Here is a 109,985-nt window from a genome sequence, read left to right on the forward strand (position 1 = left end):
GCTTCCTCCCTGTCGCCAACTGTCCTTTCCTGCTTCTTTCTGTGGTGAGCTAGCTCCTGGGACTCGACCCTCCCGCCCACCCAGGACAAAGTGGGGGAAGCCTGAGTTCAAAACCCAGCCTAGCTGCTCAGATTCTGTTTCTCCATCATCATACCCTCCTCCATGCCACGCAGTTTCCTGACCTGTAGAAAGGAGAGCCCAGGTGCGGGATAAAGGGCCTTCTTGTTCTCTCAGGAAGGTCTGATCCCTGCTGGTGGAAAGATGCAAGTGGGCAGGGACAAGTGTTCAGAAGATGCGGGTAGGGGGACACCTGGCTTCCCTCACTGGCACCAAGATGTGTGAGTTGGGGGGAAGGGAAGGGCTCCACCACGAGGGTCCCCTGCTCACGTCCCAGCACAGGGAAGAGCATAATCAGCAGGTACCAGCATAATGGCGTTCCTCCTGTGCTGTTTGTAGTCATCACGGGGTCTGCCAGCCCCAGGGACATTTATTCGCACTTGGCAACTGGGAGATGCCTGTCCCATACTGCCCATCAGTAAGGTGTGGGATGAGATCTGAACTCAGAACCAGGTGACAATGGCCCCTCTTCCCAACTTCCCTCACTTTGAAGAAAAGGAGAGGGAAGCAAGATGAAGAAGGGCTCAAGTCTCAAACCCCAGCTTCCCAGCTGCTGTGGGGATTCTGTGGGTGGTGGGAAAGGCATTGTAAATATGCATGACATGCAAATACACCGCTAAAAAAACAATGTGGGGGCCCACAGGCGCCGGGATACCAAAGTGCTTTGGAAAATGTAGTGTTGTACAAACACTTGAGTTTCTATGACGACGGCTCCATGTTTTTCCCTCCCTGACACTGCCAGGGCTGGTCACAGGGTCTCAGGGTTCAGGCTTATCTCAGGCACCTCCTAATTAGTGTTCATCCCCCCCCCCAATTCCTGCAGGCACTGGTGCCTCTCCTCTGCCGGAGCCGCACAGTCCAGGCTGTGACCAGGACCTGGCAGGGCCCCTGTCCCGTGCTGCCTCCTGCCAGCGCCTCCGATGGAGTGCCCTGAGGAATGTGCGTGCCAGCCCTCTGTCCAGTACCCCTTTTTGAGCTGACTCCTGCAGTGTACCAGCTGGCACCCCCTTTTCCTGCACACGTGGCTCTGTGGTGGGTAAGTTACTGTGGCCTTGGGCCTGCACTCCTCACCCACTCCACAATGCCTGCCTGCACTTGGGAAATGCCCAGCTACCCGCCTGCTCGCTTGCTTGCTCGCTGGCACCCACGTGCTGGCAAGGAGACTTCTTGGGAGCTTTCCTGGGTCTGGGCTCAGCTTTCAGCTTAACTGGCTTCTCATGCCCTACCCTTCCAACAACCCAGGGGTGGGCGCGGCGAGCGCACCCAGTTTTAGGAAGCGGCCTCAGAAAGGGAAAGACATTGCCTGATTGGGGAGGGGCACTGCCCATCCACCTGGGTTCATTTTGAAGACCAGCTCTTGCCATGTTCTGGGCTGGGCCAGGTTCTGGGCACTGGCTTGGCAGGGGAGCTGGGCTGGACCTCAGCTGAACCTAATACCTGGACACCCAGCCTCCCAAGAGTTCCCCCGCTTTTCCTCCAGCTCCCCACCTTGCCCACACCTGCATAGGATGAAGTACTGGACCCATCTCTGACTATCTGAGGATGCTGAAACCTGTCCCTGCCCCCCTGCCCCCCCCCCAGTCCTGGTCCTATCTGTCTACTCCCCCAGAGCAAGGTCAGTGCCCCCAAGAGACGGGAGCCACAGCACATGATGAGGAAACTGAGGCTCAGAGAGATGACTGGTGCTGGAGGGTGGAGACCAGCCCAGGGTCAGCCACCTGTCAGTCTGCGTAGACAGTGGGCAGGCCTGAAGTCCCCAGGGTGAGGACATTGTGCTCCTCTCCTGGATAGCTGCAGCTGGCACCCAGCCCTGAGCTCAGTGGGTCTGCAGTGTAAGCCATGGAGGGAAGGAGAGGGAGAAGCAGAGGGAATCCCTCACCCCCCACCCCAGACACTTGTAGAACTCACAAGCCTGATGGCTTTGGGGCCAGCTGAGGTCCCTGCTGAGTTCAGAGAGCCTGTGGGAGCTGGGGCCTGCACAAGGCCGCCAGTCCTGTGCTCCCCAGACTCGCATCTGCCAGCAGCTGCTCAGCCTCCCCAGTGAGATAGTGATGGGAAGGGAAAAGACTCGTAAATATGTATACTATGCAAATGTCAGGATAATATAAAAAGCTGTGAAGTTTGCCACAGATAATGTATGTGGAAGGGGCTTTTCTGAGAACAAGAAGCATCACCTAAATGTGGTACCCACCTTTCCTATTCTATTAATAATCATGGAAAGGACCCCAGCAGATACAGGCCGCTCCCCCCCTCCCCGTCCCACTCTCCTGGCTGGGCCCCCAGTCTCTTTGTCATAACAGCTGCAGATTGCTGCATTTGACTGATGTGATAAGAACATCTCAGTCTTGAGAATTGCGATTCCATCACAGCCTGCTTGTGCCCCAGGATACCACGTGTAATGGGCGGCCTGTGGAATGGTGGGCCTTTGTGGTGCCAAGTCTTGCATGTACAGTGGCCTGGGAAGGTTGATGGGGAGACTGAGGCACAGTCCTGGTTAGAGAGCTGACTTCCTTGAAAGTGATTGCCATCTGGTGCCCTCCTCCACCCAGAGCCAGGCACTGGGAACACAGCAGAGCTGGCAGCTCCCGCCATGTGTGGCCCAGTGACGGAGAACGGGATTCCTTGGCACGAGCTGGGGGGTAGCAGCCGTCAGTATGGCGTGGAAAGATGGAGGCCGGGCGGCGCGAGGGAGGTGTTACCGCTGCGATTTTGCTAACAAGCTGGCTATTTCAGGAACAGCCAAATCCAGGAAACCATTTGTGGAGTCTCCATGCCCCGGACAGAAGCAGCTGAGGGGTGTGGGGTCCCCAGGGCAGGGGGACTGAGGAGCCAGGCTGGAGCAGAGCAGAGAGCAGCCACACTTTGACTGTGATTTGTTCTTGTCTAGTTAGTTACAACAGTGACAGCACCGTAAAAGTCTGGAAAAGGATTCAATTTGTAGAGAAAGAGAAAAAAACCCGAGGCTTTGGCAGGTGTGAGGTGGGCTGTGCGGGCCAGCAGGGGTCGATCAGTGAACCTGTCTGGGTGGTGGCTCCACAAATCTTTGCCTCGTGGTACTTGGTGGCATGTGATGTTTTTTGCTCTGTGCACTTTCCTCTTTGGTATTCTGTCATAAATGGTTACGTAACGGTATGTAACGGTCCAGGCTAGTGTCTATGAGCACTTACCCAGATGCTAAGCATCTCACTTGGGTTCTCATTGGATCCTTGTATCCCGCCTGTTTTCCAGAGAAGGAGGGTGAGCTTCACGGGGGCAGAGCTACTTGGCTTGTGGGCATAGAGTGGGGAGGATGGTGAGAACCCAGACTAAAGTTTCATTTGCAAGTGGGAGGACCTAAGAAGTCCCCTCCACCAGGGCCAGTCTCCCCCACCTATCCTTCTAGCCTGTGACTCTTGTGTGTCCAAGGCATGGGAGGCCAGGCAGGTGTATGGAGGCTGGAGGCTGACAGGCAGACAGGACAGGACCATTACGGGTGTTGAAGGATAAGGATGGGATGTGAGGTGGCTCAGAGGAGGACCTAGGGCTCATCCAATGTGGAAAAAAAAATGCCACCTAGCAGAGCAATTGATGGCTCACACCTGTAATCCTGGCTGACACCTGGAAGATCATGCTTTGTAGCCAGCTGGGACAGAAAAGTCCAAAAGACTTGTCTCCAATTTACCATCAAAATGCATGACTGTAGGGATGGCTTAAGTAGTGGAGTGTCACCTGTGAGCAAGAAAGCCAAGCCAAACAGGAGACCTGGAGTTCAAGCCCCAGTAAAAGTGGTCATGCACACGCACATATACACACACCAGAAAAAAAGAAGGGAAGGGAAGGAAAAAGGAAAGGCCATCCAGGTGAGATAGGGCCAGGCCCAACCTCTGAACTCTGGATATGGGGTCAGATTTCCATTTCTTGAGGATACTACTAAGTATTGTGCACACCCACTTAATGTCTTTTAAACCTCAGAACCAGCCGTACAGATGAGGGGCCTAAGGGCCAGCACCACACAGCCTGTGATTAGTGGGCCACTCTATCAGACGCCTGTGTCCAGGCCAGCAGAGCCCAGGACCTCCAGGCTCCCTGGAGAGTGGGATTCAAGGCCTAAGTATATGGAGTAAGGGTCTAGAATAGAGCTCTTGTGCAGATCTGCAGCCTCAATGGGCACTGCCAATGTGTTATAGAGCATGGCATGGCCGAGGGTTTCTCCACGCCGAGAAGCCAGCAGCCTGCTCCTCTGGGGGTATCAGCCTACAGGCACCCATACACATGTCAAGGTCGTTGATGGACCCCAGCCCCCACTGTCTACAGCCCTGTCAGAGGACACAGCCTTGTGGAGGAACAGATAGTACCCCATCGTTCACATAAATGGGTGGGACACAGGGCCACGCAGGAAATCAGCAAATGACATGGCATTAGAGCTGAGATCCATGGGGTAACATGGATCAGACTCGCAGAGTAAGGACAGAAGGGGACGAGGTGCTTTCCCATCCCCCAGGGACTGTTTAAATCTGGCGTGCCGCGGCTGTACAGGGGTGCCTGCCGCAGGTGCTGGAAATGGGCCCAGGGAGCTAAATTTATTGTTGCAGAAAGAACTTCATAGTGTGTTGTGGAGTTTTAAAAAAAGAGGTTATAAAACAGCATCGATGGCATGATATCATTTCGGTCAAAACTATGTGCTTCTGAAAACTATTCCCAAGGTGCCTGAGGTTGGGGCTTGGTGGGCTTGGCTGTCTTCATGCTTTCCAAATTTAGGGTCTTTCCTGAGGGCTAGGACATGTCAAGAAGGGTAAGTGTCAGGGCACCCACCATCCTGCCTGGGGAAGCTTTCTTCTGCTTCAGTTGACCCTGTAGAGCGGCATGTGGGGTGAGCTGGGAACCAGAAGATCTGGGTATAATTCATTCCCATCACTTGTGGGCTGTGTGACCTTGGATGAGCCACTTGCCCTCTTTAGAGGCTGAGTTTTCTCAGCCTTTAAAGTTTTCTCATTCAAAGATAAGAATAGCAGGAGGGGTCAGGTGTGGTGGCTTATGCTGAGGAAGCTGAGATCTGAGGATCCTGGTTCAAAGCCAGCCTGGGCAAGAAAGTCTATGGGACTCTTATCTCTAATAGTCTTGAGCAAAAAAAGCTCAGGCAGAGTGCCCAGGCCCTGAGTTCAAGCCACAGTCCCAGCACAAAGGTAGGGAAAAGGGAAAGGGGGGAGGAGAGGAAACCTAAAGGGAAACATGAAAGTGTGCTGTAGGCTTGTATGAATTAAGACACATCCAAGACTAGAACAGTAGTCAGCTACCAGTGGTACCACATTCTGTCTGCGGGTCATATTCTGCCCTTGTATTTTGAGACAGGACCAAGAGAGGGGGGCACAGCTTAGTAGCACACACATGGCCAACCAGACCTCAGACCACTAGCAACCCCCATCCTCAAGGCCTGGCTACTCCTACCCACACACTTGCCTTTGCCAGTGAACACTGTCACCAGAGATCCACCCCTGGCCCTGGATCTGCCAGATGTTTCCAGTTGTTGGGAGTTTTGTTGTTGTTTTGTGTGACAATCACTAAGCCTGCTTGACAAATCAGACATTCAGAATCTTAAATCTTATGTCTCTTCTTCTAACTCTTTGGAATTGTAGAGTCTTTGTTACAAATAATCCAGCAAGCACAAACATCCATGTTTTACAAGTAAATCTCCTGTGCCTCTCTTGATGACAGTCATAAATTAGAAATGACCTAATTACCTGTTTGTGATAGATAGGTAAATAAATTACAGCCGGGGACGGTGGCATCTTCCGTAGCAATGGAGACAGTGCTGTACCATCCTTGTTGACATGGAAACTTGTCCTTCATCGTTGAGGGGGAAATAGGAGGTTAAAACATGGTGTGTAGCTGGATGCTGTGGCTCATACCTCTAATCTCAGCTCCTCAGCTGAGATCTGAAGATGTATGTTCAAAGCCAGCCCAGGCAAAAAAATTCATGTGACTTTTATTTCCACTAAATCACCAAAGGCTGGCAGTAGAGCTGTGGCTAAAGTGGTAGAGCATTAGCCTTGAGCAAAAAGGTTCAGGGACAGTGCTCAGGCTGTAAGTTCAAGCCCTGTACACACACACGCATGCGCGCATACACACACACACACATACACACAAAATGGTGTGTATTGTACAATAATGGGTTTAGAGTCTTTTCTGAATGTTAGGAGTTGAAGGGAAGAACAGTATATCTGCATAAATGTTTTATTTCATTTGTATGAAAAATGTCTGTCTAATTATACACATGTTCCTACCCAGAGAAATGTCCAGAAGGACAGTCATTAAGATGTCCATAGCCATTTCCTCTGGCGGGTGAGGTGGGGGTGAGCTCTATTTTTATTTTTGCTCATGTTATTCAGAACCTTTTCAAGTACAACTAACAGAAAACCTAGCCTAAACTGACGTAAGCAGAACTAGAATTGATGATCTTAGCCGGAAGCAGTGGCTCACGCCTGTCATCCAAGCTCCTCAGGAGGCTGAGATCTGAGGATCAAGGTTCAAAGCCAGCCCAGGCACAAAAGGACCTGAGACTCTTATTTCCAATTAATCACTAGAAAATGGGAAGTGGGGTTTGGCTCAAGGGTAGAACGGTAACCTTGAGCTAAAGATCTCAGGGACAGCACCAAGGCCCAGTTCAAGCTTCATGACCCACAAAAAAAAAGGGGGGGGGCCGGGAGTTTGGCCTAGTGGTTAAAGTGCTTGCCTCGCATTCATGAATGCCCGGGTTCGATTCCTCAGTACCACATACATAGAAAAAAGCCGGAAGTGGTGCTGAGGCTCAAGTGGTAGAGCTCTAGCCTTGAGAAAGTCCAAGGACAGTGCTCAGGCCCTGAGCCCAAGCCCAGGACTGGCAAAAAAAAAAAAAAAAAAGAATTGACAATCTTCTAAACTGTAAGATCTAGAGCTACCCTTTGACTGCAGGCTCGGCTGGTTCCAGGGTTCAGTGTGACAGGACTTGGTTTCTCTTGATATTTCTCATCTCTTCCTTCTCAAGGTGTTTTCCCAGTTCTCACAGAGCTCTCCCAGATGCCTGTCCAGAAGAATGAACAAGACTACTTCCCAGACAGCTCACACACGAGGCCCAAGACTGAGGCTTAGCAGTGATTGGGCAAATGTGTGGGGTGTGCCTACCCTAGAACTGAGTCTCAGCAGTGATGAATCAGATTTAATCCCCCTCAATTAATTGCTGTTCCAAAGAGGATTCAATGCTGTGATTGGCAGCTAGCCTGTGCCCTGCCCTCCAGTCCCTGACCTCAGTAGCAGAGAATGGAGAACACTGACCCCCCCCTCCTCCCCAACCAGAGCCAAACCCAGTAAACTCCTACTTGTAATTATTTGATTTTTTTCCCCCAAGATGCATGGCCTTATTGTTGATGCTGCTGTTGTTTTGTGGGGTTTGTTTGTTTTATGATAGAGTAACCCAGATTGGCCTTGAAATCAAGTTCCCTGTGCCTTGGCCTCCTGAGGGCTGAGATTCTGGGGATGTTCTACCATGCCCAGCCTGCTGCATGACTTCAGAATAGTCAGGAGAAGCACTCTGACCACTGGGCGGTGCCCTGAGGCCAGACCTCCCTATCAGAAGCTCACAGACAATGCCTTCAGCTCTCTCAAAATCAAAACGCTGGTGCCCTGGACCTCAGAAGTTGCTGGTTGTTTTCTGTCTCTGAAGGGAGCTAGCCTTGCTGATCCTGGAGTTTCTGCAGTCTTTGGAAGGACACAGTAGGAACGTACAGACAATTGACATAGAAGGAGCCTAGGGTCTGCACGTGGGGTAGAGGGAATACAGAGGCCAGCCTGGAAGCAAGGAAGGCTTCCTAGAGTAGGTGACACATTTGTACTGAGGGACTAGATGCTGAAAAGACATGGCAGGCAAGTGAAACCACATGTCAAAGCCCTAGGGCATGTAGGAGGACCACTGCCATGGAATGAGAATGGGCAGGCCCAGCCCACGGGATCTCTGAATGCCATGGTCAGAGCTTGGAGTGGATGCTGTGCGAGGAGGAAGGGAACATGCTGGGAGCCCAGCTGGCAGTCAGCTGGAAGCTCTGCAGGGGAAGAGGGGAAGGAGTGAAGGGATTCGTGGGCGCTCAAAGGGCCCTTGAAGATCTCCTGTTCATGTCCCTTCCTACCTGTCTTGAGGTACTGAGCCATGGCTTGCATATCCTGGGGATGGGGAGCTCACTCTGTCACAGGATGTGACAGTGTCCCAGGATTGAGCCCTCAGTTGTGATGCTGTCTGAGACATGGAGAACCATCTCCTGGACATCAGAGGGCAGTGAAGATGGCTCAGCATCTCCAGGGCCAAGACAACAGTCACTCCATCACCCTGAGCAGAGAGCTGCAGGGAACAGATTCTAGGGAGAAATGCTGGCAGGGCTAAGCTGGGACCTGCCTCTGTGCTGGAAACCAAGGGTCCAGCCAGAGCGTGGAGACAGGCCAGGGCAAGGAGGCCTCTGTAGGACTCAGTTCTTATGCTGCTGGAACCTGGCCCTTGAGGTGGAAGGGCACTGAAGGCATTGTAGGCCGGGGATTAGGAAGGACCCGAGCCTTGATTAGTGTCTGGGTGACAATGTGCATAGCAGGGCAGGACCTTAAAACAACCCTGAGGGGTGTGTCTACCAGGGATTTGGTGAGGCCAGAGGCTCGGTGCTCTACAAGTAGGGGACAGAGTCAGGTTTGCCCTGGAAGCAGTGGCTCAGACTTAGGGTTCTGTGTACCTGAACCTAGGTGAGTTCCAAAAAGGGTGGGTGATTACCCCGGGTGAGGACACATCATGAGACTTGGCGCAGCAGCTAGGTGGAAGCTCTGAGGCCCATGCAAGCCTACCAAGTGACTGGAGCGAGTCTCTTCCCCTGTGTGGAGGGAAGGTGACTGTTGTGACGCCCCCAGAGCTGGGAGAGACAGGCCCTGTAGAGTACCTGAGGCTCAATAAGTGTCTGGCTGCTAAGCTGTTCTGGTGACTGTGATGTAGGTTGAGGGACAGTTTTGTGGGGATAGAGGAAGGCACAGAAGCTATCACTTGCAGCAGGCAACTTGGGGGCTTCCGAGACCAGCCTGGGCTAGCCAGAGCGGGAGGGGACAAAGAGTGCTCTGCGGATGGCCAGGTAGGGTGGTGGTGAGCGCCCATTCAAGCAGCAGCTGTGTCACAACTTGGCAGTTTTGGAGTAGTTGTGACTCATTTAAGAATCAGGAAGCTCCCTTCCCAAATTTTAAGTCCTTCCTGCTCAGAATGCTAAGGTCTTCATCTATGAAACAGGGATTGTGGGAGCCCTGAGCATAGAGTTGGTGGCAACGTTTAAGTGAAAACTTGTAAATAAGGTGCTCGGGCCAGATCTGACATGGCAGCACTCAGTGAATGCAGACTGTGGCCGCCATGCTTGCTGTCTGTACTGTGTCTTTGGGTGTAGCATTCCCGTCTGACACTTGCCCGTTTCCTCTGCCCATCAGGCTCTCCTGCCCAACAGTTCTGTCAGAGCCCCTTTTAGCCCCTGTGGCTGCTGCTTCTGTCTCTGGTTCCCCCTCCCTAGGAGACAGTAGGGATTCCAGACCCTTCTGGGCCCCTTTTAGCTCTCACTTGAGCAAGAGTTGGCAGGTTGGGGCGTCGGGTGCCATCCGCCTCCCATATGTTTCCTGCTATTTAGAGGAAAACTCTCCCTGCACTCCTCCAACCACACAGGCTGACATTTCCAGACAGACGCTGCAACCAGCTCTTCAGAGGATTGGCAGATAAATTTGGCCCAGGCTGTTGGGAAAATCTTCAGCCTTACTAGGGAAGCAGAGCCCAGGCTCCCTGACTTCCGTCCACCCTGCGGCGCCGGGGCCCGGGCCTCCTTCCAGGGCTGAGAGGCTGGGCTGCAGCCTCACGGATCAGGGTAAGTCCGAGCAGCCCAGCCTTCCACACACATCCCTGGTTGTAGCCACCCCTGCTCACACGGGTGTGGCCAGGCTTAGTGGTGGCCCCTGGACAAGCAGGTTTGGGATTAAAGAGACCGGATCTTCCGTGTGAAACCTGTAGTGGGCTATACTTTTCCGAACATTGTTTCCGTCACCTGTAAAGTGGGGGCAATAGGAAGACCTGCTGGTCATGAAGAAAGCCTCAGCATGGTGCGTGGCACGTGCCGCAAGCTCCACGAGCCATTGCCGTTCTTCTCGTCCTCCTCCTCGTCCACCACTAGTGCAGGAGACAGTGGCTCAGTGTAGATGAGAGGCTTTCCTTCTCCCCTGTGGCTGTATGGAAATTCAGGGCAGTTCTCGTTGGGGGGAGGGGCAGGCGGGAGGGGGATGGTAGAGGCTGGACAGATGGAAGCTGCCACACCCAGGCTATAGCATGGATGATAGCATGCACACAGTCACGCACACACACACACACAATCACACACGTGCACACAGAATCACATGCACAAACATACAACACACATACATAGATACACACAGAGAACCACATGTGCATATATATCACACATGTGCACACACAGTGCATATGCATACACCCACTTACACATACGAGTACATGTGATCCCATGTACACACACCTCTGGAGTACCCATCTGCCTGGTTCTCCTGGGTGTGGAGGGGAAGAGCAAGGCCAGGCCAAACGTAGCCAGAGGTCCAGTGGTTGGGAAACTCGGTGTCAGGTATGAGAGGAGCCTCGGGGAAGCTTGAGTACTTCTGTTTGGCTGGAGTAGAAAGTGGGTGGTGGGAAGGTGTGGGAAGCCAGTCTGAGCTTCATTCAGATCTTGTGGAGCCTGGTTTTGGGCCTCCTGCCAGCGGTGACTAGCGGGGGGGGTCCATGTAGACTCAGGGCCCAGGAGAAGGATGGTATGGGACAGGGGAAGTTGGCGCCTACTAAGACAGACAGCCTCTCTGTTGGCCTGGGCAAGGTCAAGGAGGTTAAGGGACAGAAGGTGGAGGGGCAGCAGGAACAATGCAGGAGCCAAACAATGGGCAGCCTTGAACACCAGACCCATCAATCTTCTCCCTTTGGAGGTGAGGACCAGCCAGGAGGCTGGAAGCAAGTTTGGTGCTCATAGCAAATAGGTTAGAGCAAGGACCAGGCAGTAGGTTGTACCTTCATGTCCTGACAGAGGGTCAGGATATGTGTTCCTTCATGTCAGTGTTTCCTTGCTGCTCTGGCTGAACCACCTGACACAGGGTCCAGCTCACACAAGATGAAATGGTTACTGAGTGAATGAGATGCAGGGAGAAATGGACATCAGCTTTCTTGGCACAAGGCTCTTTGATGAGCTTGCGAAATACTCTCAAAGGGAAGTGGGTAAAAAAATGGCTTATAGGGCAGGCCCTGAGGAGGACGTTGAGGCTCCTGCCCATGTCTAGAGAGGATAGGAGCTCACTGTGTTTGTGTGTTCAGAGGCAGGTCCCATCCCTGCCCTGGGCCTGGGTTTGCTCACCCGTATGACAGGTATGAGAGGCCTTGGTAGGGACATCTGCTGCTGGGAATGAAGGTGCTTGCTCTTATTCTTGGGTATTCCCCTAGTATGTAGGATGCTAATACAAGGACAGTGGGCTGGAGGTCAGCTTGCCACACAAGGAGAGGAGATACTCATTGCATTTGAATCCCTGGCCTCTAGGGAGGGCCAGGACACCCCCACCTTAGCTGGCTGTAGTGTCTGAGCCCAGCAGCTTGCTGGTGCTGGCCGGCTGGGCATGGAAATCCCTGCCTTGAGTGCTGCTCACTAGTGACTGGACAGGACTGGGCCACTTAAGGTGAGAAGTGAGGATCATGGGAGTTGTCAGAAGTAGCCTGGAGGTGTGAAGCAAACTGGAGTTTGACACTTTCACAACTGTGTGACCTTTGTTGATTTCCTGGGCCATCTGAGCCTTGGTTTCTTAATCAACAAAATGGGTACTCTGCAAGACCCTGGTCCAGTACTCAGCATCGACAGTACCAATCACTGCCAGGCTTGTCCCTTCCTCATTCGGAAGGGATAGCCATGTCCTAAGGCCCTGTGACGTGCCTATCACATCCCTGACAAGGGGCCTGTCAGAGGACCCTGGGGTCTGTTGCACCCTCTTCCTGCTAAGGACCAAGGAAGGAAGGATTGATGATACCCCACAATGGCAGAGAGGTGTCGGGGCAAGAACAAATTCCATCCTCACCAAATGGCCAAGGAGGTGGCCTCAGGGAGGACCGATGGAGTGAGGCGAACAGAGGATCAGAAGTGCGTTTCCTCCTTGCTCAGTGTCTTGAGATCAGGGCAACAAGCCCAGCTCTTGGGATGAGATGGCCGCAAGCCTGTCATTGCTGCTGTGTCTGGCGGTGACTCTATCCAGGGACTGTCACCACTTCTGTCTGAAGTGAGTGCTCCGGAGGCTCTGGATGCGTGGGGGGGGGGGGGAGGGGGGAGAGCTGGGGCTTCCCGCTGGGAGTCTCCCTGGGCAGGAATCACAAAGCAGACCGGCCTGGGGGTGCCAGCCATGAACTGCAGTGCAGTTGAACCTCAACAGGAAAAGGGAATGGAGCTGTCTGTTCCACACCGCCTAGAGGAGGTGGTTTTGACCCTATGACCTCTGTGCTGTTTTCTCTGGAGGGGTGCTCAGACCCCTTCTCCCCTGACCTTGGTGCTGAAGGCAATGCTCTAACCATGGTGCTGAAAACAGGGTCTGGCGCCCCTCCTAGCATTCAGTGCCCTGTCCATGGTTCTGTTTACAGAAGGTTTTCCTGCAGCGCTTTCCTGAGCTGTGGCATTCTGGGAATTCAGCTGGGCAGGGTGAGAGGCTTTCATTCTGATACGGGACAGATTTGAGAACTGCCCAAGGCAGCACTGGGGGCTCTGTTGTCATCTACCAGACACCTTTTAAAGAAACTCAGTACAAGTATTAATATGCCACTTGTTCCTAAACACCAGCCTACGGAGAGCTGCGAATCCCTGACACCTAGAAGACTCGAGGGCTCCAGACTCTGACATGGTCTCAGTTTCCTAAACCATGACTGGAATTCTGTCACTGGCCTTGACCACAGATTCAGGCATGAAGTGATGTTTATCTTACCCACCAAGAGGCCATGAAACATGAATATCCTTAGGATTCTGTGGCATTTCCTGGGTTGGGCTAGATACGAAGGGAGGTGTCAGGTTCTGTGGTTGTGTGGCAAAGGGAGGAACAACTGTTTACTGAGAACCTGTGGTGCGCGAGGCTCTGAGTTGGATTTGAGTCTTCAGCCCCACAGCCATGCTGGGAGGAGAGGCGAGGTACATTCCACACCGCAGAAGCAGGGAGAAAGACATCCCAAGCCTATGCTAGAGAGTATTGGAAGTCAGCAAAGGCTTTGACCACCGGAAGCTAAACCCTGGGTGTCACCTGGCCCAACTCAGAGGGGGTCATAGTGTGACCACCTGGAGAAACAGCTCAGGCTAGATTAGGCTTCCATCATGGCTGTTCTCTTCCAATGCTTGTAGAACCTCTATTCTTCTCATGTTGGCCTTGGCTTTAGAGAGATAAGAAATTAGCTATGCCAGAGGTGGTAGTACACTCCTGTAATCCCAGCCACCTAGGAAGCAGCAGTCAGATGGCTCTTGCTCAGCCCAGGCATAACAGTAGATCATATCTCAACAGAGTTGGCTTTGGGACACACATCCATCCATGCAGGTGGTATAGGGCAGAGGATTGTGACCTAAGGGCCCCGGGCATGAAGTGTGAGACCCTATCTGAAAAATAGCTACACACAGCGAAAAAGAGGACGTGCTGGAGGTGTGACTTAAGTGGTAAATTGCGTACCTAGAGCTTGAATTCAAATACAAGAGGTGTGTGTGGGGAAGGAGGGGGAAATTCGTTTTGTCACAAATCGTACTAGATTTAATCTTTAACTCCTTATGTAAAATTATTTCACGATTAAAAATAAATAGAACTTGGTTCAAGTCCTAGATCTGCCACTTGTGGGCTGTGTGACCTGAGACCAGTCACTTATCCTCTCTGGGCCTCTTGTTTCCCACCTCTGGCAGAGCAGAAGGTAATAGTGATGGGTGGTTTTACGAATCACAAGTGACAGTGGATGAAAAGCAGCAGACAAGTTAGTTCTTGTTGGTAGAAATAAGACCCATGGAAAGGAGGGGCTCCCCAAAGAGTGGCATGAGGTATCTTGAGAGGCAGAAAGGCCTAGAAGGATCATGCTAGTCGACACTGCCTCGCCCCAGCTGGTCTGGTGGCTGGCTTGAGCATCACCTGGCAACCCCAGCTGACAGACATTCCTTCGGGCAGGCCTCTTGAATCTGCAGAGCCAAATGCCCCTGTGGGGGTTGGTGGCCGGGCCAGCTCTGGCTGCTCCCCCACCCGCCCTCTAATGACTCCAAGCTTAATATCCTTCCCGGGGCTTCTGTCATGCCTAATTAGGCTGTCCTTGGCCATCTGAGGCCCTGGACGTGACCGTGGCTGCTGCCCTTGGCAGACACTTGGTTTTTGGGTAGAGGTGGCTGCCAGCCCATAGGACCCACATGTGTGAGATATCTGATTCCCAGGCTCAGCCCCTGCCTCCCCCCATACCCACCGAGTTCCCAGGCCTGGCACCCAGGGCAAGGGAACGAGGAGAGAGAGAGGTGGTGGGATGCACACCAGCTGCCCTCCTCCCCCGAGGCTGCCTCACCCACGCGCTCCCTGAGCCTTTGGGCCACCTAAGCAGCCCTCAGGACTCGGGCTAGAGCAATCACATGTCTTGTGAGCTGAGTGAGGGGCTAGGGTCAGGGCCATCCTGCCATAACCCTGTCCACAGCACCCATCCATGTGCTGCAGGCATTCGGGAAAGGCAGGAAGCGAGAGAAGGAAGAAGAGGGAGGAAAAGTTGACAGGCATCCCATGCAGAGGGCACATTCCCAAGCCCAGAGGGCCTTTCTCACACCAGTTATATCATAATCATCTTTTTTTCCAGTTTGTTTGCTTATTTGCATACTGGAGAAGTGGTCCCTTTCTTCTGCTGTATAATACTCCATGAGGTCCACCTGACCTTTCTGCTTCTCCTCTGTAATCAGGGCTGCTGGGAGCACCTGTGGGTGGGTGTGAGGTTCTCTGGGTGCCGTGTTTGCTGAGAAATTGCCCTGCCAGGTAATTATGCCAGTCCGCACCCTGTTAGTGATGTGTGCTCAGCACCTCACCCTCAGTTGATTTAGCACTCTTTAATTTTGCCAATCTGCTGGGAGAGAAAAGCTCGTTTTCATTAGTGGCGCCAACTATTAGAGGAGCTGAGTGTCTCATTAGATACTCATCTGAATGGTCATCAAAACTCCCTCTTCTGCAAAATGCCTGCTCATACACTTTGACCAATTTTTTTATGGTTCCACTTAGCTTTTTCTTAATTTGTAAAAGAGGTTGACATATGTGGGTATTATTCCTAGTTAGGTTGGTTGTCAATATTTTCTCCCAGTGTTTGGCTTTTTAATCTAGTATCTTCTTTATCTGCAAGCTTAACATTGTGCTATTAAATGTGTTGGTTTTTCCTTCCTTGATTTTTTACTTGTCTGGGTTTGTTTAAGAAGGTCTTCTTGGGCTGGGAGTGTAGCCTAGTGGTAGAGTGCTTGCCTAGCATGCATGAAGCCCTAGGTTCAAGTCCTGGGTACCACATACACAGAAAAGGCCAGAAGTGGTGCTGTGGCTCCAGTGGTACTCTTGAAGAAAGCCCAAGGACATTGTTCAGGCCCTGAATTCAAGACCCAGAACTGGCAAAAAAAGATCCTCGTGAAGTCGGGTACCACTAAACTCACCCCTGTAATCCCACTTACTCAGGAGCTGAGAAATTTTTTTCTTCTTGGTAATGGGACTTAAACTCAGGACACGGGCCCTGGCCCTGAGCTCCTCTGCTCAAGGCTAGGACTCGGCCACGTTGGGCTGCAGTTCCACCTCCAGTTTTCTGGTGGTTAATTGGAGATAAGAGTCTCAGGCTTTTGGCCTGGGCTGACTCTGAACCATGATCCTCAGATCTCAGCCTCCTGAGTAGCTAGGATGGCAGGTGTACGTCAGCAGTGCCTGCCCGTGAGACTCTTCCCTCTAATTAACTGCTGAAAAAAAGGTAGAGCTGTGGTTCAAGTGGGAGTGCACCCGCCTTGAGCAAAACTAGTCATTTAAAAAATAGAACCCTGAGGGACGATGCCCAGGCCCCAAATTCAAGCCCCAGTACCCTCATGAGAAAACAAACAAACAACAACAACAACAACAAAAAACCCCAACTCCTCACCTTAGCAAAAGAAGATATTCTCTATTCCTTCCAATAATATCAAGCTTTTCTTTTCCCCTAAATCTTATTTTCTCTCTGATCCAGGGTGAGTCTTTGATCTTGGCATGTGGTGGGAAGGAGAGACATCATTTCACTGGGGAAGAGCTGACCTGTGATTCCCCCAGCATTATCTGAACGCTGGTCTCTTCTTGCTCATTTGAAATAGCATCTCTGTTTTCTGAACAAGTGCCCGTGTATTTATGGATCTACTTCTGGGAGCTGTTCTGTCTCATTGGTCCCTTTGTCCCCTTGTCTAGCCCAGTTCTGCACTAATTATGAAATCTCATTGTTCTTTCAGCAGGGACATATAAGAACTGACAAAGAACCGTTCAACCGCTCATTATAGGTGTTTGAACATCCCTGATCCGATCTGTAGCACTTGATGCCAGCAGCAGCGATTCCCTCCCGGGTATTGTGACACCCCACATGCCCAGTCGTTCCCAGAGACGCCCGGAGGGGTCAGCCCCTCTCCTGCGGGGATCACCTTCAACCTCCCTCCAGTCTCATACCTGGCAGGCTGGGCGCATGCTCCGCTTGGGTCTCCTTCTCCTGTTTTCTTCGCACTCCTCTATGAGAGTGGTGATGGTGTCTGACTCCTTGGGGGACCCAGTGCCCCCTCCAGGTTCCTCCTTGCCCACCCTTCATTGACCTCTAGAAGTACTTCTGGTGTCACCTCCCTTTGCTCAGATGGCTTTAGTGGTAAGCAGTGTGGCGGGGTTGAGCTGGGCAGAGAGTTTAAATTCCCACTGTGTAGCTTTGGGATAATCAGCTAACCTCTCTGGCTCCTCTTTTCAATGGACAAGGTGTAGATGACTGAAAATCCTGATGCCAAGTCATGGCTTAGCTAAAATGCATCCACAGGTCAAGCACTCTGCTAGAGAAGGAACCTGGTAGTTACCATTTCAGGTGTGTGAGTCATTCCTCTGTTCTTTTCCTTCCTTTTCTTCTTTAAATCCCATGTATATTAGGAAAAAAAATAAGAAATCAGAAGAGGAAAACATACAGACATGAGATTATTCCAGGTTGTAGTTTGCCAACAGTAGGCTATAAAATGTGTCTGAATACTTCCAAATAGAGAGAAGAGTAACACGTGAAGTAGTAGCATGATCCTCACCCACTGCCCTTGAAGGGAGAAGGCTGTTGATTGTCCAGGTGTGTGCAGACCTCGTGGATCTTGTGGAGGGAGCACACGCCTCGAGTATAACAATGGTGGTAGCTGCTACTCAAGGGGCTGAAGCTCAGAGGGGTCACGGCCCTGGGGCTTAGAGAACATAAGACCTAGGAATGAGTGTGGTCCTGAACTCTGTCCCTCTGTGATATCTTTCATGACAGCCACGCCCATGGCTGCCCTGCATGGAATGAGGGGCTCCAGGCTCACGTGCAGGCTCCAGCCAGCCAGCGAGGGCAGTTCTCAAGAAGGAGATCCCCTTTGCCCTGAGCCTTGAGGACCAGCAAGCCTTTGGGACCAGCTTGGGATAATACTAGAGGTGGTATTGGCAGTGGAAACCATGACGTCCCCCGTAGACCCTGCCCGAGGACGGAGCATCTATTCATGGTCGGTTGCAGATAAAGGAACTTAGAGCTTTGAGATCAGCTGTACCCCAAGACCTCAAGAGTGGGACTGCTGCTGAGGCCTAGAGAAAACCAGAGAGAAGCCGGAAGTCCCCGAGGCAGCAGTCCCGCTTTCCTTCCCCCCCTTCAAGCCCTCCTGCCTGCCTGGCCTCCTGCAGGGTCATTAACCACCTACTGCCTGCCACGTGGTGTCCCCTATATTTAACTCCCACTCCGTGACTTACAAAGGCCCAGAATAGAAGCCTCGGGTTGGGGGCGCCCCCACTGCCTCCTCAGAGTCTCCCTGAGCTGTTGCTCATGGCTCCCTCCCCAGAGGGGCCAGCGCCTTGGGGGGTAGGAGGAGGAGAGTCAGTGGGTCCCTAAGGAAGACAGGGCAGGGGGCGGTGAGAGCTGAGGTAACACTTGGGGCATCACAGGTATTCTCTGAACTTGACTTTAATTCCAGACTAAAGCCTGCCTGGGCCCCAGCCTAAATTCTCATCTTGGCCCAGATATAGTGGGCAGTGTCGTGGCAGGCCTGAAAAGTGAGGGTCAACACGTCTCCATCCATGCCAGTGAACCCTGTAGGAGCTGGGGGCTCCTGACTCAGACTGTGGCCCCTCCTGTGATGATTGTGGGAAGACAAAGCCCTTGGGACCCACCCAGCCTGATGGTGAACTCTATCTCCCAATGGGCCACCAGTACCACCAAGTCCTCCCCCTTCTCCTAATTGGCATCCTATCTAATTGTCCAGTCACGTGATCTGTGCTGAGGTCGAGGGCTGCTATATTTGTAAAACCTGTGTCCTTTGTGATACAGCAGCCCCAGGGACCAGGTTTAGAACAGCCTCTCTTCATCTTCTAAAGCTCTGGGACTTCAAACCACATCCGCACAGAGGCTCCTCATCACGGTCCCCACCTGTCCTCAGTTGAAGTCACAGCTCCACAGGTCAGCACTGACTTCTCCCTTGTGCTGAATCAACCTGGGACCCCAGGCCCAGTGGTAGGGTGCTGGTCACTGTGTCTTGTGGATAGAGCAGTGCCCTCACCCCCAATCTATAGCCTTGGAGTAGGATTCAGTGGGGGCCAGAGAACATTGTTCAGTGTTAACACCGTCCTGAACTTTCTCTGTCCTTTGAGTAGGTGGCCTGAGCTTCCTGTCCCAGGCCTGAAAATGTACCATTGGGTTGTACAGAAGTCCCCCAAAATCAAGGGCTGGAGCTGTGTCTCATATGATTAAGTGCCTCTGCATAGCCAGTTCAAAGTTGGGTTCCATTCTCAATACTAAACTAATAAAAGTAGAAACGGGCCGGTAAGTGCTTGCCTAGCATGCCCGAAGACCCGGGTTTGATTCCTTGGTACCACATATGTAGAAAAAACCGGAAGTGGTGCTGAGGCTCAAGTGGTAGAGCTCTAGCCTTGAGAAAGTCCAAGGACAGTGCTCATGCTCTAAGCTCAATCCCAGGACTGGCAAAAAAAAAGAAAAAAAAAGGAAAAGTAGAAATGGTAATTGAAGTTCAGGTTATCATAGAGAGGATGTCACTCAAGGCTGCCATTTGGGGGAAACTGTAAAGGCTCTTGGGAGAATCCTGAAGCTCCTTTTCTTCCTGGGCCTCTGAGATGGGCAAAGTAGCTTGAGATCGTCCCCCAAACATTCTCCTGTACCAACTTCACCTCCAACAGGTCCAGAGACCTGGGCTACCTTCCGGGTCACCCTCCCAGAGCAGAGCTCGTCTTCACCCCTCTGCTTCTGCTCATGTTCAAGTCCTCCCAGTTCTGAGTGGCTTCTGGTCCCTTTGCTATTGATCTGGGATTATGTCCAAATCTTCCTTCCTTCCATCTCCACCCTGTTATCAAACTGTTTCCCCTGGGAACATGGATGGTTAAGCCCAGCCCTGGGCCTTAGGTTCTGATGACACAGGAGGAAAGCCTGATGTCAAAGCATTCAGTGTCCATGATTATAAAGCTAGAAGGACCTAGGTTCAAATCTTGATTCACTTATTGCTTGTGACTTAGGAAAAGACCCTTAACCTGTGTCCTGACTGTGAAGTGGGGTGTCCCGCAGAGGCTGTGAGGCCTGTCCAAGGACAGGGCTCAGAATTCTCACACTGAGCAGAAGAGAGCTGGCCAGCCCCCAGGCAGAAGGTCTGGCTCAAATGGTAGAGTGCCAGCCTTGAGCAAAAAAAGCTGAGCCAAGCGTCTTAAGCCTTGCTCAGTACCAGCATGTGTGGCACATGCACGGGTGCATGTGATGGGGAGCACAGGGTTGAACAGGGATTGTAGGGCCAAAGCCCGAGGAGGCCTAGACGTGCCTCACTGGAACACTCCGCAACTCACGCAGGTATCCGATCTTCAGATGTTAAAAGGAGGGAGACCCATGATGCCATGCTCTGTGTCTAGTGAGAGACAAGGCCGGCCTACTTGGGAAGTAGGACAGGGACAGGCCTAGATTTCTGACTTTGTTTCCCCTGAGGCCTCCAAGTAGAGTCCAGGGTAGGAGCAGGCCGGGGCCCCATTGCTGCAGAGCCTGACCCAAGCTCAGAGCTTGGCCTAACTCCAGCTTAGAGATCTACCCCAGATCCTCTAAAGGGTAGGAAAGCAGAGAAAAAACTGAGAGGGACTTGTAATCTCTGTTGACCCATAACTACTATGTGTCTGTACTTTCTAGAACTTGACACATGTTCTATTGACATCAGGGTGGGTTTCCACTGTTCAGAGAAGGGATGAAGGTCAGATGGGAGATGAACTGCCCAGGAGTCACATAGCAGATGAATAGTTCTTAACCTTGCCTTTCAGATGCCCCTCAGGCAGCTGGGACGGGTGCGGAAACCCCTCTCCCTTCAGAGGATTCACAGCCTCCACTCTGGATCCTCCTCTAACTCCAGAAATTAGCTCGGTGTCCTTCATCGTTATCCCCCAGGCTGCACTGATCTTTGTCTCTGGATCTGTGAATCCTTTTGCCAGCCTCAGGCTCTATGGGCATGCTGCGGAAAGGCCCGGAACTCCTATCAGTCTCTCCCACACCCCTGACATAGGCAATTCCCTCTCACCCTTCAGGCCCGGAACTCCTATCAGTCTCTCCCACACCCCTGACATAGGCAATTCCCTCTCACCCTTCAGAACCTTCCGTCGAACCTTCCTCTGTGCAGAAAGCATTCTGTGGCTCTCTGCCCATCCAGTGCCCTCCTTGGCCCACCTGCCCTCCTCCTGGGCTCTGGACCTCTGTTTGCTCATGTGTTTCTGTTCTTTCCCTTAAGGGAGGGACAAGAGTGACTGGTCACCCTGAGGGCAAAGACAGTCCCTGGGTCCCCAGATGGCCAGGCACAGAGTAGGGACAGTGACTGGGGCGCAGCTTCATGTCTGCCACGTCTGCATCCTGGCTGGGGCGTGACGTCAGTCCTTCATGGCTTTGGGTTGCGTGGGCTCTGTAGTGCGTGTGCGCACATGGCCCTGGGCACACGCACGTGTGCGCACGAGCTCCATGAGTAATTCCTCTGGCGACGTCTCCATGGAGAGGCCGCCCCCACCCCCGGCCCAGGTGGCTGCTTCTGCCGCCCCTTCCCGCTCCTGCCTGGCTTCTCCATGACCCATATTCGACCTGCTTCCCCTCCCACACCCGTGGGGCTCTGGCTTTTGCAAGCTCCAGGCTTGGGGGCGCCCCTCCCCAGACACACCTCTCATTCATGATCACCCCAGGTTCCAGCCAGGCTTGCTGAGGCCACGTGGAAGGGAGTGGGTGCAGTTATATGGCTGGGGGGGGGGTGCTCCTCTGACTGCAGTGCCACACTGGAGACTAGAAGCTTTCCTGTGGCCCCTGATCCTGGGAGCTGCCCCTCCTCTTCTGTAACCCCTACTGCCCCACTCCAGCCACAGTGACCCCCTCCCAACACCCACAGGAATGCACACCCACACATGGCACGCTCATTCACACACCACATTCCAACACACAGACACATCAGCCAGGCACCTACTTACTTTTGCACTTGCTGTTCCGCCTGGCATGCCTCTCTCCAGGTGTGCCAGAAGCTGTCCCCCACTTCTGGCTATACCCCAGTTTTCCAGGAAGCCCTTTCTTACCACAGTTGCCTGCTGAGGGCTGCTGGTAGGAACTGCTTGCAGCTTCAGACAATATGAACTACTACCCACCACTACCTTGTTGTTTCGGATAAAGAGGAGGCTCTGCAGGTGTGGGGGGGGGGCTTGTGCTTGGGGGTTTGTTCCTGGAGGCTGGAAAGCAGGGGTTGCAGGAGACAAGAGCCTTAAGCTCTGAGAGCAAGGGGCCACACAGTGTCCTGCCACCACTGGGAAGGGGCAAAGAATCTTGGAGCCTTGGAGCCAAGCTGAAGAGAACCTCACAGATCTCATGGAGCTGTCAAAGTCAATAAATATTTGTGAGCGCTCAATGAGTTTCAACTCCGAGCCAAGTTTTGACTCATGAGCCAATTTCAGTGGGCTGTGTGGAGTGCAGATTGGAGAATTTGAGGCCCGATCCTGCCATGATAAAGTGAGGTTTCCACTAGTCATGTCTGCCAGGGATGCAGCAAACCTGCTGTTCAGGCCGTAGTGAGTGCTCAGGTTCCCAAGGCGGGCAACACCACTCCATGGAGCCCCCTGTGCTATCTTGGCCCCGATTATCACCTGGAGAGCAGTGAGTGGTCATAGCCATATCCCTGTGCCTTGCAGGTATCCTGCCAGCCATCCCCACAGGCTGGACCCCCCACTCCACTCATATCTAAGTGCGTGGCTGGCCGACTTTGCCAGCAAGGGTCCATCACCACTTTTAGAAAGATGACCCCTCTGCTCTACTCCTTGTGCCTGGAGTCCGTTCATGGGCCTCTGCCTGTTTCTAACTGTGGCATGTTCTGAGCCACATTTGGTCCCCTGCTGAGGGCGCAGCCGTGTTCCTGCTCTCTGCTGTACACTATGGTTCGGTGGTGCCTGATTGTCCTTCCTTTTTTATTTTTGCCAGTCCTGGGCTTGAACTCAGGGCCTGACCACTGTCCTTGGGCGTTCTCAAGGCTAGAGCTCTACCACTTGAGTCATAGCACCACTTCAGCTTTTTCTATGTATGTGGTACCAAGGAATCAAACCTGGGTCTTAGTGCATGCTAAGCAAGCACTCTACCACTAGGCCAAACTCCCAGCCCCACTTCATTCTTAATAGCTGTGAGGGCACAGTTTGTTTTTGAATTACATGTGTAGGTTCTTTTTATTTTCAGAGCGTAAAGAGAATAATAGTATTTCCCGTTAAAATGCCATTCAGGATCAGGTGGGGTTAGGAAGAATTGAGAACTTCTGTAACCTACCTCCTTTCCTTCCGATGGGGAAACTGAGGCTCTGGGAGGGAAGAGGTATGCCTCTATGTGTCTGGGAAGTGGGGGCAGGAGCCAAAACTTAGGCTTCAGAAAGATGGGCCTCACTTAGGAGTAGAGGAGGTTCTGTGGTGGACACTAACAGTGCCTGGGACAAGGAGATGGACAAGAGGGTGTGGGCAGCCATCCTGGGTCCTAAGGATGGAGTAGAAATTGGCAAAGGAGCACATTGCCGTTTTGAGGGAGCAGAGCCCCTGACTGGGGAGGTCTGGCCATCCCACAGGAAGGCCGGGCAGGCTTCTCCAGTACCCACCCCAGACCCCCAGCCACCAGCAGCCAGAGGCCCAACCTTGCCAGGCCAGCTGACCAGTCAGGTGGTCTGAAGCCAGCCAGCTTCTGCCCATTCCTGGATGGCAGAAGCTGGTGCTCCTTGAGAAAATGATGTGCCTGTTCCCAGAAATCAAATCTCCTACAATGAATCCAATTAGATTTCATAGGCACATGAAACCGCGATCCATCTTAAATATCTCCTGCAAGCCTCCAGCTGCAGATAAATATTTTATTCCATCCCAGCAGTCCCAGGCAGGAGAGCAGGCAGTACCCAGCGCCTCCCTGGAGGGTGGGGCTACATGGTCCTTGTTGGGGATGGGGATTGGAGCCCAGTCGGGCCCCTCCTGCTCCTTAGCCCTGGTGACCCTCTGGCAGCTTCCTTTTCCTTCCTGAGACTGGGTGGTTGCATCTGCAAAATGGGTTGGTAACTGCTGCCATTGGTTCCCCACACCCACCCACAGGCTGAGCAGGGGAATCTGTCAGCTGAGCAGCTACCAGATGCCAGTTGTGTGGTTTGTATGGGGACACAACCTTGAACCAGACAGGCCGATCTGAGAGTGCTCATGGAGTCCAAGAGCTCACACAATGGGTGGAAATAAATGTGTAAACCAAGACTGCTTCTGATATGGTTTCAGACTGCCATGTAAGAGCACAACAGGAAACAGTCTCCCCAAGAAGGCCACATTTGGGCCTTGACCTCTGCTGGGAAAAGTACTCCGGGAAGCTGATTTAGCAAGTGCAAAGGCCCTGAGGTAAGACAGTATTTAGCGAGTTTAAGGATCATAAAGCTAGATAGCCAGAGTGAAGTGAAATTCTGGTGAGAAGCATGAGAAAGGTGAAGACTGGGTCGGAGTAAGGGCTGGGCTTCTGCTCCATCTGTGTCAGGTGAGTTGAGGGAGCATTTATTTATTCAGAGCCACAAATGAGCGGGAGGGCCACCCAGTCAGCACATTCTGGGTCCTGGTTCCTTTCCAAAGCTCTGCTCATAGTAATTGGCTGGCAGAAATGAGCTGGCTTCTTCCCCAGGACATCCACACACTTGAGCAGGGTCGTTTGAGGTTCAGATCTCAGCTCTGCTGTTCCCCCAAAGTGAACAGGTCCCTTCTTCTCACCTCTGGGCTTATTCTCCCTCCCCTGTTAAACAAGGCCACAGATGAGCACATTTGCCGGTCTGTTAAATGGGACATGTCAGGTGACTGGTGGGTCACGTGTGCCCGTGGAGGATGTAATTGCCGAAGGGAATCGTGACCCTCAGGGTCGCAGGGGCAGGAGCGGCCTCAAACCCCGGGCTGGTGCTTCTTAGCTGGTTTTGCTTCCCCTTTTCCACTCGGGTCTGTGAGGATCTAGGCTGTGGCATACGAGTGGGCATGGCGTGGGACATATCTCAGGCCATCTGTGCTGCATTAATAAAAATGCCATAAGTGATTTGAACTGAGGGCCTCATGCTCTTCCACTTGAGCCATGCATCCACAGTCAGCTTTTGGCTAGGCTGCCTCATCCAGCAGCTTCTCCTGAGCACTCTTCAGAGAGGCTGTGTGTACAAGGGTGGGGCAGAGGCTGGGCCAGGTATGTATCCGTGGGGTGTCCTATCGTGGGGTGTCATAGCATCTCCCACAGAAGACTTTGCTAGTGAACCTGGGCCTGCTTGGCTCAGAAGAGGGAGGTACAAGTGTGTGATGGGAGATGGAAGAAAGGGGAGGGAGGGGAATGGAAAGAGGGAAGGAGGGAGTAAGACATGGATGAGGTAGGGGAAACTGCCATGTCAGTTTGCAACGTACCCCCAGCCTTGCGGACCCCTGACAGCCCTGACCAGTGCAGGGGTGAGGGTGGGAGGCTGGGGCAGCACTCCAGAGCTGGGCCTCCTCTGAGCAGGCAGGGAGAGCCTGGAGTGGAGGTGGGAGCTGGCCTGTGACAGCCTGGGACAGAAAGGGACTGTGGAGGCCAGAAGGACGCATGGATCCACGGGTGGGAAGGGGTCACTACTCAGGCGGGATTGTGTGGAAGGGGCATTAAAGGCCGAGATCAGGTCAGCAACAGAGCCTTGGGTAAAGGAGCAGGTGGATGGAGTCAGCCCAAGTTCAAAGGCAGCTGTGTGACCTTGGCACTATCCTTGGTCTCTGTGGCCAGTGGTCACCCCCTGAGGCCAAAGGACAGCAGGACGCTCCATGCCTGGGGTGAGAGCAGGGTGAGCACACAGTGAGGCCGCACTCACTCGCTGCTATGGGAATGACACATATTTGTGGGAAGTCATCGCATCTGGGCAGAACCACAGGGAATTCCAGGCATGTGCCAGGGCGCCTAGCAGTCCCAGAGCGTCCTAGAGGCGCATGCGTATGCTATTTAAGTAGTGCCAGGGGAGAGGCAGGGAGGCTGGAGGGGCAGATCTAGCCGTGTAGAGGATGTGGGGGGACCGGGAAGAAAGGCCAGTGACGGCCAGGAAGCAGAGCCAGGCTGGCCCCTGAGAGCAGGGCTCAGGTAGGAGCCATCTGGGGCTGGAGTGGAGGAGGACACAGGCCCTGCCACAAGTTGCAGGACAAAGCTTGGTATCCAGGTAGTGGGCTGTGGACCCAGACTGCAGGTTGCCACTGGGAGTTAGGACTCTTTTGGTTTTTGTTTTTTTAATCAGTCATGGGGTTTGAACTCAGGACCTGGGCACTGTCCCTGGGCTTTTGCACTCAACACTAGTACTCTACCACTTTAAGCCACAGTACCACTTCCAGTTTTCTGGTGGTTAATTAGAAATGAGTGTCATGGACTTTCCTGCCTAGGCTGGCTTTAAACTGCAATTCTCAGATCTCAGCCCCCTGAGGACCTAGGATTACAGGCATGAGCCATTGACACCCAGAAAGCTGGCACTTTTTTTTTTTTTGCTAATTCTAGGGCTTGTACTCAGGGCCTGAGCACTGTTCTGGGGCTTCCTCAAGGCTTGCTATCTACTACTTGAGCTACAGCACCATTTTTGGCTTTTTCTATGTATGTGGCATCAAGGAATCAAACCCGGGTCTTCGTGCATGCTAGGCAGGCACTCTACCACTAGGCCACACTCCCAGACCCCTAAGCTGGGTCTCTTGATAGGCACTCAGCCCCTATGGGGCCCTGACAGCTGCCATTCATCCTCACCTTGGCACCAGTGGTGTGGAGGTGAACAGTTCATCCTCTTTCAGCCTTGAAGTGGCATCTGATGAGTCATGGCAGCTCTGCAGGCACCAGTGCTCTGCTTGTGTGGGCACAGGACAGGAGGGGATGGCACCTTGTAAGCCCTGGCCACCAGGCCTGGACTGTACTCCAGTGCATTCTCTGGATAATTCTAGACCTGTGCCTGATTCCCTGCCCATTCCCAAGAGATGAAGGGACAGGACTGAGTCCCTGTCACCTGGGAGAGTCAGCTGACAGACCCCCGACTCCTGGACTGTGCGAATTGTAAGAGAGCCAGAAAACTGCTCCAGCCATCCCAGATGGCATGCAGAGGGGGAAACTGAGACCCAGAGATTGACAGGGGCTAACCTGAGATCACATATGGGTTAGGGGCACAGCTACAACCTTGGCCACCTCTGTACCAGTTTCTTATTATTGCTGTTCTTGTAAAGATTATATACAGAGGGGTTATAGTTATATAAGTCAGATAAAGAGTACATTTCTTTTTAGACAGGGTCACTCCTTCCCTCATTCTCTCCCAGTTTTTCCTTCATATCCCCACCTTCAAGGTTTTTTTTGTTGTTGTTTTATTTATTGTGGGTTATGGGGCTTGAACTTGGGGCTTGGGAACTGTCCCTGAGCTCTATATGCTTGAGGCTAGTGCTCTACCACTTTGAACCACAGCTCTGCTTCTGATGTTCTGGTAGTTAATTGGAGATAAGAATCTCATAGTCTTCTCTGTTTCAGCTGGCTTTGGACCTCCGTCCTCAGATCTCAGCCTCCGGAGTATTACAGTATGACAGGTGTGAACCACTAGCCCTCGGCTCCCATCCACAAATTGTATAGTTCATTGTATAGTGTCTAGTGAGTGTCACTGCTACATCTGTTCACCCTCTGTCCCTCCATTTCTGTGTTCCACCTTACCCTCCAAAGACAGATGAAAACAGGACAAAAAGAAAAGAAAACCTCTTGTTTCTGTTTCCTGGAGTTCATTTTGATAAATATTATTTTATATGATCAGCAATACCTGGGCATTGTGCCTTTGTGTTCCTCCTCTGGGAGTAGCCTCCTTTGGTCTCATTGTGTATGAATGCCTACAGGCCTGTGTAATTTACCATGTCCTAGTGTATTTAGATCTTGCTTCTGCATATGAGAAAAAGCTTGTGTCCATATGCCCCATTTTCTCTTAGTAGAGGTGAGTGGTAGCAAGACTCCTGCAGGAGTGCCAGAGACCCGGGTTCAAATCCTAGCTCTGCTACTTACCAGATGGGCTCCCTTCCTCTGAGCCTCAGTTTCCACTGAACCTGTTTCTAATTGAATTTAAGTTATAGGGAGAGCAAATGACACCTGTGTTAAAGGGATCTCCAATGAGAGTGGCCCATGAAGCAATTCTCTCTTCCTGCATCTTTCCTTTTTTTAATTAAGCTCCTGCTAAATACCAGGTTGGGAGTATAGACATGATCCAAAACTGCCTTTGCCCTCAAGGGGCTCACAGTGTAGAGGAAAGAGTTCTAGAGCTGCTAAAAGAGTGTCTTGGGCCCCATGATTCCTGAGAGCCCTCCCAGAGGAGGCGGCATTCAGGCTGGGCCACTGGGGCAGTGAAGAGTTCCCTTGGCAACAGAGAACTTTCCAGGCACAGGGGTGGCACGTGGAAATCTGGAGCAGCGGGGGTGTCCTGGGAGCCCACAGTGCCAGCCCTTCTTCCTGAGGCCCCCAGAAAGGACAGCTACCCAGGCAGGTGCCATTGTGCACAGTGGGATTCAGCCTTACCAGTGACTCTGGAGGACCAGGCCGAGTGGAGCTGCAACCCCAGGGCTCTGCAAGTGCTGAGATGGACAGGGAGTTTACACACCTCCCCGTCTATCTTTGCTTCGAAGCTGCTTTGGGGGCTTCTCAGCTCCCTGATAGCTCTTGCACAGCCAGCCTTGTCTGGTAGGAGTCATGGACAGGGCAGGAGGGAACCCTTGGCAAGTAGAGGTGTGGCCTGGGGACATGGGCAGGGCTTGCCCACCTCTACAGGCTTCATCTTCCACTGGGTGAGGGCCCAGCGGTGCCTGCGCTCAGCACCCCAGCCTCTCAGGAACTGGGTCTCTCCAGGGGTCCACTCTCTTCCCCCTCCCCTGCCCCCTGTCCCTAGGTCAGGCTAGGTCTGTCCAGAAGCCTCTAGTGTCACCCAGGAACTGCCCTAGATTTTTTGTGTGTGTGATTTTTTTTTTTTTTTTTTACCAGTCCTGGGCTTGAGCTCAGGGCCTGAGCACTGTCCTTGGACTTTCTCAAGGCTAGAGCTCTACCACTTGAGCCTCAGCACCACTTCCGGCCTTTTTCTATGTATGTGGTACCAAGGAATTGAACCCGGGTCTTCTTGCATGCTAGGCAAGCATTCTACCTCTAGGCCAAACTCCCGGCCCCTGCACTAGATATTTTTAAATTTATTATTATTATTAAGGTGGTATACAGCAGGTTTGCAGTTATAGTAGATTTTTTAAAAATTGCATTGAACGATATATTTGCATGGATCCAAATTCTAAAAACCAAATAAATGCAATATGGAAGTGTGTGTGTGTGTGTGTGTGTGTGTGTGTGTGTGTGTGTGTGTGTGTGTGTTGGTGGGGGTTGTTATGCTAATCCTAGGGCTTGAATTCAGGACCGGGGCATTGCCCCTGAGTTTCTTTTGGCTTATAGCTAGTTCTCTACCACTTGAGCCACAGCTCCACTTCTGGCTCTTTTGGTGGTTTACTGGAGGTAAGAGTCTCACAGATTTTTTTTCCCAGGCTGGCTTTGATCCATGATCGTCAGATCTTAGACTTCTGAATAGCTAGGATTATAGGTGGGAGTCACTAGATATGTGACTGGTTTTTGTTTATTTGTTTGTTTGTTTGAGATACTGGGTTTGTACTCTGGGGGTTGTACTTAGGCTTGCTGGGCGGGGGCTCTATCACTTTAGCCATGCCCCCAGCTATGTTTTTGCTTTAATTTGTAGTTATATTTTTTTTATTGGCATGCATTAATTGTATGAAAGGGTTCATTGTGTGGTGCAGTGTAACTCCACCGTTACTCTCCCTTTTCCCACCCCTGTTCTTAAAACACTTCCAGCAGGTCTCACTCTGCAGTGTCCTCCATCCTCCTCATGTTCATGCCTGACTCTAAAGTACTTCTCCTCCACCTTCCCCTCTCTGTTTGCCCCCCCTTCCCACTGATACCTGATCCCCACCTGCTATAGTGACCTCTTGAATAGTGTCTCAAGTTTATGCCCATACCATCACACTCAGCTTTTGTTGGTTGGGATAGAGTTTTGTGCACTTGCTTGTCTTGGGTGGCCTCCGACCTTGACCCTGCCAGTCTCCACCTCCTCAGTAGCTAGGACTACAGGTGTAAGTTGCCATACTCACCATCTATGCCTTTCCCTTTTGTTAAATGTTCCTCCCTAGCCAGCACAGAGATTGGAGACAGGACAACTGAAAGTTCAAAGCCAGCCTGCGGTACATACAGCATTTTAGGCCAGGCACAACTATGTAGTGTGGTTTTACATAAAAATAAAACAAATGAAAATATTCTTCCATGTGCCTCTACCTGTTGAAATCTCTCTTTGTCCTGAAAAATCTGGCTCAAATGCCACCTCCTCTGGGGAGCCCTCCAGGACCTCAGTGAATTAATCTCCCTCTTGGCCAGGTTGTACGCTGGCTTTGACACTTCCCAGGATGTATGTGTGTTTCTGCCTTGTGCACTTGGCTACAGGCTTTAAGGGCTAGACCTCTGTGAGTCACCAAACAGGCTGGAAGAATTCAATTAAATGTGTCCGCTTTGATCATTTTGTTCCACTGTCTACCAGCTGGTTCTTCCAGGATGGCCCCTCAGAGGGACCTGAAGGGAACAAGCCAAGGCAGGTGGCCTCTGAGATGGGTCTGCCCTCGGGTGGAGCCGAGAGGAAAGCCTCCCACAGGCGTCTCCCCTCATCTCCTGGCCATGTGAGGAGGGTTTTTGCTGGCAGCAGAGAGGCAGTATTCCCTGGGTACTGGGCCAACTTGGGGACTTAGTAAGGATGTAGCCAATCACATGCCACACTCTAAGTACCAGAAAGCCCAGAGGCAGGGCAAGGAAATGATTGGAGGCCCACGCTCTGAGGTCAAACTGCCTGGGTTCAAATCCCATCTCTGCCTTCTGCATGAGCCTTGAGCCAACCAAGACCCACCTTGGGACCCCATGGGGGATGTGATAGGATAGGAAGCCCAGGCCGGCTAAGCTGCCTTTGTTTCCTTGGCAGTGATGGGTTTGAACTCAGAGTTTTATACTTGCTAATAGGGTCCGCTCTATCCCTTGAGCCATGCCCCCTGCCCCCAGCTATTTTTTTATAATTTTTTATTGTAATTAATAGAAGGGTTACATGATATTTGCCAGATAGAAGGTGCATTAATTCACATACATTGATACCCTTTCACATGTCTTGGTACCCATCACCCCCCCACACCCACCACCCACCCCCCTTTTAGTTAGTTTTGAAGTAGGGTCTCAACTTTTTGCCTGGGCCAACCTGTATGGGGAGCCTTCTGTTTATGCTTTCTTTTGTGGCTGCATGCACCACTGGGTCTGGGTCTGGTTTGATTGGCCTCTGTGCTGTCCCTGAGCTCCTGTGGCTCAAGGCTAGGACTCTACCACTTTGAGCCACACAGCTCCAATTCCAGTTTTTGAGTGGTTTAGTTGGAGATGAGGACTTCTGCCTGAGCTGGCTTTGAACCACGATCCCCAGACCTCAGCCTTTTGAGTAGTGAGGCTTATAAGTACACAGCTTCTTTCTTTCCTTTCTTTATGTCTGTCTGTCTGTCTGTCTGTCTGATTTTTCTGGTGCTGATACAGGGGCTTGGGCTAAGGACCTCACTTTCTCCCTTAGTTTTTTCACTTAAGCCTGGCCTTCTGCAACTTGACCCTGAGTTTGGTTTTTGTTGTTGTTGTTGTTGTTGTTGTTTTCTGGTTAATCGAAGATAGAGTCCCACAGGCTTTTCTGCCCAGGTTGGCTTCAAAACTCTATCCTCAGGTCTCTGCCACCTGAGTAGGTGGATTACAAGTGTGAGCCACTGGCACGGAGAGGGTTGGTTCAGTGCTGCCCTGCAGGAGGTGGCCTGGAGTGTGGGCTCTAGAGCCATTCTGGAATTTCAATCATGGTGCTGACATTTATTTGCTATGTGACCTTGAGCTGGGTCCTTAACCTCTCTGAGCCTAGTGTCCTCAAAGAGTTGTTGGGAGAGATAAACAAGCCAATATAGGCAGATGCTGGCACAGTGCCTGACACACAATGGGCACTCCACAAGAGTTCACTGTGGCTACGCTAGCACAGAGGTTCTTGCGTAGGAAGATGGCAGGAGGTCCTGGGTGCCTGAGCTCTGCAGGTAGGCAGAGCTGAGTGGCACTTCTGTTTACCTACTGAGACATTTAGACTGCAAATCTCAGGGTATCAAGCCAGGAAAGAGGCTACGAGCAGAAACAGCAGCCCAGCCATGTAGACCGACCCCAGACGTAGCCCGAGAGCAGTGTAGGAGAGTTCTGCAGTTCCTTTGTCCTGAGGATCTAGGCCATCCGAGTTCCAGAGATGGGGGCTCCAGTGCCTCACCCAAGGCCACCCAGGGTTCTATGGGGTGTGGTCACCCCAAGGCCCTGTCCCCACTGGGCTCAGCTTCCTGCCCCTGGGCCTTGGGTGCAGAGTTGGCTTCAGGAGGGGTCCACGAATGCCGCTGTGCATGGCCTTCTCCACGCAAATGCAGGGACTGCCATGGAGGCACACACACGTCCCCAGCCGCTGCCTGTGATCATGTCCACCGGGCCGCCGGTGCACAGCATGTCACACTTTGAGACAGTTGCTATGGACACCAATTTAGGCCGCAAACAAGACAGACCTTGAATCTGTCAGGATCGTGGAGCTATCCTGATGGACGGAGCCTGGGATCTCTGCCGGGTGGGCGGCCGTGGGATGCGGGCGCGCAGCCAGCCTCCACTCCACCCTCCTGCTGGCATTCGGCCACCGCTCGGAGCTGTGTCTTCTGACATGAGCGCTAATGCCTGCAGGCCATGTCCCCCCAAAGTTAGCATGGATTATCTCATGTAAACTGGAGGGTCAGGAACCCAGGAGCAGCCTGGCTTTGTGGCTCTGCCCCCCCCTCATCTGTCAGAAAGCTGGGGTCCCAATGACAGCTGAGGCTGCAGCCATGGCTTCCAAGGTGGGTGAGAACAAGCAGTACAGGCTATTGGCCGGAGGCCTTGTTCCTTCACCCAGACTGTCCTCGGGGTGACTGGCCGGTCTACAGCATGGCAGGCAGCCTCTCCAAAACACTTTTTTTTTTTTGTCTTTTAAATCTGGCCCCAGGAGTCACACTGGACCACTACCACCATTCCCTGTGGGTTCCAGGAGCCCATCCTGCCCGGGGTGGACACAGTGCTGGGAGATGGGAGGTGCCTGGTAGAGGGTGGCCATGGCCAGCTCTACCTGTAGGGGTGACACAAGAGAGGAGGGGCAGGAAGGAGGTGAAAAGGCAGGGGGCAGGGCAGCCTGGCCTGGCCCTGGCCTGCTGTGCAGGTGGGAAGCCGTGGGGCTCTTGGGAAGTGCTGGCTGTCTTCCAGATTGGGAAGAGAATAAGAGGATGGGGCGCAGCATCCATCTGACCCCAGCTAGCTCTTGTCAGGAACCACATTGTGCAGACAGTGGGCTGGGCAGGTGAGAAGGGGCGGGGGCAGGCAGGGATGTCATGTGTTCATTTTGGACTTGTCAGACATCTCCAGCGAGATGCCAGGGAGTCTGGGGCTCGAGGGTGAGATTGAGAAGACATAAATTTAGGAGTTGTCAGATCTAGGTGGTGTTCAAAGCCCTATGTAGGGGAAGAGACAGTGTGGAGAGAAGCAGGATGTGGGGAAGCCCCCCGATCCTGTGAGTGCCCAGGGGAGAGGAGGAGAAGCCTTGACAAGAGATGAGGGAGGGGCACCCAAAGACAGGGGCTTGCCTCCGTCTACCTGCATCCTGCCCTCGGTAGCACAGAGGCCCTGGGGTCCCCGTCCACCCTTCCACCCCTTCCTTCAGAGCTCCAGGATGACGAGGTTGTATCTTCCATAGACTGCAGTGCGTCTCTCCAGAACATTTCCCCTCCACAGTACTTCATTCCCTGCCCTTCGTCACTCAGCTGGCAGTGCAGGCCTGTCTCCCCTCTTTCTCCATCACTGATGGGACTGCATTGATCAAGACATCCCTCCCTTCACTTAGACTCTCCCCCTCTGTGGATGCAGCCAGCCTTTCTAGGAACGGCGGATCTAGACGATGTGAGCAGGGACTCACAGACTGAGGAACAGCCCGTGGTGGGCCGGGGTTTTAGGTTCAGTGCCAGCGTGGGTACCAGCCCAGGCGGTGGGGCTGAAGAGGGAAGAGGATTCAGGCAATGATGTAGGCGCTTGAGTTTTGTCTCCAGAAGAACCTTTCTGGCCTAGTCCCTCATTCCCTCCCAGCCCCATTGGGTCTCAAGCTGAGTGGGCAGGCAGGGGCCCTGTGTGGCAGGTAGCAGTGGTGGCCGCAGGTGGAGAGGTACCATGGCGCTCAGGGTGCTAGAGGCAGAAGCTCTGTGATTTTTTCCGATTCCATGAGGCAATGAGGCTTATATTAATGAGAGCTAATTAGGGCATCCGATGGGCCTAAGTATAGCTCATTGACAAAGGCAGTGTAGGCATTACAGCTGCCCCCCCACCCCAGCCCAGCGCCATCCATTTGCTCCCCAAGGTGAGGCCCCTGCAGCTGTGTGGCTGAGGGACTGGCACCCAGGCTAGCCAAGGTAGTCGTCCTGACCAGATACATGCCCTGCCCATCCTCACCCCAACCCTCTGCTGCCCAGAGGGGGAAACTAAAGCTCGTATCGGGGAAGCAGCCAACTGGAGGTCACTGTAAGGAAACAGCAGAGTTCGACATGAATCCAGGCAAGTGATTTCCACCATTCTGCAGAGCATCCTAGCCTGGAAGCCCCCACCCGTCCCCAGGGGACAGGACAGCCATGTGGCACCTAGGCCCTGAGGTTTCTGTGCGATGTACATCGGTCCTCAGCCTAATCCCAGTGAGTGAGAGCCTTGTCTGGTGTCGCAGGACAAGATAGGGAAGCTGGAGGGTGATGAGGTGTCAGGCAAGTGCCCTGTAGTGAGGGGTTAATTTTTAGAAGTAGAGCTGCAGGAAACAGATTTGGGACCAGAGAGCCTTGGAGGCAGCCTTGGGACCTAAGCACCCATTGCCTTTCATTTCTCTACTTCCAGTGGAAAGAAGCAGGAACTAGCCCTGCCCTCAGCCTGATTATGGAGACACAGACTGATAGGCCGGGTGTTACCGGGGGAAGAGAGGACAGCAATGTTAGCAGGGGCAGGAACAGGTGAACAGCAACCCGGGCGGCAGGGGAGTTCCAGTAAAAGGAAAGGACTGGCTAAGTTCTTATCTCTGCAAAGTCTTGCCTGGTCCCCGAGTCCCCAGATGGTGCCTCTCTTCTCCATTCCAAGAACTGGCATTCCAGCCATCACTGCTTCATTCCAATTGGGAAACATGGATATGAGCTTACTGGTCTCTCCGATGTCTGTGGCTCCAGCACACAGGCCAAAGGCTGCTGTCCCTGGACATTTAGTGAGGGCCAGAGCAGGTATTTACAGAGGGTCACACCAGGAATCCTCTGCTCAACTAAAGAGCTGGACTGTGCTGCCCTTGGCTGCAGGTAAGATGGGCCCTGCCTGCTCCTGCTCTGTGGATGGCCTCCCATGGCACTTAGGCAAGGATGCTTAAGGGACCAAAAGATGGGACCAGCAGGAGTCCTCAGCCTGGATCCCGGGGGCTCGGGGGGCTCGCTGTCCAGAGTGCACTCTTCCCAGGCTGGCCTGTCCTGAGGGCTGGGGACCAAGCTTGGGCGTGAGCACTGTGTCCTCGCACATGCAGCCCCTCATGGCGAGGCAGAGCTGGGAAGAGGGTGGGGGTGGGCAGCCCCCCTTCCCCCCTCCCCACATAGTCCACTATATTCTACCAGCCTCTTTACATCCAGCTTCAGCTTCCACATCCAACCAGAAGGTGTGGCTCTCAGTTCTGCTCTCATCCCCACCCCACGATGGCTAAGGCAGACTCCACACTCCCCGCTTTCCTCTTGGCCCTGAGGCCTGCCCTACCCAGCCCACTCCAAGCCAGGCGACAGCTGACTTCTCTCTGTTTTCTCTCTTCAGGACAGCTGCTGCCCAGGAGAGGAGACCTGGGCGCCCTGTTAGGGCGACGGCCCCTGCTTCACGGGCCGGGATCATGAAAGGCCTCGGCGACAGCCGCCCCCGCCACCTGTCTGACAGCCTGGACCCGCCACACGAGCCCTTGTTTGCAGGGTCTGACCGAAACCCCTACCTGCTGTCGCCCACCGAGGCCTTCGCCCGGGAGGCCCGCTTCCCCGGGCAGAGCACCCTGCCGGGAGATGGCCTCTTCCCGCTCAACAACCAGCTGCCAGCGCCCAGCAGCACCTTCCCCCGCATCCACTACAGCTCCCACTTTGAGGTGCCGGAGGAGAGCCCCTTCCCCAGCCATGCCCAGGCCACCAAGATCAACCGGCTGCCCGCCAACCTCCTGGACCAGTTTGAGAAGCAGCTGCCCATCCACCGAGATGGCTTCAGCACCCTGCAGTTTCCCCGGGGCGAGGCCAAGCGCGGTGAGAGCCCTGGCCGCATCCGCCACCTGGTCCATTCTGTCCAGCGGCTCTTCTTCACTAAGGCACCCTCGCTGGAGGGCACAGCAGGCAAGATTGGTGCCAATGGGAACAAGAAGGGTGGCCTGGAGGACGGCAAGGGCCGGAGGGCCAAGAGCAAGGAGCGGGCCAAGGCCGGGGAGCCCAAACGGCGCAGCCGCTCCAACATCTCCGGCTGGTGGAGCTCCGACGACAACTTGGACGGGGAGAGCAGCGCGTTCCGCAGCGGCGGCCCTGTCTCTGGCTTGATGACCCTGGGCCGACAGCCAGAACGCACCCAGCCCCGCTACTTCATGCACGCCTACAACACCATCAGCGGGCACATGCTCAAGGCCGCCAAGACCACCACCACCGAGCTGACCACCCCGCCACCCCCTCCCGCACCCCCTGCCACCTGCCCCAGCCTTGGAGTGGGCTCCGACACCAACTACGTTAAGCGGGGCTCCTGGTCCACTCTCACCCTCAGCCATGCCCATGAGGTCTGCCAGAAGACCTCAGCCACCTTGGACAAGAGCCTACTGAAGTCCAAGTCCTGCCACCAGGGTCTGGCCTACCATTACCTGCAGGTAGGTGTCTGCCAGGGTCAGCGGACTGAGGGCTGGAGACACGGGTGGTATCTTTTGAAGCACTGCTGTACCACAGACCCACTTGGGAAGTGGCTTTGTGCTGAGCCTCTCACTGGTGGGGCCTACTAATAAAGAACCCTCCACTGGGCAGGCTTTAGCCGACATTGATTAGGGTCTTCAGGGCCTGACCTGAAAAGCAGCTAAAACATGGCCCTGGAAGCATGCGCTTGCTCGCTCTCTCTCTCTCTCTCTCTCTCTCTCTCTCTCTCTCTCTCTCTCTCTCTCTCTCTCTCTCTCTGTCTCTTTCTCTCTCTCTTTTCACACACACACACGCCCCAACAATACGTAGCTTTAACGTCAGCCTCTTACCTGCTACCCCCATCAGACTGGGTTCTCCTTGAGGACGGGGTCTGGCTTGGAGGAAGTGTGCAGGATATGTGGGAGGGGATAGACAATGAATGAACAAAGCCTGAGATATGTAAGACAAGGGTCCTGCTGACCGAGACTCCAGGAGGGGACACAGGACCCAGCAGGGAGCAGTGTGGGCGGAGAGGGACAGGGCAGCACTACAGTCACCAGTCCAGGAGTAGAGTCACCAACCCTACCAGTTGGGATTGGGGTTCGGGGAGGCCATGAGCGCTCACCATGCACCAGGGCCATGGAGGTTTTTGCAGGTAGCAGAAGGCTTAAGGACCTCGCTGCTGCTGCACCATTGTAGGAGGGGAGATGTGGCGGCTGAGCAGGGGCACAGAGCCCAGTGGGTAGAGTGATATGGAGCACCCTGCCAATGGAAGGGGCTGCTTCTGTAGTGTTAAGTGCCACCTCCAGGGTTCATCTAGGCACAGGCCTGGCTTAGCTCTTGGAAAACAACAGGAGATTCATCTTGATGAGGAGTGACAAAGCTCTGACTTCTTGACATTCTGCAGAGACAGTGAAACACTTTTTTTTTGGGGGGTGGGTGTTGTTCATCAATCACAGGATAGTGAAATCCTGGCAACTGTTCAAACCTATGAAGAGTTTTTGTGCCTTTCTAGCCACTTGTTTGGTTCCAATACCAGGTGTTTTGAAACAGGGAGAGAGTGTGATCACTGCCCCTCAGCATGGTACCGTGGGGTCTGATCAGATAGAATGGCCTCCGGGGAGAGGCCACGTGGGTTGGTCTTAGATTCTGAGCAGGAATACACAAGGTCCCCATCTCAAGGACAGTGTGGGCAGTGGGAACTGGATGTGCAGTCAGCTGCGGTATGATGGAGGCTAAGGTCGTTACTGTGGGCGAGTCCCCCGCTGGAGGTGCCCCCAAGGGGATTCTCAGCCAGAAGTAGCCCCTGGCATCTGAGACCATGGAACCCCTATGCACTGAGTGCATGCTGGAGCGGGGTGCTGTGTGCACTGGAACATGTCTCAGCATCAATGCAGAGGTGTGCAGTCCTGTGTGTGCAGTGTGGGGGTGTGCTGAGGTGTGTCAACGTGGACATGTGGGGGTGTGGGTCCCAATGCAGCAGTTACTGACATCAGCATGGGAGGTGTGGCATCTGGGGGAGGATCCGTGGGAATGATGTGGGCATGTTCGAGGTGGGTGTCCTGGGGTAGAAGCTTATCCTGGGGTGTAGACAGCAAATTGCGCTGCTTTGTGTGTGTTGAGATCTGTACACACAATGAGGCACTCTCCCTCTGCGTCGGGGCTCAGCGTGAGGACCCAGCTCCAGGTTCTGAAGCATCAAGAGCTTAGATGTGCTACTTCCTCCCCAAGTGCCATCCAAACAATGAGTGAGTGACCAGGAGGGCTGGCTGTGCCCACTGGCTCCCACCACCAGAACCATTGGGGTCAAGGTGACCCATGGTGACCTCACAGCTGTGACCTCAGTTGTCTAGGATCCCTGGGGCTCACATGGGAGAACTGGGCCTTTCCACTGGCTTTGGGACTGCCCCATCCCTCTGTTCTGCACCTCAATTTCCCCAATTTGGGACAAAGAAGGCCCGATCAGCTCTGCGCCTCCTCTCCCCTGTGCTGATGTACCAGGGACTCTGACCCCTGTCCTAGGGTCAGCTCTGGTTCCTGGTCTGGAGGCCTTGGGCCTGGTGCTCCCATCTGTACAGTGGGGTCATGCAATGTGACCAGGGAGAGCACAAATGAAGCAACAGGGCACTGTGGGTGCTGAGGAAGCTCGGCCTTGGCAGAGGCCATTCTGATCCAAAGCCTCCCACAGTTCTGCTGGGGCAGACTCAGCTTGGGCTCCATAGTGAAATCAAAAGGTTGGAGAGGGGCAGCGGTGTGAAGGCCCGGCAGTGAAGCTGCCACAGAGCTAGTTCTGGAACCCAGGTACCTGTCCCTACTCAGGGCCTTCTGATGAGAAATTAAAGCTAGCGCAGAAGGCCCAACGCCCAGGAGAGGGGCGGTCCTGAAGTTCCATTTCCCAGGTGCCAAGGCCAGGCCGCACCCCCTCTCCCCACTGAGTCCTGGCCCTGGATATCCCCAGGTGCCCGGTGGTGGTGGTGAGTGGAGCACCACGCTGCTGTCCCCCCGGGATGGGGACTCCACAGCCGAGGGCCCCATCCCCTGTCGGCGTATGCGCAGCGGCAGCTACATCAAGGCCATGGGCGATGAGGACAGCGACGAGTCCGGTGGTGGCAGTCCCAAGCCCTCACCCAAGACTGCAGCAAGGCGTCAGAGCTACCTGAGAGCCACGCAGCAGTCCCTGGGAGAGCAGAGCAACCCCCGCAGGTGAGCCACACCTCTGCACCCCGTCACACCCACAGGTGAGGCCTGAGAGTACCACCCTCCAGGGCTAGTCTTTGCCCCGCCCCTGGCCCCACCCCTTGTGAGCCCCTCCCCTTGCTGAAGCCCCACCCCTGGAGTCTTCAGCACCTGCAAACTCTGCTCACTGGTCAGCTGTGCCCCTAGGTGAACCTTCCCTCAGGCTGGCCCTTCCCTGAGATCCTCATGCTTAGTCTGGCCCTGCACATGAACCAGTTGTGCCCGAAGAAGCCCCACGATGAAACGTCCATGAGTCCCACCCCCAGCGCAGGTGAGCCTCATCTTTTGGCTAACCCCACCCATAATGAGAACTTCACCTGGGTGACTGGTCCAGGTAAGCTGCCTCAGGAGACACATCTCCAGGTAAGTTCCACTCTCTCAGGGGAGCTGCCTCGGGGGACTCTTTCCGGTGAGTGCCTCTGCCCTTAGCAAGCCTAGATTACTGTACCAGCACTGGTCAGGGAAAGTGTCTTCCTGCTGCCCTTTGTCCTGTAACTGGACCCTAGGATGGGCTCCAGGATTGGAGGGGAGAGTGAAATCAGAAATAGAAAAGAGAACACCCTTCCTGGAATTCCACTGTGGCAGCCTCATCCTGTGCTTTAACAGAGGAAGCCTGCTTAATCCTAGCTCCTTACCTCCTTGGAAGTGAGCCACAGCTTCACAGAGGAAGTGGCCAAGGAAGATGGGGACAGAAGAAAGGGAGCAGGATTGGCAGGTGATGGGGGGGCAGCCAGGAATGGGCTTGGCTGGGCAAGGTCAAGTATGGCCTGGGGTTGGAATCTGGAACTCCACCAAGCCCGCCCCAGCTCTCTGAGCTTCAGATTTCCCAAGTGAGGAGACTGATCTGGTTGACTAGTCCTGACAACCTGCCATTTTATGAATGACCAGTGAGCATTAAGGTGAGAGAGGTGCTAGGACCAGGGCACAGGCCTTGTATGAAAGAACCGTAGTAAGACTAAGTGGCTGCTATCTGTTGGCACAGGTCTTGCTGGCCTCTGTCTACTCCAGTACACTTGAATCTGTAGCATTACATGCTTACTCCAGTCCTGGCAGGCAGACAGGGTCATTCAACGCTCTGTGTGAGAGGACACCAAGTCTGTAGCAAGGGTGCTGAGTTGACTGACTTCACCCGCTGGATTCCAATAAAGCCTCTGTGGTGTGACCTATAGAGATACTCAGGGGCATATTTCCAGAATAAGCGTTGAGGGGCAGAGCTGGCTTCACAGACTCAATAGTGGGTCTTTGGAGAGCTGGTAGAAGTTACCTGGACATCGCAGCCCTTAGGGAATTCCTAGTCAAAGGTCACTGCTGTAAACCTCTTTCTCTCTCCAGTCTCTGAAGTGACCCAAGTTTCCAGGGAGGAAGGGTTGGGATGAGGACTGCACACTTGGCCTCAGGCCTAAGACAGTCAAATGCAAACTTGTGCTGCCACCTTGTGTCTGCATCAGGCATGACAGATGCAGGCTGAGAGCGCTCCCTTTGTCAGTGCTTCTCACCCAGCCAGGCTGGCTGCAGTAGCTTCATTTCACCCTCTACCACTGGGTGATCTCTTGGCCATTCTTTTCCCCTCTGGGCCTGTTTTCCGGACTTAACAATGTGAGGACTGAGCCCTGTCTTCTCTCTATCCCACTCCAGGAGTTTGGACCGCCTGGACTCAGTGGACATGCTGCTGCCTTCCAAGTGTCCTAGCTGGGAAGAGGACTACAACCCCATCAGCGACAGCCTCAATGACTCCAGCTGCATCAGCCAGGTGAGGACAGCCTGAAGACCAACGGGCTCGGGAGAAAGTGGACATTAAGGCCCAGCCTTGTCCAGGGTCCCCAGATATCTCTATTGTGCTTCTGTTTGGTCTTGGTTCCTGAAGCTTCTTGTGTGTGTCTCTCTGTTCCACCGACTGTCCTGTGGCCGGAGAGCATTGGACCCCTAAGCAGAGGATCCCAAGGGACAATGCATACTCACTGCAGAGACCTGGGCTGCCAGCAGAGGCTCTGGGCCTCATTACTCTTCATTGTGTTCAGAGCCAAGGGAACAGAGAACTGGAGACCTGGCTTTGTGAGTCCTGGCCTTGACATCAATGTAGGAATCTGACACAAGTCACCTTCCTTCCCTGTGCCTGGTTTTCTAATTGAGCACAGGAGGAGGGTGGTGTCTATATCAGAGTTGTGAGTGGGTAGATTAACATCTTGAACTTACTGTACTCAGCAAGAGCTACCTTTATGCTTCTCACTATCTTGCTGTGTGACCTTAGGAAACTTACTTCTCTGCTTTGGGTCCCTGGATTCACTGAGGAAAATAGGTCTGGCAGGGCCAGCCCTTCCATGAATCGTGACAGGCACACCTCATATTCCTTCAATTCTAAGCAGTTAACTCCTTGAATTTTCACAGCCACCCCCAGAGGTGGTTAGATCCCCACATTCCAGAGGGGAAAACCGAGTGAGGTCTCACAGCTAGGAGGAGGGAAAGCTGACCAGGGAGCTCAGCTCTTGATATGGAGATAGTACCTTAGAGTTTGCAGCTTCTTTATGATATGGGTAGGGAAATGAGGCCCAGAGAGGGGCCTTGGGGAGTGGCACAGTTAGCAGTGGGAAGACCCGGCCTCTTCTCTGTAGGAATGAGTTCTGCACACAGCTGATAGACTCACAGCCAGGAAGGGTTGACGTGGGGCTCATCGGCACAGTGCTTACTTGTTATGAATGAGACTTGAGGAGCTCACTGCTCATCACTCCATGGTCCTGGTCTGTCCAGAGCCTTCCCTAGCCTGGAGATACCCAAGAATCTGACCTCAGACATGAAGAGGGCACATCTGTCACTTTTACCCGGGTCCCTGAAAGTGACACCTACAGAGCCATCCCAGCTTCTATCTGTATACCTGCTGCTCCCCTCACCCCAGCTTCTGAGACCCCAGCATACACACACGTGTATGTGTGTGTGTGTGTGTGTGTGTGTCTGTGTTTGTGTCTGTGTCTGTGTGTTCTGGTAGGGGGCTTGAACTCAGGGTCTAGGCACTATTTCTTAGCTTTTTCTCTCAAAGCTGGCACACTGCTCCTTGAGCCACAGTTCCACTTTTGGCTTTTTGATGGTTCATTGGAGGTAAGAGTCTTATAGCTATGAGCTGCGATCCTCAGATCTAGGCCTCCTGAGTAGCTAGGATTACAGGTGCGAGCCTACAACCCCCTCCCACACTGTGAAGGAAGCTAGAGTTTTTACTTGGGTCTGATACATCCTGGCCCTTCCCCTTGGCCTACTGCAGGCGCCTGGCTCATTTCTGGGCCTCACAGATGTAACCAGCATCTCTGTCTACCCCATGCTCGCTGGACTTGCTCCCCCTCCACCCCTTCCCCTCCGCAGCTTCATCCTCTCTGGGCTCAGAGTTCTGCACAGCTGGTGTCTGGTGTCTCAGATGCTTAGAGAGAACCCCCTCCCCCCACCCCTGTCCCTTGAGTACCTTCCTGCAGGCAGGTACTTCTCTTGTCCCTGCCAGACACCTACCCTCAGACTTTGCTGATTATCTGTGCCCCTCCCTGTCTCTCCTGTTCTACCTTTCCTTTCTGTGTCTCTGACCCTTTAAGTCTCCATTCACACTTTTCTTGGTTTACATGTGTGTACTGACCTTAATTTTTTTCCATGTCACTCACCTTCTCCATCTCTGTCTCCAGGCACCTGGAACACAAAAAGGCTCATGGAATTGGCTGGGCTGTGGACTCCCACAGAAATCACCCCTACCTCCCAACCCAACCCTACCTGACTCCCAGTCTTGAGGGTTCTCTAACCACCCCCTGGCCAGTGCCTGGCAGATGACTCCAGAGGCTGTCTCTGATCTGGGGTGAGGCCTCAGTGGGGTGTCCATGTCCCAGGGGCTGCTCAGGAATAGGACTTACAAATAGCAGACTATAGGTTCTCAGTGATGCCAAGTGAGGTCTAGCAGTGGGGGGCCAAGCCGGTATGAGGTCAGACCACCCAAACTCCAGCTCCCTGGCACCTGGGCCTGAGCAGCTCAGCCCTGTCCCTGCCCCAGCCCTGGCCTCCTAACCCTCCCCCTCTCTTTCCTGCAGATATTTGGACAGGCCTCCCTGATCCCCCAGTTGTTTGGCCATGAGCAGCAGGTCAGTATGATTGCTATTCTGTGCACCCAATCCCAAGCACAGGCCTAGAACCCAGCCCGGGCAGGCACGTGTCCCCTTCAGGGAGAACAGAGTGAGGCTCACATTGGTGACTGACACTACAACCCCCATACCCCTGTCACTTCACTTCTGTGCCTCAGTTTCCTCTTCCTAAAAATGGCAAACTGGGCGGATGTCAGCAACTCACACTTGCCATACTAGCTACTCAAGCGGCTGAGGTCTTAGGATTACAGTTCAAATCCAGCCCAAGCAGGAAAGTCTGTAAGCCTCTTTTTCCTTGTATCAGTTGTGTTGAACCCAGGGCCTGGGCACTGTCCCCAAGTCTCTTTGTGCTTAAGGTTAGCATTCTGCCACTTGAGCCACATTGCCTCTTGTGGTTTTTGAGTGATTAATTGGAGATGCGTCTCATGGGGACTTTTCTGCCTGGAGTTGACTTGGAACCAAAATCCTCAGATCTCAGCCTCCGGAGTAGATAGGATGACAGGCATGAGTCACCAGTGCCCAGCTCGTGAAACTCTTATCTCCAGTACACTATTCAGAAAAAGCCAGAAGTGCTATTGTAGCTCAAGTGGTAGAGTGCTAGCCTGGAGCAAAACCTCAAGGATAGTGCCCATGCCCTGAGTTCAAGTCCCAGGCTTATTTTTTTTTAAGTGTGTGGGGGGGGGCATGGGGGCAATGAGCTAGGTTCTATGAATAAGTCAAGAAATCACGAAGTCGAGCACGCTTTTAATCTCAGCACTTGGGAGATAGAAGCATGGGGATCATGGTTTTGTGGCCAATTGGCCTAAGCCAGGAGAGATGGAAGGAAGGAAGATTGGGTCCAGAACAATGGGTCTTCTGGCTCCCTCCCCCACCCCCACCCCAAGCCTAGGCTAGCCTGGGAAGAGTTTCCTTTGGCCAGGACGGGGTGGAAGGGGCTGGGTCTGTAGTATTAGCTGCCAGGTCCTGGCCCCCTTGGCCCTGAGTTCTGACTTTTCCTCTTTCCTATAGAACCTTTAAGAACATGGGAAAAATAAAGAGAATTTTGAAACTTTCAGAAGTTGGCAGAGGTCACATCTAAAGGGCTCCTTTCGATCCTGTGTACATATATTCTACCCCTGGAGGTGCCCTCCCCCCCTTCCTCCCCCACCAGAAAGTGGGGCAGGCAAGGTGATGAGATAAGCTCAGTCCCTCAGGGTAGCCAGGAACAGACCAGGGGCCCATCTGAGGCCACACCTCCTTCAGGGCAAAGGTAGGGCTGCACCATCTCAGCTGTGGATATCTTCCCTGTCCGAGGCCAGGTTCTAAGAACCCTGTGTGAACACGGTATTCTAGAGGCCTTTAGGGGCCCTCAGCAGGCCAGGCGACCTCTTCATCCTCTAACCCCAGCAGGAGTATGGTGAGGGTCACGGGAATCTCCCGAGTCCTCAGTGAGAGTGCAGCAACACTGACTCTCCACCCTGCCCTCCACTTGTGAACATCTTTTGGCAGTACTGAAATTTGAACTCAGGGCCTGGTCCTTACTAGGCAGACTCCAAGCCTGAGCCCTTCCTGAGCTTCTTTTTGCTCAAAGCCAGCGTCCTACCACTTGAGCCACAGTGCTACTTCCAGCTTTCTCTGAGTAGTTTATTAGAGTCTCAGCCTTGGGGCCAAGAGTTTGGCCTAGTGATTAAGTGCTTGCCTAGCATGCACGAAGACCCGGGTTCGATTCCTCGGTACCACATACATAGAAAAAAGCCAGAAGTGGTGCTGAGGCTCAAGTGGCAGAGCTCTAGCCTTGAGAAAGTCCAAGGACAGTGCTCAGGCCCTGAGCTCAAGGCCAGGACTGGCAAAAAAAAAAAAAAAAGAGTCTCAGCCTTTCCTGCCCCAGCTGACTTCCTCAAATCTCAGCTTCCGGAGTAGTTAGCATTATAGGGGTAAGCCACCAGCGCCCAGCTTCCCTGGTTGTTTTTAGGACAGGGTCTTGCCTCCCTCCTGTGCATCTCAGCCTTGATCTGCCTACATGCGGGTGTCCCATAGTTGCTAGGATCACAGGCATGTACCACTATATCCAACTCTTCCCTGTGAGGATAATTTTGTGGACTTCTCTGCCCTGGTGGCCTCAAACTGCAATCCTCCCATTCTTAGCCTCCTAATTAACTAGGATTCCAGGCATGACCCATCAGCATCTGGCTTGCATCTTAACCAATCTTCATGAAACTTCATTCTCCATCCACTTAGTTTTGCCTGTATTAGCAGATGCAAATGACCAAAGGTTCATTCTTGGATTTTATTATGCATATGCAATACATGTTATCTCATTTAGTCCTGACAGGACTGTGGAACTGAGACTGTGATCAGCCCCATTGTATAGAGGAGAAACTGAGGCACAAAGTGAACAAATGACTTGCTTATGTTCAAACTGCAAGGAGGGCTGAAACCCTGCCAGTCTGGTTCTAGAACTGCAGTGTTATGGTGCAATCTTAAAGCAAGACCTAGTTTCCCTCCCTCTGTGGTGGCAGAGGATAAACAACAATTGTTTTTAATTCCCTTCTAAGTGAATTCTGTGTACCTCATGTAGATAGCATTTTAATATGTTGACCCTGAGCAGTAGAATTCAGCTGTGATAGAAAATTTTCTACCAAGGGCCGGTAGTTTAGCCTAGTGGTAAAGTGCTTGCCTAGCATGCACGAAGACCTGGGTTCGATTCCTCGGTACCACATACATAGAAAAAAGCCGGCAATAGTGCTGAGGCTCAAGTGGTAGAGCTCTGGCTTTGAGAAAGTCCAAGGACAGTGCTCAGGCCCTGAGCTCAAGCCCAAGACTGGCCAAAAAATAAAATAAATTTTTCTACCAAGCCAAGTGCTGGTAGCACACCTGTAATCCTAGCTACTCGGGAGGCTGAGATCTAAGGATCATGGCACAAAGCCAGCTGTGGCTCAAAAGTCCATGAGACCCTTACCTCCAATTAACCACCAGAAAACTGGAAGTGGCACTGTGGCTCAAATGACAGATCACTAGCCTTGAGATGAAGAGTTGAGGGACACTGCCCAGGCCCAAAGTTCAAGCCCCATGACCAGCCAAAAAGAAAAGAATACATTCTACCATCCATACTTGTCCATTGTAGCCACTAGTCACTAGTCACACGTGGCTTTTCAGCAGGTGAAATGTGACCATCAAACTTACTCAATCCAATTAATTTAATTTAAGTGGGTGCCAGTGACTCACACTTTTATCCTAGCTACTTAGGTGGCCGAGATGTGCAGAAATATGGTTTAAAGGCAGCCTGGGCAGTAAAGCCTGCAAGATTTTATCTCTAAAATACCAGCAACAAGCCAGGGTGGAGATGTAGCTCAAGTGGTTGAGTATTAGCCTAATAAGCAAGCCAACAAGCATGAAACACTTAAGTACAAACCCCAGTACTGCGAATAAGAAAAGAATAAAAAGAGCCAGGAGCGTGGCCTAGTGGTAGAGTGCCTACATGAAGCCCTGGGTTCAATTCCTCAGTATCACATTCACAGAAAAAAATCGGAAATGGTACTGTGGCTCATGTGGTAGAGTGCTAGCACTGAGAAAGCCCAAGGACAGTTCCCAGGCCCTGTGTTCTAGCCCAGGACTAGCAAAAATTAGACAGACAGATATAAAAAGAAAAAAAAGACAACAACAAACACCCACACATAGCTAGTGGCCACCAAGTTGGACAGCACAGATTCCAGCGTTCCCAACACTGCATTTTAGGTAAGGACCATCCAGAATGTTCTACTTTACCCAGATGAGCAAAGACTGGCCCAGAGAGCACAGTGATAACACAGATCATACCGCTGCCCGGACCGTGCTCTGCCGCCTTGTTCCTTTTCCTCTCCTGGCTCTGGTCTTGCTTAAGGCCTCTACCTACTATCCAGAGTTTACTTTGTGGTCCACAGCTATCAGCCTGAGACAAGGGCCAGAGAATGCTTCATGAACCCCCAGAAAATACATGGTATATAATGAGACCTCTCTGTGCGCACACTTCCAGCCTTAGATTTGCACAATCCTTAGACGAGTCATCTCTGGAGGGACACTTGGGAACCTGGTAGGCAAGACTGAAACAAACAGAAGATGGCAAATCACACACACACACACACACACACACACACACACACACACACAACACCAGTAGTCAAGTTAACATCCTGGGATATTTCAACTCTCTTCTCATTGTAGAAACGGGAAGCATTCAGGCCCTGAGGGGTGAGAGGGGTGTTCATTTCTTCAGGGCTCCCATCTGCACATCTGTGCCCTGGGTAAAATGAGAGGAGGGGCAGGCTGAGGAGAGCTCCGCCAAGCGCCCCTCCCACCCCATCCTACCCCAGGGGGGCAGAGCTGGCCCCTGACGCCTGCCTTTGCCTGGGCAGGTACGGGAGGCAGATCTGAGTGACCAGTACGAGGCAGCCTGTGAGTCAGCCTGCAGCGAAGCAGAGTCGACGGCAGCAGAGGTGCTGGACCTGCCCCTGCCCAGCTACTTCCGCTCCCGCAGCCACAGCTACCTGCGCGCCATCCAGGCAGGCTGCTCACAGGAGGAGGACAGTGTCTCCCTGCAGTCCCTCTCCCCCCCGCCCAGCACCGGCAGCCTCAGCAACAGCCGCACGCTTCCAAGTGAGTAGTGTCACCTCGGGGAGACCTGGTGGCCTGTAGACCAGCGTTGGGGGATGCGGAGGAGTAGTCTGTACCAGGTTGAAGTTGGAGCAAAAGCCAGAGGTCTTGGGACTGAGCTAGAGTCCACTTGGGGCTGACTCTGGGGAAGGCTGGAGCCTGGGGGACCCTTGACTGCCAGCCACCTGCTGGACTTAACCTGTGAGGATCACGTCGACTGGCAAACCCAACAGAGAGCGAGGGGTGGGAAGCCCCGAAGTGGTTGCCAGGGTCTCTCTTTTTCACAATCTAAGGAAGTCAGCTCTTCCCAACGCTCATCCACAACTCACGCACGACCAGAGGATGGCAGAGGGAGAATTGTGATAATAGACAAAGAGCCAAGGCCAAGGGGAAAACACAGATGAGGGCTTTGAGCTTGCCAGTTCTCTTTCCTGAGCCTCAGTTTCCCCGTCTATAAACCAGACTCCAGAGAGGTCTTGGGGAGCTGAAGACAAGACAGGAAGCTTACCCTCCTACCACAAGCAGGCAGGGCAGTGACCTGGGGTGGCTGTTCTCACTGCTTGTCAGACTTGACTGAGTGAGAGGGCTGGAGGCCGAGACAGCTGCTACAAGTGCTCTACTGGGATTCACAGTGAGAAAAAGATCCCATCCCTACACACACAGGGAACAGACACCTAACCAAGCTGGTCTCTGCACTGTCCCTTCCCCACTCTCTCTTCCTGCCCCACATTTATTCATGTCCCTCAAGTCCCTTTCATGTAGGAACACACACACACACACACACACACACACACACACACACACACACACACACACACCAATAAATAACCCCATGATGGCATTGAGAACTCAGGTTCTGTGTCAGGTCACCATGTGCCTCTCTCAACCAATAACAGCCTGTGATTTAAAAATCCAAGTTACTTAAATTGTTTCCTAACCTCCCCGCCCCAGCATACCTTGCCAAAATAGGACTAGGCTAACTACCACTCAAATTGCTGCTCATCAAGGAAAAGCACTGGGCAAAGACCTGGGTTCAATCCCCAACACCAGTAGGAACAAAAAGGGGAGTGGGCCAGAGAACAGAGATCCAGAGACTTACAGTCCATAGTGATTCTGAAGTCATTCTGGGCAAATACTTTCAGACAGGGAACGTTCCCTGAGTGTCTCCTACACTGGAGAATGTGGCCTTTAGGCAGCAGCTGCTTTCCTTAGGTGGCTTCCTTCCAGAAGGAAGTTAGGGAGCTAGATGCTTTTTTTACATCTCCAGTGATCTCATAGCCAGGTGATCCTGTGCCTGCCTCAGACCCTACGTAGGTTTTCTAGTCAAAGGAAATCCCTTGGCCCACAGCCACACCCCACAATTATTTTTGAGTCAGGCCACTTTCTCTCCTAACTTCCTGAAGGCCTTAACCTTCCTGTCCCTCTTCTGACCAGCTGAGCACCTCTAGTAGGTCACGCTTCAGAGGTCAGTAAAAGGTGTTAGAACCACACCCTGGCTCGGGTCTGATCCTCAAGTTGTATGTTAACCTTGGCTTCATCTCTGTCCCCGGGGTGAATCTGGAGAATGCTCTTCTGCATGGAGAGATGGGGACTGACAGACTTACTTTCCAATTCAGCAAGTTCTGGGCTCTCTCTATTTCCTCTAAATACTCCCTACAGATCGGCTTTTGTTTTGTATGTTTTTTTTGTTGTTGTTGTTGTTTTGTTTTTAATGAGTTCTGCTCTTTCTCACAGCCCAAAGGAGCCCATCTTGCTTTCTACATTTTTCCAGGAAAATGTCTTGCCTGCACCCATCCACTCTCCTTAAGTGACTGTAGAAGACAATTTTACCCAGCATCTTGACCCACATATAATCCCAGGGTCTTGAAAATAAGCTCAAAACAAAACAAAAGAACAAGAGTTAGATGCATGGCTTGAATGGAAGCCTAGCAATCACAACCTCTGAGTCAAACCCTAATACAGAAAGGAAGGAGGAAGCAGGAAGGGAGGGAGGAAAGAAGGAAGGAAGGAGGGAGGGAGGGAGAGAAGGAAGGAAGGAAGGAGGGAAGGAAGGAAGGAAGGAGGGAAGGAGGGAGGGAGGGAAGGAAGGAAGGAGGGAAGGAGGGAGGGAAGGAAGGAAGGGAAGAGAGGGAGGGAAGGAAGGATGGAAGGAAGGAAGGAAGGAAGAAAGGAAGGAAGGAAGGAGGGAAGGAAGGAAGGAAGGGCTCCTTTATCAAACTTCACTACCATCTGCTGAAAAGGTGTCAGCATGTACATTTTCCACAAGATGCTTTACTTCTATCTGCCAGAAACTTGTCATAATTAGATCATTCAACTGTGTCTATATTGTGAACAGCACCCCTCCTGATAACTCGACATCCTTAATCAGTGTGAAACTTGTGCAGCCATACCTGGCAATCCTGCCATGATTGCCTGCCTCCACATGGACGCTGACACGCACAGCTGCTCCTCACCCAGCCACTGTCTACCTAGGGGAGGTGGGTGGGCTCAGAGGACCCTCTCCCTCATTATCTGTCCAAGGAGTGAGTCTTTGGGACTCCACCCTGGGGACTGTTGCTCCCTCTCCCTGTCCCTTGAGGCAGGAGGGAGATGCCCCGGAGGGGCTGGTGCTGAGGCTCTGGGAGCTGATCTTGGATGGCTGTGGGAGGATGTGCAGCCCCACACCATGCAGAGCTGGCAGCTTCCCAGCTCCAAGGCTGCCACTCTCTTCCCTCCCCCTCTCTGACCCAGATTCCACATTCCAGAAATAGCTCTGGCAGGTGACTGGCAGGCCGCCCTGCTCCAGCTGGGATGTGGGGACTGGAGCAGCTAGGCTGTAGGTATATGGGTACAGGACCCTCCCCAGCAAAGGACACCAGGAAGGAACATGAGAGCTGAGACCAGCCCCATGCCCCATGCCTCTCTTCTCTATGACTCTCAGAAAAACGAAGGAAGAGCAGGGAGGAGACTTCTTCCCCATCTTTCCTCTCTCCTCCCCCTCCCATCTTTGCCTTCTGTCTCTCCCTCAGCCCTCAGATCTCCCCCCTCCCACTTCCTATCCTTCTTTGTCTCTTCTACTCCTGAATCACATGAAGGCTGGGATTTCACACAGGGGTCTTTGTAAATCTGGGTGCTATTGCTCCTGCCTCTGCTGCACCGTGCTTGCAGACATGTTCATATGAATGGGCACATCCACACATGTGTTTGCACACTTGGGGTCACTCTGGTGGTACTGGATGCTGAACTTGGTCAGGTTCTGGCCAAGAAAACACCCTGCTTTCTGCTGAGAGGAGGGGTGCTGAGTTCCAGTTTCAGCTCTTCTGCATCACTCTAGGAAGGTACAAGCCCTTTCTGGGCCTCAAATTCATTTTCTGTGAGGTTTGTTGTTGTTATTGTTGTGTCTGTTGTTGTTGTCAGTATTGTGGTATGAACTCAGGGTCTGGGTCTTGTCTCTGAACTTCTTTGCCCAAGGCTAGCACTCTACTACTTGAGCCACCATTCTGCCTTGGACTTTTTAGTAGTTAACTGGAGATAAAGAATCTCTTGGACCTACTTGGCTTGGAACTGTGATCCTCAGATCTTAGCCTCTGGGTAGTAGGATTATAGGCATAAGTCACTTGCTTTTCTCTCATGTGTTTTGCAGCTTGGGTTTGGATTCCTGTGCCTATCAAAGTCAGGCTGCTTTGTTCTCCCTTTGTCCCTTCTCCCTTCTCCAGAACTCTCCAGGTTTTTAATCTGGTTCTCTCTCTCTCTCTCTCTCTCTCTCTCTCTCTCTCTCTCTCTCTCTCTCTCTCTCTCTCCCTCCCTCCCTCCCTCCCTCCCTCCCTCCCTCCCTCCCTCCCTCCCTCCCTCCCTCTCTCATACATCTAGTACAGGAGCCTGGCAAAATTCTCTCCAGTCAGACTTGCCCACCAAACCTACTAAAGACCTAAACAACCATCTTTGGTTATTATGCTGTGGCCTCCTGTCAGCTCAGCCCTTCCAATCCCTAGAGAGACACAGACTACAGATAGATTTCAATTCCTGTATCATTTCTGATCCCTGGAGCTCAGGACAGAGATCTAGTTAAGCAGATTAAGTGTGGCACTATTGATTAGTGGTGTCTGCTGTGGCCAGGGGATTTATATGTATCTGCTACCCCTGATTTAACCCAGTTACTCCAACACCACACACACACACACACACACACACACACACACACACACACACGAGTAGAAATTTCATTAGCTGTAGCACAGAGTAGAGGAGTCAGAGTCAAGGTCACCCAGCAGGTAGGACAAGGAACAGTTACCACCTGTGTCTGCCTGACTATAGTGGTGGGTAGGAAGGGGGAAGTTTCTGTGGTATTTTAAAAGAATGATCTGGGGCCTGGAGTTTGGCCTAGTGGTAGAGGGCTTACCTAGCATGCACGAAGACCCGGGTTTGATTCCTCAGTACCACATACATAGAAAAATGCTGAAAGTGGTGCTGAGGCTCAAGTGGTAGAATGCTAAGCCTTGAGAAAGTCCAAGGACAGTGCTCAGGCCCTGAGCCCAAGCCCAGGACTAGCAAAAAAAAAAAAAGAAAAAGAATGATCTGGCAGCATGAAAGAGATCATCCAGTAGCCTTTAGGCTGGTGTGGTGGTTCAGGCAAGGGAGAGCAAGGCCCAGGCAGGGGCCACAGAATCAGCGAGCGAGAAGAAGACCTTCCAGGAAGCCTTTCCAGCATGCGTGATGAGGAGCTCATACTCCTGACTGCTGACACTGGCACCTCCACACAGCACAGGGCAGAAGGCAGGCTTCCTGCCTAGGCTCCACCAAGCACAACATTCCTGGTTCATTGAGTGCTTCCAAAGTGCTGAGTACCAGATGCCAGGCCTGAGTCAAGCTTTTGAAGCAGACAATTGGGAGAAATAATGACCAGAACTGAAGGACTGACTGGTGGGCAGGTCTCCAACCCCAGGACTGAGACTTGGGCAAGACAAGACACCCTAAGCAGGTGCAGCAGTCACCCTGAAGGAAAAGAGACTAAAGAGTTTGGGGGTTTGTGTGTTTGTTTGTTTTTTAAAGTACAGGGGCTTGAACTGTCCCTTAGCTTTTCTGTTCAATGCTGGAACTCTACCTTCTTGAGCCATAGCTCTGTTTCAGGCTTTTTGGTGGTTAATGCTGACTTGCTTGCCTAGGCTGGCTTTAGACCTTGATCTTCAGATCTTGGCATCCTGAGTAGCTAGGATTATAGGCATGAGATACCGGCACTTGGCTTCATAAGGATTTTTTGTTGGTTTTGTTGTTTTGGAGGGTTTTTTTGGCAGTCATGGGGCTTGAACTCAGGACCTGGGTGCTGTTCCTGAGCTTTATTCCTCAAGGCTAGAGCTCTACCACTTTGAGCCACAGCAGTGTCACTTCCAATTTTTTGGTGGCTAATAGGAGAGACTTTCACTGCCTTTCTTGCCCAGGCTAGTTTTGAACTACAGTCCTCAGCTCTCAGCCTCTTGAGTGGCTAGGATTACAGATGTGAGTACCCGCGCTCGGCTTCCTAAGAATCTAAGATAGAACCTTGGAGATTCCTCAGCATTGGTGGTGAAGTATGTGCCTCTAGTTAGGCAGCCCTTTCATAGACCCTGTTATTGATCAGCCAGTACAGGCCAGACTGTGCTATACATGCGGGGATGGGACAGCCAGTGAACAAAGTGAAAATTCTGGTTTGCATGGACAGTACTTTCTTGGTGGTACAGAAGGTGTGAACTTAAGGCCTTGTGCTTGCTAGGCAGGGGCTCTGCCTTTGAGCCACATCTCTGGCCCTCATGGACAGAACATTCCATGAGGAGAGGGCAGGGAAAGATAAAACCATATACTATACAGATTGTTGGAAAGCTACTGGAAACGCTGGTGGAGAGAGCTGAATGTAAGTAGGGTAGCTAGGGCAGAGCCCACCTGAGAAAGAAATTCTGAACAAAGATGTGAGGGGTTGTATGGTGCTAGGCACATGTTGCAAGCAGAAGAGAGTGATGCAAAGGTCTTGAGGCAGAAGAATACCTGATGTGATACGGAAGGAACTAGGGCCTGTATGGCTGGACCAAAGCAAAGGAGAGAGCCAGAGGTGACAGATGAGGTCAGAGCGTGAGAGGGACTTAAGTAGTCCTGGCTGTAGGCCTTGAGTAAGGGGAATTGCACTACCCATCAAGCTGCTCCGCAGCGCCTGATTGAGTGATCCTGGAGTGACAGCGGTAGCTTATGTAGAACAGGGAGGGTGGTCATGGCAACCAGCCAGATGCTGGGGGGGGGGGGTAGGGAGGAAGAAAAGAAGGGAGGGAGGGAGGGAAAGCACTTAGCGGGGGAAGGAAGGAATGGTACGCAGCCAGGTAGACGGGAGCGCGCTCACTCCCTCCCTGCCTGTCCTGGGCACGGGGGACAGAACAGCAACTAGACGTGAAAAGTTGGGATTCAGAGTCCCCACGCACTCAGGCGAAGGCCAGCGTCCAGGCAGGGTGAGAGCGGCCCATCCTGGGCCCCATGCTCGGGAGGGCGCCGGCTCGCTCGTGGAGGTGTGTGGAGACGGTCGTGGACCTCAGCGTCGCGGCCAGCGTCCAGGTGGGCCGCCCAGTTCCCGTCTCCGGTCCTCAGCCCCAGGCGTGCGCGGAGAGGCGGTGGCGCTGGGCCTGCGCGCGCGGGCGGGCGGGCCGCGGGGTCCCGGGCCGGCCGGACGCAGGGGACAGGCCCGGCGCGCCAGGCGGTGAGGGGCGCAGGAGGGCACCTCGCGCTGCCTCCTCCCGGCCCCGCACTCCCGCCAGGTCCACCTCCCCGCACGGAGCATGCGTGGCGTTGCATTCCAGCTGGAACCGGTTTGACGGGGCGGTTCGAGGGGCGGAACACTCCCCCCCCTCCCTTCTCTCCTTCCCTTTTCCCCCCCCCCACCCCTCAGCCCGGGCATGCGCGTGCCGATGTGAGTGCGCGCTCCCCACACGGGCGAGCTGGGCGTGGGCCGACCGTCGTGCTCCCGCGCGCCTGCGCACTGGCCCCCGCCGCGGGCCCGCGCGCCGGGCCACGTGCCGTGCAGACGGCGCGCGCGCCCGGCTAAGCCCGGAGTCCCCGGTGACGCGCGCGCGGCTGACGCGGGGGGCGGGGCCGGCGCGGGGCTTTAACCCGGAGGCCCCGCCCCTCGGGCGTACAAAACCGGAGCCTCGGGCCGGGCCGCGTGAGGGAGGAGGGTGAGTGCCCGCCGCTGGCCGCAGCTGCCGCCAGTCCGTCCGTCCGTCTGTCCGGTCCACGTCGTCGCCACCGCCGCCTCCTCAGCCCGGACGCACGGGGTCCGCCCAGCGCCGCCCGGGAGCAGCCGCGGCCCGGCGAGGAGACGGGCGCCGCCCCCGCCCGGCCCTGCCCTGCCCCCGCCCTCTTCCCTGTCCGTCAGTCGGTCCGTCCGTCGTCCGCCCGCGCTTCTGTCCTTGTGTCTGGCCGCCAGCCCCGCAGCCCGAGTCCCCGCGGCGCCCGCTTTGTCTCTCCCGGCTCGCTGTCTCTTTGTCTCTGCCTTCGCCTCCCTCCCGGCCCCTCCCTCGCCCTCCGATCTCGGGTTCCCCCCCTGCTCCCCGGCCACCCCTTCTGACACCCGCTTTCGGGGGAGGGGGGCACTCAGTGCCCGCCGGGCCTTTGGGGCGTCCTCCCTCGGTCCATCCGAGCCCCTGACCCCTGGGCCTTCTGGGGATCCCCCCTTCACTCCATCCCCACCCGCCCTGGAGCCCCCCTCTGAGTCCTGACCCTCCTCCCCCCGGGCTTCCTCCCTCCTGGGTGTCCTCCAGACCTGTCAGGACTTCCTGGACCCCTTGGGGGTCTCCTGGACCCCCCCGCACCCAGCTTCCTGTCCTCAGAGCCGCTCCTTGCCTTCCTTTGGTTTGTCCTCAGTCTCTGTCCCATTCTTCCTTCGAGGACCTCCACTTCTCTGGTCGGGGTTCCTGCTTGGCTCTCCGTCTCTGTGCCCTGCGTCTGTCTCGGTGGTCTCCCCTCGGCTCTGGTGCTGAAGCCCCTTTGATCCTGCTCCTCCTTTGCCTGGGGCTCTTGACCCCCCTTGCTTCCCCGCGTGGCCCCTTGTCTGCCCTTCCTCTGCTCCTTGTCTCTCCCTTTCCCTCTCTCTGTCTCCCGGCCTCCGGGTCTCTGGGTCTCTGACCCCCTCTGGCCCTCATGGCTTTGTGTCTGGAGCTCTTGAAGCAATGTGAGTGGTGGGACGTCCGGGTCGGGCCGGGCGGAGTGGTCCCGCAGGCTGGCCGCGGCTGAGGCTCCATGGGTTGGCGCTGGGGCAGGGGCTGGTGCGCGTTGGGGGTGGGGGCAAGGAGGCTGTAGGGCCTCCCGATCTGGGGGGCCAGGAGGGAGGGGCCAGGCTACCTGGCAGAAGGGAGTGGGGCCTTCCGGCTCTGAGGCTTCTGCTTTAGATGCTTGAGTGTGTGCAGTGGGCCAGAGCTGAGTATCCCTGCCTTGCCTGGTCTTGGCCCTGCATGGCCTAGCACTTTGTGATGGCTTGTGGGCAGGCCTGGGCTATTTTGGAACTGGCAGCAGGATGTGATATCACTTGGGCATTTATTTAGACCGGGCTGGGGTGGGGGCTGCGTTCTTGCCAACTTGAGTAATGAAATTTTGCGGGGGGGGGGGGGGGCCTAGACAGCTGGATTGTGGGGTTTGTGGTCAGAATTTTGCAGGCCACCAGAGTGGGCAGGTGAGCAAGAATCTGTGAAACTTGGTTTTGCTGAAGCACAATTCAAGATGAATGGAGAGGGGAATTATTCTTAACAGGATCATCCTAGAGTATTGGGGTTAGTGGTTTCAGACCTCTGGAGCCTTGGTTCTGCCAGGGTCAAAGGATGTGTCATTGAGTGAGACCCTTGATCTGGCCAAGCCTGTTTCTCCATCTGTGAAAAGGGAATGATTGTGTGTGCTGGCCTCACAGGCTTGTTATGAAGATCAAATGAAACATCTATAGACATGCTGTGGGAACTGTCAGCTTGTCTTTAAACTGACTTTGGGGTGGGGTAGAGCTAGTTGACAGCCAGATCCTGACAGCTGAAGAGGGATCAGACCCAGCATTCCAGAGTTCAGGGGTTTTATCCTCTGTACTACTACCACTGGGTTACACAGATATTACACCTGTCCTTCTGAGAGGACCAGAGATGGCTATCTCTTACTTGTACCCAGTTTCTGCTTGCTCCTCAGATAGTTTAGAGAGACAGTTGGGAGTGTCCATGGTGACATCTGTGCTAGGGAACAATTGGATTTTCTATGTGCCATCCTATTGTTGCTTAAATGTGGGCCCTGCTTGGACAGTGGCACTTGAGAACAAAAATCAGTGAGGATATTGCTGTGATCAATCGGAGCTGGGTTCCTTTTCCCTCCTATCCCCTACCTTCCCTCACCCCAGCTTGGAGACAAAGGCTGAGACTGCAGAGAGCTAGTGTCTGCTGTCAATGAAATTCAGATGTCCTAGAACTTTGAATCTGGGAATTGGACCAGCTGTGTTGTCCCCAAGTCTTAGAGGAGTCCCAGAAGGGTCAGGAACACCACAGAGATTTAAGCCAGGATCCCTGGGTTCTATTCCATAGCACTACCTCTGAAGAAATCACTGCCATGCTGTCCCACATATGGCCTTTTCCTGTGTGTCTTGTGCTTGGCATATTACATGGACAACTGGTAATGGAAGGGGGAAGGGCTTGATCAGAGCCCCACATTTCACCTAAGTACAGGAGGTCACTTTCCCTTGAATGCCAGCTTCCTGCTTCATGAAATGGTAATGACAATCCTCCTAAGACTGATTCTGAAATCATGGAACCTCTGAAAACATTCTATGAGGCAGCATGCCAACATTCTGTTCCCAGCAGAAGCAAAAATGCCATGTGTCTTCATTGTTCTCTCTCCTGACCTCCATTTTTCCTTCTGAAAAATTAGGGAGTTAGAGAGCACAGCCCCTAGGTCCTTCCAGCTCTGACATCTGAAGGTACTAAGGTACTCAGAAGCCACCTGTATGTACCTGTACCTCACCTTTTAAAAGTGTGTCTGATCACGGAGTTAAGGGGGAGAATGTGCGGATTACTGCCAGCTATGTGCTAATGACAGCTGTGGGTTTCATAGGCAAGAAGTAGGCCCTGTCTGGGAAGAGGGATGAGAAGGGCTTCAAGGAGGAGGTAGTATTTTAGGCGTGCCCTCCTTTTACTCAGCTGTTCCAAGAGGAAAAATAATGTGGGGTTTAGAGCCACAAACACCAGGTTTTAATCAGTCTCCATCACTTACTGTAATCTTGGACAGGTTGCTTTATCTGAGCGTCAGTTTCTGAAAAATGCCATATACTGTAGGATTTTGGTGAGGATTAAGTGAGATTATACACACACACACACACACACACACACACACACACACACAAATACATAACAGTAGGAACTTAATAAATGTGAACTTTCCCCTTCTAAGCACATGTAGGTCACTTTTTTCTTGGTGGGAACAAGACAGAGTGGGGCCTCTCAGCCTGGGGATAGGGGATCCTATAACAAGGGAAGCCCCATGCAACTCTTCTGGTAGTAATCTTTGCAGCTCAAAGAGGCATTGTGTTCTCTGCTAGCTCTTGCCCGATTCTTGTTCCTCACACCAGTCCTAGTTAGAAGCCAATGAGGTTCGCCCTATTTCAGAAACAGTCTGCTCAGGGTCCATGGCATAGCAGGGTTGGATCAGGCTTGGAGCCCTCCTGTCTTTCTTCCTGCAGCCCACAGCTTTTCCAAGTCCACTGCTTCTGTCTGGTCCCTCAGGCTGCTTGCTCTGGCATCTGTTCTACTAGAAGGGTTGGCTTGACATTTCCTCAGTCTCTGAGCTCATCTCCCATTTAAAGGAGGCTAGCTTGAGGCACTGAGTCACCACCTCCCCTGGCTTTCTCATCTTGAACTGAAGCCAGACACACCCCACTGCTGGAGACCTATAAGCTTTCCTCCCAGATGCTCCGATGGTGTCCAAAAGTTTCTGTGGACTTTTCTGTATATCTCCACCCTCGTTGTGCCTGGCTTTTCTGCCCCTAAACTCGTTATGATGTGCCCTCCCCTTAAGATGCCCACTGCCCTTAAAGGCCTACACTTCTGGAGTTCTCACCTGACTCTGGAATCCAACCATGTAGGTCCCACACATTTGCTTAAAACATAACCTTAGCAGGTCCTGCCACCCTCTCTATGCCTCAGTTTCCTCATCAATAAAATTTACATTCCTCAGCTTTATAGGTTTCAGATTTCTGAGCTCTGGCCCATCAGTCTTGGTTTAGCTGGTCTGGAAGTAGGAGTAAAGTTTTTATTCTGGCCCCCCAGAGAATCCTGGTGTTGAGAATCTTTTGGCTTGTACAATGGGAAGAGTGAAAGTATCTTGGGTTAATGTGATAGGCCTGCTTGTCCTTGCTATGTGACTCTGGATTGGTAGAACTTCTTCCTGTTGAGTTGGGATGGTATAGCTACCTCACAGGGTTGTGTGAGGATGAGAGCCCCCTGAAAGAGGCTGTCACCACAATCTTTGAGATGGATTGGTTATTGACAGCAGCAAGTCACCCTTCCTCTTATTAGCCCTGGCAGCAGACCCTGTCAGACCAGGCCAAGGTGAGGGCTATGGACTGTAATGGGACACTTGAGAAAAAGTGAAATCCAGTCAGCAACAGGATTTTAATGAGGTCACTGAGGTGTGCAGTGTGAATGGCTCTCAGGTTCCAGGGCTCCCTAGATTGGCGTGGCTGTTTCTTCACTGAGCCTGAGCTGGGATCAGCATGTGTTCCTTACCTACCTTCCTGAATGGAGGGTGCTTAAGGACAATAAAATCCAGATTCTTGGGCTGAAAGATGGTCATTTCTTGTTTCACAGTGAAAAAGCAGGCTTCAAGAAGGTTCATGCCTAGGATCCCAGAGCAAGACTGTGCCAATGCCAGGCCAGATCCACAGCTCTGCCTCCCCCAGGTCTCCCTCACTCCTGGCTCACCAGGTGGAGAAGTGGGGCTGTAAGTTGTGGTTTGGCCAGTGAGCATTTTCCTACCAGGACAAGCAGATTGTCCTGTGTAGGTGGAACACTACCCTGCTCGGGCTGCAGTTAAATTGGCTCAGAAAATGCTCTTCTACTAGAGGCCTGCCTTCCCAGCCTGGGTTAGGCCCAGAGAGGAAAGAAAGGGAAGAATAGACAGACCCTGCCTCTGCCCTGGGAACTTAGGGTCTGATGAGGGAGACAAGCCTACAATTATGAGAAACTGTGTAACAAGTCTATAATTAAGTGTCTGCTAAGGAAAAGCATTGTCTGAAAAGGAAGAAGTGAGCTTCAGCTGGAGGAACAAGAGCCCTTTGAGGGGGGCTGGATTGACAGGCAGAGGGTGGAGCTGGAATTCTAGAGAATGGTTTCTTCAAAAATAGAGAGGCCAGGGCTGATCAGAAAACCTAGGAAGGATCTTGCAGGAGGCTGTAGGCAACATTGAACATCTGCAGAGAAGCAGGGGCATTGGGAAGCCTCGGGAGATTTCAGAGCAGGGATAGTACAACTGGAGGAATTGTTCCCGATGACGAATCTGGCTGGGTAAATTGGGATGAATAAAAATGACAACAGGGAGGAAGCTTTGCAAGCATCAAGATGAGACAAGAGGGTGAGGTTCGGGCAGGACTCACTGAAGTGGGAAAGGAGTGGGAAGGGCAGACTGGGCAGCAGAGGATGTTGTGCTTTACAAGGAGAGCCCAGCTGGCCTGAGGAAGAAATGGCAGCCCGGGTACATTCCTTGTGCGCCTGCTCAATACCTATGTCTGTGCCAGGACCTCCACAAGCACCCTCGTGAAATCTGTATAGAAAGCCAGAGACAGATAAGGGAAATGTGGAACAGGTCCCCAGTCTGACTGGGTCTCACTTCATTTGTTTCTTTCTCTTTTTTTCCTTTCGCCAATGCTGGGCATTGAACTCGGCCTGAACGCTGTCCCTGAGCTTCTTTGCTCAAGGATAGCACTCTACCACTTTGAGCCACAGCGCCACTTCTGGCTTTTTCTGTTTATGTAGTACCAAGGAATCGGACCCAGAGCATGCATGGTAGACAAGCACTCTTACCACTGAGCCACATTCCCAGCCCTGTGTCTCACATTTCAGCTCTCGAGTACCATGACTGTTGGGGCCTGGGGCTGGAGACCCCAACAGCAAAACTCTACTTTCTGAAGATCTTTGTCAAGGTTGGGAGCTGCCTTAATATTTCTTCAAGGAGGGAGGATCAAAGGTGTTGGGATTGGGCACATTAACAGGTCAGTACCCCAGGCTATAAGATGCCTCCAGAGCTGTGCCACATTTGACCAGTTCCACAGTGGGCATATGCACCACTGGGCCCTTTGCAATTCTCAACCTATGCTCATCAGAGGGGATGTTTCGTAGACCAACCAAAAGAATCAGCACTCACAAGGCCGGGAAGGACTTGTTCCAAAGAGATTCAGGTATAGAGCCCAGGTTTAATTTCCACAGCCTAGGATAGCCATTTAGCAGAGGTAGGGTAGTATTTACAAAGCTGGGCATTTGCCAGTTGGTTGCTATGGATGCAACAATGATTGGTCCCAATGTACAATCTGGAAGTTGATAGCTTGTTCTTCATGTGTAGCATAATCATCCATGAGCTTGAACTTGACTGCCTTGAAGCCTGCCTCATGGCAGGCCTGCCTCTAGCCCATTCCTCCCTTGTCCTCAGCATCCATATGCCAATCTGTTTTGGCAAATACTCTTTGAGACCAGATACAATTATAGCTGTAACCATGTTTGCCATATTTGTCATACCTAAGCCTTCACAGAGTTTCTTTCTTTTTTTTTTTTCTTTTCTTTCTTTTTTTTTTTTTTTCCTCCAGTCCTAGGGCTTGAACTCAAGGCCTGAACACTGCCCTTGGGCTCTCCTCAAGGCTAGTGCTCACCTTTTGAGCCACAGCACCACTTCCAGGAATAGAACCTGGGTCTTCGTACATGCTGGGCAAGGCACTTTACCACTAAGCCAAACTCCTGGCCTTTCACAGAGTTTCAATAGGGATTTTTATGTTCCTTTGGAACAGAGAAATGTCATTTAGACATTGGAACTGTGGGCTGAAATGCTATCCCTTTTATAGTAAGCCATTTGGCTACCATTTACCAGGTACTTTCATCTAAATTCATTCAGTCATTTTTATTTTGTTTTCAGCATATTGGCTCTGGATCTTTAATATTCGTTTAGCCTATTTTGCTTGGCAAAGCACATTTATCCACATTACTATGTAGATCCTTATGTAACCCTAGAGCTCATTACAGTTCTTGTCATCTGCCTAGTCCAGATGAGGCACCCAAGGCCCAGTCATAAAAAATGACTTGACTGAGCATCATGATTCATTCCTGTAGTCTTAACAATGCAAGAGGCATAAGATTGTGGTCTTAGGCCTGGTCCCAGGCAAAAATGCTAGACTCAACCTGGGTGGAGGAGTGGAGATTAAGGACATAGCTCAGATATAGTGCCTGTCTGGCAAGCATCAGGCCCCGGGTTCAAAACGCTCCACACCTATAATCCTAGCACATAAGAAGCTGAGGTCAGGACATGATAAGTTTGAGGCTAGCTTGTGATACATACCAACATCTTGTCAAAGAAAAAAGTGGGGGGGGGGGGCAGGTGTGTGGCTTAGTAGTAGAGTGTTCACCTAGCATGCATGAAGCCCTGGGTTTGATTCCTAAGTACCATATACACAGAAAAAGCCAAAATGGTGCTCTGGGTCAAGTGGCAGAGTGCTAGTCATGAGCAAAATGTATCTACGAACAGTGCCCAGACCCTGAGTTCAAGCCCCAGGACTGGTTTAAAAAAAGTGGGGGGGCAGGGGATGACTTGACCCAGGTCACTCTGGCTGAGCTACTCATTTATTCAATAAAGACTTCAAGTGCTGCTGTATGCCCAGCAGTGTGTCAGCCCTTGAAATATCTTGACAGGCAGAGCGGAATTGAAGACTTAGTTTCTGACATCAAACCTGCATTATTAAGTTCCAGCCAGAATCAGCTCCAGAGCTCCTGACCTGTACTTGGGCACTACACTGCAGACCTTCTAGTTTGGGCAGGTGGATCCAGGCTATAGAACCTAGACCAGTAGTAAAGCAAGCCAAGTTGCAAGTTCAACTTCAAAAGTGACAAAAGACGCTTTCAATTATGAGTAAATTATTAACAAGAAGGCATCTCAACAGGAGGCCATCTGCTCTTCTCCCTGGAGGAAAGTCGCCCGCGGGCTGTTCTGCCTGACAGCATGGCCTAACTTTTCTTCAACAACCAAATATTTTATTACAGTCTGTGCAGGTTGAAGCCCTCTGTCCATGTGCCAAGCTGGGCCATCCTTTCTTTAATATTAAATGAGATGAAATAAAGGCAGCAGCATCTTCATCATGTTCTAACCTTGTCTTTCTGCCAGGTCTGTCTTCTGTGGGCACACACAGGTCCTTCAGCATCCTTTCTACCCGTGGCAGACCACCTCTTGATAGGTCATAGGTAGCTGCAGGAATCCTTGCAAGTGGATAACTGTTTCAGAGTCTGTGCCCTTCAGATGTTTTCAGGTTGCCTTCTTTTTCATTCATGTATGTTTTGTGTGTACACATGTCAGTACTACAGCTAGAACTCCAGGCTTGAGGTCTCTCTCTCCCCCTTGGCTTGTCTGCTTATGGCTAGCACTCTACCACTTTAACCACACCTCTAGTTTTGGCTTTTTGCTAGTCAGTTGGAGTTAAGAGTCTCTCAGATTTGTCTTCCTGGTCTGTCTCCAAACTTCAGGCCTCAGATTTCAGACTCTAGAATAACTAGAATTACAGGTATCAGCCACTGGTGCAAAAATATTTTTTTTCTTTTAGTTCTTGTACTAAAGCTTGAATTTGGGGTCTGGGCCCTGTTCCTGAGCTCCTTTTGCTCAAGGCTAGGGTTCTACCACTGGAGCCAGAGCTCCACTTCTAGCTTTTTGTAGTTAACTGGAGGTAAGAGTCTCGTGAACTTTTCCTGCTGGGACTGACTTCAAACGACAATCCTCAGATCGCAGTCTCCTTAGTAGCTAGGATTACAGGTGTGAGCCACTGGTGCCTGGCTCAGAAATGTATTTTTAAAAGAACCCAGATTCAAGTTCACGTCTTCCTAACCCAGCCCACGATTTTACAGATGGACTAAGGCGCAGAGAGAAGTGGACATTGCTCAGCGCTTCTCAGCCAAGATGTCTCTTTAGTAAAGGATAGGTGGGAGGAAGTGAACCGTGAAGGAAAGAAGTGGGCAGAATGTGGTAGGGGTGGGGGCAATATTGAAGTGAGGGGACTTCTTTGTCTTCCTTTGGGCCTGCTTGGGACTTGAGCTCCTAGGAGAGGTTTTCTCTCCTCTCCTGGAAAGTTAGCTTCATCAGCCTGTCTAGTATGTGCTGCACCCACTTGGCAACGGCCAGGCCTGTGAGCGCATTCAAATATTTACCCAGCTCCTGCCTTCAGTTACAGCTTGGCCAGTGGGTACCTCCCCTTCTTCATCTGAATAGTTGTGGGGCTCACACCTTCCTTGCTCATGGCCCTGAGCTCCTGGGAAGATTTAGTAAACAAGCCAGCGGGAGAAATACCAAAAACATATTACCATACATCAGCCGCTCAGGTGAGTGGAGGGTCTGAAGTCCTGGGAGCACACACAGACTCACAGGCCCACAGCCTGGAAACTTCAGGGCAGCCGTTGGTGGGTACCTCTTCTCTGTGCCAAGACAGGATCAAGATTGTACTTACAAGCTTCCTTAATTTGTTTTGTACCAGGTTGCTGCCATCTCCAGGACCTGTAGACATAAAAGTGGCAGGGAGGGGACCGGGAGTTTGGCCTAGTGGTATAGTGTTTGCCTAGCATGCCCGAAGACCCAGATTCAATTCCTCAGTACCACATACATAGCAAAAAGCCAGAAATGGTGCTGTGGCTCAAGTGGTAGAGTTCTAGCCTTGAGAAAACCCAAGGACAATGCTCAAGCCCTGAGCTCAAGCCCAGGACTGGGGAAAAAAAAAAGTGGCAGGGAGGGGAGTGGACAGAGCGAGCAGATCACAGACAGTTTCACCTCCCACACCAAAGGGACATCCCTGCTGGAGTGCCCAAGCAGCATCTGGGCCTCTCCTTGTCATTCCCCAGTGGTGGGAGGGATAAGGAAGAGGAAGTCTGATGTTTATAGTCACTAGTTCCTCCCTCCCCTTTGATCCCTGGGAAAACTGAGGTCTGGAGAAGATGCAGGCCTCCTTCCTGCATCCCTGTGAGTTGAAGCCTTACGGGATCAGGAGCCGGGTGTCCAGTGCTCCCCGTCTTTCCCATGTTGTGGCAGTTCTTTAGTTTCACTTTAGAGTTAAGAACCAAAGTGAAAGAAAACAGCAAACCAGGAAGCTGCTGCTTCAGACCTGCCCCGGCTGGGAGTTGGGGGAATCCACAGGAGCAGGGCTCACTAAAAGGGAAGCAGGCCTTTTCCCGTCCCACTCCCACCCTTGTTCTGGGAGGCCTGGCTGGGCTGGGTGGAGACCTGGGGGAGAGGCGTCAGGCTGCAAATGGGCGGTGTTCTGGCCAGGCAGCCTGGGAATGGGCCAGTAGGACAGGTTCCCTGGTAACATCAGCTCAGCAGGGTGTGGTCCCAGCTCTGGGCCCCCCAGGTCGAGAACCACTGCCTTTTAAACCCCGTTCTTCTGGAACAGGGCTACACTTAACTGGGCCTATTTTGATCTGGGAAAGACACCCTGAGTCCGGTTTTCACAGAACAGTTCATCCTCCCTGAAGGTAAGGTAAGCACAGGTATCTGTCTCTACTCTGAAGACTAGTCAGCCTGCAGTCCCCCTGGGCACTGACTGTACCCACAACACTTTTCTTCTCAGTATGAGCTGCCCTTAAATCTGGCCCAGTCCCTGTGTCCTCCTCCATGGAATGTGTCTAGTTGTTGGAAGCCTCCAGAGGACCTGCCCTGCTGTATCCCTGGAGACTCAGAGGCCTCCCTGGTTTCTCAGCAGGGTGTGCTTCCTTCCAGCTCTGCTCTCCAGTACAATTGATTTGGGTTCCTGGAAACTGGCAAGAGTTTTCTAACACTGGATTTGCTTGGCTTGTGTACTTCAAAGGTTAGTGTCTGTCTAGATAGCCAGGGTTTCAAGTCCCTATTCTGCTTTTTCTAAGGAAATTCTCAGACTTGTCAAAGCTATAGTATCATGTGAGATTTTTATGTATACCTCAGCAGTCAGAAAGGGCCCACCTGACTGAGGTACCTGCTAAACTCAAGTAGGCAGTCAGGGTGCCCTGTGTTGAATGACCATTACTGGCTAATCCATGCTGCATTCTGCTTCCTGGAATGCAGAAAGGGGATGTTTATAAAGCCATGTTGGGCTCAGCTGAGCCAGGCCAACTGAGAAGCCCAGACCCTGAAAGTAGCACCAAGCCATAATTCAGAGCATAACTCTTGAGACTATATTGCTGGGATTCTGAGTCTGGGCTGCCACCTTGGGTCATGGAATCTTGTGTTTCACCTCTGGGCCTTGGGGTCTTCACTTGCAGGTGGCACTTGGTGCTAGTCCCTGCATAGGAGTAGCATATAAGCAAGTGATAGGTGAGTGAGGAAGGAAGCTCATGGAATAGCTCTGCTGTGGCTCCCTTGAAGGGGGGATTTAAAGTAAAGATGCCATGCCTCCTGCCTGGTAAGATGCCATGGTTTGGTGACTGTGTGCAAGTACAGGACTTTGGTGGACTATGAAGTGAATCTCTAGGCAGGTTTTAGGGAGAAGGTGGCTTCCAGAACCTCCAAATCAAGTCAGCTTGAGTTGATTATTTGGTCTTTTTTTGTTGTTTGTTTGTTGTTTTTTTTGGGGGGGTTGTTTGTTTGTTTTTGCCAGTCCTGGGCTTGAGCTCAGGGCCTGAGCACTGTCCTTGGACTTCCTCAAGGCTAGAGCTCTACCACTTGAGCCTCAGCACCACTTCCGGCTTTTTTCTATGTATGTGGTATCGAGGAATCGAACCCCGGTCTTCATGCATGCTAGGCAAGCACTTTAACCACTAGGCCAAACTCCTGTCCTGTTATTTGTTTTTTAATGCTGGTTCTGAGGCCTCACTTCAGGGCCTCGGTACCCTCAGGTTTTACACTCAAGGCTAGTTAGTGCTCTACCACTTGAGCTACAGTTCTACTTCCAGCTTTTTGGTGGTTAACTGAAGATAAGGGTCTCACAGACTTTTTTTTTGCCATTGATTCTCAATCCTTGTCAGATCTCAGCCTCCTGAGCAGCTAGGATTTCAGTTATGAGCCACTGGCATGCAGCAAGTTGATGGAATTTTTGCCTAGGGGTCAGGATAGCCACAGTTGGCTGGAGAAGTCTGCTCAGGGCTGGGGTCTGCTGGAACCCTGAGCTAGGTCTTCTCTATAGGGTCATTACCCATCCAAGCAACTTCTGTCTCAGTTCCTATCCCTGAGAGTACCAAGAGCAGATTTGGTGCTTGTAGAACTGTGCTGGAACTCTGCCTTCCCAAGCTTCCCACACTTTATGATGTTTTGCTCTGTCATCTGCATCGGGGTGTGGTAGCTGTCACAAGGTGTCTGTTGCCTGCAGCCAGGCCAGGTGAGGTAGCAGGGTGGGGTTTACTTGACGGCAACCAGGAAGGCAGGGCTGCCCCCATGACTGTACACCAGCAGCCTTGAGGCAAGGACTGACCTCAGCTTGCTGCTCCCTGTGTCCCACCCCATCACCACCTGTTTTCCAGTCAGCCATGTGGAGCCCTTGGTGCCAGGTGCAGAACGGGGAGGCAGGGAGAGAGTAGGGAAGGACCTGAGCTTCCCCCAGCTTAGGTACCCATTGGACATGAGAATGTCTGGTAAGCATTTGAAAGGTCGGGGAGGGCATGCGGAGAAGGTACTGGCACAGGGAGGACAGGAAGCAGCCCATGTAGAGACTGTGGTGGGAGTGAGGAGAGGGGCTGGTCCCCTTGCTCACCTCAGTGTGCCAAAGGCACACTGTATCACTAGTGTGAGGATGAAAGTACTGCAATTATAAAAGGGTTTCTTCAGCATCCCCTTTATTGCCAACCTCCTTCCACATACTGCATGATTCCCAGAGTCCTCCCCATTGCTTCTCATGTTGTCAGGAAAGGAAAGTGCATTATGACTGCTGTTTTCAGAACAGAGAGGTGAAGTGACTTGCCCTGTGTCACACAGCTTAGTCAAGAACTACTGTTCTTTCCATTCTACCACGCTGCTTCTGCTTTAAAAAGGCCAATGCACAAGTTCATATTTCTTCTTAGTAATGTTGCCACTTCAGAATGATTGTGGCTGAAAATGTTTTGTATAAGAGTTCCTAGGGCACCAGTGTCAGTGGCTCGATTCTGTAATCCTAGCTACTCTGGAGGCTGAGATCTGACGATTGCCGTTTGAACCCGGCCCAGGAAGGAAACTGTGAGGTTCTTCTCTCCAGTTAATCACCAGAAAACTGAAGTAGAGCAGTGGCTCAAATGGTAGACCATGAGCCTTGAGTAAAAGAGCTCAGGAACAGTGCCCAGGTCCTGAATTAAAGCCCCATAATTGATTTAAAATAATAATGATGATGATTAGGGCCATGGTATTAAAATTGCCTTTTTCCTGTTTAATACACTGACATGATTGATTTTTTTTTTCTAGTCCTGGGCCTTCAACTCAGGAATGGAGCATTATCCTTGTGCTTTCTCAAGGCTAGAGTTCTACCACTTGAGCCACAGCACCACTTCTGGCTTTTTATTTGTATGTGGTACTGAGGAATTGAACCTGGGTCTTCATGCATGCTAGGCAACCACTCTACTACTAGGCCACACTCCCAGCTCCATACTGCACTGACATGAATAAACTTATAGTATGTTCTTTTCCCATTTTGGTTTTGTTTTTTACTTCCATAGTCTTCTATCTAGCTTTTTCCCAATGTGCTACAAATATGTTCTACATTCCTGCCTGTGTACAGCCCTAGTCTTTATCTTCTATTTGAATTTGTTTTGTTTCTGTCCCCTGAATTTCAGTAAAGAGATTGTAGGTTGATTATAAATCTGCATCTGTTCACAAGCTCATTCAGTTCAGATTGGAGATGGGCATGCAGCTGCACATTAGTAATCCCAGCTCTTGGGAGTATAAAGGCAGATGGACCGCGGGTTTCAGACATCCAAGTAGGCTACAGAGAAAGGATAAACAACAAACTAAAAGCCAAACCAAAATAACAAATTAAGTTAGAAATTTTTAAATGCATGGTTAGTGTTCTACATATTTTGTTTTGTACTTCTTAGATTTGGGGTGAGAACAAGTAGCTTCATCACAGGAAGTCTCTCAGTAGGCTGTTCTTTAGTCCAGTTTTGTTTTGTTTTTGCCAGTCCTGGGCTTGAGCTTAGAACCTGAGTGCTGTCCTTGGACTTTCTTAAGGCTAGGGTTCTATCTAATACTTGAGCCTCAGCACCACTTCTGGCTTTTTTTTTTTTTTTTTTTTTCTATGCATGTGGTACCAAGGAATCAAACCTGGGTCTTCATGCAAGGCAAGCACTCTGCCACTAGTCCAGGTTTTAAAAGTCATTGTAAGAGGAATGGAACCAAAATTTCATTTTAATCATTTTAAGCATATAGTGGGTTCAGTGGCATGAAGTGTATTCTAATTATTGTGTACCCATCACCCACTACCCAGCTTCCCACCATCCCAAACTGAAATCATTCCCAGTCATGGCAGCCACCCTCTGTCTATGAACTTGGCTGCCCTGGGCACCTTCTCCAGCAGTCTTTTTTTGTTTGTTTTTGCCAGCCCTGAGGCTTAGACTCAGGGCCTGTGCACTGTCCTTGGGAATTCCTCAAGGCTACCGCTCTACCACTTCTAGCCACAGAACCACTTCTGGCTTTTTGTGTGTATGTGGTACCGAGGACTCAGGTCTTTGTGCATGGTAGGCAAGCACTCTACCACTAGGCCACACTCCCGGCCCCCTCCACCAGTCAAGTTTTAAGGAGGATTTTTGAAGAGTGCTGGGGGTTTCTGAATAATTAACTTGTGGTGAGGAATGTCAGGGTTGGTGTGCCCTGCAGAGCTGAGCTTATTTGTGGCTGTCCTCCAGCAGGGTGGCGTCTCCCCCAGGTGACACCACACAGCCAGCCTTGCTCCCAGAGCCCCTGGTGGCTATGAAGAGCCTAGACATGAACCCCTATGAAGGCCAGTAATGGGCTGGAGAAGGCCTGGATCTAACCACAGGACCGAGTTTCCTCCTTTAGTCATTTCCTTGCAGTAGGATTTGAGCCAAGTCCTTCTTCCTCTTAGCCTTGCTTCCTCCTCTGGGAAATGAAACAGGTAATGGACTTTATAGCCTTCAGAGTCCTGGCTCAGTGCTCAGATGAAGGAACTAAAGCTCTTGGTTCCCACTTTATAGAGGACCTGGAAACTCAGAAGTAGCCAGGCAGCAAAGCAGCTAGAAATTGGGAGTAGTGGAGTTCCAATCTGGCACAAAGTTCGTAAGGCTTCATCTCAACAGAAAAAGCTGAGCACAGTGGTGCTATTCTGTCATCCCAGCCATGGAAAGAAGTGTAAATAAAAGGATCACAGTCTAGACTTGGGGTAGGGGTACAAGACTATCTTATAAATATAAATAACCAAAGTAGGGGCCAAGAGTTTGTCCTACTGGTAGAATGCTTGCCTAGCATGCACAAAGACCTAGGTTTAACTCCTCACTACCACATGCATAGAAAGAAAGCTGGAAGTGGTGCTGTGGCTCAAGTGGTAGAGCTCTAGCCTTGAGAAAACCCAAGGACAGTGCTCAGGCCCTGAGCTCAAGCCCAGGACTGGCCAAAAAATTTTTAAAAAGAAAAAAATTAGAAGTGATGTTACAGCTCAAGTGACAGAGCACTGCCCTTGAGCAAAAGTGCCCAGGCCCTGAGTTCAAGCCCCAGGACTGGCAAATAAATAAGTAAATAACCCAAAAAGCCAGACACTGGTGGCTCACACCTATAATCCTAACTACTCAGGAGGCTGAGAGCTGAGGATCATGGTTCAAAGCCAATAAGGGTAGGAAAGTCCATGAGACTCTTTCCACTTAACCACCAGAAAACAGGAAGTGGCACAAGGTGGTAGAATCTTGAGCAAAAGTACTCAGGGATAGCACCCAGGCCCTGAGTTCAAGCCCCATGACCCACAGTAATAATAATAATTGATAATCATAATAAAGTAGATCGGCACTGGTAACTCATGCCTATGCCCTAGCTACTCAGGAGGCCGATACCTGAGGATTGTGGTTCAAAGGCAGCTCGTGCAGGAAAGTCTTGTGAAACTTATCTCCATTTAGCCACTAAAAAGCTGCAAAATGATAGAGCATTAGCCTTAGCAAAGAAGTTGGGGGCGGTACCGAGGCCCTGATTTCAAGCCCCACAACCAACAAAAAATAGTAATGATGACAAAATCAAATAGGGTAAAAGCATCTGACTAGGACTGGTAGCATGGCCTAGTGGTGGAGTGCTAGCCTAGCGTGGACAAAGCCCTGGCTTTGATTCCTTAGTGCCACAAACACAGAAAGAAAGCCAGAAGTGGTGCTGTGGCTCACGTGGTAGAACACTAGCCTTGAGAAAGCCCAAGGACAGTGCTCAGGCCCTGAGTTCAAGCAAAAAAACAACAAGAAAAAACAAAGCCCTGAATTCAAACCCTCGTACTGACTGACACACACACACACACACACACACACACAAGAAGGTAATGTGTCTAAAGTTAGGCAGCACTTAACTCTAAAACCAAACTGGAGCCAGCCATCTGCCTTCTGTACATCGCTTCTTTTTGGACCACAGTGCTTTACCATCTTGTTGAATGTGAGCTATTGCTTGAAAAACTCAAGTTGAGGAGTGTGCAGAGGAGGAAGGAAGGGGCTGGCGCAGGGACTCACGGGTTTTTCATGGTGCTCATCCTGCCCAGAGACAGCAGCTGCTTTGCGTTTCACAGCACCTTTTCTTACTAGAGCTGGAGCAATCAGCATCTATCTGTCTCAGCACCTCTACCAAGCACAGCCAAGGCCCACCAACCTGAAGTTGTGTACCCAATGGGGCCTTGTGCAGCCTCCACTTTTCCTGATAAGTGTCAGACCTGGCAGGGAAGGGGCAGTTTAAAGAGCAAGTGATGTCACAGGTCTCTTTATGAGAGTAGAAAGGGTCTGGCAGGACAGTTTGAAGCCTAGAGAGGTATTGTCAAAACCATCAGGGCAGTACATCTTCCAGAGGGGTAGAAGTTGCTAAGGTAATATCTCACTTTCCATAGGGGCCCTGTGGGATCCTGCATGGGATTTCTAAACGTCTGTTGTAGTCGAGTACCAGTGGCTCATACCTATAATCCTAGCCGCTCAGAAGGCTGAGATCTGAGGATCATGGTTTAAAGCCAGCCCAGGCTGAAAAGTCTCCATGAGACTATTAATCTCCAGTTAACCACCAGAAAAAGTGGCACTGTGGCTCAAAGTAGTAGACAGTAGCCTTGAACAAAAAGATCAGGAACAGGACCCAGGCTCCATGACCAACAACAACAACAAAAGTATATTGTAGTCACATTCTACCTGCTGAGGGAGAGGGTAGCAAACCTAGCTTTCCACAGAAGCATCAGCTCTGTATGACTGTGTACCAGGTGGTACTGTATTCCTTGTGAGATGATGCTTTAGAGGTTGGTTTCTGGAGGTTTAAGCCTGTGGGGTTTGCCCACACCACCTGCTGTGTGATACTGAGCAAATCTCCCAATCTCACTGAGCTCCTTGACAAGCAAGGGAAGGTGGTGAAACATCTTGTGGGGATCAAGATGCCACAAGCCTTCAAAGACATCTTTCTGGACCAGGAGCGTAACCTAGTAGTAGAGTGCTCGCCTAGCATGCATGAAGCCCTAGGTTTGATTCCTCAGCATCACATACTCAGAAAAAGCTGAAAGTGGTGCTGTGGCTCAAGTGGCAGAGCACTATCCTTGAGCAAAAGTGTCCAAGGACAGTGCCCAGGTGCTGAGTTCAAACCCCAGGACTGGCAAAAAAAAAAAAAAAAAAAAAAAAAAGACATCTTCCCAGGTATCACCAGAGGTGGTTGGAAGGAAAACTGAGAAAAGGAGTATAAGGACATGAAGGGAGAACAGTAAATCACAGGATTTGTTCCTATGCCTCTGCTGTCATGCATCAGTCACATCTGCCCACGGGGGTTTCCAGGGCCATCCAGAAGTGGTATCTGTCCATCCTTATGTGGATCAACAGGCCTTCAGCTAACACCTTTTGGGCCAAGAATGAGGCTACAGGGATATGATTCTCTTTACTGATGCCTCCAGGAGTCTTGATCTAAGAGCCAAAGCAGGCAGATAAACAGACTTGTAGTTACCTGAACATGGCAACAGACCATGCCGGAAGGCTTTGGGGCAGTGCTGGAAGCAAGGCTGAATTATGGGGATGTGGGGGAGGGTCCAAGTCCAGCAGCACAGAAGCCCAGAGATGGAAATAACCCTGCAGGGCCCGTGAGTGAACAGCTACCATGTGGACCCCTAAACTATCATACTGACAGTGCCTTACCCACCAAGACCCTCCCCACCTGTCTCTCCCAAGTGTCCTAGGGCAGCATCAAGGCAAGCAGTGTGCCTCTCACTTTAAACATGGGGAAACTGAGGCTCAGGAAGCCCACCATGTGCCCTCTAGGAATTTTCTATAATGCATACTTAGGTTTGAAGGAGGGGTCAGCCAATCTCTTAACTGGGATGGATTTATCACCTCAGATCAGGGTGAGCCCCCAGGTGACAGACATGAGGGGTGCCAGAGCCTGAACTTAGACATCTACCGCTCTGGTGCCAGTATTTACATTGTTTCCCCTGTGGCTAGGCCATGTCTGTTGTGAACATTCCATTGTTGCTGCTGACTGCAGTGCACAGGAGGAGGAAAAAAATAGTTGAGCTATGAATGTCACACACCAAAGATGACTTCTGATGTCACATCCAGAGCTGTGTGGGAAGTAGGAGGGCCAAGAAATAGAGTCCTGAGGTCACACTGCGGAGACTGTGTCTGGCCTGCGGACCATCGTCTGGGCCGCTCTCTCCTGTCAGTTCTACTTCTTAGGAAGCTCTGCCTTATAATGGGGCACCATCTGTCTCATCCTTCTGCTTTTTTTTTTTTTTTTTTTTTTTTTGTCGTGGAACTTGAACTCTGGGCTATTCAGCTCAAGGCTAGCTTGAGCCACAGCGCCACTTCCTGTCCCACACCTTTCCTTCCCCACTCTGGGTTACACCACTGCAGGCCATACATCCTAGTCTCTGCAAGCCACTGGAGAGACTAGACACCACTTAACCTCTCACCATTTGTGGCAATTCTAGACTTCCATACCAGTCCCTATTGCTGCCATCTTGCCACCAAACACGTCATGGTTCTCTGTACTTTACTATGCATCTAAGGATGAGAACTGCCCCTCCATTGCTAGCCCAGGACATGTAGAAGGAATGACTAGAAACTTCTCCCTGTGCCCATCACCCTCTTCTCATCAGGATTCCGTGACCATATCACTTGGTCTGGTCACCTGCAGCCCCATAGTACTGTCCTGAGTTCCTTCAGACAGCTTTTTCTGAACTGGGCCTCCCTCTGGCCACACAGCTTCAGATGTGCCTGTCATTAGCCAGAATCACTGAGGCTTTGCCTGTACAGGCTGCTTTCTTACGGAATTGTAGAGCTGGCTCCTAACCCCAGATCTTGCTTAAGCTCTGAGGAGGGCCCTCTCTCTGCCTGAGTTCTGTCCCTAGGCCTGCCTGGCCCAGAGGCCAGAGCATTTCCTGTGTTGACCTGAACTGAACTCCTGGTTTTCCTCACTCAGCCCGTCTTTGTTGCTTTCATCTAGTCCCTTGGCTGCCCAGGACTCTTGGCTCCTGCTTCTGTCACCTGATATGCCACCTGTCACTCCAGGCAGTGAATGAGCCTGTTAACACCACCTTTCTATTCTGGGATGCGCTTGGTCATTCAACAATCGAGGTACACAGCCTGGAGTGTCTGGCTCTGGCTTTGCACACTAAATGTGGAGCCTGTGACAGTTTATGTAAAGCTAAGCTTTTATGACCCACTGTTGACGTCAGCCCTCCAGAATGAGAGTAGATTTCTGGGGTTCTGTCTAAGTAATACTTGCCAGGCTGGGCTGCTGGGACCTTAGGACTTTGGAAACATAGCTAAAAGCCAAGGAGTGTTGGAAAGCCAATCTTGCATTCTGTGTCTCCCCATCTTCCCCTTATCCCCCATTCTCTCACCAGGCTAGATAGGCTGTGCATGTCCAAGTTTTGTACTAGACTGCAGCCACAGCAACCCTGTAACTAGCTTGTCAGTACAAGTGCATATAGCTTTAACACTTGGTGAGGAACAAGAAAGTCATAGTTTAATATCTGCATCCGGACAGCCAGCACCACTTCAAAGCCTGAACTTGCAGGGATGTTGGCAAAGGTGTCCTGGGGTAGGGTAGACCCTGCAGATGGTCTCTGAGGATAGCTATGATGACATTGTGGCAGATTGAGCACAGGATGGAGCAATGATTATCACATGGGCTGGGGACTGGATACAGCTGGGTATCCAGTTTTGGAAAATAACTATTTGGGAGGTGAGGTATTCCTCCCTGGACAGGGGGTAGAAGAGATGGGGCTCACAACAACTGAAACTGCCCATTCCAGGTTTCTTCGTTTCCATCCGAGGGGACAGGGAACACCTCCTCCTCAGCCCCGTGGCAGGTTAGCCTGTACCACTGCGCTGCTTCCCCACCCTCATGAACAGACTTTATGTGGTAAAAGGAAGGAAAATGGAATGGTGGGAAACCCAGAGCCTTCCCCAAACCTTTCTGAGGATCCTTAGAGCCTGGTTTAGAAATCACTAGCTTTACTATACAGGCTCCTGGAGATCCCCCAGCCTCAGCATTCTACATTCTGGGACAAGTGGCTGTACCTCTCTGGGCTTCACTTTTGCAGACTGTAGTAAGATTCAGCCAAATGAGAAACAAATGCTAGTTCATGTCGGCGGGTGGTTCTAGTGCTTTTTGAGAAACAGAGGTGTATTACGGGCTACGTATAGGGAGAGCAGGACCTAAGAAAGGGCATTGGGCAGCTGTGGTCACAGGCTGGCTGGGGTTCAGAGAAGCAGCCAGGGGCTGCCCAGGAAAGGAAGACAGCCATCTGTACTTGGGAGAGGACTTTCCTGCAACCTATTCCTTAATGCCAGGGGCCTGAAACCAGACCTAGCCTGCTAGACAGACAGGGCTTTCTTTGCTTCCCCAAGCTGGAACTAAGGCATCTCATGGGACTACTACCTTTCCACTGGGAGGCTCTTATGGCCTGGCTTCCTAGGGAGCAAGGAGGAGCCAGAACTCCAGAGGAGCACAGTTCTGGGTTTGTGTGCCACAGGTGACATTGTCTGGTGGGTACAGACCTCTTTAGAGTTTGGAGAGATTTTGTTGTTGCTGTGCTTGTGGTGCTGGGGGTTGAACTCACGCTTGCCAGGCTTGTACTGCTGAGCCAACTCACTGTGTGCGTGCGTGCGTGGTGGAGGGGGTGGGAGAAGAGGTCTATTTATTTCTTTTCTCTTTTTTTTGGTGCGTCATGAGGTTTGAACTCTGTGCCTGGTCACTGTCCCTGAGCTCTTCAGCTCAAGCCTACCACCCTACCCCTTGAGCCACAGCCTCACGATCTTTAGTGCCCTGCCTGGCTTTGAACCGTAATCCTCAGATCTCAGCCTCCTGTGTAGCTAGGATTATAGGCGTGAGCTACCTCACCCAGCTGAGTCTGGTTATTTCTGAGATAGGGTCTCACTTTCTGTCTGAATATGTACCTGGACCACAATCCACCATCCTAGGTAAGGTGACAGGCATGCATAACCATGTCCAACATCTTTCGATTTAGATGAGGTCTTGTGGACTTCATGTCCTCACTTCCCTGGGCCTACCATCTTCCAGTGCCAGCCTCCCACATAGCTTAGGCTAACAATCAAATACCACTGCACCCAGCTGTTGGTTGTGAAAGGGTTTTGTGAACTTTTCTAGGCCTAGTCTAGGCTCAAACTACAATCTCCCTATTCTTGGCCTTGCACAAAGCTTGACTTACCAGTGCCTAGCTGCACTGGTTATTTTTCAGGTAGGGTCTCACTTCCTGTCCAGACATGTCTGGACTGTGATCTTACCTGTTTGAGGCTTCCTATCATAGCTGGGATGGCAAGCACATGCTCCCATACCCAGGTGCTTATTGAAATGGGGGGCTCAGAAACTTTTTTTGTAGGGGGGGAAACCTGGGCTGGCCTTGAATCACAGTCCTCCTGATTTTGTCCTCCCACAAAGCTGGAATGCTCAGAGGTTTTATCTTTTAAATTCTAGATCCTTAGCTTATCCACTTTTGGTAGCTCTGACACACACTGTGCCCAGTGCTAGACAAGTTAGATGTTCTGTACATATTTGAACTCATGATGTATGCTAGGTTAGTCTTAGATGGGACTCAGGCCCTACCCAAGGTACTTAACCCACCACAGCCAGTGTTGGCTTTAGGATCAAGCAGCTTGACTTTCTACCCTGGAGTTCAGAACCTCTTCTCTGAGCTATAAAGCACCTGGGGCTCTGGATGAAGCATCCTGAGCCTGGGCCTTGATCAGTGAAGGTTCTTGTCCGTGCGTGCACATGCGTGCACATGCACATGTGTGCACGGTGTTGCTGGAAGCTGGCTGACTACAGCCATTCCCCAGTGGTTATTCTTAAAACATTTTCCAATAGGCAGCACTTAGAGTTGGATAGTGTGTGTGTGTGTGTGTTGTGGTGGTGGTGGTAGTCTTGGTGAGGCTTGTACTCAGGCTGGGCACTGTCCCTGAGTTTGTTTGTTTGTTTGTTTGGTTGCCAGTCCTGGGGCTTAAACTCAGGGCCTGAGCACTGCCCTTGAGTTTTCTCAAGGCAAGTGCTATATCACTTGAACCACAGCACCACTTCTGGCTTTTCTGTTACATGTCGTACCAAGGAATTGAACCCAGGGCTTCGTACATGCTAGGCAAGCACTCTACCACTAGGCCACACTCCTGGCCCCATGTCCCTGAGCTCTTTTTTGCTCAAGGCTAACCCTCTGCCACTTTGAGCCACAGTGCCTCTTCCAGTTTTCTGGTGGTTAATTGCATATGAAAGTCTTATGGACTTTCATGCCTGAGCTGGCTTTGAACCATGATCTTCAGCTCTTAGACTTTTAAGTAGCTAGGATTACAAATGTGAGCCACCAGCACCTGGCCATTGAGGGTTTATTGAGCTCTCAGTCCCACTGAACAACTTCAGGCACTTGTTCAGAGCTCTGCCTCCTGGCAGAGTGTGCTTGTTAGTGTGTGTGCATGTATTCTGAGGCTGACCAAAATGGGTCTGGAGTCCTGGCCCTAGATTTGGTGTTGGCTTCCAGTTCAACTAGGTGAAAATCTGTCTGCTGACCAAGCTTCAGTTTGGCCATTGTCAAACAGTAGTTTATTCCTTCATATTACTGATCCCAGGTGTGTCCTCAGCCTAGTGCTGAAAAAGCATCGTAAATAACCTGGCTGAGGTTCCCTCCCTCAGGGGGACCTGAAGCCTAGTCAGATTCTCTGTCTGATAGGAAAATTAGTGGAGGATTGGTGCCTGCATGTACACATGGGATCCTCAGAGAAGGAACAACAGCCTTAGGCAGGGTGAGAGGATGAGACCACCAGACTGGGACTGAAGACAGGGTGAGAGGAGCAGGCTCAGGCCCGAGATGGGAACGGGCCTGGAGTGCTCAAGAAAGCAAACAGGCTGCTCGAGTAGGAGGGGTGGACAGTGTGGCAAAGGTGGGAGCACATTAGGCAGGGCAGACAGCGGCCATTCCTGTGGTGGCCAAGGTTTCTGTGCAGATCTTACTTTGTGTGGAATGGGGTAAGCTTTATTTTTAATTTTTTGTGTGTAGTGTTTGAGTTTGAACTCAAGGCCTTGTAGTGGAGGCCACTTGAGTCGTGCCTCCATCCTGTAGATGAGCTTTAGGAAGGGGCAATGGACCAGTGCTTGGTGGCTCATGCCTGTAATCCTGGCTCCCAGAAGGCTGAGATCTAAGGATCACGGTTCAAAGCCAGCTGAAGCCCAGCATCAGGCCCTAGAACTGGCATGTGCGCACGTGCACACACACGCACGCACGCACGCACACAAAACTACTTCATATACTTACTATAATTTCAGTACTTGGGGGGCTGAGGGAAGAGAACCAACAAGTTCAAGGCCAGCCTGGACCATATAATGAGTTCCAGGCCCGCCTATCTGAAAACATCAGACAGATAGATTGCTTCATGATTTTGGAGCATGATTGTGGGTAAGACAGATTTACCAAGGTGGTAGCAAGTGAGGAGGGGGAGCCCAGGACGGTGGTGGGGTGGAGAGAAGGTCTCTGTTGTGCTGCCCTAGTAGGGGGCTGAGGCTTTGCGAGTAGAGGAGGGAGGTGAGTTTGGGAGCTCTCTAGAGGTGAGTGAGGGGGAGAGCAAAACCAGTGTGGAGGAGGGGGTTTGCTTTCACTCTGTGCTCACTCAGCCTGAGAATGGCCTTGGACTCCCAGTGGAGCTGCCAAGGGCACAGGAACCGTCGAGATAGTAGGTGACACACCCGCCTCACTGCTGATAGGGCTTGTGCTGGAAAATTCTCTGACCCATGCCCAGCCTGGAGGATTTTTTTTCTTTTTGGGGGTGCAGGGGCAGTCATAGGGCTTGAATTCAGGGCCTGAGCACTGCCCCTTAACTCTTATGCTCAAGGCTAGCATTCTACCACTTTGAGCCATGGCTCCATGTCCAGTTTTCTGGTGTTTAATTGAAGATAAGAGTCTTAGAGACTTTCTTGCCTGTGCTGGCTTTAACTGTGATCCTCAGATCTCCTGAGTAGCTAGGATTACAGGCGTGAGTCACCAACACCCCTCTTCAGCCTGTGAGGTTTATGAGAGACTATGTAGGTGGGAAGATACCTCTCCATTTTGCTATTGGTGCCCTCCTGCCCTCTGGCCTCCCATACCTTCAGCTGTCCTCGCCTTGCTCTTCCTCTTTCCTGTCCATCACCTGGGGGGTGGGACTTCCCTTCCTCTAGGGATCCAGATCTGTCCAGTCAAACTCTGTCTTCCATGAAGGCCCAGACTTCTGGGGGTAATCAGTCTCTCTGTCAGGTGGCATGGGCACACTCACCAATCACTGAGTATCTCAAGCCTGTTATCTCCTTGGCTCTTCCTAGAGTACATGGGCTAGTGCAAGGGCTATGTGCAAGCCCTAGCCCACCACCTCTCTAAATTGGGGTAATAACAGACCCTACTCGCACATCCTGAAGATTCTGTTACTAGCATACCCTGTTCTCATTCCTCACGATAGTATGGGTTACACTGACATTGCTGCCATGGAAAACATGAGGTCCCTTTGCTTCGGCCAGTTGGTTCATTACTTGTTACCTGTGTTTCTGCTTATTTAAAAAAAAAAATTATCTTCAAGTAGTTGCACAGAGGAGTTTAAGTTCAATCTGTCAGTTTATGAGTACAGTGCATCCTGATCAGTGTTACCTCCATTCTCCACCATAGGTTTTTTGAGAGTTTTTTTGTCAGTTATGAGGCTTAAACATAGGGTACCATCCCTGAGCTTTTGTGCTCAAAGCTATCACTCGACCACTTGAAGCTACACCTCCACTTTTTGTTGATTCATTGGAGATACAAGTCTCACAGGCTTTCCTGCTCGAGCTGGCTTCAAACCATGATCTTCAGATCTCAGGCTCCTGAGTAGTTAGGATTACAAGTGTGAGCCTCAGTGCCCAGCATAAGCTCGTTCGTTCCTTCCTTCCTTCCTTCCTTCCTTCCTTCCTTCCTTCCTTCCTTCCTTCCTTCCTTCCTTTCTTGCCAGTCCTGGCGCTTGAACTCAGGGCCTGGGCTCTGTCCTGGAGCTTTTTCAAGGCTAAAGCTCCACTACTGGCTTTTTCTGCATATTTGGTACCAAGGAATGGAACACAGGGCTTCTTGCATGCTAGGCAAAAAGTCTACTGCTAGGCCACACTCCAAGCCCAAGATTTATTTAATATAATATCAGTTCATTAACATTGAGCTCCGGGTCAACAGTTCTGTGGTTCAGTCCTGAACACAGCATATCTAACGCACATTATATTTTTCCCCCATGACATATGCCCTTAGACATATTTATACACTTGGACCCACTTTTAACAGATCATCAACAAGACCATAGAAGCATAGCACCAAATAGACCATGAGATGAACACTTGCTTATTGTGTGAGAGCTGAAATGAGAAGACAGAGTGTCACCTTGATGTGCCTCAGCTACAAATGTGTGCATGAGGCCCACATGTTTGAGTGACCACGAAAGCCCCTTGAGGGTGCGTTTGTGGTTATAAGTAAACAAGTGATTCTGCAGTACAGAATCTGGGAATAATGAGGATCAGCTGTCCGCCAAGCCCTTCCGTGGGCCTGGCCCCAGTCCGTAGGGTCAGCTGTTATCCTCATTATTCCCAGCAGGACTGCATCTTTCCCTGCAGCTCTGTCTTCATTGTGACACTTTTGTAACCTGTGGCATCTGTGAACACTGGTGCCACAGGCAAATGAAATTTGCTATTCTAAGTGTACTGAGTGGGTTGTGGCAGTGGAAGGTTATGACATCTAAGCAGTGATATGAGTTCCTTGGTGATAGGAAGGCAGCTGGACAAGAGTTGGAGGCCAGGAAGCAGGTGTAGATGGTCTGGGGGGAGGGGGCTGTATACTGGGAGAGGAAGCTGGGAAGCGCCTGGCTATGGGAGGGACTGTGGGTCCCCAGAAGGTCTTGGAGGCTGTTGGCAGGAGAGGTGCTGCCTGTCCAGTGCTGCTGACTCTTGAGGTACATCAAGGGAGGTGGTGCAGCGCCCACAGCAGAGGGGCTGTCAGCAGGCTTCTTAGAGGACATTGTTCCTGATGCTGGCCTAGCTGCTTGGACTTCTTCTACAACTTCCTCTGCTTGGGGTGGAGGCAGAGGGAAGGAGACGGGAATGGGGCTTGTGAATTGGTCCCATCATAGCACACTCCTGACTTAGCTGTATGTTTGGCAGCTCTCTTATTTTTGGATAGGAGAGGGAATGAGTCCTTACAGGGCCTTTCCCAAGCCAGTCAAGACCAGCAAAGTAAATGAAGGAATCTGGCTTTTGTCTGAGGCAGCCCTGCCACTCCTGTGGATCCTGGAGTGGGCCCCTGCCCCCTGCCTTCTCCATAAGGCCCGCTTCCCTGGCTCCCTCACTGTTGACGGTCATGGCATCTGCTCCTCTTCAGGTATCTAGAGCCCTTCTCTTCCCACTGCCAAGCTCAGGCCCAGGAACCAGCACCCGTGAGAGCCAGACCAGTCTCAAGACACTTATGGAACCAGCTTTGTGGGGCTGCTGTACTCTCATAATCCCTTGGGGGACACAGCTACTCCTAAGTGTCAGAAGCTCTCTTTGTCCATCTTATATACTTTGGATGAAACCTTGGAGCCAAAAGTGGACATGATGAGAGAAAGGGACAAGAGTGTCTACTTGGAAGAATCAAGGACTTGCGCACTAGGGGCGGGACTGGAGGCAGACTGCAGAATAGAGGCTGTGTCGTTTTACTGCTGCCTGTCTGAGTTTGGCAGGAAAGACTTGCATGGCAGAATTGGATGGTGGGCAAGCATGTAGCCCATGGGAACAGGTAGCTCTTTGTGCTGTGGTTTAGCAATTGTCTCCCTTTGAGATCTCTGGGGGGAGGGAAGAAGCTGGAGCAGACAGTCACACTGGCAGGGTGCCCATACCCAGACAAAGCCACAGTTTCTAGACCATGTTCAAAGTCAGACCCACATGCTGTGTTGCCATTTATGACATATAGAACATTTCCCAGGGTGAGGAGATGCCAGACAGTCCTGGAGGATGCAGGCTGCATCTCTCTGATGTCTACATGTCCCCTGGGCAGTCAACACACAGGGGTCCCACTCAGGAACATGCCCCGAGCACTGAGTGCTACAATTGATGCTTAGAGAAAGGAGAGCTGGGGTGGAGGCGAAGGCTACCAGCAAGAGCAGGTGCATTTGGGATTCTGAAGCTGGAAGGGGACATGTTGGGGTGAGGGTGAGAAGGGTAAGCAGAGGCCAGGGCTGTAATCCTAGTTACTCAGGAGGCTGAGATCTGGGGATCACAGTTCAAGACCAACCCAGGCACTAAAGTCCATGAGACTCTTATCTCCAATTAACCATCATAAAACTGGAAGTGGCGCTGTGGCTTAAGGGGTAGGACAGTAGCCTTGAGCTGAAGAGCTCAGGAACAATGCACAGACCCAGAGTTCAAGTCCCATACCAACCAAAAAAAAAAAAACAGAAGGGAAGGCAGGGACCAGGGAGGAGCCCTGGATGCACAAATATTGGGAACCAAATAATCTTGATTTTTGGTAGCAATATCAAGGTTTGTTTTTTTCATTCAACAATTATTTATTGATAGGCTTCTGTGCTTAGTCCTGTATCAAGACTAGAAAGGGTTGAATGCCAGTGGCTCATGCCTGTAATCATTGCTACTCAGGAGACTGATATCTGAGGATCATAATTCGAAGCCAGCTTGGTAGAAAATTCCCCATGAGCTCATCTCCAATTAACCACCAAAAAACTGGAAGTGGAGCTGTGGCCCAAAGTAGTAGAGCACTAGCTTTGAGCAGAAGAGCTCAGGGATATCGCTCAGGTCCTGAGTTCAAACCCCATGACTAACAAATACACACACACACACACACACACACACTACATATGTAATGATGGTCCAGTACACACACACACACACACACACTACATATATAATGATGGTCCAGTAGGCCCTGACTGCCCCTAGTCTGTAGACTGCAAAAAGCAAGTAGAAAAGTGCCCAGTCCTGATAAAGGTTCGTGGTGATAGAAGAGATGAGGTGTGCAGAGGGGGGGATTGTCAGAGGAAGTGACTTAGAACTCGTGAGAGCTGGAGTGAGTGGCTGGCAGTGCTCCAGATGGTGAGGTATTAGCCTGCATTTCCTGCACTCTTGAACGAGTTCCGGGGCCATCCTTAGCCCAGGGTTAGGGCTCAGAAAGAGGGGTACATGCCTCCTAGGGAGCCTAAAGGCCCCCAAACCCTCTATTAGTCACACTACTTACTGGCTGTGACCTACACCCTAGAAGACAGACAATCTAAGATAAGTTTACTTCCCTTTTTATCACCTCTGGCCCTTCTGTTCACTTTCCCACTGATGACAGGCTGCCTCCACTGAAGATGAGGCCTCTGCCTGCTTCGGCCTGACCCTGAACCCCAGCCACCATGAGAGGAAGAGAACTCTGCCCCTTCCCTGCCATAGCCTGGCAGCAGCTATACACATACTAACTCCTCATAGCCTGTGACAGCTCCACCCCACACATAGACACACAGACCCCCCACTGCAGTCCCCACCTCAGCCCAGCTGACTCCCTCACACTGCCCCCTCACCACCACTTAAGGGGGCAATTCCACCCCTAAAACATTCTGAGCAGACTGGTGCTGGCTTCACAGTTCTGATTGAACTCAGACCCCTTTACTGAAACCTGCTTCCTTTCAGACTTTAGGCCAAACACATCCCTTCCTGAAATCCTGGTGAGTCAGTTTTGTGTGCTGGAAGCTGGTGTGGGGGCTCCAACACCACCAGAAAACAGGAAGTGGAGCTGTGGCCCAAAGTGGTGGAGCACTAGCCTTGAGCAAAATAACTCAGGGACAATGCCCAGGCTCTGAGTTCAAGCCCCAGTACCAGCCCCCCTCAAAAAAACGTATCTTGGAGACTTTTCTGACCCAGATGGCTTCAAACCATGATCCTCAGACCTCAGCCTCCTGAGTGGCTATGATTATAGGTGTGAGTCACCAGCACCCAAGCTTCTTCCTTTCTATGACCATACCTCCTTCCCTCTTGTCCCGCCCATTCTCTTCTCTCTCAAGTGTCCCCAGGTCTGGCAACTGTTCTGTAAAATTAGGTCATCTCAAGAATGTTGTAAAAATAGAATCAAACAATATGGAACTTCCAGAAATTTCTTTTACACTCAGCATAACTTCGGTCATAATTCATCCCAGTTGCTGCGTGCATGCATCCGTACGTAGTTCATTCCTTCTCACTGCTGAGCAGTACTCCGTGGTGCAGATGCACCACAGTCCATCTAATCACTTGTCCGCTGTTGTCAGTCTTCCAACTATGACACACAGATCTGCTCTGGATACTCCTGTTCCTTCCCCCAGTAGGATAGATACCTGTGTACAGTTGCCGAGTTGTATGGGATTGGACATGAAGTTCTATAAGAAGATAACAGTCTGTTTTCCAGGGTGGTTGTGTCATTCAAACTCTCCTCACCTTTGCTAGAGTTTGAAGCCATTCTGATAGCTTGGGGCCACACTGCCTCAGACTGGCAGGTGGAGGACTCTGTTGTTTCTTGCCCAGTCCAATGGACAGTGAGCCTTGTTTTGTGAGTTGTCCTTGGGCTAGCCCCATCTCCAGCATGGGTAGCCCTTGAAGCAAGGCGTCCCTGGCTTCTGCCTCCAGGATTGGGATAGAGATTTTTGAGGATCCTCCCAGGAAAGAGGGCACTTCTCATTATGGGAACTAGACATGGAGGAGTCTTGGTGGCAGCAGACAAGAGCACAGGTTTTCACATGAGGAGCAGTAGATGGGTGGGAAGGGCAAGGTGGGAGGAATCTACTGAAGCCTTGGAGAATGTGGCATCCTGGAGCTGACACAGTGGCTATGCCTGTAATCCTAGCTACTCAGGAGGCTGAGATCTGAGGATCAAAGTTCAAAGCCAGCCCAGGCACAAAAGGGTAGGGCAGTAGCCTTGAGCTGAAGAGTTCAGGGGCAGCACCCAGGCCAAGTTCAAGCCCCATGACCCACCAAAAGAAAAAAAGCGTACAGGTTAGCAGAGCAGTGGGTCTTGCTGACCTTGAGGAAAGCAAGGTTAGCTGCTGCTTAGCTGATCTGAGTTCTGCTCTGTTGTCACCACCCCTTCCTAACATCACTTAGGCTCCTCACAGCCTTGTGGTAGCACGCACCCAGCTGTCTAACCCACACTCACTGGATTAGGCCTTTGGGCCTTTGGGTGTGGATGAGGTGGAGGGACTCTGGCTCATGTTCTGTCTCCACTGGACTTGGTCTTGCATGGAGTGGGCTGGGCTTGTGTTTCTGCCTTGGTTGTGGCTGTGTGTGACTAGAAGTCCTACCCGAGGGAATGACTGAGGCCAGGGCAGGCAGGCACTCGGCCTGGGGTAGGGAGGGGATAAGAGCATTGGAGCCTTCACCTTCTCCCCTGGCCTCCTCTCACCCACCTGTAGGCTCGTCATGCCTCGTGGCATATAAGAAGACCCCACCACCGGTCCCTCCACGAACCACTTCAAAGCCGTTCATCTCAGTCACAGTCCAGAGCAGCACTGAGTCTGCCCAGGACACCTACCTGGACAGTCAAGACCACAAGAGTGAGGTGACGAGCCAGTCCGGCCTGAGCAACTCATCAGATAGCTTGGACAGCAGCACCCGACCGCCCAGTGTGACGCGGGGCGGAGTCGCCTCAGCCCCTGAAGCCCCAGAGCCACCCCCAAAACATGCGACTCTGAAGAGTGAACAGGGAACACTGACCAGCTCTGAGTCCCACTGCGAGACCATCCCTAAAAGAAAACTGTCATCAATAGGAATACAAGTAGGGGCCCCTTTTGTACTGTGTCCTCGGTTCACTCCATGCACCTCTCTGTGTGTAATTACATCTCGTGGAGGCCCACTAGGTCTCCTGGGAAAGGTGGTTTGTCCGTCTATTCGGGGGGGGGGGTCAGCCCTAAGGGGCCATACCAAATTCCACCCTAGTTACTCTTTCTCCCTGTCCTGCCATGCTGCAGTCTGCAGTTGTGGGGCTGTGTTCCTCCACCAGTGGGTTGTCCCATGAATTTAGTTACACTCAGCCAGCCATCTCCTGTCCACTGTGCTGTCTACTGTCTGTCTGTCCACTTCACCCTCTTCCCTGCCAGCCGACCCTTGAGAGGTGGGACTGGCCTAACGGTTCTCTAATCCAAGGTCAGCTCGGGTGCGGAAACCATAGTCCCGCTTGGCAGTGGGAGCAACGTGGAGCATAGACGCCGATGGGCCAGGGGCCCAGGACCCAGGCCCTTGAGCCATGGGGGTTGCTCAAGGGGAGCTTTGCCCTGAGCCCTTTCGGGCCTTGGGAACAGGTAGGTAGCTTGAGGCACCAGACCCATGTCAGATGGAGAAGTGAGAGCCTACTGCCATGGGAAAATGTCCTGGCAGATGGTTCTTCATGTGGCCCAAACCAGAAAACTCTTCCACAAGTCAACCATACTGGATACACCTATCCGTGGCTCCCAGCAGGGCGGTGTTCCAGCTTCCCCTCCACTGCCTCATGGCACCACCTGCTCTCCATACCATGCACTGCTTCCCATCAGCTGAGCAGGGCAAATGAGGGCCCTGCCTTCTGTTTCAGAGATGCTCTGAACAGAGATCAAAAGGTCTCTCCCTGTCTACTGGGCCTTCCAACAAAAGTAGAACACACTCGAAGCATGAGGGAGGGCTGGCTACAGTGTGGAGAGGACTCTGGGAGGTGGAACCCTTTCAAATGCCGTGGGAGTTTCCATGGGGACATAGTGGCAAACATTGTGGCTCCAGGCCACAGGGATCTTGATTTCCCCAGACACTACTAAGCAAGTGAATGTAGCCACATGGACAAAGCATTAGAATGCAGACAGAGCATGGGACCACAAAGAGCACTGAATGGAACAGGAATTCCTCACTGAGGAATTCCTTACCCACACTTAGGTGTGTTTCCCTAAGGCAGCTCAGGTGGGCAGGAAAGAAGTTGGCTAGGAGACTTTCCGGTCTGTATTCTGCTGGGCTTCTTCATAAGGGACCAGTCCCTGCCCATGCACAGCTTCTCCAGGTGGGAGTTCTGAAGTCACTAAAGAAGAAAAGAGCCCAGTGTTCTGATCACCCAAGTTTTTGTATGGACCTCTCTGGCCAAACCACCGAAGGCCTAAAATCAGGAGCTGAGACTACCCTTAATCCTTTCCCCCAGCATGCACTGGGGCACAATGCCAGCGCCTGGCCCAACACGAGCATCCTTTTCTCTTGATCCCCTTTTTCCCAGTCCCATGCTTGCAGCCCAGTTGAGAGGGTGATGTGTACTTCACAAGATGCTGCCCCTAGAAGCTTTCCTGGCCCCAGCTTCCATCCATAATATACAGGAGCCCCCATGTGTAGGAATGAACCTTCCTGAGCCCTCATTCTACTCTTTAATGCCTCCAGAACCAGGTCAGATGTGGAGTCTCCCTATCCTTGACCCATGATGGAAGGGTCAGCCTGGTTGCTTCCTGACCAGGCACCTGTGTCCTGGAAAAGACAGATATGGCTGGTACCCTTTCTCCCTCTTCTGAGGGCTTGAGAATGTGGCTCAAGTAATGGAGCACCTACCTAGTTAAGTACAAGTGCAAAACAAGAAAGAGAGGCTGGAAGTTTGGCCTAGTGGTAAGAGTGCTTGCCTAGCATGCATGAAGACATCGGTTTGATTCCTCAGTACCACATACATAGAAAAAAGCCAGAAGTGGTGCTGTGGCTCAAGTGGTAGAGCTCTGGCCTCAAGAAAGCCCAAGGACTGGGAAAAAGGAGAGAGAAAGAAAAAGAAAGGAACGTTAGTTTGCATTGGCTCAGCCTTCAGGACCACACAGTGCTAAAGGCTGTGTGATGGAGGCCTCAGCATGGTACCGTAGCATCCATGGACTTTGGTTTGGCAGAAGCTCTTATCCCCAAACCATGTGTCTTAGTTTACGCATCTCCAGCAGCCCTTCCAGGCTTCAGCCCCGGGGTTGGGGGAGTGATCTGTGCCTCAAGAGAGCCCTAGCTCCAACTACACCAGATAACGGCTGTGGCTTTGTGTGTGTGTGTTCTCTTTCTCTTCCGTCGTCCTTTTTTTTTCTTCTCTCTGATGCGTGTAAAGGAGAGGACTAGAAGGAACGGTTCCCACCTCTCGGAGGACAACGGACCCAAAGCGATCGATGTGATGGCCCCCTCCTCAGAGTAGGGAAAGCCAGTCATCCCCACCCCTTCCTGCCTCCGCGCGAATGAGCAGTGCCCGGCTTCACCTGGCCCACCTGGGGCCCGTGTGCAATGTCTGCATGCCTCGTGTCCGTCTGTCCATGTGTCTGTTTGCGTCGTCCCACTAATGTGAATTTCAGCAGCAAGTGTGGTGTTTGTTTTTTATTTTTGTCTTTGTCTCCGTGCCGTTGCTGTCATTGTCCTTCAATAAGGTTGACTGCATTCAGCCAGTGCCAAAAGAGGAGCCCAGTCCCGCTACCAAATTCCAGTCCATCGGGGTTCAGGTAGAGGACGACTGGCGGTAAGTCGGACAGAGGTGGTGGCTGCTTCTCCCCTCTCTTCCCCTCCCTCCGCCCTCACCTCTCCTACTCTCCTAACCCACTGCTCCTTGCTGGATTTCTAATAACCAAGCTGGGTTTGGGTGCGGGCGGTGGCCCGGGCATGGGAGGCCGGGCAGGGGGGCTGTGGGTGGACACATGAGCATTGACTCTGTGAGACTAGTCAGCGTGCGGGGCCGAGGCTGGGCTGGGACAGGGCCCTAGCTACTCTGTGATGTTGGTGGTCTTTCTGGCCCCACTGCAGTAAACAGACAACCTTATGACCTTGTCCTTTTGTATGTGTGTGTGTGTGGTGTGGTGTGGTGTGTGTGTGTGCGCGTGTGCGCGCGCGCCCGCGCCCGTATGCGTGTGTGGGATGGGGCAGGGGCTGAGCGGAGAATGAGATGGGGGCTGTGGGACCTGCTTCAGGCGCATGGTGAGCAGACGATGCATCCGTTTCTCTGTCTCCCGTGTGTCCGGGTCAGGTGGCCTCTGGTCTCTGGCTGTCTTGGTGACTCTCTCCTTTCTGTCCCCCACCCCACTACCCCCAACCCAACAGAAGCAGCGCCCCCTCTCACAGTATGTCCTCCCGACGGGACACTGACTCTGACACCCAGGATGCCAACGACTCAAGCTGTAAGTCATCTGAAAGGAGCCTCCCGGACTGTACCCCACACTCCAACTCCATCAGCATCGATGCTGGCCCCCGGCAGGCTCCCAAGATTGCCCAGATCAAGCGCAACCTCTCCTATGGAGACAACAGCGACCCAGCCCTCGAGGCGTCCTCGCTGCCCCCACCCGACCCCTGGCTCGAGACCTCGTCCAGCTCCCCAGCAGAGCCAGCACAGCCTGGGGCCTGTCGCCGAGATGGCTACTGGTTCCTGAAGCTGCTTCAGGCTGAAACAGAACGGCTTGAAGGCTGGTGCTGTCAGATGGACAAGGAGACCAAAGAGAACAACCTCTCTGAAGAAGGTAGGTGCTACAAGGTGACCCCTGGGGCTCAGGTTCTTTTCCAGGACTAAGGAGCTCGCCTCTCATTAGCATTCTGTTCCTTCCTGCTGTCCACAGATGCCTAAACGAAATCTCTTTCTAGATGAGATTTCCAGATGCCTGCTGGGTAGGTAGTAGGCGTGGCCCACCCGGGATTGGGCCACAGTGTTTCCCTTACTACTGACATGCCTTTGAGCCTCCGTTTCCTTGTTCTCCTCTAACTTAACTGCATACACGGGGTGAGGACTGAGTGGTTGCGGTGTAAAGGCTCGGTACAGTCCTGGACTCAGGCAGAGTTGCTACCCTAATTACGCTTCCCACAGCTGCTTGCCAAGTGCTTCCCAAATGCCACTAGCAGGAATCTGATGGCCTTAGTAAGAAGGAGCTATAAATGCAAACATACAAGTTTCTACTTTTCTACTTACAGTTCTGTCAGTACCATGCCAGATTCAAAAACAATAATGGGGGCCAGGAGTTTAGCCTAGTGGTAGAGTGGTAGCATGCATGAATACCAGGGTTCAATTCCTCAGTACCACATCCAATCCATAGAAAAAGCCAGAAATGGGGCTGTGGCTCAAGTGATAGAGCTCTAGCATTGAGAAAGCCCAAGTATGGTGCCCAGGCCCTGAGTTCAAGGCCCAGGACTGGAAAAAAAAAAATTTAAGTTTAAAAAGTTAAAAAAAAAATCCCTAAGAAACTAATTCAGTAAAGAACATGAGAATGTGGGTTCAAGCTGCAGCACTGCACACAAAAAACCTGTCGACACAAGTAGAAAGAGTAGCTTTTACTGGAATACCCTATTTTCAGATAGGATGTAACACTAAAGAATCAGTAAATTTCTTCCTTGGAAAAAGTTGCCTGGAGTCTTGCCTATGTGATTCCCTTATTGGGTTCCTGGCCTTCCAGAAAGAAAAGAATGCATTTTATTTTTGTTTGTAATTGAAAGTGCTTTCTTTTTATTTGTTTATTCTTGTTGTCAGTCATGGAGCTTGAACTCGGGGCCTGTGCACTCTCACTAAACATTTTTGCTGAAGGCTAGTGCTCTACCACTTTGAGCCACAGCTCCACTTCCAAAAATGTCATTTTTCTGACAGGCCCACAAATCTTGGGATATTTCCCCTCAAGAAAAAAATTGGATGATTAATCTTTGGCCTGGTTTCCTAGCCTCAAGAGACTTTTAAAGGTTTTCTCTGAGATGCCTTATCTACAATTTCAGCAAAGGAAACTATTTTAGAAAGCCTATGGGCTAATGGCATGGGTCAGTAGTAAAGTGTTTTCCTGGCATGCAGAAGTTCCTGGGTTTAGTTTTAGCACTGCTAAAAGGGAGTAGAGGGAGTGGGGCGGGGGGGGGGATCAGGCAGGAAGGCCCAGTGTGCTTCCTAGTTGTCTCCTCCTCCACAAAAGGTTCAGTGTGTCCCTGTCCCAGTGCCTCCCTGGTGGGGTAGCCTGAGGACAGCACCCTTTGATGACTCACAGGGCACTTCCAGTCTGTATTCACTGTGCTCTAGGCCAGTTCCCAGCTTTGATGTCATACCACTGGTATATGAATGACTTTTATGAGTTATGGGCCTAAGAACTTTTTACAATTACATTTAAAAAAAAAAATCAAACCTGAGATAGGTGCCACTGGCTCACACTAAAAGCCAAGCGGGAGAGGTGGGTCAAGTCATAAAGCATCAGATATGAGCAAGCAAGGCCCCAAGTTCAAACCCCAACAGAGGGATCAGAGAGGCACCCGTCCACTGTTCCACTAAGAGCTTCCCTCTGTCAGCTGTGGTCAGCTGTCTTGATATTTGCCTCTATATTTCTTTGCAACAATTATGTTCTGTCTCTTCTTTATAAAGCTAGTCATCATTATGTATCAATTCTTGTGTTCTCATAGTTTTCCTGCCTCAGTATCATCTGCACACACCTGGCCAGACTGCTCTCGAGGCCTGCGCTCCAGCTGTTCTCCTAAGATTGCCCCTTGCATTACCAAGGGCTGACCTTGGCCCTTTTCTGTGATAGGCCACCTGGCTTTGTTGATATCTGCTGCCTTGCACTTGCATGGCAAGGGGGAAGCCCTGAGTTCATCTCAAATGCTTAAAAAAAAAAAGAAATAAAAAGAAAAGAAAAATGAAGATAAAAGCAGGAAGCTCACACCTGTAATCCTAGCTACTCAGGAAGCTGAGATCTGAGGATAGTGGTTCAGCCCAGGCACGAAAGTCCCAGAGTCTTATCTCCAATTAACCACCAGAAAACCAGAAGTGGCGCTGTGGCTCAAGGGGGAGGGTAGTAGCCTTGAGCTGAAGAGCTCAGGGACAGTGCCCAGGCCCAGAGTTCAGGTCCCATGACTGACAAAAAGAAAATAATAATAAATAAATAAATAAAAGCTGGAGGTGTAGCTCAGTGGTAGAACACTTGCCTAGCTGATGGTGGGAAGGGAGCATGGTGACTGGGAGACAGGGAGGGAGAGAAGAAGGAGCTTAACTTACTTTGAGTGTACCCAAACTCTGTGTGTGTGTGTGTGTGTGTGTGTGTGTGTGTGTGTGTGTGTGTGTGTAATCGAATACTAAAAAAATAGCAAAAGTGGGCAGGGAGTTTGGCCTAGTGATAGAATGCTTGCCTAGCATGCACAAAGACCTAGGTTCAATTCCTTGGTACCATATATACATAGAAAAAGCCAGAAATGGTGCTGTAGTTCAAGTGGTAGAGCTCTAGCCTTGAGAAAGCCCAAGAATAGTGCTCAGGTCCTGAATTCAAGGCCCAGGACTAGCAAAAAAAAAAAAAAAATATATATATATATATATATAAAATAATATGCTGATGTGTGGTAATATCAGAGCTACAGAAATGATCGCTTGAGCCTCAGAATCAAAACTCTTGAATAACAAAATAAAAGTCTCCATGAGGAATGTTGCCTTGATCTTAGACAAGATTTTGTTTTCCTACCTGTTTTTGCTGCTTTTTTAGTATATACTTAGGAGTAAGATTGCCGGGTCATATATTTCCATATATGTTTTTTCCATTGTTTGGTCTAGTAAAACAGAATAACATAAAATTTTCCTTTTTAGTTCTGTTGTTTGGAGGGGCCTTGCTGGGGAGAAACCCAGGGCCTCACACTTGGCTAGAAAAGTGTTATCAGGGCTCTGCACCCTGCCCGAAGACATTTACTGAAGTAAGTCAGGGAAGTCAGGGGTGTTAATTATACTCTGGTGTTATGCAACCACCACAACTGTTTCCAAACTTGTTTGTTTTCTTTTCTTTTTCTTTTTTTTTTTTTCTTGTGAGCCTGGGGCTTGAACTCAAGGCTAGAGCATTGACCCTGAGGTTTTTTTTCACTCAGGTTAACACTTTACCACTTTAACCACAGCTCCCCTTCCAACGTGTGTGTGTGTGTGTGTGTGTGTGTGTGTGTGTGTGTGTGTGTGTTCAGAGTAAGCTAGCAATTCCTGGCTATTTTGTATCTTTTATGTTGAATTTTCTTTGTAATCTTTAGAGAAACAGCCAAGTTCCTGGTTGATTGTTTCTTTGGGGCACTGTCTTGGTGTAGAACTCATACTTGTGATCCTCTCACCTCGACTGTAATCTCAGCCCTCAGGACCATTCTCAGCTTTTTGGCCCACTTCTAAATTGGATCACTTGTTCTTTCACTCTAGATACTAGACCCTTTTCATGTTTCATTCGCAAATACTTCCCTCCATCCTATGAGTTTTCTGCTTGTTTTCATAATAGTATCCTTTTACATACTTTTTTTTCCTGCATGAGGCTTGAATTCAGGGCCTGGGCTTTATTGCTCTACCATTTTAAGCCACCATGCCTTTTCCAATTTTCTGGTGGTTAATTGGAGATAAGAGATCTCATGGACTTTTTCCTGCCCAAACTGGCTCTGAACTGTGATACTTAGATTGATTGCAGCCTCCTGAGGGAGGGGAAAGGGAAATAAAGAAAATAAAATTCATGATGTAACATGTCTATCTTCAATGCATTAAGTAAAAAGAAAATCTACAGTGAGTCTAATTTTATTTTAAGTAATGACCATAAGCAACATTACCAGATAACTGAGACAACTGAAATGTGATAGGAATTATCAATAGGTTTAACACCAGCATGAGCCCCTGAAGAGAGCCATTGGACGGAAGATAGTGGCAGAGAGCAGGGGAAAAGAAAATGGGACAAGAATTAAGATTGCCTGTAGACAAGTGCATGGAGAAGGGGCGGGAGGGAGGGTCATGGGAGGGTGGTGGGGTCGAGAGCCAGTGTAAACAGTATAAGCACATTGGTGTGGTGGTGTGCAGAAGGAGCCGTGAGCCGTGCTGGGGGGGTTCTTTGGAGGTGAGAAGGAAGAGATCTGTGCCCCGTGGGTGCATAACTTTTTTGTGTGGTGGCCACAGGCAGCACCTGGAGAGCGGTGGCAGGCAGGTGGAGGCATTTGAAGAGCACAGATCAGGAGCTGCCATCTAGGGCAGTGAGAGGAATGCCAGCTCCAAGAGCCTGAGCTCCTGGGAACTGGGTGGGAGGAGTGGTGTGACTTAGTGGAACTGTGCTGATTTATCCAATGCCTCTGCACACCTTTCCTCCCTTTCTATGAAACTGAGACTTGACCACTTCTGAAAATGCTGTCAGTGTGCTTTACTTATTCTGAAGCCATACTGGATGCATCATATTTTTTTGTGGGTCATGGGGCTTGAACTCAGCCTGGTGCTGTCCCCGAGCTCTTCAGCTACCGCCCTACCCTTTGTGCCTGGGCTGGCCTTGAACCTCAATCCTCATATCTCAGCCTCCTGAGTAGCTAGGATTATAAGCACTAACCACCGCCAGGCCACATTTAGAATTCTAATGCTCCTTGCAACTTCCATGTGTGCCAGAATGTATATTTTATTTACTCAAACATCTCCTTTGTCAAAGATCAGATGACTATAATGTAAGAATTTCTTTCAGTTCTATGACATTCTGTGTATACGTGTACACTTCTGTCACTGTGATTCTGTCACATTTACTATAGCTTTGTAGTCAGTTTTAAAATCAGGAACTGTGAGCCTTCTTTGTTCTTCAAACAAAAATACAAGTTTAAAAAGTTCATGGCTAGGGCTAAGAATGTGAATTAGTGGTAGAGTGCTTGCATAGCATACATGAAGCCCTGGGTTCAGTTCCTCAGTGCCACATACATAGAAAAAGCTAGAAATGGGGGTCGGGAATTTGGCTTAGTGGTAGAGTACTTGCCTAGCATGCATGAAGACCCGGGTTCGATTCTTGACACCACATACACAGGAAAAAAAAAAAAAGCCAGAAGTGGTGATGAGGCTCAAGTGGTAGAGCTGTAGCCTTGAGAAAAGTCCAAGGACAGTGCTCAGGCCCTGAACTCAAGCCCAGGACTGGAAAAATAATAATAAAATAAAAAATAATAAAACTAACTAAATAAATAAAAAGGCTAGAAATGGTGCTATGGCTCAAATGGTAGAGTGCTAACCCTGAGCAAAAGAAGCTCATGGATAGCACCAAGCTAATTGTTTCCCCTGGGCTAAGGATATAGATTACAAGATACACACATTCAGATTTCCCAGGTGCCAAGCTGGTCTCCAGAGTGATTATGTCAAGTTCCAGCCCCTCCACACTGTGTGAAGGCACCCAGTGTTCTATATCTTGGCTTATACTTGCTACATAACAGATTTTTCTCTCCTAATCTATAGATAGAAAATAATGGTGATAATTTGTATTTCATTGTTTGCTAATGAAATTGGACATCTTTTCACATATTAAACATTTATGTTGGCAGGGAGTTTGGCCTAGTAGTAGAGTGCTTAGTATGTGCAAAGACCCGGGTTCCATTCCTCGATACCACATACATAGAAAAAAGCTGGAAGTGGTGCTGTGGCCCAAGTGGTAGAGCTCTAGCCTTGAGAAAAGTCCAAGGACAGAGCTCAAGGCCCTGAGTTCAAACCCCAAGACTGGCAAAAAAAAAAAAGAAGAAGAAGAAGAAGAAGAAGAAGAAGAAGAAGAAGAAGAAGAAGAAGAAGAAGAAGAAGAAGAAGAAGAAAAGAAGTTTGTTTCGGGCCCGGGAGTTTGGCCTAGCGGTTAAAGTGCTTGCCTAGCATGCACAAAGACCCGGGTTCGATTCCCACATACACAACCAAGCCGGAAGTGGCAGAGACGAGACTGCGACGGGCGACAGAGAGCGAAAGAAGCGAGCTGAGCTGAAGTGAACAGAGCCCAACCGAGTGGTGGCCGGAGCGAGCGGGGCCAGAGCAAGCCAGGAGCAGGGCCGGGCCGGAGCGAGCGGGGCCGGAGCGAGCGGGGCCAGAACGAGAAGGGGCCAAAAATTAAAAATAAAAAAAAAATAAAAAAAAAAGAAGTTTGTTTCATCAACTGTGAGTGGCTATTGATATCTTTTTTTTTTTTTTTTTGCCAGTCCTGGGGCTGTACTCTACCACTTGAGCCACAGAATCACTTTCGGCTTTTTCTGTGTATGTGATACAAAAGAATCAAACCCAGGCCTTTGTGCGTGCTAGGCAAGCACCCTACGATTAGGCCACACTCCCAGCGCCCCTTTGCTTGTCTTTTTTTAATTAGGTATATGTAGTTTGTTTTATTTTTTTCTCCTCTATCTCCTTCTCTTTTCCTTCTTTGTACTACTGGGGATTGAACCCAGGACCTCACACATGCCAGGCAAACGCTCTACCCTTGAGCCACATCCTAGGCTTGCCTTTTTCTTACTATCTTTTCTTATCGGTCTTTCTGTATCTGAATTTTGCAACTTTTGTGAGTTTCATGTATATAGATATCTTCTGGTTTGTGACGTACTTTGTTTATCTTATAAATGGACAAACATTTGTCATTTTAATGTCATAAAATGTGTCGTCTTGCTGGCACAGTGGCTCACACCTATAGTCCTAGCTATACAGGAGGCTAAGATCTGAGGATCATGGTTCAAAGCCAGCCCAGGCACTGAAGTCCATGAGACTTTTATCTCCAATTAGCCACTAGAGAACCAGAAGTGGCACTATGGCTCAGGGGTAGGGCAGTAGCCTTAAGCTAATGAGCTCAAGGACAAGAACCTAACAACAAAAGAAAAAAAAGAAAAAGAAAAAAGTGTCAGTCTTTTGGGCTGTAAGTATGGGTTTTTCTTGTATTTTTCCTACTGAATTGTTCACAGGGATTCAATTTCAGTATCATTCATTGGTTTCAGAAGGCCTATATATATATAGTCCATAAATTTTTGTTCTGTTTTATTCCTTCTCTCTAAACTCTATTCAATGAGTTAGACTACCACTTTCTCCTCCTCCTCCTCCTCCTCCCCCTCCTCCCCCTCCCCCTCCTCCTCCTCCTCCTCCTCCTTCTCCTTCTCCTCCTTCTCCTCCTTCTCCTTCTTCTCCTTCTTCTCCTTCTTTTTCCCCCAATCAGTTTTGAACTTGGACTTGAACTTAGTCCCTGGGCACTATCCCTAAGCTCTTCAGCTCAAGGCCATCACTCTACCATTTTGAGCTATAGTACCACTTTCAGTTTTCTGGTGGTTGGAGATAAAAGTCTCACATACTTTCCTGACTAGGCTGGCTTTGAACCACAATCCATAGATCTCAGCTTCCAGTGTAGGATTACAAAAGTGAGCCACTAGTGCCGGCTCCCCACCCCCCACCCCCACCCCCTTTTTTTTCCCCAGTCTCTGTCTCTGAGCTTCTTTTGCTCAAGGCTAGCACTCTGTTACTTGAACTACAGCACCACATCAGCTTTTTCTGAGTAGTTTATTAAAGTCTAACTTGTTTTTTGAGACAGGATCTCACTTGTAGCCCACACTGGCCTCAAACTCAAAATCCTCCTGCCTTAGCCTCCCAAGAGCTGATAATACAGACAGGCACTACCACCACATCTTCGTTTCTTCTATTCCACTTTTGTTCTTCTGAAAAATGTTTCTATTATAGCTCAGTTTTCTAATTCATTACCATAAAGTGTCTTTAGGGGGGGCCACGAGTTTGGGCTAGTGGTAGAGTGCTTGCCTAGCATGCATGAATACCCAGGTTCGATTCCTCAGTACCACATACATAGCAAAAAGCCAGAAGTGGTGCTGTGGCTCAAGTGGTAGAGTCCTAGCCTTGAGAAAATCCAGGGACAGTGCTTAGGCCCTGAGCCCAAGCCCAGGACTGGCAAAAAAAAAAAAAAAAGCCAGAAGTGGTGCTGAGGCTCAAGTGGTAGAGTCCTAGCCTTGAGAAAGTCCAAGGACAGTGCTCAGGCCCTGAGCTCAAGCCCAGGACTGGCAAAAAAAAAAAAAAATGTCTTTAGGAACTAGAGGTGATATCCACTTGTACCTAGAATGTCTGTATTGTTCCCAGTAAGAGTGGATCAATATGTAAATAAAATGAAAACCTGGTCACGATATCCCCCAGCCCCCCCCAAAAAAAAAAACCCTGTGCCCTGCTTAGCCGCTTTTTCTCTGCCTCTTTTGCCCAGTCTTGGGAAAGGTCCTCAGCGCTGTGGGCAGCGCCCAGCTCCTGATGTCCCAGAAATTCCAGCAGTTCCGGGGCCTCTGTGAGCAGAACTTGGTGAGTACAGTGCTCCTCCATATAGGGCTCAAGTTGGTGGGGCGTGTACCAGAGGCCACTCGCAGCTGTAAGACCTCCTCCATAGATGGGGCAATGCCACTTCCTCCACATACTGGAATGCAGCAGTGCTGACCCACCAGAGAGCTGCTGAGTCCCTCCCAACATGGAGTCTTGAGCTTGGTGTAAAACAGCCCCATGAGAGGTGAAGCCAGCCTTTGTTTTTTACAGTACTGTGGTTTGAAATCAGTCTTGTGTTTGTTAGGCAGGCATTTTACCACTAGAGCCACTTTTTTGCATTATTTTCAAATAGGGTCTTGTTGGGTTTGGGGTTTTTCATTGGGTTTTAATTGGCCTTGACCAGCTGGAACCATAATTATGTCTTCATTTCCCAGGTAACTGGGATAACAGGTATACGCCATGAAACCTTTCTATTGGTTGAGATGATGGGGGTCTTGCTAACTTTTTTCCCTGGGCTAATCTTGAACCATGGGCTTCCTGATCTCTGCTTTCTAAGTAGCTGGGATTATAGGTTTGCATCCCACTTGTGCTCTGGGCTTGTCCTGGCTTATTTAGATAGTCTATGTCCTAGAAGACACTCAAGATAAAAACTAATGTAATACCACCACTGGGTTAGCAGGCTTCCTTCTCTGCCAGGGCCAGAAGCAGTCAAGTCCTTGGCAGCCAGGACTGTGAGTTCCTGGAGCGAGGACAGTAACAGATCACCTCCACTACCTATAGGCCCAGAAGATCCTGGAAGACCCAGCCCAGAGTATGCTTCCTCCCTGTAAAATGAGAGCCCTGCATGCCTGCCTGGCATATGTGGAGACTGGAATCATTTTTGTTTTTCCCCCAGCCCTCTGCTGATGTCTCTGGCAATGACCTCTTGCATGGGTGTACAAGAACTGGCTTTACTCTCCCCACACCCTGCCCCCACCCCCACCCCCTTCCCCGGCCTCATAGATCCTGACCTGGAGCTGGGGACCAAAGAGCAGGCCTCAGCCAGGCCTCAGTGGCTCACACCTATAATCCTAGCTGCCCAGGAGGTTCAGATCTGAGAATCAAGGTATAGGGCAAGCCCAGTTAGTCAACAAAAACTCGAAAGTGAAGGTGTGGCTCAAGTGGTAGAGGGTCAGCCATAAGCAAGGGTCCTGAGTTCAAGTCCGTGTGTTGGCAGGAAAAAAGAATAGGACTAGGTCTCAAGAGTCCTAATTCAACCAGACACCAGTGGCTCATGCCTATAATCCTAGCTACTTAAGAAAGCTAAGATCTAAGGATCACAGTTCAAAGCCAGCCCAGGCACAAAAGCTCAGGAGACCCTTATCTCCAATTAACCATCAAAAAGCTGGAAGTGGAGCTGTGGCTCAAATAGTAGAGCATTATCCTTGAGCATAAAAGCTCAGGGTCAAGGGCCAGGAGTTTGGCCTAGTAGTTAAAGTGCTTGCCTAGCATGCATGAAGACCCGGGTTTGGTTCCTCAGTACCACATGCATAGAAAAAAGCCGGAAGTGGTGCTGAGGCTCAAGTGGTAGAGCTCTAACCTTGAGAATGTCCAAGGACAGTGTTCAGGCCCTGAGCTCAAGCCCAGGACTGGCAAAAAAAAAAAAAAAAAAAAAAGCTCAGGGTCAGCACTGGAGAGTTCATGCTGCAGGACCAGCACCCAAGAAAAGAGAGTCCCAATCCAGTGCCAGCAGGATTGGGTCCCATGCACCAGGCAGGCGTGAGTCTAGCTTGTGTCTTGGCCCCACTGATCCCCCTGTGCCCCACAGAACCCTGATGCCAACCCACGTCCAACAGCCCAGGACCTGGCAGGGTTCTGGGACCTGCTTCAGCTGTCCATCGAAGACATCAGCATGAAGTTCGATGAACTCTATCACCTCAAGGCCAACAGCTGGCAGCTGGTGGAGCCCCCGGAGAAGAGGAAGGTGAGCATGGAGCAGTGCGGAGGGGAAGTCCAGGGACAAATTCCTGGTCGGCAATAACGCTGCCCACATCGGTCAGTGCTGCTTGGCTCCCCTTCTCCATGTGTCGTCTTTGAGCTGGGGCTCACGTCCATCTCTGTGCGGGGTCTCTGCCTGGCACTCGTCCAGCATGCCACTCGCTGTGTAGTGGAAGGCTGCGTGGAAGCATGCCCTCCTGCCCTGCATGTCCAGAAGAGGGGGGGCACAGGAGACATGCCCACGGGCACTCATAGAGGCAGCAACATGGCCCCTTCTCCACGGGCTTCGCTGCCAGGGTACTGGTCCAGTTGGGCCTCCTTGTGGCTCTGCCTTGAGGGCCCGGACTCTGGCTCTACACCAGGGGCACCAGTGACCCTTTGGGTTGGACTGGGGGCACCTTTGGGCTCAATAAGACAGCATGTGAAGTGTGACCAGGGAGGCAGAGCCCTAAATGTAAGTCACCTGTCTGGCAGGCTCCCACCGCTGTGGGTGGGGCAGGGGTGGGGACTGGGATCTGTCTATCCTCTCCTCTAGAATGTTCTAGAGCTCTGAGCTTGCTTACCACCCCTGTGCCTGCGCTCCGCCCACCGTCATTGCTTCTGTGGCCTCCTGCCTCCCACACGTGTTGCTTGTGCTGGGTATGGGGAGGCAGGGTGGGAGACGCCGGCTGCCAGCCTGAAGCAAGGGGTAGTGCCACGGGAAGCGTGGCGCCTTTATTTTATTTCCCTCCCCTCTTCACTGTCTCCTAAAGGAAGAGAAGAAGCCACCCCCTCCAGTCCCAAAGAAGCCAGCCAAGTCCAAGCCGGCCATGAGCCGTGACAAGGCCTCAGACGCCGGGGACAAGCAGCGGCAGGAGGCCCGCAAGAGACTCCTGGCAGCCAAGCGGGCGGCGTCTGTGCGACAGAACTCGGCCACAGAGAGCGCGGACAGCATCGAGATCTATGTCCCCGAGGCCCAGACCAGGCTCTGAGACCCGGAAGGAGGAAGCAAAGCAATTTAAAATCATTAAAAACAAACAAAAAAACGGAATGCGAATGGAACGGAATTTTCTCAGCCTTTCGTGTGCTGGTTCTCTCTAGAGACCCTGAGCCAACTTTCACACTGACGCGTTCAAGGGCTCACAATTTGGCTTTCTTGGGTCCCGCCCAGCTTTAGGTTCTGGAGACTTCACACACAGAAAAACGTCCACCCAAACCACAAAGCGAAAACCTTCTTCTCCCTCTGGCTGGCCCGGCGGACCAGACAGCTGGACTTCGGCAGCTCCCGGCCCAGCCTCCACAGGCACAGGCGGTCTTTTTACTTGTTCTGTCCAAGGAGACTTGAACCCGCGTGTTTACAAGACGCCGATGTCCAAGGGCAGCCCCGGGCCCCTGCCACGCCCCCGCCCAGCGGCCCCCGCCCTGCAGTTTGTGTTCTCACCTTTTTCTTTTCCCTTCAGAGCTCACACAGGGGTCACCAGCATGGCCAGCGGCTTTCTGGTTCCCAGCCCTGTGGGGTGGAGGATCCAGAGGACAGACAGATGGACACGCATCCTCCCCTCCCCTCCCTGATCCCACCAAGTGCTCACACACACACAGCCTCCGCTCTCGGCCTCCAGTGCACCCCACAGACGCCTCCTTCTTCGGCCTCCAGCCAGGGGCAGGGACAGGGCAGGTCTGCCGCTCCTCTCACCAGACGAGGAACGTTGCGGTCCATGGGGAAGTGAGAGCACTCCGACTCTCGGCCTTTTTCTTCTCTCCAGCCCCTCCTTCAGCAGAGGGGAATGCAGGACTCTGGCGGCTGGGGGCGGGTGCCTTGCGTGCAGCCCCGGGCGGGCGGCAGTGTCTGTACGTATGTGTACATATGTACATAGACCCTAGAGTGTATATTTCACAAACGCCCGTCTGTCACCATGCCACAGCACCGCCACCACCAGCTCTCGGGGCACCTGGCAGGAGGCGAGGGTGTGAATAGCATATATTTTTACATGTACTATATCTAGGTGTGTGTACAAGTGTGTGTAAAAATATATCCCTCGTGTGTAAGCAACCCCTTTTTTTTTTTTTTTCTTTTGACTCCCACTCCCCTTCCTCGGGCCCCCTTGGCCCAATCTAAGTTTTCTGTTCCGTTGAATTCCCCCACCCCCACCCCACCCCCTCCCCCGTCCTCCTCCTCCTCTCCCCGCCCCCACCCCCACTCCAGGGCACCCTAAGCCCTGAGCTGAAGGCAGGGCCTGCAGGGTGGGGTGGGGAGGGGGCCTGGCTGGGGCTGGCTGCACCCAGCAGAGCACTTAGCAAACTGGGCGCTGCTCTGTGCTGTGCCCACCCCTCCAGGGCATAGGGACATCTTGTCAGGCGCATGCTGCAGGGCCCCCAGGTGAAGCAGGGGCCTGCTCTGGGGCCCCATTCCAGCTTGGCCGTCTGTGACCTTGGGCAAGTCACTTGACCTCTGTGTGCCTCAACTTCCTCCTCTGTAAAATGGGGACAGTCCCTGCCCCTCCCTACCTCACAGGCATGTTGTGAGAATAAATGCGGTAACGTGTACCCCTGGCTCCTGGTGTTATTGCAGTGCGAGGCACGGGCCGGGCCGAGGAGGGTGGCCACCTCACATTAGGATAGGATGTGGGGAGCCAGACCCAGTGGCCCATGCCTATGATCCTAGCTCCTCGGGAGACTGAGATCCGACTATCAAAGTTCAAAACCAGCCCAGATACAAAAGGACCTGAGACTCTTACCTCCAACTAACCTCTGGAAAATGGGAAGTGGGGCTCAGCCCCAGGGTAGGGTGGTAGCCTTGAGATGAAGAGCTCACGGTCAGTGCCCAGGCCCAGAGTTCAAGCCCCATGACCCACCAAAAAAAAAAAAAGATGTGGGGAAGGTAACGTAACATCAGTGACATCAGCACATTGGGTGATGCCAGTCTGGGGGCTCCAGTCTGTGATTCTGATGCTGCACGGTTGCCCCCTCCCAAGCCCAGACCCTGTGACCCCAGAACAAGGCCCCCAATGTCTCCCCAGCAGTCCCCAGAATACACCTAGAGGCTCAGTCTGTGGGCCCGGGCCTCCCAACCTGCCCTCAGAGGTTACGTGGCACAGGAGACCACGCACCTGGCGGGGTGCGCTCATGTCTATGCCAGGTAGCAGATAAGGCTGAAGGTGCCTGGTGAGCACGTGCCAGGCGAGTGTGGGCAGAGGTATGCTAGTCTGGCTTATCCAGGAACCAAGCAGCTCATTTCATCCCTCCCCTCACAAACCCTGGTGCTAGAAACATGCCTTTCAGAAGGTTCTTACCATCCTTGTTAGCCTAGCTAATAGGGAGTCAGGATTGTGAATTCAGTACCAGCCTGGGAAAAGCCCCTCTTCCCCTACCTAAAAAATAAAGCAATGAACGGTTCTTGGGCCACTCTGGAGTCATAGACACCCTATCTACTCCTGGCCCAGCCCAGCAGTAACCAAAGACCTGAGGCACAGAGACATAGAGCCTCTTCCCAGGAGCCGTGTGCACTTGGGAGCCTTCAGCTGCAGCTGGAGAAATTGTGCTTGGGTGGCGTCACAGCATGTCTGCTAGTGACACGTGGGTACCGCCACACCTGGGCTTCCAGGCCTGACCCCAGAGCACAAGGGACATCTTGTTGGGTTGCTGCTGCCAGGACCCTCCCAAGTGAACCAAAGGTGAGTGATTTCCCATTGCTTTTCTCTTTTTTTCCTTGTTGTTCATGGAACTTGAACTCAGGTCCTAGGTGCTTTCCTGAGCTCTTTTGCTCAAGGCTAGAGCTCTGTCACTTTGAGCCACAATGCCACTTCTGGCTTCAAACTGCCATCCTCAAATCTCAGCCTCCTGAGTAGTTAGGATTACAGGCATGAGCCACCAGTGCCCAGCACGTTTCCCATTTCCTTGGGCCAACCTTGCGTTTCAGAGGCAGCTGTGTGTGCATGACTGCAGGAGGGAGGCCTAGCTTCGCTTCCAGGCCATACCACCTGGGCCCTGGGCTGAGGTTGGCCCCTCAGCCCTTCCACACCTGCATGTTCCTGCTATAGCATAGTATGGATGCCACGGGGGTCCGACTCTCTTCATGTCAGAAATAAACAGAGAGAGATCCTTCGACTCTTAGCCAAAAAAGACATCATGCAAGTCTAAGAACAGGACATTTCCTGCCTGAACACAAGGCCATTACCACCCTCTTCCATAATGCCAAGTCACCCTCTGCCCTGTGACCACCTCCCACTTGGTGTCTGCTCTTCCACTCTAAGATCAAAGGGCAAGTCCTAAGGGAAGGACTCTGGGACCCTTACTCAGGTCAGTGCCGCTGCTCTATGCTTGGAGCCTGAGCCATGCTCTGTTTCCCTCACTGCCATGATGATTTTCTGTTTTGGTCTCTACTCAGGAGACTGTGGGCTTCCTGGACAGGAATTGAGTTTTTCACTGTGAATCAGCACCTGGCAGAGAGTAGAGTCAAAAACTCAAGAGCATTTCCAGGTACTGGTGCCTTGTGTCCCTAATCAAAGAGGTAGAATGCTAGCCTTGGACACTCAGCACCTAGGCCCTGAGTTCAAGCCCTACAGCCAACCAAAAAGCAAAAAAAAATCCTAGCTACTCAGGATGCTGAGATCTGAAGATCACTGTTTGAAGCCAGTCTAGCTAGACAAATCCAAAAGACTCCTATCTCTAACCACCAAAAAACCAGAAGATGAGGGATGGCTCAAGTACTACAGCAGCAGCCTTGATTGAAAAGTCAAGTGAACACTTGAGGCGCTGAATTCAAGTCCCAGTACTGGCAAACCTCCTCCCCCCCAAAAAAAAAAATTGGCATGAATAAAAAGTTCAACTGCCAAAGAAAATGAAATTCTGAAAACTCCACATACAATAGCATTGAAAATAAAGCTCTTTGGAATAAACTCAACAGATTATTTATACACTGGAAGCTACAACAAAGATGCAATTAACTGGGAAGGGATCACATAGGCAAGGCCTCTAATTAATCAAATGTAATACAATTCCTTATTAAAATGTCAGCTCCTGTTTCTACAGAAACTAATCCTAAATTTTACATGGCAATGCCCAGTACCCTAAAGAGCGAAAGCAATTTTGATGAAGCAATTTTGATGAAAAACAAAGCTGGGTAATACACTTCCCAATGTCAACACTCAATACAATAATAAAACACCAGGAAACAGGTACTCAAAAGACATGACATGGGGCCTGATAGGAAAATGGAGGAGAAAGGAGGGAAACAAACTACTCAATCTCAACAGGCTAGGACTGTTTACTGCCAGTAAGGGACACAGACCTTCCCATGGGTATAGAGGTTGCAGTGGAGGAAGGGAATCAAGGTCTTTATAGGATCTGAGGGTTACTTGAGTTTAGTATAGGGGGATGACTGCAGGTGTGGGCAGAGAATAGGATAAGTATTCTCTTATTCAAGGTCTAAAGGTTTTTAATGTTCAAACAGCTCTATATCTGTCTTGCCTAGACCGTTTGACTTTCACAGGATACAGTTTTTAGTTGTCCAATCTCTTAACCTTTTCCTGGCCTCACAGCCTGCCTGCCCACAATGGAATGTTTACCACGAGGCTCAAGTCAGATTTCCCTGCCTGAGTCAGGCAGTCTGCACTTTTCTTTGGTGGCTTGCCTGGTGTCTTATATGCACCTGGGAAAACAGGGTGGGGGAAGGGTCAATCTCTCAGGGCCAAGGGGAAAGGGGGAAAGGAATATATGAATGAGAAGGAAAAAATGCAGAATCTAATGTAACCAGGAGCTGGTGGCTCAAGCTGTAATCCTCATTCAGGAGGCTGAGATCTGATTGCAGTTCAAAGCCAGCTTATTCAGTAAGTTGTGAGAGGTTTTTTTTGGTGTTGTTTTTGTTTTTGTTTGTTTTTGTTTTTTTGGCCAGTCCTGAGCTTGAACCCAGGGCCTGAGCACTGTACTTGAGCTTATTTTGCTCAAGAATGACACTCTACTGCTTGAGCCACAGCCCCACCTCTGACATTTTCTGCTTATGTGATACTGAGGAATTAAACCCAGGGCTTCATGCATGCTAGGAAAGCACTCTATCATTAAGCCACATTCCCAGCCCCTGTGAGATTCTTATCTCCAATTAATCATCAAAAATCCAAAAGTGGAACTATGGTTCAAATGGTAGAGCGCTAGCCTTGAGCAACAAAGCTCAGGGACAGTGCCCAGGCCCTGAATTCAAGCACGTGTGTGTGTGTGTGTGTGTGTGTGTGAGAGAGAGAGAGAGAGAGAGAGAGAGAGAGAAAGAGAGAGAGAGAGAGAGAGAGAGAGAGAGAGAAAGAGCACAAACACCCCTCCCCCCCAAACAAGCAAAGAGGCTGGTGGGAGTTTGGCCTAGTGGTAGAGTGCTTGCCTAACATGCAATAAGACCTGGATTTGATTCCTTGGTACCAGATACATGGAAAAAAGCCAGATGTGGTGCTGAGGCTCAAGTGGTAGAGCTCTAGCCTTGAGAAAGCCCAAGGACAGTGCTCAGGCCCTGAGCCCAAGCCTAGGATTGGAAAAAAGAAAAAAGAAACCCAGTGTATATCCTATAAAATTAAGAAGAATAAGGGAGAAGCAGGGCACTGGTGACTCATGCATATAATCCTAGCTGCTCAGGAGGCTGAGATCTGATGATGGCAATTCAAGGTCAGCCCAGGCAGAAAAGTCTGTAAGACTCATCTCTAATTAACCAGTAAAGAACTAGAAGTGGTACTGCAGAAACTGCCCAGGCCCTGAGTTCAAGTACCAGGACCAGCACACACACACACACACACACACACACACACACACACACACACACACACAAAGGATGAGTAAGATTGTTGAAAGGAGTAACACTGATCAAGTTTCGAGTGAGTCTCAACAGAACAGCTAATTGATATGGCGCCATAGCACATGCAAAAAAAAAAAAAAGTCCTTAGCTAGACTTCATCCAAGTGAAAAATCTGTGCTTCTAAGAACACTATAAATACAACTAGAAGCGTGGCTCAAGTGGTAGAGTGCCTTGAGAGAAAGTTAAAGGACCTGGGGGGCCTGGAGTTTGGCCTAGTGGTTAAAGTGCTTGCCTAGCATGCATGAAGACCTGGGTTCAATTCCTCGGTACCACATACATAGAAAAAAGCCGGAAGTGGTGCTGAGGCTCAAGTGGTAGAGCTCTTGCCTTGAGAAAGTCCAAGGACAGTGCTCAGGCCCTGAGCTCAAGCCCAGGATTGGCAAAAAAAAAAAAAAGTTAAAGGACCACAGATTGAGCAAAGTATTTTCTATTTCCAGTTACATATCTGGTATGAATATAATCACTAAAATATATGAAGTACTTTTTTTTTTTTGGTTGCTCATGGGACTTGAACTCTGGGCCTGGGAACTGTCCCTGAGCTCTTCAGCTCAAGGGTTCCGGCCTACCCCTTCAGCCATAGCACCACTTCTAGTGTTTATTTGGAGATAAGAGTTTCCTGGACTTTTAGTGCCTGGGCTGGCTTTCAATCTCAATCCTCAGATCTCAGCCTCCTGAGTAGTCAGGATTACAGGCGTGAGCCACCATGCCCAGCTAGAATCTATGAGGTATCTTACAACTAAACAATAAAAAGAATCAAGTTTTTCAATAAATAAAGGATCTAAATAGATATTTAAATAACACAATAGATACAAAACATACAGATACACACACACCTACATATATACACAAATATCCAATACACATCAGAACAAACATTGAAACATGGAATCTGATGGCAAAGAGAATTTGGAGTCCCGATACGTCAAAGGTGGGAACTGAAAATGGATCTGCATTTCAGCAAAGTGTTTGGGAGTTCCTTGAGAGGTTAAGCAGGTGACCCAGTGCAAAGGTTTGTATGTTCAATATACCCGAAGGGCCAAGTGCTAAAGGTGGGGTCCCCAGGCTATCACTGTTGAGAAGGGGAGGAATTTCAGGAAGGGAGAATGCCTCTGTCCACTCATGGGACCCAGGCCTCGACCCTTTTCTCTGTCAGTGATGTAAAAGGAGTTTGCTCTGCTGCTCCCTCCTAGAATAATGTGCCACATCACTGCAGATACAGATGACTGATCATGGACTCGAACCTCCAACACTAGGAGTCAAAGGAAACCTTTTCTAAGTTGATTATCTTAAGTGTTCTACTAGTGGAAAGCTAACACACCCCTCAATTCCACTTTCAAGCATGTTCATATGCAAATGTTCAGAGCATCATAATGGGCAAGAATAAAAGCAACACAAACATCCATCAACAATAATGCTAGCCAGACACAATCACCCACACTTGTGGTCCCACCGTTAGGATGGCTGTTTAAAAAAAAATAAGTGTGGGCGTGGATGGGAAGAATCTAGAACCCTTATGCACCAGTGGGAATGTAAAATGTTACAGAAATGTAGAATAATTACCGTGGTTCCTCAAATGTTGAAAATAGAATTCCAGTATCATCTAACAATTCTGCTTCTGTGCTTAGACTTAAGAAGCCGAACAGGCACTTGAGATTATTTGTACACTCATGTTTAGAGAGGAATTACTCAACTACTTACTTTTTAAATTCTTTTTCAGTACTGGAAATTGAACCCATGGCCTCCCCCAAGTGCTCTAACTCCAGCAAGCTACATTCTTAGCTCTAATAACATGATTCAGAATAGCCAAAATGTGTGAAAAATAGGTATCCGTTATCAGGTGAACAGATAAGCAAAATATGATACACATATGCAACAGAATATTATTTGACCTTAAAAAGTAATGAAACTGGGGCTGGGAGTTTCGTCTAGTGGTAGAGTGCTTGCCTAGCATGAAGACTGGGGTTCAATTCCTCGGTACCACATACACAGAAAAAAGCCAGAAATTATGCTGTGGCTTGAGTGGTAGAGTTCTAGCCTTGAGAAA

General features: G+C 51.2%; 1 protein-coding gene across 5 annotated transcripts; it reads left to right on the forward strand.

Moving 5' to 3' along the window:
• Positions 1–974: 974 nt before the first annotated feature.
• Dlgap4 (DLG associated protein 4) lies at positions 975–103,656 on the forward strand. 5 transcript variants are annotated; one of them, XM_090352288.1, is made up of 12 exons: positions 975–1,153; positions 35,876–36,944; positions 39,422–39,666; positions 41,335–41,449; positions 43,752–43,802; positions 48,173–48,413; positions 86,621–86,982; positions 89,281–89,360; positions 90,255–90,667; positions 99,107–99,198; positions 100,964–101,119; positions 101,886–103,656. In XM_090352288.1, the coding sequence occupies exons 2-12, from the start codon at positions 35,949–35,951 to the stop codon at positions 102,102–102,104; spliced, it is 2,970 nt and encodes a 989-aa protein (XP_090208414.1). In that variant the 5' UTR covers positions 975–1,153; positions 35,876–35,948; the 3' UTR covers positions 102,105–103,656. The 5 variants fall into 5 exon arrangements, with proteins under 5 accessions (XP_090208414.1, XP_090208413.1, XP_090208416.1 ...); XM_090352287.1 differs by lacking the exon at positions 89,281–89,360 and adding an exon at positions 89,591–89,679; XM_090352290.1 differs by lacking the exon at positions 89,281–89,360 and adding an exon at positions 89,591–89,679 and having other exon boundaries at positions 100,964–101,190; positions 101,886–101,971.
• Positions 103,657–109,985: the final 6,329 nt, after the last annotated feature.

Source organism: Megascapheus bottae, chromosome 18 (assembly GCF_031878675.1).
Source record: "Megascapheus bottae isolate mThoBot1 chromosome 18, mThoBot2.hap1, whole genome shotgun sequence".
NCBI lineage: Eukaryota > Metazoa > Chordata > Mammalia > Rodentia > Geomyidae > Megascapheus > Megascapheus bottae.

What these genes read in the sequence shown, in the direction of transcription:
- Dlgap4 (XM_090352287.1), top strand. Translation starts at nt 35,949, where the DNA reads ATGAAAGGCCTCGGCGACAGCCGCCCCCGCCACCTGTCTGACAGCCTG. An exon ending in TGTCATCAATAGGAATACAA is followed by an intron (nt 86,983 to 89,590) that starts GTAGGGGCCCCT and finishes TCCTTCAATAAG; the next exon opens with GTTGACTGCATTCAGCCAGT. An exon ending in AGCCCCCGGAGAAGAGGAAG is followed by an intron (nt 101,120 to 101,885) that starts GTGAGCATGGAG and finishes TGTCTCCTAAAG; the next exon opens with GAAGAGAAGAAGCCACCCCC.